Source organism: Canis aureus, chromosome 1, assembly GCF_053574225.1.
Source record: "Canis aureus isolate CA01 chromosome 1, VMU_Caureus_v.1.0, whole genome shotgun sequence".
Classification (NCBI taxonomy): Eukaryota; Metazoa; Chordata; class Mammalia; order Carnivora; family Canidae; genus Canis; species Canis aureus.
In genome coordinates this window covers 5,374,881-5,519,059 of record NC_135611.1, presented here as the reverse complement: position 1 = coordinate 5,519,059, position 144,179 = coordinate 5,374,881, and the positions used below count along the sequence as shown (strand labels likewise).

At 41.5% G+C, this 144,179-nt stretch overlaps 2 protein-coding genes, 2 long non-coding RNA genes and 1 pseudogene across 18 annotated transcripts; 2 read left to right on the top strand and 3 right to left on the bottom strand.

Moving 5' to 3' along the window:
* Nucleotides 1-3,936: 3,936 nt before the first annotated feature.
* LOC144322962 (large ribosomal subunit protein eL34 pseudogene) lies at nucleotides 3,937-4,381 on the bottom strand (annotated as a pseudogene).
* Nucleotides 4,382-51,575: 47,194 nt separating this feature from the next.
* On the bottom strand, nucleotides 51,576-88,885 carry CYB5A (cytochrome b5 type A). Of its 4 annotated transcripts, XM_077880882.1 has the most exons (6): nucleotides 88,611-88,881; nucleotides 60,772-60,900; nucleotides 58,890-58,919; nucleotides 55,925-55,947; nucleotides 54,839-54,873; nucleotides 51,576-53,133 (listed from the first exon to the last, which is right to left on the bottom strand). In XM_077880882.1, exons 1-4 carry the CDS (start codon nucleotides 88,737-88,739, stop codon nucleotides 55,939-55,941), a joined length of 297 nt encoding a protein of 98 aa, XP_077737008.1. In that variant the 5' UTR covers nucleotides 88,740-88,881; the 3' UTR covers nucleotides 51,576-53,133; nucleotides 54,839-54,873; nucleotides 55,925-55,938. The 4 variants fall into 4 exon arrangements, 3 of the variants coding, with proteins under 3 accessions (XP_077737008.1, XP_077736790.1, XP_077736877.1); XR_013370113.1 differs by lacking the exon at nucleotides 55,925-55,947 and having other exon boundaries at nucleotides 58,773-58,919; nucleotides 88,611-88,885; XM_077880664.1 differs by lacking the exon at nucleotides 55,925-55,947 and having other exon boundaries at nucleotides 88,611-88,882.
* A 202-nt stretch (nucleotides 88,886-89,087) lies between these two features.
* Nucleotides 89,088-93,392, top strand: LOC144303147 (uncharacterized). Its single transcript, XR_013370183.1, has 2 exons — nucleotides 89,088-89,631; nucleotides 92,885-93,392. It is a non-coding gene; the product is annotated as an uncharacterized LOC144303147 (long non-coding RNA).
* On the bottom strand, nucleotides 89,107-96,973 carry LOC144303171 (uncharacterized). The gene is made up of 3 exons (XR_013370243.1): nucleotides 96,735-96,973; nucleotides 93,749-93,823; nucleotides 89,107-93,105 (listed from the first exon to the last, which is right to left on the bottom strand). It is a non-coding gene; the product is annotated as an uncharacterized LOC144303171 (long non-coding RNA).
* Nucleotides 96,974-97,316: 343 nt separating this feature from the next.
* Nucleotides 97,317-130,439, top strand: C1H18orf63 (chromosome 1 C18orf63 homolog). Of its 12 annotated transcripts, none has more exons than XM_077880495.1 (15): nucleotides 97,317-97,446; nucleotides 100,000-100,168; nucleotides 101,918-101,996; nucleotides 104,409-104,465; nucleotides 106,915-106,958; nucleotides 107,553-107,594; nucleotides 109,083-109,159; nucleotides 110,871-110,966; nucleotides 115,664-115,773; nucleotides 116,606-116,702; nucleotides 116,815-116,900; nucleotides 118,301-118,484; nucleotides 126,600-127,616; nucleotides 127,796-127,885; nucleotides 128,953-130,439. In XM_077880495.1, the coding sequence occupies exons 4-14, from the start codon at nucleotides 104,437-104,439 to the stop codon at nucleotides 127,850-127,852; spliced, it is 1,839 nt and encodes a 612-aa protein (XP_077736621.1). In that variant the 5' UTR covers nucleotides 97,317-97,446; nucleotides 100,000-100,168; nucleotides 101,918-101,996; nucleotides 104,409-104,436; the 3' UTR covers nucleotides 127,853-127,885; nucleotides 128,953-130,439. The 12 variants fall into 12 exon arrangements, with proteins under 12 accessions (XP_077736621.1, XP_077736326.1, XP_077736200.1 ...); XM_077880200.1 differs by having other exon boundaries at nucleotides 106,847-106,958; XM_077880074.1 differs by lacking the exon at nucleotides 97,317-97,446 and adding an exon at nucleotides 97,910-98,154 and having other exon boundaries at nucleotides 106,847-106,958; nucleotides 126,663-127,616.
* The last annotated feature ends 13,740 nt before the right edge of the window (nucleotides 130,440-144,179 follow it).

The following is a 144,179-nucleotide window of genomic DNA, read 5'->3' as shown; positions in this document are numbered from 1 at the left end:
ATAATCCACTGGCACCTCATCCCTGTCACATCATGCCACATCACACAAAACCAGGAATTCAGCCCCTCAGCTGGGCACATGCGCTTGCCTCCTGAGGAGCTGCCCATATGCTGCTCACATCTCATTAAGGCCAGGCCACCCAGGAAGTGTTAGTGGCTCTGGCTCCTTCCTTTCATCAGTGGCCTACAGAGGACAAGGACATTACAGGTGCTCGTCACCCCTGGGATGTGGCATTGCTCCAGCATGTTTTATGGATGTCTTATAACCCAGTCACAGGACTCTGGATGCCCTGGTTTTGAATGAGATGTGACAAGGGAAACTCCTTGAGCAAGCATCTAATTCTTTTTTTTTTTTTTTTTTTTTTAGCAAGCATCTAATTCTTATTCAAGGAAATATGGCCCCATTATTGCAGAATCAAGTCAGTGTGAAGAAAAAGCCATGCGTTGTGACCAAACACGACAGGTGTCTCCATAGACCGGGGTACAGGGAGTAGAATGGGGAGCCCAGGGCAGGGTGAAGGTGAACAGGGTGCCCACAAGGGGCACTGTGGCCTGGGGTTGGGGGCCAGACCCTGCATATGGTGAGCAGGGGTGAGGGATGAGGGGCCTGCAGGTGTCAGAGCTCCAGGCAGGAGGGGGTCAGTGCAGGGGCGGTGCTGCCTCAGGGTTGGAGCTTGGGCTGGCCTCTGGGAGAGGTGTTGGAGCTCAGGTGGGTCAGGAGGTGTCACATACGGGGAGGTGGTCCAGCTGTCACATACGCAGTGGAAGGGAGCCAGGTTCTGAGCACAGGAGAGAGCGAGCGGCAGGTATGGAAAGGAGGAGGCCAGGAATGAGCTGGTGCTGGTGGCCCCGGGTGGAGGTAACGATGAGAACCTGGGCTGCCCATTCACACGGTGGATATGGAAAGAAATATAGACGTGAGCCCGTGCGTGTGCCCCCGTGTCTATATGTGTACGCCCCAACTGCCACCGCAGGTGTCCGGTTCCCACTAAGAGGCAGCAGGGGGCTCTGGAGAAGTGGGCGGCTCCAGGACAGGCCAGGCGAGCCTTGAATACACCTAAAGCACCTCGTACCACATGGCCTGACTGCTGGGGACACACCTGGGACCATTTGCACATCAAAGTGAATTACAGTGGAGGACAAGCCACTGAGCAAATGGGCCTCTGGGTCCTTAGTGACACTAATAAATAAGTGAAGAAATGTTTCACGAGGAAGGAAACAGTTACCCAGCCCGAGGTACCCCCCATGCACACAACTCTGTGTTGTTCATCGGCAGTGGGAAGGGGTGACTTTCCGGGGAGAAGCCTGGCAGGTGCCACCTTCACCCCACAGCTGCAGGGAACAGCACCAGGAACAGGCGGATTCGCGTCCCTGAGAAGAGGCAGGAGAACACGGCTCCCCTTCCATGACGTTAGCCACACCGGGACTGGGAGACCTCCAGCCACACAGCTGGCCTGTGATGTCCAAGGTCGTGAGAGTCAGGGAGATGGAGCTCTGAGAAACAGTTCCAGCCCGACACCTGGCGAAGAGAGGAGACAGCTGAGTGTGGCCCGAGCCCCCGAACTGGTGCTGCCCACCCCCTCCAGGGACAGTGGGATGTGCTGGGACTCGGAAGGGACCTGAGGGCCACATGGTGGCAAGGCCTGGGTGCCAGTGCTCTGCCTCTGGCGGCTCTCCTGGCCTTGGGCACTGTGGCTGGAGGTGGGAGACATGGCCCTGGCTGCAGCTTACACCGCAGACCTCTGTGTCCTCACAGTCCTGATGCCAGGACCCCAAGACCAGGCTGTCGGGGCATCGGTTCCTCCCAGGACCTCTCTCCAAGGCTGGCTGATGGCCTTCCTCCCCCGTCTTCACGTGGTCATCCCTCTGTGTATGTCCTTTCTGATCTTCTCTTCTCCTGGGGACGCCAGTGCTTTGGATTAAGGCCCATTTAACTCAATTACCTCCAAGGACCGTGTCTTCAAATTAGGTCACCTTCCGAGGTTCTAGGTGTTGGGACTTCAATACGTGAATTTGAAGGGGACACAATTCAGCCCCCAAATGAGGGAAAATCCTTGTTTGTAGGAAATACACACGGAAGAACTTGGAAATAAGGTGACATCTGGGCAGCAGCTTATTCTCAGAAAGTGTAAAAAAAAAAAAAAAAAGAGTTATTTGCAATTGCACTTACTTGCAACTTTTCTGTAAGTTGGAGATTATTTCTGAAAAATATTAAAGGAAAGCAGCCACAAGGGGCATTTAAAGTTCTGTTACTAGGTCGCAATTCTACGCGAATGACATGAGGCTACAGCACTTTGAATTCTCAGCTCTGCATTTATTCAAGCTTTCTCCCTATCCTTTACCAAGATAAATGTTTGACTAAGCAGAGCATCCTTCAGATAACCCGTTATCAAATGTTGGCATGAATTCTTAATATTCTGAAAGAAAATGATCCTGGAAAGTATAAAATATTTACAGCCCGCTGTCTGTTCTCCTCACTTGAGGAACACACTCATCTGTACACAAACGCTCTTCGGCTTCTGGGAACAGATGGTGCAGAGTAATAAAGACTTAAACACTAGAAGGCAGGAATTGGAGCACGAAACCCAGCAGAGGGAGACCAGTCCCATGGGGAGCAAGTGTCTCTATGTTCTCCAGATAAAGAACTTGAAACAGCATTGCTGTTTCAGTGTCCGTCAGATTCTGCCAGCTACTCCTCTTAATTCTAGATAAATCTCCCCTCTGCGTCCCAAAGATGCGTTTCTACACAGGGTGATGCCTGACTGCACGCTAGGATTAACGTCCCACAGGGCCACCAAGCAGGAGTCCCTCGCCTCACAGGACAGGATGTGAAGGAAGACCAGGCCATCCCAAACACCACCACCTGCTTCACTCACCTTTGTCCTTCTTGGGATTGCTGGCAGCCCTCACACTAAACCCTACTCCCTGCTTTCTTCAGGTCCCTCTGACCCAGTGACAATACTGTAATCCTAGTTGAAATGTGCTGTCAAGGGATCCCGCCTATCACACAATAAGCTATGTTTAGAGCTTCACTGGTTCACTCACCTAGGCCACGCTCCCAAACAAGAACATGCCTCGGCACGTCATAAGTACATCCAGCCCTAAGACAATAACCACACATGTGCATATATACACAAACGTGTCCCTACTTTTTAAGACCAATACAAACCAAACATGCCCTATCAGAGCCGCAGTAGTTTTGGGTGCATTTCATATTGACTTTCCTTTCCTGAGCATCATTATAAATTCACAGAACTTCACATTTTATTTCATTTAAATTTCAGGATGTCATTTTCTTTTTGACACTCACATTGTTGTAGTTAGATTAGCAGAAAGCTCTTTGTGCTACTTTTGTCTTGATACCACTGAGACCCCTGCAATGGAATATATTACTTTCTGGGAACATTGGTTGTGGGGGAATAATATTAGAGACCATAATCTGGGCACTGGGTACACACATGACATTTGGTGTCCCATCACTTTGGGACAGAAGTGATGGTCGTGTTGCCATTGCTGGGCCACTTTTTATGATGAAACTGGAGAAAATATTTCTTTCAAGTTGTTATTTAATTTTATTTATTTTTATCTTTATTTTTTTTAGAGGGAACGAGAGAGATGGGGAGGGGCAGAGGGAGAGGGAGAGAGAGAATCTCAAGAAGGCTCCACACTCACCTCGGAGCCTGACATGGGGCTCGATCCCACGACCCTGAGATCATGACCTAAGCTGAAACCAAGAGTCGGACACTTCACCGACTGGGCCACCCAGGTGCCCCGTAAGTCATAATTTTAAGTTAATTTAAATTTCATTCAATTTTAATCAAAGCAATTAAAAATAAAATAGTTTAATTTAATTAAATTTTTTAAATGTCGGTTTCTATTTTATTTCTTCTAAAACACATCTATTGTAATTTTTATTTTTTTATTGTTTTTTAACAGATCAAGCTTTTTGATTTTTATTACTCAAAAAAAATCCTCATTTTTTTATTTAGCTTTCTGACTCTGTGCTTGTGCCTTCAACACTTTCACAACGATTTTCTGCTCAATAAAGAAAACACACTTGATCCTGTCACGAACACACTTAGCACACATGGAACCACCATAGGCCCTGCTGACGTGTTTTTTCATTTTAGACAATCTCATAAGGACTTTAGGTCTCACCGCACGAACTCCTCGAAGTCGGCCAGGACACACGCCACATGCAGACTTTGGCGCTTTCCCAACCTTCTTGGTATAAAGGTAAACGATTCTATTGCCAGGAGTTCGGGACAGCCTAGTTTTGTTAGAGGCTGTATTGTAGGACAGCCTACGACGGTATGTCAAACGCTGAACCATTCTGAACGCCTACAGATGCCGTTCCCGGAAGAGGACTACTGTAATTTTTAAACCTCTCCAGTACTATATTCATGTAAACATCCTCCCCTTTAATAAGCTCCACACTACTTGTTAACCACCATGCTGTAGTCCACATATTGACAGTTCCATGCAAGAAGCCTGTTGTACTTATATTTATGGAATTAAAATCTGAAACCAAGTATGGGAGACATACTGTAGAACACAAGCCAGATGGGGGGAGCTTTTTGTAGGAGAATTGGCCATTCCCAATTTCCAAAGACCCTCCACCACAAGAGGCTTAAGGATTATCCCATGGGATCCCTGGGTGGTGCAGCGGTTTGGCGCCTGCCTTTGGCCCAGGGCACGATCCTGGAGACCCGGGATCGAATCCCACATCAGACTCCCGGTGCATGGAGCCTGCTTCTCCCTCTGCCTATGTCTCTGCCTCTCTCTCTCTCTCTCTCTATCATAAGTAAATAAAAATTAAAAAAAAAAAAAAAAAGGATTATCCCTCTACAGCTGCCATTGTGGAAATACCTTGGGCCCACCCACACCCCCAACACCATGAGGCTCATCCACCAGGTATTTCCTATTTCGCAGGAATGTAGAGCAAGGCTCTTTCCTCTGGTTTCTGCAAAGCTAGTGTAGCTGGTCTCACTGCTCATATGAAAGGAAATGGCTTTACATTTTTACAAGTCCTTGGTAACAATGATGCATTACATTTCACTCAGAGTATTTGGGAAGATCCTTTTCAATTTGCCTCATTACTCTTTAACACATACCTATAAATAAATGAGCCTTGATTCTTAGAAGAATAAGAGGAAATTGTTCTTCTCAAGGTGTGACAGCTGGCAGACTTGAAAGGGATAATTTGCTTTATTTTATTTACTTCTTTTATTGGCTGTTCTTCTCTGAAGAAATACAAATTGCCAGTTAAGGAGGGATGATGTGCAACACAGAAGGACTCTTCTGTTTACAAGCATTTCAACTTAGTTCCTTTTAAAAAGCAAGACCTTGGACTAAGCTTAGAGATGATCTCTATACCATGGAATACTATTAATAGCCATTTAGAGGAGCAACGTTCATTTTAAAAGGCCTAATAGCACAAAAATGTGAAGAATGCAAGTTTGACTTCCTCCATTAGTTGATGTCATCATCATCCAGGCCTGTGAGAACAGGGTGATGCGGGAAAGGTAAAAACGTGTGCTTTCCTATGTGGCACATTAAATGTAGGCAATTTGGAAGTTTCGAGGTTTGCATGGGGCACCCAGGGCCTCTTTGAAATATTTAAACACCTGTGAGCTCACCTTGACTTGGTGGGGGAAGCTGAAACGAGAAGGCACAGGAACAATATAGGAGCAACCCAGAGTGAGGCATTGACCAGGACAGTTTCCATGGCAGATTGATTTCCAGGGAATGATAACAAAACAACAATAAAACAGAACAAATCCCCTAAGATTTGGCCAGGCAGCCAAACGCAGTCTGTTTGATTTTACACTAATAACTGGCATATATCAAACACTTTATATACGCCAAGCATTCTGCTACCTTGCTTCTTATTCATTAGCTCATTAAATACATAAAGTATAAATGCTATAAGTACTGTTATTATCCTTCCCTTACAAACAAGGAAAGCAAGACCCAGGGCGATGAAGTACCTTGCAGAAAGTCACAGGGACAGCAACTGTAGGTTAGTGCCCAGGATCTTAGGAAGCCTATAGCATGAAGGCTAGGACCCATCCTTGTAGCTCTGATGACTGATGGAGATACCGAAGAAGCCCACGTGCTGATAGTGTTGCTCAGATCTTCTACATATGTCTTCCCTGGGTTTTTGCCTAGTTGCTCCATCAACTGTTTGACAGAGAAATGTTAAAATCTTAGAGTATATTATGGAATTATCTACTTCTTCCGTGACCTCTGTCAATTGTACCCTCACTGATTTTGAAGCTCTGTTATTGAGCATATACACATTTATAACTGGCGTGTCTTCCTGTTGAATTGACCCTTTTATCACCATGAAGTACCCTTATTTATCTCTAGGAATACATTTTGCTTTGATATTTACTTTTTCACGTTAGTACATCCACTCTGACCTTCTTTGTCTTGTCTCTTTTCCATTCCTATGTTTCTTCTTTTCTGCCTCTCTGGGATTATTTGGACTTTTTTTTAAAGAATTCGCCGAAGGCTGTCAAAGGTGTATGACAAAACAAATACACCAATTCTCTGCAGGTGAGAATCACAACTGACACCCTTCAAGAAAGAGAATCTGGTTATACATATCAACATTCTTAATAAGATATTCTGTTCTTTAGCCTATTCTACCTCTGAATGTTTATGCTTATTTTAAAATTTTTATTAAAGATTTTATTTACTTATTTGAGAGAGATCACAAGCAAGGAGAGGGGGAGAGGGAGAGGGAGAAGCAGGGAGCCCAATGTGGGATTTGATCCCAGGACCACAGGAAACATGAACTGAGCCAAAGACAGATGCTTGACCAACAGAGCCACCTAGATGCCCACATATTTATGTTAAAAAAAAATTATGGGGGCAGCCCTGGTGGTGCAGCGGTTTAGCACCACCTGCAGCCTGGGGTATGATCCTGGAGACCCAGGATCGAGTCCCATGTCGGGCTCCCTGCATGGAGTCTGCTTCTCCCTCTGTGTCTCTGCCTCTCTCTCTCTTTGTGTGTGTCTCTATGAATAAATAAATAAAATCTTAAAAAAAAAAGCATTTGCATTCATAGAAAATAAAAAAATATATATATGGGTTTATAAGTCTATGCCTCAGGCTTATTTTTCTGCTTCCAGGGTTGACAATACCTGCTGCTACTATAGTAATACTCTTACAGAATATTACCATATAGTACGCAATGATAACCTTTGACAATCCTCACCTGTTCTGCTCTCTCCCTCTCTACATTGCTCCTCCCACCTCTTTCCCTCTTCAACTTACCTTAAGGTCTCATTGGCAAAAACCTACAGTATACCTTTAAATTAATTTTAGCTCTTAGAATTTTGCAATTCAAGAAAAAAAATTTAGAATAAATAACACACTGTTCATTGTTCCTAACTCTCACAGCCATGCTCTATGGCTTGGGGGCAGCCCAAGGGCTGACACACGGGCCATCACAGAGTTGCAAGTGTGCAAACAACTGTTAATTTAGCTTTTAACAGGCATATAAAATAAATTGAAGGCTTTATTTGCTTTAGCTCTTCACAAAAAAAAAAAAAAAATACCTTAACACATGGGGATAGTAAAAGAAAAAGCAACAGCTGTTCATTAAATGAATATTACGTATTCATATTGGGCATGGCATTTTATGCCAAATGCGTATGCAATAAAAATGAAAAAAGCAGGAAGTGGCATTTAAAAAGCTTTTAATTTTTCAGCAACGTTAAATCTCCTGCTCCCTTGGTAAAATGTAAAAGGATATATGGGGGTTGAGGGCAAGGACCCCAAATTGGGCTTGGGGATGGGAGTGGGAACAGGTTGCCAGAGGACTCTCAGAATCAGGAAAGGCTTCAGCCCCTCATCCTGCCCCTCCAACAGCTCCATCCAGCATTTTCTCTCTATCCTCCAGGAGGTGTTCTTTGCAAATACAAGTGCATATGTACTCTTTCCAAACAAGGAGTTGCTGAGAAGGGACAGAGCTGCCCTCTCTTCTGCCAACAAATTTGACTGAGAATCTCTGGGGGGGTTTTAAGACTATCTACACTCTTTGCCTCCTCCCACAGTTGAAAGCCCCAATCCAAAAACAATTATTTTGAAGAGAATTTTTTAAATATAAGAAGAAATAATAATGTTCTTCAAAATATGAAGGAATAATTCCTTAAGTAGATCCTTCTGGGGCTCTTGCAGTATCTGCATCTCCTCTATGGGAAGGGAGAGTGGTCTGAGCTCTGAAGCTCCTGCCCAATGGTGGGAGGTTGTGGGCTGGTGTGTGACCTGGAAGCTATTTCCTATCAGACAACTAGAGTGAAGTCTGTGACCCCTATCCCAACCCAAGCTAAAGTAGGGCACAAACCAGACACAGAGACACAGAGAGCAGACAAAGAATGAAAGTAAGAGAAAAAGAAGGAGACCATTCTCAAGAATATTGTATTTCTGAGAAATGGCTCACAATCCAGTGGTGCACAGATCAGGACAGTAGCAGATTAGGAACAGAAGAGGGAGAGACAAAGTCCTGTGTGACTGGAATGAAAGGCCTATTCCAGGGACAGTCCCCAGAAGTTCTGAGAATAGGGAGAAATTCAGTGAGGCAGGACGTAGAGACAGGGGGGCTGGAGCTCGGCAGGACAGGCATTGAAGATAGTTGGCGAATGTCCTTACCTACCAGGATAATGTTGGATTTTGTCTTCTGGGAAATGGGGGACTCGTTCGCAGAGGAAATGCATGATTAGATTTATTTTAGGGAGGTCATTAGTCCTTGAAGCAGGAAATCTAGTGTGTCATGGGCCACTGGGTCCCGGCTCTGAGACCTTAAATCCCCCCCAAACTTGCTGGGGCAGTATGTCTGCTTGGATACTTTTCATTGTGAGTAATTTAAAGTCTGAATTAAACTGGTTTAATAAGGGGAAATTCTTGGCTCACCCAACAGAAAGGCCCAGGGGTATATCAGGCAGCAGGTGGAGTGGAATCCAAGAGTCCAACATCAACAGCGACCCAGCATTTTCCAGTCTCTTCCCTCGGCCCCCAAGGTGGTCACCTGATCCCACGGCTGACCTTCTCCAGCCTGGAAGATGTCTGTCAACAGTATCAGAGACACCTGCCTCCCTATTTACAGACAGACGAACAAAGAACATCTCTTGTCCCTGCCCCTTGCCCCTGCACTTCCACAGCCCCATTCAGACCATTCACCCTCCTGAATCCTTGCGGCCCCAGGGAAGGCATCACACTGAATGGCTTAGGGAGAGATTCTTACTGCTTCCTGAACAATCACTGTGTGGTTAGTGCTCACAACTACAACTGGGTTTGAGTCTGTATCAACTCAAACAGCACGGTCCCCAAGTCATGCAGAGGGTGAAATGGACCTCAGTGAGGCAACCGCAGTTTGCCAATTTTCTCCTCTAGTTATTTTTTCCAATGAGTATTGGAAATTGAGTGGTGTGCAGGATCCACAGTCTTTTATCCTGCCTATATGGGAAGCAGTCAAAAAGTCTGGGATCCACACAAAGTTTGATGTAGTATTTGCAGTGGGTTGGTGTCTTCCAAATATTCATGTCCAGCCAGAACCTCAGCCAGTGATCTTATTCAGAAATAAGGTTTTTGCAGATATAATTAATTATGATGAGGTCATAGTGGATTGGGTAGGCCCTAAATCAAATGACTGGTGTCCTTGTAAGAAAGGGAGAGGATTCATGACACACAGAGAAATGGCCACATGAACACGGAAACAGGGATGGGAGTAAAAGAGATGCAAGCCAAGGAACACCAAGGGAAGCCTGGAATGACTGGGAGTGGGATGAGGCAAGGCAGGATTTGCCCCTAGAACCTTCAGAGGAAGAAAAGAAGCATGGCCTACCAATGCCTCCCCCTCAGACTTCTTGCCTCCAGAACCTTGAGAGAATAAACATCTGTTGTTTTCAGCCACCAAGTTTATGGTCATTTGTAATGGTAGCCCTGGGGAATGAATACAGTATTTATCATGGGGTATTTTATCATTTAGGGTTATGCTCAGAAACCCTTAAAAATGTGGCTTAAAACCATGGAAAGAGCCCAAGTGTCCATTCACTGATAAATGGCTAAAGAAGATGTGGTCTATATATACAATGGACTATTACTCAGCCATCAAAAATAATGAACTCTTGCCATTTCCAACAACGAGGATGGAGCTAAAGTGTATTACACTAAGGGGAAAAGTCAGAGAAAGAAAATACCGTATGATTTCACTCGTATGTGGAATTTAAGAAACAGAACAGATGAAAGTACAGGAAAGGAAGGAAATATAAAATAAAATAAAAACAGTGAGAGGCAAACCATAAGAGACTCTTAACTAGAGAGAAAAAAATCGAGGGTAGCAGGAGGGGAAGTAGGCAGGGGGATAGGCTTGATGGGTGATGGGCATTAAGGAGGGCACTTGTTGTGATGAGCACCGGGTGTCATATGTAAGTGATGAATCACTAAACTCTACTCTCGAAACCAATACTACACTATACATTAATTAACTTGATTTTAAGGAAAACCTGGGGCAGCCCCGGTGGCTCAGTGGCTTAGCACTGCCTTAAGCCCAGGGCCTGATCCTGGAGACCCAGGATCAAGTCCCATGTTGGGCTCCCAGCATGGAGCCTGCTTCTCCCTCTGCCTGTGTCTCTGCTTTTCTCTCTGTATCTCTCATAAATAAATAAATAAATCTTAAAAAAAAATAAAGAAAAACCTGGGGGGGAAATGTGACTTAAACAAGGTGATTCTCACACATAATAAAGAGGTTTAAAGTCAACAATCAGGGACAATCACAAAATTTCTACTTGCCTTGCAGACCTAGGATCCTTCTATCTTCCTGCTCTGTCGTTGTAACCCTGAGGCACAACATGGCCCCAAGCAGAGGGGATGCAGGGGTGCCTTCTCCTTAAAAACATCATCTTGTTATTTGGAAAGAGAAGCCTTCGACAGGCCCTTCTGCCTGTATCTCATTAAGCTCCATCTACCTGTAAAACATCATCCAGTGTCAGACCATCACTCTGATTGAAAAAGGGTCTAGAAAACTGAATGTTTCAATGAATGAGGGTCAAGGACAGCAGGGGCCACAGTATAGAAGGCTCCCTTTGGTCAGGGAAAACTTCACCCAGGTTGCAACAGGAAACTGTTGGAAATTGAGTTAGTTGCAATCTGGTGCACCTAATAGTCACCTAGCTGAATGTGGTTCCAGATTCCCTTTGGGCACTAGGAAGCTTAGAGTTAAATCTGAGACCCACTTACCATTTTAAAGGACTATTTAACATCTGTTTCTGGGCTCATCTTATGTGCTGGCTTTTCATATTTCTCCTCTGGCCAGACCACATTCGAGTGTTCATTTTGCTCTTTGATATTGCCACAAATTTTTATGAACTGACTCAAGTCCTCCATCACAGGATAAAAGAGAGACTGAGATCGTGTGAGAGAGGATGAGAGCTAAGTCTAGCAGGATTTGGGGGTGGGAGATAATTAAGTCTATTTGGGATGTACAACATTTTAAGATAACTATGGGATATTGAATAAAAAATAATATAGAGATTGGATGAAGATTTGAAAAAGGCAAATAAATATTAAAGTCATGGGAGTGGCTGAGACTATCCAGGGAAATGACAGAATGAAAAGAGAAAAAAGATCAAAAAGAGAAGGAGGAAGAGGTGCTGTAAATAAGGAGCATGAGATACTTGATTACTTGAAGCTTCTGGATTCAGGAAGCAGCTGCTTGCGTTGCGGCGCTACTTCAAGTTTTCTTTCCAAGCAGACAGTCTGGCGCCACCTGTCTCACGTTTGTTAGAACTTTATGCTCTTGCATTTTTCATCAGTTTCATTTAACTCTTTGCAATAGATCCAACTCCCCAACTAAAGACAGAAAGAGAGAAACCATTATGAAATTAGGCAGCATCACTACACATGTCCTTTATCAGTGACAATTTGAAATTCGGTCCAAACGAAAGTGTAAGACCATGTCCGTGAGACAACCCATTTTCCATCTGCTACTGAAACAGCCCTCAACACACATCCTACAGTTTGGACAGTAAGTCCAGTTTATGTTATTCTCTAGTGGATCCTGGAATCAAACCTACTTGGTCTCCAAAAATGAAGACTATGTCTGATTGCTGCTGTCATGTCCCTCCCTACCTTGTGTGTGCACATGTGTGTGTGTTCCCATTTTCACAAGAACACTGGCAAACAATATTGGTGCCCACCCATATCCCCTCACTCCCACTTAGTGCCACTTCCCAGTATTACCTGCCAGCACCTGTGGGTGTTGGCAAGCCATGGGCGATGGTTTCTGAGCAGCACCCTTGCTTCCAGCATTAGGAAACTGTGTTCTCTACACCTGGTAATTCTACACCTGGTAATTCTAACAAATTACCACAAGCATAATGGTTTAAAAGAACACAAATCTTTTATCTTATGGTTCTGTATTCATCATTAGCCCAACATGAGTCTCATCTGGTTAAAATCAAGGTGTCAGCAATGCTAGACATTTTGACAATATTTGTTCTCCCCACCATGAGCATGGAATGTTTTTCCATTTCCTTGTGTCATCTGTAATTTCTTTCATCAGTGTTCCATAGTTTTCAGAGTATAGATCTTTTTACCTCTTTGGTGAGGTCTATTCCAAGGAATCTTACAGTTTTCAATGCCATTGTAAATGGGATGGATTCCTTGATTTCTCTTCCTGCTGCTTCATTTTTGGTGTATAGAAATGCAACAGATTTCTATACATTGATTTTGTATCCAGTGGCTTTACTGTGTCCATGCATCAGCTGTAGCCGTTTTTCTGGAGGGGGAGTCTTTTGGCTTTTCTACAGAGTATCATGTCTTCTGTGAATACTGAAAATTTGACTTCTCCCTTGCCGATTTGGATGCCTTTCATTTTTTGTTGTTGTTGTTGTCTGATTGCTGAGGCCCTGCTCATTTGGAATATGGGCAAATTCAGTTCCTTGAGGTTACAGGACCAAGGTCACTGTTCCCTTGCTCGTTATCACTTGGGGACCACTCCCAGCTTCCTGGAGTCCCTCCCATTCCTTGGATCCCAGCCTCCATCCTCAAAGCCAGCAAGAGGGGATGGGTCAGAACCCTTTCCCCCTTTGAATCTCGACTCCTTCCAAATGCTCCGTCTGACCCAGCGGGTAAGGAGTCTATTTTTAAGGACTCACGTGATGAGCTGTGCCCAGTGTCAGGTGGCTAGTAAGTAGGAGCAACTGTTTTGAAACTCAGGTGTTTCAGCTACCTCGGCTGGGCCCTTAGCTGCTCCAAGATAATGCTTCCCCAAAAAAAATCAGTTGGGGTAAAGAGAAAACAGATGCCACGTTGAGCCAATTGGAAAGCAGAGCAAAAAGAAAAATCAGTCTTCTGACATTGCCTTCCCTGAAAATGGTGATATTTTGATTATTATGGGTATTTTCAATTAATTTTGATTTCTAAAACTGTTTCAGGGAAATAGTATCACTCTCCCCCCAGGGCCCATAGAGAAAAGAGCACAGTGCTAGTTGCCATTTATGGGAACCTACATATACAAACACCTTTCCCAGATCCAGATGAATAAGCTGCCTAAAATAATAAAACGATTCCATCTGAAAGAAGGTGAGGAAAGGGAACCAAAACAGCTCATAATATTCTGAAACATGCAGGGCAATGACTTATCCTTGTCTTTTCCATTGATCCCAAGGAGAGAGGAGCAATGAAGATGAAGACAGGACTCACTCTGTTCCTAAGTGTCTGACTTTTCGGGAACTGTCACCAAACGTGTTCAGAACCTCATTGGGTCAGAAGGGGGAGCTCTTGGTTTTAGTTTTGTCTCCCCAGCACTCAGGCTTCGGGGGCTTCCTTTCTTTGTTTTGTAAACAGAGGAATAGTATTAAGGATACTGTACAACAGGCCAAGTGACTGTCTGAGTTGCTTGCACCACTGCTGCGCGAAGCCCTTGTCTTCTGCCTTTGTTCTGTCCGGGTCCCCAAGTGGTTTCTCTCGGCCCCACAGAGCAGGTTTCTAACCCTCTGCTGAGCGGGTGGGTGGTCATCTCCGGAAAAGTTCAGTGTTTCCGGAGCTTTAAAATTAATGCTTTAACTCTTTGGGGCCACTAGGGGGCCATGGACATCCACTCTAACAAATTTCAGACTCCAGAAGTTGGATAAGTTGGTAATTATTTACCAGTTTGCACTTTTAAGACAGTTTCTTTAGGATAGGCTTTTAAAGATACTCATTTTTTAAAATTATTTATTTATTCGTCAGAGACACAGGCAGAGGGAGAAGCAGGCTCCCTGCAGGGAGCCAGAAGTGGGACTCCATCCCGGGACCCTGGGATCACGCCCTGAGCCGAAGGCAGATGTTCAACCACTAGGCCACCCAGGCCTCCTAGGCTATTCATTTCTTTAGCATTCATTTGTATAGGGTTTCTTTAAATTTTAAGATCACCTAATAACTCCAGTGAAATTTAAAGTAAAAAGCTATTTACATGAATGGAACAATAACTAACTGCTTCTAACTGGAGCATTCTGCTCCAGAAGAGTCTGTGCCAGATGGTGAGGCCACCACATCGAGAAAGACTCAATCCTTGTCTTTAAGAATGGACAAATTAGAAGCATGAATAGTTCGTGGCGAACAGGGTGGTAAGCGTGGGAACAGGGAACAGGCGTGTGGACAGGCGCTGGCATTTCGGGCTGAGGGGTCAGCTGAAGCCACGGAGCACGCGGGGTGTGTAGGAAAGTGAGTGTGTAAGAAAGAGCAAGTGGGGTGTGTAGGAAAGTGTCTACCCTTCAAGCATTGATTGCTTGAGCTTTAGGAAGTCCCAAGTTGCTTCCATCCTCTCCTAAAGAGAAGATTTTTGTTCACCATTGGATTCATCGAAAAAACAAAAACACAGGGCAAATGCCCCAAACCTGACTACCCAAGATACCTAAAGTTTCCTACCAAATGCCACTGTGATGTTTTTCCCCTAGAAGGACCTTAACTTTTAAAAACCCTTTAAAAGATTTTTTTAAAGATTTTATTTATTTGAGAAAGAGAAAGAGAGAGAGCATGAGCTGGGGGAGGGGCAGAGGGAAGAGGGAGCAGCAGGCTCCCCGCTGAGCAGGGCATGGGGGGAGGCTCCATCCAAGCGATGAGGGAGCAGGCTAGCTGAGGACAAAGCAGAAGCTAACACCCCGCAGCCCCCCAGCCCCCCACTCCCAGGGGGACGTGTGGGACATTCCCCAGGTAACCCCCTGCACCCAAAGCTAAGGAAAGGAAAAACAAATAGTTAACTTATGGAGATCACAATCCTGCAAGACACGAGTCTCCCTCAGTTTACAAATGTCTTAGGAGTTTCTGAGAACAAAGCATTTTTATCAATAACCTAGCTTCCGGAAGGAAATGTAGATACAATGAAATGTCCTCATAACATGCAGCCCACTGACAGAGACTTGAAGTGGGCAGGGTGTCCTGTTCCTCAGGAAGCTCCCAACTGTCTTCGATGGGTGAATGCCTGGCTAGAGGGAAAAACAACCTTAACTTGATAATGGCGAGGCCTCAGGTATCCTGGGCGTCTTCTTTAGATATGAAAATCCTTTGGAGACCTCCCTCTTCCTTGCCTCCCCCAGCTCCCCAGTGTAGAATCAGCCTCCCCTCACAAGCTCACAGGTCCTGTCCGAGGGTTTTCATAAAACCACCCTTTTGCACCAGAGATGTCTCAAGAATTCTTTTTTGGTCATCACCCCACCGAATCCCACCTACACTCCAAAACTATATCACCAGGACCCCGGGCCCATGACCTGAGCCAAGGCAGATGCTTAACCAACTGAGCCACCCAGACGCCCCTTTAAAAGATATTTTTTTTATTTTAGAAAGGGCAAAAGAAAAATCTATCTTCCCCAAAAGCCCCGCTGTGTATCTGGGTCTGGGAACACTCCTTGCCTTTGAGGAGCCCCTGCAAGCCTGGGTGGCCAGTGGGGCTCTTCCTACTTAGTGCCACAGGGTAAGTCTTCTATTTTGCACAACAGAGAGCTGAAAGAGTTACCAAACAAGACCAGAGCCTGCCTGGAAAGTTCCTGACAATCCAAAGGTCAGAACACTCCCTTTTATCCCATTTACCTAGGCCCTGGGCCTTGGGCCAGCTGAGATCAGAGAGCAGGCGGCCTGGCCCGGGACATCTGAGCCCCAAGGCCTTGGGCTAGCCCCTCCGTCCCCAGGAGCTCCCAGGATTGTAAACCAGTGGCACAAGTCAACTGGATGTAGGCATCCACCTGAAAACAAATGTCTGACACCAACTGATGGTCACTATCACCCATGAGAGTGAGGGACCAAGCAGACGCTCCTCGGGGAGCACAGGGCTCGGCACTTAGGCCGGAAGGGCCCATGGTCAGTGTAAGAGGTACCTGTGGAAGTGTAAGCAGAAGAGGATAATGAGGATGAGACAGGATGAAGGCCCCCAGAGAGAAGGCGGACCTGAAGGGCACACCTGTTGGGTGAGCCCCCTCCAGACCCACTTGTGAAGCCCAAAACCCAGGGTCTCTGGGAGCCGAGCCTGGGGTGGCATGGTTGCTCAGATGATGGCAGTGACACAGACACAGTGGCTTCCCAGCCCCTCGGAACCCAGCCCAGCTGCGTGGCCCAGGGCCTCAGAGGACAGGCTGCGGCCCTGGGGGTGCAGCGGAGAGAGCTGTCCCGGCCACAGTGGGGTCACACGGCCTGGCAGACGGTGGCACCTGAGCAGGTGCTGGAGAGATAGGTGGCTTGCTGCCCATAGAGCCCGTCAGGAGGGGAGGCCGCTGGCAAGGAAGGGCTCCCACGTGATACCCCAGACTGCCTCTGAGACCCTGCCCGCCACTGCAGGGGACCAGCAGATGGGCAGCTGGAGCCCCCAGACTGATGGGGGGCAGGGGACAGGAAGGGGGCCAGCAAGGCCCAGTTGCCGTGTCATAGGGAGAGTTCTGTGGCCACAGTGGAAAGGATAAGCTGACCCTGTAAGTCCCTTAAAGGCAGGCCCCTCGTGTTCACAGAGTGTCCCTCTGACCCTCCATGGTCAGCCCAGCGCCTGGCGCCAAGGGGAAGGGGATGCTGTTCTTCGGGGGGTCCGGGGCAGGCTGCTTGCTGAGGCAGCAGGGCTGAGTGGGGGCCACGGGCTGGGGATCTGCCATCGAGAGAAGATGCATCTGGGGAGTAAAATCAATAGGCTGTGTCTTCAGAGGACCAGGAGGGTTAAGGTGGAAGCCGATATGACCCAGTAAAAGGCCTGAAGATAATGCATGTCCAGCACACATGGCATGTGACTACCACCGGCCCAGTGTGACCGCGATTAGGCCCTGCAGCCCAGGAGAGCGGGGCTGGAGCTGATGAGCACGCAAGCATGACCAGTGAGCCGCACACCAGCTAAGAATCATTCTTCGGGCCCTGGAAACAGTGTCACCTCCGTGTTTAGAAACATCTTTGAAATTGTGTTGACACCTCTACCCTGTTCTGTCAACACAGGGAAATTTGGCTGCAGAAAGCTCAGTGTAGCTTGCCCAGTCTGAACAAGTTCACGAAGGCTGAGACTTTGCTAATATCCAACGGGCATCATAATAAAGGAGATGCAAAGGGCTGCCAGAGAAGAAAAGTTAGTGCACCGCCCTGGAGGCAAAGACGGAGATGGTTGGAGCTTGCACCGCATGGTTAGAGACAACTTCCTTATTCTTCTGTGAAGATGGGATCCTCGTTCCTGAGGTACTTTTCCTCTCTGATTTTGAATTTCATCTATTTTGGTGTAGTCAAGTCCCAAGAAGAGGCTTACATCCCCCAAATATTTCAAATATTAGAAAGCACAGAGTACAGTTGGAGCAGCCTTACAGGGTCAAGTGTGGAGATTTTCAGTCTGTCATGAGGCAAAGAGTGTCCAGAAGTGGCAAAAGGGCCCTGAGCTCCCACCTTCTACGTGTCTGTTCTGCACACTCCCTGCACCAGACACAGTTACGCAGGCCACCAATGTCAGAGCGAATGACCCGTTGACGATGGGCCTCTCTACCATAAGGGACAAGGGAGGAGGGCGGATCATCCCTTCCAGAGTCTGTGACTGCAGGTCCTTATTGTCTGGAAAGGAGATCCGGAGACACAATAAGAGGAGGAAGGCTGAGGGTGACCGGCCAGACTGACACGCTAGTCTGGAGGCCAACAGACAATGCAGAGAGCCATAGAAACTTTCCAAAGATTCAGTTGTGATTATGTTAGCTTGGATGACGAGAAGGAAAGAGATGCCGCCTTGTACTCTAAAAAGCTCTCTGTATAAGCAACCTCGTGGCATCTGAAAGCACGAAGCCCAGAGTCCTTAACTGTGACACTTGGAAGACGTTCCTTAATCTCTGGCTAGCCCTGGTGCCTGTCTATAAACAGGGATATTTACAGTCCCTTCCTCAAGATCTTATGGGAAGGATAAAGATGAGGTAGCAAGACCTACAGCACTCGGCCAGTGCCTGGCCCATGGGGAAGGCTCAACAAATGTTTACCACTGTGATTTTTATCTGCACCCTGGGAAGAGAAGTCAAATCAAACATGCAATTAATAAATGACTTTGCAACAGTCAGCATAGCCAGGTAAGAAAAACATGTTTCGGTATAATAATCTTATTTCACCACCATCACGTTTTGTGCCATTGGTACTTGGGCTAAGGGCACAAGCCCCTGATGTTGTGAGAAGATACGAGAGAAGCAGGTCTGTAGGACAGGAGCAAGGAGGGGACTCTATAGACGCAGTGGACACTCAGCTGGTGGGGTGGAGCCCTGCCCGCTGTCACCTTCCACGCTTGGTCCAGTGGCCAGGCTTGCCATGCGTGGGCCACCAGCCACATTCTCCCCAAGGGAAGCATGATGCTTGCGTGGTCTTCCCTGGGGTGTGGGGTGGTAGGGCAGGGGCAGAAAGTGCCACTTCTATCTTTGTCCATAGAATTCAAATGCACAGATCTCCTTATTTTCTCCTTAAGTGCCTGGTGTTACAGAGTGCTCAATTTAGCCAACATCCACGGGGAAGAAATAAAAAATATTATTTAAAAAAAAATCTGTGGGAAAACAACAATTGAAATTTGGGGTGTGTGCATTACCCAAATGTCTGATGCAAGAAACAGAGAAGGGGAATGGGAAGCTCATCAGAACGTTTCCACTTCCTGTCACCTTAGGATGGAATCTATTCTGGAGGCCACAGGTGCCACGCAGGTCAGAACAGCTGCTCAGGCATTTGCTGAGACATTTGCTAAATGAGTCTAATCCATTGCATGTCTTCATGTTCCTCCCCTGCTTTGCTGAACAGCACACACACAAAGTAAAAGGCTCTTGGATGTGAGTCTCCTTTTGTTCTTCTATCCCTCACACACAAAGCAGAATTTCTCTTTCCGTTCCAAGAATTTAAAATCAGCCTGAGTGTTAAGTGGCAAGCCCAGGTGAGCGATAGATGCCCAGGCCCTGGGCCCTGTTTACTCTCTGCTCTATGAGTGTGCCCGGTCCTGAGGCTCCGTCGCCCCTCTGTGAACGGGCTTTGCCCATCTTGGGCTGGGCACCACAGGGCAAGCTGCCCTCACCATCCTGTATTCACAAGATGCCCCCTGGGCTTGGCCTTCCCACGGAGGGTGTGTTGGCACCTCCCCTTGCAACAGACCACGGTGGATGCTGTCCTGAGCTGGCCGTGGAGGAACGCATAGGTGTGTGCTGCATGAACAGAGGCAGACCACGGTGGTGCAGGTGGGCGGCTCTAACCAGGACGGAGTGGGCTTTGGGTCCTGGTTCTGCCGTCTTGCAAACTAAAAGCTGAAAACCGACCTCACTGCTCCAAACTTGAGCTTATTTGTATATTTGTAAAATGATGATCATTGCTGGGGGTTAGTTCTGTCCCCACTCAAAGATATGTGAGTGTGGTCTTATTTGGACTTAGAGTCTTTACAGATGTAATTAATAAGTAAATTAAGGGGATCCCTGGGAGGCGCAGCGGTTTGGCGCCTGCCTTTGGCCCAGGGCGCGATCCTGGAGACCCGGGATCGAATCCCACGTCGGGCTCCCGGTGCATGGAGCCTGCTTCTCCCTCTGCCTGTGTCTCTGCCTCTCTCTCTCTCTCTCTCTGTGACTATCAAAAATAAATTAAAAAAAATTAAAAAAAAAAAAAGTAAATTAAGGTAGGCACGCTGGATTAGGTAGGACTCGCCTCCCTGTGAGGAGATAACGCATAGAGAAGAAAAGGCAGGGGTTGGAGGGAGCCAAGAAACTCACAGGGACTCCAGCAATACCATGAGCTCAAAGAAACAAGGAAGGATCCTCCCCCCATGCCTTGGGAGGAGCCAGGCCCTGCTAACACCTCGATTTGGGAATTGTGTCTTCCAGAATGGTGAGAGGATGAGTCTCTGCTGTTTTCAACAACCATCTGGGACATTTTGTAAGGGCAGCCCTGAGAAACTCAGGCAGTAATAAATTCTGGTTCATGAGCTGGCTGTGGGGATTAAATGAGATTATATAAGTAAATGCTTATTAAGTGTTAGATATCATCCTTCCTCTGCCCCCAGGGAGTGGGAACATAAGTGAGTTCAGGAAAGGGTTTGATAGCCACGCTGTCACCTGAAACCCAAAGGTGAGCGCTGCTGGGTGTTGACCAATCTGATTTTAGAAGCACAGCCCAATTCCACAGGCTGCAGTCCACTTCTCCTCTACGTCTAGGTCTGAACTGGGGACTGGATACCTCCGCTGGCCCATCCCGTCCAATTTGGCCCTGAAGTCTGGTGATGAGCAGAAGGCAATGGCCCACCAAGCATCCTGATCAGAGATGGCAGAGGGATGTGCCACCAGCCTCCTCCCAGCCCTCTGGTGACTCTCATGGGCCAGACAATCCCCAAGACCCCCCTGAGCTCTAGCATCCTAAATTCCATGACGTGGGATCCAGGAACACCTGAAGACCAACCCCAAGGTGGTGCCACATTAAAGGTGGTGCTGTTCCCACGGGAACATCTCAAAGCCGTGTTTATATTTGCCACCCAATTCTACTAAACCCCCTGTACCTGGAGAGCTCCTCATCTGCTGAAAATTATTTACTCTATTTGTCAAAGATCCACTGAAGCTCCAGTCCACCAGAAATGAAGTCAAGGTTTGAACAGACTGAGGGAGAAGGCCCTTACTGAGCCTCCACCTCCCTTCCTGTGGACCCTGCAAGATGAGCGGCAGTGACCTGTCCCTGTCACTCCAGCTGATAGCCCAGCTGGAGCCCAGCCCTGGACTCTGATGTGGACCTGCCGTAGGGAAAAGGAGAAGCCTCCCGAACACAGAAGTCCATCCTCAGAGAGGGAAGATTAGGGCCAGTGAAATCAGTTCAAAGTTGACAGGTCACCGTGGAGAGAAGCCTCTGACCTCAGGTGGAGTCCCAGAACTAGGAAACCTGTTCAGTTTTGAATTGTATGTCCCCCAAATTCATCTGGGGGGATGCAGAATGTGACTATATTTATAAGGTTGTTACAGACTTAATGAACTAAGACTAGGTCATCCTGGAGTGGGGTGGGCTCGTAATTCAACACGACTGTCCTTACAGAGGAGACATTGGGACACAAACACACACTCAGGGAGAACACCAGGTTATCGTGAGGGCGGAAATGAGATTGATGCTGAGACCAGGGAACCGCAGAAACTGTCAGCAAAGCCCAGAGGCTGAGAGAGCCCTGGCACAGATTCTCCCTCTTAGCCCTTGAAGGAACCAGGCCTGCTGACACCTTTCTCTCAAATTTCTAGCCTCCTGGGAGAGGAGATTCCTGTAGTTTGAGCCGCCCAGGCTGAGATTCTGTGTCCCAGCAGCCCCAGGGAGCCGATGCAGCATCATTCCAATCATGATGGTGTAAAAGCAGGAGATAAGGTCAGGCTGGGCCCGGGAGATGTGCGAGTGCGGAGCTTGGGGGTCGGCGCCCCATAGCCGTGGGTCTGGAGGAGGCTTTGACTTCTCTGGCAAGTTCCAGCAAGAGCCACACCATTGTGGTCCTAGTAGCAAAGCCAAGGTTGGGGGCTTTAGCAGCCATGGAGGGAATCCTTGGGAAAATCAAGGCCGAGAAAGCAAAACCAGGTGACTACTGTGCATTTCCACCATCACTCTCAAACAGGGTTGCTGCAAGTGTGTTGTGCCTAAGCACCTAATACAATCGGTCAACACTGGGGAAAGCCAAGACAGCAGAGAGCTCCAGGATACAAGAGGCAGAGCCCAGAGAAGAGCTGACCACCACAGCTGGCATGGCTGAGCAAATGTGGGGGGCACCGCACCTGCAAAACAGGGAGAGTTCCCCATTGAAAGCTTTGCTTCAAGAACTCAAGTGTAGCTTCTACTTGAAATCAATATTATTGCATGCACTTCAGTCATTCGCTCATAGGATGCTCAAGAGCCATCTGCAGTGACCCTTAAGTTCTGAGAGAAAAGTATCCAACTTATTTAAAAATGCAAACATACCCAGATATAGAAGGTACTAGTGAAAGCAAGTTAATGTACCAAGAAATAATTGTAGTTTGTTATAATCGAACCATTAAAGCATTTATAATGGGGAAAGGCTCCCAAAAAGAGTTTCTCTCATGAACAAGAGTCACGAGAGTTAATGCACCATTCAGTCAATGAAATTCTGGCAACAGACATGTTCCCAAAAAGGGCGCCTTCGCTTTATGGATTCCATGCATTGCTGAGGGGAAAGAGTTCTTATATTGAGTTTTCATTAAAAAATAAAGAATATACCCAAATAAGTTGGAGTTTATGTCCCTCAAAGCTTTGAGAAATATATACATACATATATATATATATATATACACACACATATGTGTGCGTGTATATATATATATACGTATGTATAGGCTCTATACGGATCATGGGACATGAACTCACAGCCCTGAGATCAAGAGTTGCATGCTCTTCCAACTGAGCCAGCCACATGCCCCAGATCCCTCTAAGCTTTGAAATGGTTTAATCAAATAGCAGTCTGATAAGAATGTTAGCATGAATCTACATACCAGGAAAAAAGATCAAGTACATTCTGAGAATATTTCTGGAAGTGAACTATTTGATTAATTCTCAAAAGGGAAAAGAAGATGGGCTAGAGTATAGAAAAATGGAACTTGACTCAAATGCAAAGTTTTAATTTTTCCCAGAAGAGTTTACATATTCCTTGTGTAGTACTATTAATAAAAATTTTGTTTGGCCAAAGGAAAAAAAAAGTCAACTATTTGAGAAAGAGAAGTTTAAACTTCGTATGGATCTTCAGAAAACAGTGCATCTTAAAATGTAATTGAACAGTTGATGAGTATAAAAATAAGTGTTTTTGCCAATGGCAGGATTTCCTTCTTTCTCATGGCTAAATAATATTCCAGTATATATATCACATTTTCCTCATCTACTCGTCTGTTGACGGACATTAAGCTGTTTCCATGTCTTGGTTATTGTGGATAATGCTGCAGTGAACATGGGAGTGCAGATGATCCTTCCATATCCTGATTTCACTTCCTTTGGGTATACACCAGAAGTTGGTTGCTGGATCATATCATATTTCTATTTTTAATTTTTTGAGTAAATTCCCTACTGTTTCCCACAGTGGCTACACCAATTTCCATTCCCACAATGGTGCACAAGGCTTCTCTTTTCTCCATATCCTTGCCAACATTTGTTATTTCTTGTGTTTTGGATTTTAGCCATTCTGACAGGTGTGAGGTACTATCTCATCATGGTTTTGATTTGCATTTTCCTGATGAGGAGTGATGTGGAGCATCTTTCACATATTGTGTTGGCAATAACATCGATGGACATTGAGAGTATTATGCTGAGTGGGATAAGTCAGATGGAGAAAGACAAATACTGCATGGTGTCACTTACCTGTGGACTCTACAAAAGAGTTAGACTTAAGGGAACAGAGAGCAGGAAAGTGGTGGCTAGGAGAAATGAGGAGACATAACTTTCCACTATAAGATGAAGAAGGCCTGAGGATCTAATGTAAAACATGGTTGGTGACGCTGTATTGTATGATTGAAATTTGTTAAAAGAGTAGAACTTAAATGTTCTCTCCCAAAATACTAAAGAGAAAAAAAAAGACACAAAAATACTAAAGAGAAACATGGGAGTTGTTGGCTAGTTCGAGGGGGACCCCTTTTCACAATGTGTGTGTATGTCAAATCACCTCGACGGACACTTCAAATAGCTTACAATTTTATATGTCGATTTTACATCAATAAAGCTGAAATTTAAAAAATTTATTTTCAAAAGATGTCTACACAAAGAAGGATGTTGCTACACTAAGAAATGTGTCAGGGCAGGGGTGGTGATGAGACACACGGAGGGAGGAAGGGGGACTGGAAGGTGAGGCTCTGTCGTCTATGTCTCGCAGGCATGAGAACCATAGTTACCAGGGGACTCGCCCCCCGCCCCCCCAGCACCCAGATCCCTTCTCACCGGCACCCACTCACCTTCTAGTTGCTAATTCAGTTTCTCGGGTATCTGGATGCTATCTAGGAATAAGCTGACATTGTGACTGAGAAATTCATCTTGTGTGGGTCAGGTCTTTTATTGAGCATCCAGCATCAGAAATCAGTGCAAGCAAGTTTAGACATTAAAGAAAATAATAACGGCCCCTGGAATCCAAATGTTAGGAAGGCCATAGATGGAGGTGGGCCTCAAGGAGATGTGGAGACAGGCCTTGACACTTCCAGGAATCTTCTATCTGTGAGTTGGCTCTGTTCTCTCTCAATGCAGCTGGCTCCCTTCCTTTCTCAAGAACAGCTGCAACACTCTGGCCCCTCAGCCCACACGGCCTTGGAGCTCAGGGGAGGGCTCCTCCTCAGCTCTGCTATGCAAAGTCCTTGGAGATAACCACCCCCAGACCACTCACCACGGTCTCAGGAATCCATTGATTCACCAGGGCCATGAAGATGGAGTCGGGATTGACAGGGGGAAGGGGAGTCATCTGCTAGATAAGGGGCAAGTTAGCGAGTGGGGGGCAAGGAGGAGGGGGGCGGTTCTCACGGAGCACACAGACCTCCATCACACCCACGGTAGGTATCAGGAGTCACTTCCCCAAGGCGCAACCAGCTCCCTGAAGGCAGTTAGTGAAGCCACAGGCCTCAAGTACTAAGACTTTAGACCCTGGATAAGGATACGACTGTCAAGGAATTTAACACCAACTCTGCCAACACCAAACTCTGGCTTTGAGTCTTGCCTATCACATTATAACCAAAATAGGGTCATGTTCTCCCAATTTCACTTCAGTACCAACAATATGAGAAACTCGGTGTTTATTTAGTATCCAAATGACAGATAAGCTGATTTGAGAGGCTTGTTTTTGGGCTTTTGTTCTGTTTTTTCTTTTTAAAGACAACACCCTGGGGTCAGAACATACATAACTCAGTCTTCCTTGCAATTTAATCGAGAATACTGCCCCTTGAGACCAGCAGAAACACCTTTCCCTCAACAGCTTCTGACAGCGTGGCTTCAGGTGTTGTGACAAGTGCTGAGGACCCAGGGATCAGAAAGACTTGTTCCTTCCTAGGGAGCCTTCTTCAACTGTCACCCAGTGAATTACTGAGCCCCCTAGAAGCTCAGTCTTATCATCAGAATAATGGAGATAATTAGTACCTACCATCCCCACGGTAATAAGAGAAACATATGGGATAGCACCCAGCACTCTCTAGAACGTCCAAGATTCATTATGTTCTATTCACTTTCTGATGTTAAACATGCATTGCTCTGATTTATTTGCATTTCAGAAATCCAATTGTGGGAAATATTGTTTACTGTCCGTTTTCCACAACATTAAGTTTATAATAATGAGTTGCTATAAATTCAAACAACGTTTGAAATGTGTTTGACAGTTTGGGACAGTCTCAGTTCTAATTAAATCAGCTAATAGTTAATCAAAAATACGATGCCTCAGTTATTTTACATAATTAGAGAGTTCCTGTGAAAATAGCAGGACAAGAAAAATTAAGCCTTTTGGAAATGAAGTTAAATAAATGACAGTTTTAAGTAAGGTTTTAAATATTGTCAAGTTTGTATAAGAAACTCCATATGAGGTACAATGAGGTAGACTTTGGCCTTACTGAAATATGTTAATTTTTTAGTCAAAACTTAATAAGAAGAACGTGGTCATGGCTGTCAGATTTTAGGAGCATTTTTTAACTTCTCAGAGATGAAAAGCTGACATACTTACATGACCTGGGAGTGACTAACTCACTTTCTCTCAGACATGAAATTAGTAGGAATTGTGTCTTTCATTGACTGTGAGCACTCAGGAATCTCTTCTGGAAAATTCTACTGCATATATGGCAGCAATGATGGGGGTGGTGGGAGTAGAATGCAGTGGACAGCCGTGTTTCGTGCAGACATTTATACCAGGGCGATACCAGCAGATGTCCAGTGGTGAGACATTTAGTTTTTCTTTTCCAAAGAGCAAATGTTTGAAGATCTTGAGTGTTGTCAACCAAAAACAAACCAGTATGGAAGAATGAGAAATGGCATTCTACCAGAAAATCCCCATGATTTGTGTGATATGGAAATATTATTTCTGAGTCCATGACACATAACCAAAAGAGAATACCATGTCATTCCAACAGTAGAAGTGAAAAAGCCTGGGAAAGACGAGGCCCGCCTGTTCCATTTGGTCAACAGGGATACTAGAATTGCTCCTGCTCACACCTGCTCAAGTCAGTGCTAGACCCCAAAGCAGCTTACGAGAATAAGCATTCAATAAAAACAATGCTGGGTGCTTCCCAATAATTTTATTTAGTTCCTTGTAAACATTCATCAGTAAGGTGATGTAATTGCCGTATGCTGCATATACTCAGAATTCAAGATCCGCAGAGAGACTTAAGTCACAGTAACAGAATTATTACAAAATGTTTAATTTGTGGGGCAGCCCGGGTGGCTCAGCGGTTTAGCGATGCCTTCAGCCCAGGGCTTGATCCTGGAGACCTGGGATCGAGTCCCACGTCGGGCTCCCTGCATGGAGCCTGCTTCTCCCTCTGCCTGTGTCTCTGCCTCTCTCCCTCTCTCTCTCTGTGTCTCTCATGAATGAATAAATAAAAATTTTAAAAAATGTTTAATTAGAGCTAATGCCTGCTTCATAATTCATATTCCTTTTTGAGTATACAATTCTGTATCAAGGTAACCAGACATGGTTCTAACTGTGGGAAATAATATATAAAAGAAATCTTATTTTTAGATTTGCATGTCCAATAATAGTCATATTATTTCAGTCTTGGCCAGAATTCCAGATTTAGAATATTTTCCACTCTCAGAATAGAGCATGTATTGGTATGTGAACTGTATCTCAATGAAGCTGTTCAACAACAACATAAGGCATGTACAATTGCGGATACAGCATGGATAGCTTCAGGGAGTATTCCAGATACCGTGCCTCATTATTTAGGCTTTACCAGCATAAATACATCAAAATTCTAGCACAGAACATGTGCCTAGACAAACATTACCTTACTATCAAATCTCTGAGACTAGCTAGCATTCGTTGAACGCTTACTAAATACCATGAAATACTCCAAACCCTTTTCATAAACTCACTGATTTTTCACAATTACCTTAAAATGTAGGTGCCATTATTTTATTACATGAAAGAGGAAACTAAGACATGAAGAGTTTGTACAAATTGCCTAAGTTCACCCAGGGTGAGTGAGGGACACAGCCAGCGTCCCCACTCTGGCAGTATGGCTCCAAGAGCAGACATCTGGTGCCAGTCCAGAGTCCAGGTTAGCACAGAACCAGATGCCAATGCCTAAGCTTGCTCCATCACCCAATCAGAGCCCATGCAGATGCCCCTCAGTGGACCTCTGGCCACATCCCTATACCACCATAAAAATGCCATGGAAGGACACTGAACCAGAAGTTAGAATAAGAGGCCCTGGAACAAAGCAGCTGTAAAATACTGGGGTTGTCCCACAGGACCACTAGGACACATCCCAGCACTGCCTTCACTAACATCAGACAGCCCTGGGAACTCCATCGACTTCCTTCTTCCGGGGTTGATGTGAGTCAGATCCCCCTGAAGAGGTGAATTCAGACCAAGGACTCTGGAGGCCACACGGAGCAAGGCAGGACTGCCTGACGGCGGGTGCTACAGTGGCCCTACCACAGGCTGCCTGAATGAGAGGGCCTCCGGCTGTCCTCCTGTCCCCTCCAAACACTCTCTCGGGGCCCGGAGGGTGGAAGCAGAGCCTGCTCCCTTCCTTTCCTGGACCCCAGAGAGTGATTCAAGATGTTACTCTATGTATTCTTCTCTGTTGACACTCCTCCCTAAAGACGAGTATTCACATGGTCCTGCTGTGTGTCTCTGGGTTGGGTGAAAACTTTTTCTAGAGAGGTTATGGGCTGGGCCCCAGTTTAGCCAGTAGAGAAATCCTTAACTAGTCCTGAGCCTCTTTCAAAATCATAATGTAAAACAACACAAATCAATTTTTAAGACCCCACCTTCTTCCCCCTTTCTGCCCTAAACGTCCTGCTGCTGCACTGAACTACTGTTTTCTCTTTTACATTCAAATCATTTCATGTGGGACATGTAGGTGGCTCAGTGGTAGAGTATCTGCCTTTGGCTCAGGCCCCCAGGATCCAGTCAGGAGTGAGCCCTACATCAGGCTCCCCACCAGGGAGCCTGCTTTTCCCTCTGCCTGTGTCTCTGCCTCTGTGTGTGTGTCTCCCATGGATAAATAAAATCTCAAATCTTTTCATGCTAAGATTTATTAATAGTTTACCTAATTTCAATCTTTCCCCCTAAGTGATCAAAATGTAGCATTACCCCAGCTTCAAACCTTTTTGGTTGCCAAAAACGAAAATTTGAAATACTGTCTTATAAAATAAAAGGTTTCTAAGACAACAATGGAATGAATTTCTAAGACTTGAATTTTGGGACACGCTGAATGCCTCTGTAATCTTATCCATCCACACAGAAACTATTTCATTGCCAATTCACAAGCCTGCAAATATTACAAAGACAGAGCAAAAATCAACTTCCTTATCAGCAGAATTTAATAAGACACAGGTCTTTTTGCTACCTTTACAGACTGCATTTAAAATACACACATACATGCACACACACGTAGACACACACACACACACACGTGCCAGAAGGAAACCCTCTCTTTTCTTCTGGATCTTGTCTTGATCTCTTGCTCTTTTTTTTTTTTTTTTTTTGTATAGAGAGGGACAGAAAATTATTAATACTTAACTTACAAATACTTTTGGGGCATTAAATTATTTCTAGTATCTTTTCCTTTTCTATTTCTTTTTTTAAGTTCTCTATTTAAGTAATTTCTGTGCCCCACATGGGACTCAAACTTACGACCCCAAGATCAGGAGTTGCATGCCTCTCCAACTAAAACAGCCAGCTGCCCTGGTCTCCAGTATCTTAACCAAACAGTGAGCAAAAAGAATTAAAAAAAAAAAAAAAAAGGTAAAAGGAGCATCATGGTTCTTGCATCATGGTGGTATTGCTGAAAGTCCTAGTTAGTGAGGAAATGATCATTTTTAAGAACACTGGGCCACCAGATGTGGGACAACCCAGCCCTGGACAGGACGCTGCCAGGGTAGGGGGTGGGGGTGGTGACCACGGCCTTGTTCCCAGAATGGAGGATGGCATGAGATGAAATGCTCAAAAGTTACTTCAGTAAGTGATTATATCTCACAGCCTATATGAATTTCATCGTCCCATGACCTTTTCAAAAATATGATTTCAAAGCCCACTTTTGCTGATAATGAGGGATATGTATCAAATACGTAACTAAAGCAAGGTATTTTCTACATTTCCCTCACTTTGACTTTTAAAAAGATCATTCTAAGTGTCTAAACCAATACATTGGAATTCTAATATTACAGGACATGTGACATTGCGTGGTTCCTGTCCAACTTTCAGTCCAACTGGACTTGAGCTGGTCTGGGCTGCAGGATATCTCTGGCATTGGGGTCAGAAGCCCTAGGTCTGACCTTTCTTGCACCTTAAATATGTGATCTCTGCCTTTGTTTCTTCAAGTGCAGAATGAAGCCTTAATTCACCCCACCACCACCACCCCCACATCAGTCAGGGTCCAATCAGGAGAACAGAAACCATGCAAAGTATCTGAGATCAAATCAGTGCTGGTGGATTTGCTAAGCTGTTGATCAAAGGACTGAGAAGCAGAGCAGGGGTCAAGGAGGCCAGACAGGGCATGCAAGCCGACAGAGGGAGGAACAGATGGATGCATGGAAGGGTGGGGAAGCTACAGGCCTAACTGGGATCATCGTGGGCTTCACCAGCAGAGCTCAGGCCACTGCAAAGCCACCTGCTCCTCCCCTGCTCTCCTGCCTGGTGCCCCTGCTCACAGAACTCGGCCAGGGCCGGTGCCTCAGGAGTTAGGGAAGCACACGCAGTATGGGTGCTCTTGTGCAACAGGGCACAGGGAGGGCAGGGGACACGTGAGGAATAGATTTGAATGTAAAACTGCTGAGTTCATGCACCCTGCGTGGCTGACTTGGAATGACTAGAATACACATTCCTAAAGCAGGTGGTGTTCAAAAACAGTGAGCTCTGGGGGCGTGTGGGTAGCATAGTTGGCTAAATCCCTGACTCTTGGTTTTGGCTCAGGTCTTGATCTCAGGGTGGTGAGATCAAGCCCCGAGGTGGGCTCTGTGCTCAGTGGGGAGTCTACTTGAGATTCTCTTCCCCTCTCTCTGCCCCTCCTGCTTGTTGTGTCTGTCTCTCTTAAAATAAGTAAATAAATCTTTAAAAAAAAAAAAAAGTGAGCTCTGGTGTGCATGGGTCCTTGGGACTTGAGGTGATGCATTTGAATGAACTCTCGTGACTTATAAATAGGACTGAGTGTGAATCAACAACCAGAGGAAAGAAAGTATGATGTAGGAAAAATCAAACAAGCAAATATTTCTGCCTGATAAGGAGTTCATCACTCCCAATGTGATGTTGTGGGCACAGTGGATCTCTGTGATACATACAGAGACGAGCACCCCTTGCTCTGTGTAGCTGGGACGGTGTCTAGAAGAATCGCTCACTTGCCCTGGCACCCACCTGAAACATCTCCAAGTTCACAGATATATTCAGAACTATTTGAAGGTACATATAGGTCACAGATTAAAAACATCACTTTTGGGGCACCCAGGTGGCTCATCCAGTTAAGTGTCTGCCTCCAGCTCAGGTCATGATCCGAGGGTCCTGGGATTGAGCCCTGTGTCGGGCTCCCAGCTCAGTGGGAAGTCTGCTTCTCCCTCTCTGCCCCTCACCCTGACTCATGCTTGCTCTTTCTTGTTCACTCACTCCCTAGCTCTCAAATAGAAAAAAAAATCTTTAAAAAAAAAACAAACATCTCTTTTGTAACCCTGTATATATCATTTTCAAGACATATCAAGTATCTAAAAAGATGTCAAATTAAACTCTAGTTATTATCTGAGGCTAGAATAATGATAGCCAAGCCTCTAAAGCTGCAAGAGGTCTTCGAGGCCACCGCACCCAACACACTATCTGATTTCAGAAGAAAGAAATCACAAATACTGCAGACACAGGGTTGCAACTCCTGATTTTACAAGTTACCACTTTGCTCTTGAAGGTGAAACCACGTTCATCTCAAATTGGCTTCTGTGCAGCACAGTGCTGCTCATCCCTGGCCCATTATCTTACGGTTTTATAATTTATAATTTACAAGAAATCTGGACTGAGAAAAGTTGCAGGACTTACTGCCCAAGGTCACGGTCAGTTAAAGGCCACTCACAAACTTAAGGCCCATTTCCAACTCCAAACTCAGTGCTCCTTCTGAATCAACTGGCGGCGGCCACCAAGAACAAAGGGTGTACTCACATTTGTGGTGCAGGGAATTGAGATGGGGCAATAGTGTGCTGCCTTCTAAATGCCTGCTGAGGTCAATCAGTCCTGCCATGATTGTACCAATCCAACCTGTGTTGCGACATGGCTCAAAATATCAATTATAATTGCAACAGATTGTACTGCAAGTGAAAATTTTGTTTGAGGGAAAGCCAGACTTTGTACAACTCCAGTGCTTATTTGGAAAGAAACCTCATTCTATTTTTAATACTACCTTCCAAGTACATTTACTTTATATTTTGTCTGCCTGTCATTCTGGGCTCCCTGAATGTGCTGTGACAGAGGTGTCCCCCACCCTTCCCACTCCATCGCTTCCTCCAAGCAATTGCTGACCACCCACTAGGTCCTTGCAGCTCTGTATCTCTAAGTCATGGTTCTAGCACACAGCCGCATTCAATAAATACTTGCTCAATAAATGAGTGCACAGATGAGTAAAAGGCAATGATCAATCATTATACTGTCTGGAAATAGACAATTCTTACAGCTATAAAGATGAGAAGTCTGTAGGTCCCAGACAGGTGTTCCCTGAAAGTCGACCCTCGGACGAAGCTACAAGTACAAATAGTTTATGTGACAGGTGACCCCAGAGTGGAGAAGTGAGACAGGGAAGGGAAGAGACACCATGAAGGTGGTGATAATGAGGCAGGGATATAGTCACAGGTAACTGGGGCTTGGTCCTAGCAGGTGACTCCAGAGAGGGCAAAGAGTCCGTCTCAGCATTACCCCCAGTGAGGAGAGGAAACCAAGTATTTACCCACTCACTCCTGTCCCCATTGATTGAGTCACCCACTAGCAGGCCAGTCACGGTCCCAGGCCAAGCCAGAGAATGCCTCACACAGAGACACAAGAAGCCAATGGCTCTGATGGGAACTGCCCCAGAATGACTTCCTGGGCAGGTTGGAAGGACACGCATGGGGCCCTGACAATGCCTACTCTGCCAGAGTAAGGTTAGGAACCCCGGGCCCATCTACACAGACTTAGGTACCGTCAAGGCTTCTGACAGGTAAATATCATCACCCAGCCGCAGGGTGGCTATAAACATTGGGGTGCGGGTGCCCCTTCGAATCCCTATGTTTGTATCCTTTGGGTAAATACCCAGTAGTGCAATTTCTGGGTCGTAGGGTAGCTCTATTTTAAACTTTTTGAAGAACCTCCACACTTTTCCAGAGTGACTGCACCAGCTTGCATTCCCACCAACAGTGTAAGAGGTTCCCCTCTCCACATAAGAAGCAGCTCACTCTTAAATGGAAAAAAAAAAAAAAAAAGAAAGAAAAAAAAAGGAAGCTATTCATTAACCACTTGCTAAAAAAAATAATGTCAAAAATATCTTTTATATCACCAATTGTCAGCCCACCTACAAAGTAAGAACGAGCAGTTTGCGCCCTCGGGCACTTCAAGAAATCCTAGAAGAAGGCCTGGCCTGTGCCTGGGTGAGAAAGAAGAGAGACAGGAGGTGAGGTCAAGAGCAACGAGCATCATGGACAGACCTGTACAGGGCAGGGGGGGCCTAGTTCCTGAGGGGCGGCTCCTAGAAACACAGGCAGCAGACACGGTGAGCACAGCCCCACCCACACTGCACTGCCTGGGGCTCATGATTCTTATTTCACCCCCCTACTCCGTGCTCCCCCATACTTTTCGGCAAGAAAATACTAAAACACGTTGTAAACACACTTCAGTACACATCTCTCACAGTCCAGAATGATACCATTATCATCTCCAGCAAAACATAAAGCAAGAACCTGATTATCCAGTATCATCTTCATGCCACCTAGTTGTTGAAGACATTGAGTTCTGAGAGAATTTTCCATGACCTGGATGTGGCTGATTGTCAAGTCCGCCCTTTAATATATGAAGAGAAATTATCCAGGGATCCAGGGAGAGGCAGACCCAGTGGATGGTGTGTTGATAAGAAGAGACAAAGAGCACATGCCTGGGTGTCTGTGGGTGACAAAAAGAGACACAAAGAAACAAGGCAGGGAACCTCTCCAGGAATCACGACACAGGGCAGCCCAGAGAAGCTGGCGCTCGCAGGTGGCTGGTGCTCCAGCACCAACAAGCTGTGCGTGGTGATCGTAGGCAGAGCAAACTCTTTTTCAGTTGTGGAAGGAAGTCGCCAAATGTATCCAAGACTTCTGCTGTCAGCATTCATTTCTGGTGAACTGCTCTCTCTGCAGCGGTCGTATCACCAGGAAGCATCCTGTTAGCATCGTTCTTAAGGAAAATCAAAAACACATCTCAGTTCTCACAGCTTTCCAGACAAAATACTTCCTCAAAATCGCTTGCCTTTTTATGTTTCTTTTTACTTAATTGACATCTTTACCTTAACCTTCTTGTTTGTTTAAATATCTGGGTATGTTAGGAGGTCAAGATCCCAGGGGACAGAGAAAAGTGCTGGCCGCTCAGATTCTCCCTGACCCACTGTCTCGAATGGGACATAACCCTGCTTCTTCCTGGATTAGTAACTAGAGACCACACACCTGGTGGCTTCAGACAACAGAAATGTATTCTCTCATAGTTCTGGAGGCCAGATATCCAAAATCAAGGTGTGGACAGGGCTGTGCTCCCTCTGACACCTGCAGGGGTGCCTTCCTGCCTCTTCCAGCTTCTGGTGGCTGTGGCCATTCCTTGCCCTTCTTTGGCTTCCAGCTGGATCTCTCATATCTTGCCCTTTGTCAGCACACAGTGTTCTCCATGGGTGTCCCTGTCTTCACACAACCATCTTCTCATGAGGACGTATTGAATCAGGAATCCGCCCCACACCCCTTGACCTCATGATAATTAATTACATCAGCAACAACCCTATTTCTGAACAATCACGTCCTCAGGAACCAGGGATTTGGACTTCTACGTATCTTTTGAGGGAGATGTACTTCAACCCTTGACATTTCTCTTCCCTATACAAGCTCCTTATAACTGAGCCATACATATGTAGCTTCAAATAAAGTACAGACGATCAACGTCCTCTCAACTTAAAGATTTATTTTATTTATTTATTTGAGAGACAGAGAGAAAATGCGAGTGGGGGGTGGGGAGCGACCGAGGGAGAGGATCTCAAGCAGACACCCTGCTGAGCCCGGAGACCAACACAAGGCTTGATCTCATGACCCTGGGATCATGACCTGAACAGAAATCGAGAGTCAGATGCTCACTTGACTGAGACACTCATGCACTCCTTTAAAAGTTTATCAAGGGAGGATCCCTGGGTGGCTCAGTGGTTTAGCACCTCCTTCAGCCCAGGGCGCGATCCTGGAGCCCCACGTCAGGTTCCCTGCATGGAGCCTGCTTCTCCCTCTGCCTGTGTCTCTGCCTCTCTCTCCCTGTGTGTGTCTATGATGAATAAATAAAATCTTTTTAAAAAATTAAAAATAAAAGAAAAGTTTATCAAGGGACACCTGAGTGGCTCAGTGGTTGAGCATCTGCCTTTGGCTCAGGGCATGATCTTAGGGTCGTGAGATGGAGCCCCGGTGTCAGGCTTTGAGCTCAGCACAGAGTCTGCTTGAGGATTCTCTCTCTCACTTTCTCTCTCTCTCTCTCTCTCTGCCCGTCCTCCCACTCTCTCTCTCAAATAAATAAATGAATCCTTTAAAAAAGTTGTATTATAAGAAATATCCACCTTCAGGTATGACCCAGGGAACCAATGCAACCGAATAATTGCCAACTACCCAGTTGCATCCAAATCAATTAGTACAATGTGAGATGCTTCCCTCCTACTTATCCTCTGTTCCTGGACTTTCCAGGAAAGTTGACTGTAAGGTGAGTTGACCTCGAATCTGCCCCCAAATAACCTACCTCTGAACTATTATCTAAAATAGTTTTGTTATCTATTAGTTGTTTTATTACTGTATGTTTTATTATATTAGTGACTTGTGGTGTTTAGGAAATTAGTTTCCAGTTGGCTATTCTAGCCTGCGTGATCTCAGAAAGGGTTTGTGGAAGGGCTCCTTGGCAGGCTTCCTCAGAAGAGAGCTCAGTTATTTCCTGAAAGTAAAAGCTGAGAGGTTTAAGTCACGTGAAATTATAATAATAATTCGATGGTATTACATGCAAAATTAGAATATAAATCTTGTCATTTCATTGTTTGGCTGAACTTAAGACCGATACTCAAAGGCAGGCAGAGGTATTAAATTTACCTTATTCTTTTTCTCCTGCCCACACAAGAGTTCAAGGTGGTTGAAGAAGCAGTTACAATGAGAATATACCTTCCTCACCCAAATAGCAAGCCCTGCACCGTTATGAAGTCAAATCCCCACATCATAAAGGCAAATGCCAAGCGATGTTTGGAATCTGGCCCTCATTTTATGCCCCTTAGAAAGAAGGTGTAGGGATTTTAAAAGCCCTGGCTGTGGACGTGATGACCTTGCTGGCTGGATCAGTTGGGCCACCCTGCACACACTGAGGCTCAGGAAGGAGCACATACGTCCCCTTCTCTCTGGGGACAGGGTTTGAAACTGACCCAGGCAGGTTGTGTTGCATCAGCCTGGCCTTCTTTGGTGGATGAAGCAGGTGTTGTCCCCCGCCCCCCCGCCCCGGGGACTAGCTCTTACCCCAGCAGGGGCCGGCCAAGGGGCTGGGGGGGCACATGACCCCACCCCAAGCACAGCCCCCACCTGCCCAGCAGCTCCTGTGGCTCAGAGGAGGCTGAATGTGATACATGAGCAAACACACACATTTTCTAGAGGGTGAGCACACATGCAACCCGACTTAAGATTTCTCTTCTCCCACATGAGCAAATGTCTATCGCTTGATGAAACATGATGACTCAGGACTAATGACTCATGGCTCCTGCTTTAGCCTGCAGTTCGTTAGAGCAATGTTAGCATTCGCAGGAGGGCTCAGTGGTCCACAGAGTACATGTCCTAAGCTAGAAAACCTCCCATAGCCTGCAAACCGGTGGGGGGCTGATGTACCCCACCACACTTAAATCCCTCTGTTAGTCCCAAATATTCACTCAAAGTTTAAAAAAAAAAAAAACCCTCAAACATTTGTGTGCACCATGAGGGATCCTGGGTGCATTCTCAGGATTTAGGAGAAGGCTCCTGTTTGGGCCCATGCTAATGTTTGCAGGAATATGCATGACAGAGATGGTGGGTACCCCCTTGACTGCTGATGGTTCCCACCTGAGGGGGGCTCCCAAACACTAACCTGCTTCCTTTTGCTTACCTGAGTTGGAATTTGCTCTGAGTCCTAAGTCTTTCAGGCTGGGGCTGATGGACACAGTGGTCAGTGAAGCCAAGGGTGCCCATACCTGTCTCCCGTGGACTGGCCACAGGAGCGTGTCTTTTGAGTAGCAAGTGATAGAAAACTCACCTAAAACTCAGATAATCAAGGGGACTTATGAATTTCAGCTCTCAGGTGGAACTGAAAGAAACTGCCATTCTTGTAGGTCAGCAAATTGTCAGCAGTGGTCTATGCTTCCAACTTTATAAAAAGCCCCATGATAGATCAAGCTAGCTTCAGGAGAGGCGTGATCCAGCAACTTAGCAAGTGTCTCCAAGGACTCAAATTTCCCCATCTTCCCAGTCTGCCTTCCATGGGGACAGGCTCATCTCAGACATGAGTCCTCATCCCAAGGTATCTCATGATGTCAACATGGCTGCAACACACCAAAACATACATCTGTACGCCCTATCCTCCAGGAAAGGAGAATCAGTCTCTTCAGAGGCACAGAGGGAAGGAGCTCCACCTCCCCACAAACACTGGCTCGGCCTCCTCGGTTCTGACTGAGAGAAATATTTTCTCGCTGTGGTCAGGAGGTGGCAAGGTGGCATTTTTTTTTTTTTAGCTCAAGCTAATAAGGGCTCATGCTAGAGTCAGGATTCGGGTCAATCCCACCCATCACATAGCTGAGTAAGGAAGGCTGGGCTCCTGCAGTCAAATCTGGGTACTGCAACCAGATGGGAATGGACACTTGTGGGCGGGGAGTGGGACGGGGCTGGCACTTCAGTGCTCGTGACCAGAACAAGCCTGTGCTCTCAGTAAGCGCCCTGAGCGTTCACAGCCACCTGAGGGGAGGAGGCCATGTGGGGCTATGTGAGGCCTCCAGGGTCTTTGAGAGGACCTGGAAGTGGCCTATGTGCCTCGCTGGGAACACCAAACCCAGCTGGCGTCCCTGGGGTGCCGGACACCTCCCCTTCCTTTCTCCACACATGCCACATTCTCTCCACCACCTCCCCTCGTGGCTGACGAGAGGCATGGATTCGTTCCCCTTTCACCTCTTCTCTCCAATTCCTCTGGAACATTCTGGCCTCTTTGGCCCTTCCAGCCCAGGGCCCTGCAGCCCGCAGGCAGCCCCCTTGTCCCACAGCCCCTGGCGGCCACCCCACCCGCTGCCCCCATGCCAGCCGGTGTTCTGACGAGGCAGCCTCCCCTAGGAAGGCCACCAGGACTGCTCTGCCGCCAGCCCAGAGCAAGTTTTCAGGCTCGAGGCTAGCACAGGGGTGCCGAGCCAGCCCTGCAGGAGCTGGGGCCCGGCTGACACTCGTGGGTGACCTCGGGTGAGTTGTCTGTGCCCCTCTGTGCCTCCGCTGCCTCCCCCTCCACACCGTGATTAGAGCAGCTTCCCGCCAGCGTGTGGGGGGAGGAGGCGGCCAGGCCACCCTTCCAGGAGGCTGCCGGGGCGAGCCTGCTGTGACCCGCCGCAGGGACACCTCTGGGACAGTGTCTTCTCCCTCTGGCTCTGAGCCTGCACACCCCTGGCCTCCCCCTGCCTCGGTGCTCAGCCTCCTCCCAGGCCACCCAGGCCCCTCGATCTAGAGCTCACGCCCCTGAGCCTGGTCTCCAACCTGGACTAAAGGGCACGCCAACTCCCAGATACCCACGCCGGCCCCCCAAAACCTTCTCCAACTTCCTTAGCTTCCTGACTGTAGGTCAAGGGCTTTCTGTAAACACAGACGTATGAAAACTTCTCCCTGTGTTGAATGGTGGCTGGAAGGTGTCCGATTGGGGGATTCGGAAGGAGAGTAGGGAGTCACAGGGTCACACCTGAGGTCCTTCGTGCAGGTGGTATGATAGAGGGCAGCCCTAGGTAACAACCCATTCCGGGCTAGAGGGCTGTTCCTCCAAAGGCCTCCTGATTAACACCGCTGAGCTCACTGCTTCTCCACCTTTCTGGTGGGGCCCCAGATGCTTCACTGAACGAGCTCACTGAGGCAGCTGGTGTGCAGAATGTTCGTGGAGGAGCCAGGGTGGAAGCCTTGCTAATTTCCTTTAAAAGCGATGGCATGACTATTTTACTACGATGAAAACAGTAACAGTGCATAATGGACTACATTCAGCCATGACACAGCCTTTTGCTTTTCAATCTGGACAGATTTCTATTTATTGTAGAGTGAAAAACAATCTTGCCAACATGATTACACTTTTCTAAAGGAATACGGGAAGTAATTCTGGAAGAATATATATATATATTTATTTATTTATTTATTTATGTGTGTATATATATATAAATGCTAATTGTAAGTTATTTTTATGTGGCCACCAATTTAAATTTTATTTTCATGTATTTATGATTTACATCCCTTGGTTTTCTTTCTATAGATCTGTACAAAAGTAATAACAGTAATTTAAAAATTCCCACTTTGAAAAATCTAAATACAGAAAAACATATTTACAAATACATATATTTATTCCTAGGTTTGGGTACTTGCTCTTGGCCATCCATAGTCTATAATCTGCAGGTGGCCCCCTCAAAATGCAAATTGGATGATGGCTGTTGAAGGCAGACTGACCTCCTTGTTCCTCTTCAAATATGCAGGTACACCACTGCCACAGGTCCTTTGCACTTGCTGTACCCACTCAGGGAATGCTTTCCAACATACCTGCATGACTCATTCCCCAACCTCATGCTGACCTGCACTCTGAGGTCCTCAATTCAGATTTCCTAATTCCCCTAGAATCACACCCCATTCCCTTTCTGCTGCCTCCCCCACTTCATAACACTGTTCACTAGTGTTCCATGCATGTATCTTTTATTTTCCCATGGGTTGCAGGTCCCGTGGATGCAGGATCCTGGGGGTAGGGACTCTGATATCCTGTTCAGACCTGTGTCTCAGGCCAAGATGGTTCCAGACTCCACGCATAGTTGAGGGGTAAATTTTAGGGACAGTTATGACTGAAGAGAGATGATTTTCCTTCATTTTTACACTTAACAACTAGTGGTTCTTGATCTTTGGGGAATAACAGGCCCCCTAAGAATTTAAGGAAAGTTACTAATACCTGTCTCGGAAAACCATGCATACGAACAAAATGTTTCATGTATTTTGTGGGGCTCTAATGACCATCTGGGGCTGCTTCATGAAGCTTAAATCTGCCTCCCTAACTATAGATGCCACTCTTTTAAGCCTAATTTGTTATTCAGCGCACCAGAAGTTACTAGAAAGATCTTTCCTCCGGGTTTCTCTGAGAGGTAAGCACTGCTGTCAGAGAGGCAGTTGTTTTTGAGAGAACGCACGAACATTAATACAAAGCATAAGTTTCCATTTACAACATGAGCTTGAGATGGGTGAGAACAAATAAGTCAGCAGTATAAATTAAATTACAGTAGGAGCTCAATCGTCCATCTCTATTTAATCTCATCACAGGATTAGCTGTCTCTCTCCAGGGCCTCTGAAATACGTGACACCCAATGCCCGCAACACACTGATACACTCCGTTAAGAGCCTGCCCTCCTGAGTGCCTACACACCCCACTCTATCTAGTGGGGTGTTTATCAGTTCTATCTGTTCCTACTCGGCTTATTTATATTAGCTGTATCTGTAGGTGCAATTACACTGTTTAAGTGAATATGAAGTAATCTGGAAAAAAACATGGTGCAAAAGAAGAGAGGTTCCTATAAAGACTGCAGAGACTAAGTTGAATGCGCTTGAAAGCTTTGGTCAAGGGGTTGTTTTCAAAAGGCTGGTTAGAAGCAGACAAGATGCTGTAAAGACCAGGTAGGAAATTCTAAAACTCCAGAAATACTGTGGCCATAAGAGCAAGGGAGATCTAAATGATGTGTTACTGATGCAATCGGTGGACCCACATTTAAAAGCTCTGAACAAAATAAATGAACACTTGAGTAAACTTAAAATAAGTTAAAATGATTTCCCCAGTTTACCTCACTTTGAGGAATCAACCGTCCACACATAGTTAAAGGGGCTTCAACCACAATCTGAAGATAAGGAGGCAGCCAACCTGAAATCTAAACCAATCCTGTAAGCATTATGGAATCAATTTCTACACAGACGGAATGCACTAGAACAGTTGTTCTTCTCCCGGCCTTAATCAAGCTGACCTGGAATCCTTGAGGAGAGTAAGCCGGGCACTGCAGAGGGCACAGAAGACAGCCACAAGCTAAGAAGCATTTGTTGTGGTGAGAAGAGCCTTAAAAAGAGAATTGGTGAGAAGAGAATTGAAAGGGCTATGGAATCCGGTTTGGATCTGAAAAACACAGGGAACCAGCCAAGAATAGGCATAATGCTCAGCACAGATGATCCTGAAAGATAATCAACAGTCAAGAGTTCTGGAGACTAGAGCAAAGACCTACTCCATGATTTCCCTGAAAGGATTTTCTCTAATATATGAAAACTTCAACCAAAAACACAGAGTTGCTTTAAGTCGTATTCAGTGTCTGGGGGCAAATCAGTGACCAAGATCACACCAAGAGGAAAGAGAAAAAATGTTTTCTCTAGTTACGCTAAGCCTCAGTAGTAGGTCTTGAATGTTGAAATAATCAGTTTTCTGAGGAGATCGTCACTTGGGGCCCCCCAAACCAGTAGGTTTTAGTTAAAAGGAAGGCTTTTGGGTCCTGGGCTTACTGTCAAGTAAACTTTACTAGCCTGTTAGTCTGCAGACTCAGGTTGGGGGCAGGTTTTGCTGAAGTCATGAGATACTGCAGCTTGGCAGAGATAAAGGGGACTTTAGCATAAGCTAATCAAGAGCACAGAACTTCCCTGACCCTCGGATACGCGGCCAGCCTGGCCCTCCCTCGTGTTTGCTACTGATAACCTTCTACCCTCCCTCATCCTTCATCTTTTGGACAGGCTCCAAGATCGAGGCACTAACGTGGCCTTTCCTAGGGTTTCATCAGCCAACAGGATCCAGCAAGTTAAGAACATCAGAGCTCTGTCAACTAACATCTTTCTCCACCTCATGCTATGCTGAAGGAGTGCCGGAGTCTAAATGTGCCTGTGCTCCAACCTACAACACTCAGCCTTCTGGCCGCAGTTCTTGATAATCACGATCTTTAAAGGCTAGGAGGAGTTTGTCAAGTGCCTTCAGCACTACCAGACTTGGTGACATTGCCAAGGCTTTTGGGCAAGGGTGACATCAAAGTGGTATCTTTGGACGAATCATCTGATGGTGATGGGGATTGGAGGTTAGAAGTAGAGATGGTGAGTGGGGGAGCAGCTAAGGGACTTCACCTCTTAGTTTAGTTCTTCAGTCAACAAATACCTCTGTTCCAGGAATTGGAAAAGACTCTGAGGACACAGCATGAAACAAAATAATAGCATGACCAGATCCAGGTGGGAGGAGCCAGGGAGCACTTGCAGCAACAATTCAGGAGAGAAGACCTGAAGGTGTAAACTCAGCGGTGGCATGGGAGGTGCAGAAAGAAAATGGGTATTAGAGTCATCAATCATTCCAGCTATTTCTTACTATCAATTGCAGAAGTCAAACATTTTCATTCAAACTATATAACAGGGCAAAAAATAAAGAGCCCCTCCTCTAGTTTTGCATCCCACACCTTACGGGACACCACATTTAGCAGATGGCTGATTTTAGGAGGCGATGCTGAGGGGCGGCAGGACGTCACCCCCCATTCCTGGCATGACCTGGGTAGATGTTTCTGAGATAGGCAACCAGAGGAGAACAATTTCTTAGAGGATGAGTTTACTTGGATCATGTTGAATTTCTTAACAGCTGTACTGAAACGTAAGCCCCACTCTATACAGCTCACCCACTTAAACTGTACAATACCATGGCTTTTTAGTACATTCACAGATACATGCAACCATCACCACAAGCCAACTTTAGGACAGTTTCATCACTCCGCAAAGAAACCCAGCACACATTAGCCACCACTCTCCATTTCCCCAGACCTAACCAACCACTTCCTGTCTCTATAGATTTCTATTCTGAATACTTCATATAAATGGAATCATAACAATATCTGGCCTTTCGTGGCTCGTTTCTCTCACTTACCATCCCATTTTCAGGGTTCAGCCATGCTGTAACCCTATCATATAGTAATTTTTGCTGTTAAATAGTATTCCACTACAAAAATCAATCAATTAATCAATACTTCTTGTTAATCCATTCATTTGTTGATGGATGTTTGGGTTGTTTCTACTTTTTGGCAATTATAATGCCATGAACATCCAAGCACACGTTTTTGAACATCTGTTTTCAATTTTCTTAAGCATATATCTGTCAGTGGAATTGTTGGGTCACATGTATTTCTAAGTTTAACTTTTGACGGACCTGTGATACTGTTTTCTGTAAAATGGTGGCTACACCATTTTACTTTCCCACCAAGAGTACATAGGAGTTCCAATTTCTCCACCTCTTTGTCAACACTTATCATCTGAATTTTTGATTACAGCCTTCCAAGTGGGTATGAAGTGGTATCTTGTGATTTTAACTTGCATTTCCCTAATGATAGTAAACTTCAATTCACCTGCTCATTGGCCATTTGTATATCTTCTTTGGAGAAGTGTATAATCAGATATTTTGCCCATTTTTTAATTGAGTTATGTTAGATTGAGTCATAAGAGTTCTTTACAGGTCCCTTATTAAATACCAGATTTGTGGGATCCCTGGGTGGCGCAGCGGCTTAGCGCCTGCCTTCAGCCCAGGGCGCGATCCTGGAGACCCGGGATCGAATCCCACGTCGGACTCCCGGGGCATGGAGCCTGCTTCTCCCTCTGCCTGTGTCTCTGCCTCTCTCTCTCTCTCTGTGATGACTATCATAAAATAAATAAAAATTTAAAAAAAATACCAGGTTTGCAAATGTTTTCTCCCATTCTGTGTGCTGTCTTTGCACTTACTTGCTGGTGTGTGTGTGTGTTTTTTTAAGAGTTTATTTACTTATTCATGAGAGACACAGAGAGAGGCAGAGACATAGGCAGAGGGAGAAGCAGGCTCCATGCAGGGGTCCTGATGCGGGACTTGATCCTAGGTCTCCAGGATAACGCCCAGGGCCGAAGGCAGGTGCCAAGCTGAGCCACCAAGTAGGCGCCCCTGCTGGTATCTTTTGAAGTACAAAAGTTGTTAATTTTGGTGAAGTTCAATTTATTTAGTCTTTTGTAGCTTGGGCTTCTGGTATTATCAAGAAACCATTGCTTAAATCCAAATCATAAAGATTTAGACCTGTTTTCTTCCAAGATAATTATAATCTTTTACCGTGTTCTTGAACTGGTAAACTAAGAAATGTGAAGGTAATGCCACTCCTCTTTGTAACAATATTAATTTTCTCCATGACCATTCTCAACTGATTCCTTCCTAAAGAGCTATTGACATGACAAGTATAATCATGAAGTGGAAATTCAGTTCAGAAAAATATTAGGATAATAAAACAAGAGTTTTCAAAATTATTGAGTGTTCACCACAGGATACACATCACTTAAAATTATGGGAATTTCAAATTCTTTCTACTAGAACTTCTAATTGTTCAGTTATTTCCAGAATTCCCCATGGCTCCAAGAATATTAAATCAAATTTCTCATCTAAAGTGACAACATACCATTTCAATGATTCCTTACATTACATGGACTAGATATGAAATGTTTGAAATTGCATATTCTGCATTTTTTTTTCCTGAGGGACCTAAACTGTCGACACAAGAAAATTTGTTTCACTTGCTTCTTTCTTCTTTAAAGGCAATATGATGATGGAGTACACAACGGCCTCATGCCAGGAGCTACGGGTGCTTCTAGTAAACTCAGCCTGGCCCTAGAGAGACTCCAAATATCATCAGATGCAGAGACCACGTGTGGGATTGAGAAGACCTGCTGCCCACTTACCCTCCTTAAAGCAACTCCCCTTGATATGTCAGAAATTCTACTTTCACAGTGTAGGCTTTGGTTCATAGTGAATTTCATGACTCACTGGATTCTTTGCAGTTACTAACTAGCCTCAGTAGGAAAAGGGTTGTGACCAGGCTGAGGCAAGAGTAGAGAGAAGCAGGAAAACAAACACTGTTCATTTCCTCATTTTTAGGACTTTCCCTGACAGATGCATTGTTCCCACCACCTACAACTTGGGATTTGTTTTCGATCTTGATGGAAATGTTCACATGACAATCAAAAAACAAGTGATAATGACTTAGGTTTCAGATTTTATGTAATGATTTCACCACTCTCCAATTCTCAAACATGTGTGTATTGCAGAATATGCCTCCTGACAGAACCATCCCCCTCCTCATCCATCATGATGGAAACACCGTACACCTTCTATCCTTTCCTATTGTTTCTGAGATGGACATCCAGGTTTCCTGCAGGGAACATCCTCACCTGTTGTTGCCCCTCCCCGTTTGCCCAGAGAGCATGGACCATCTCATTCCCCTTCACCTCATATGCAAGCCCATGTTGCAAATGCTCATGGCACAGGAGTGGACCCTGATCTCTCAAGGGGGCCTCTGTACTATTCTGATTATGAGTGTTCCCCACCCTGGGGCCAAACCAAAATGTACCTCCAGATGAGGTGAACACAAATACAGTCAGAGAGGAGCAGAAAGAGTTTACACTGGGTCAGTCCAGCCTCACAGATTCTGTACATGGACCTGATGTCGCTGTTCACTGTAAATAATTTGTTTTGCTCAAATTTCACATACCAAATACCTTATTCTATCTTAAAGCAGTATTTTCTCTAAAGCAATCCAAAGGCAAAAACAAAGCACTGGATGTTCTGGCCATAAAAGTCAGAGTCTGTGGCTTCTAAGGAGCGGGGGGCGGGGGGCAGGGAATCAACTGTAGTTTATGGTGACATTGGGAATAGAAATTGATCCAGGGAAGACCAGGGGGCTCCAGGATCATGGAGAGATCAGAGTTTTTGATGACAAATCCAGAGTCTCCTGCACTCTGTCTTAGCAATGGCCTGAGAGATACACAGTGGTGTCATCTTTCCAGGCCAATGCTGGAGTGAGGGGAGGAGAGAGGAGAGGGTTTCGTTTAGGTAAAGTATGAAGTCTTGATCTGGCATCTTGTGTGGAAGCAGTCTACTTTGATGTTGACTATTTCTTTTGTCAATTTGATTTTGAGGTCTCTGGAGTTTGCACAGGACCAGATAGATGTCTGGTGGGGCTTTCTTCAGTTGTGACATATGCAACCACGTATTGACACTCTGTAATTTGGCAGCAGTGTCAGTGATCAAGAGTTCTTAGGGTCCTTTCCATCAGTCTCACTTTTGTAAAAGCATCAGTGTAAAACAGTAACTGTAAATGACAAAAGATTGTACAATGTCCAGCGTTAAATCTGATGAGAGTTCATTTAAAAAGAAAATATAGTTATTTCTGTGATACACATTTTAAGATAACTGAAATTATGACTAATAACATTATAGCAGGACATATCAAATTTCTAGGATTTTATACAATTTCTGGAATACTTATTATACCTATACAACACAAAAAAGGCTTGGTATGACTTATTTGACAATACTTCTCATGTAATCTATTGATAAGACTAAATACTTTAACATCTTTCTAAAAAGATAAGGAGAGATGATAAATCTTCTGGGATGCGACAAGGACCTTTTGGAAAATCCCAAAGTTATCTCCAGCTCAGAAAGACATCAATTAGGATCTGGTTTGGGGAAAGTTTATCAAAAATATCAAAAGGTTTTAAAACACTTGGTCAAGGGACACCTGGGTGGCTCAGCAGTGGAGATCTGCCTTCAGCTCAGGGCATGATCCCAGAGTCCTGGTATTGAGTCCTGTGGGGAGTCTGCTTCTCCCTCTGCCTATGTCTCTGCCTCTCTTTATCTCTTATAAATAAATAAAATCTTTTAAAATAAATAAATAAAACACTTGGTCAAATAGGATTATGAGCCACTGTGAAACAATACTTAGTTATCCATTCAATCATAATGACAAAGACTTCAGGCAAATACAAAAAGTTAAATAGTTATGTAAAAAACCTTAGCTTTTTCAACAGAGAAGACTCCGTTTTCTTTAGTAATCAAAAACCTTATAAACCTATCATGGAACACAGTAAATTATTTTGATAAACCATATAATCTTTGTTTTCTAGATTACTTAAAAAGTAAAATCCTTTTACAACCTATCAAAAGCAGACCAAAAGTTCAAGAACACTTTGCCCTTTTAACAGAACACCCAATTCCAATTTTGCAGATTATGTTTTTTTATGTTTTGTTTTCAGAGATCATGCATGCATGGCAGGAGGAGGCCGAGGAAGAGAATCTTTTTTTAAAAGATTTATCTATTTATTTTGAGAGATGGAGGGAGAATCTCAAATAGACTCCATGCTAAGCATGGATCCCAATGCAGGGCTGGATTTCACAACCCTGAGACCATAACCTGAGCAATTGGATGCTCAACTGACTGAATCACCCAGGTGCCCTAGCAGATTACTTTTGACATTAAATTCATTCATTTAAAAAAAAAATCTTAACTTTGTTCCAATCTTAGCCAGCTTGACCATGTATAAAATCCTTTTGTAAAGGTTTCTTTTCCACAAATTTCGACTTTTTAAATATCCCCTCAAATTTTGTCTTATTTTTCCTGTTTCCCATTCTGAAATAATCATTCACTTAAGTGCAAAATCACTCTTTTCCCTCAACAAAAGTGGATCTTCACTCCTCACATCATCTCTTACCAAAAGCACACATCTTCCTTTCCTTGCATACAGAAATACGTCGTGCCTTATTATTTCTAGTACCTTACATACGTTACAATTTTTAATGCTTAAAAAAACCTTAATTTCTGATGAAAACCAGGAAGTTAACAATTGTGAGCTTTTACTTTAGCCTGCTCTGGCTTGGCAAATTCATAAATACATTTTATATTTTCTAGAAACACACGCTTTCTCACTGTGGCACAAAACATATTTACTCATAGATTCAAATAGCTTTAGTTGTCTTTAGAAGCCAAAAAGTAGAAAAGGGTATCCATATTCAGTAAATTAATTTCAATATTTTATTTAAGTAATGATCTAGGCATTCAATGACTAATTTAACTTAACAAAACTTCAAGGTTTCAGGTTACCAAAAAGATTTATTTAAAAAGTTCAACTAAAAACTTCTGACCCACTTAACACTTACTCTATTTAGTTCTATTTGGTTCACTTGTTCTCTCAACAATTATGTTTACTTATGAAAATTTAAATATCATACCCAGTCATTTTTCCTGATGACAGATTTTATAAACTGAGATAACATGAACTTACTTAATGAATCCAGATAGAAGAAAAAATGTGTGTGTTATTTTAACGTTGATAATTCTACAGACATGTCTATTTCAATTAAACTAATTAATTTTAATCAGCTTTAATACTGAGTGTTTTCCTAGATCACATGATCTCAAAAAGCATTTAGGTCTCTATATTTTTGAGAATTTCATGAATACTTTATTCATATAACCATCTAATTTTCTTTATGTCAATTGAATAGAGCTCTTTTATAAATTAATTTTGGCAATATCATCTGGAGGTGGAAAATACCACACATGTACAATACGTGTATATATAAACATATGTATACATATAGACAAAAGAAAACAGAGACCTAATAGCTTTTGTTTTAAGACTTTAGCCATGAGATAGGTAGGATAATGCAGAACTCACTAGATGGATCCAAATCGCGTGTCTGGAAGATGAAAAAGTAAAGGTTATGTGTTCAGGAGACTAAAGCTCTTTATAGAGAAGACACTTATTCATTTGCCTACGTTTACAATCACCTTCCCTCCCGCCCTTTTGCTTTTCTTCTGGTAAGAATTACCTCCCTGAAGTTTGTATTTCAAAGACATGGCCTAATTAGGATTGCCAGGAGAAGACCCGTTAGAACATTTACATCCCAAAGGCACAGGGAAAAAAAAAAAGCAGGTTCCTCCCAGAAGAAACTTTGTTTCTTAAGGTCAGAATTTTTTACAATACTTACAAGCCTTTTGAGAGCAATCAAAGCAGTTTCAGGACTGGTAACAATAGATGAACTTTGAATTGTTCCCAGAGCTGCATTTCTAGTTTTACTAAGATTTGTAAGATAAGGACAGTTGTTTTTAATTCCTCTAAGAATTGGATTACTGCCTAATTCTACCGAAGGGTTGATGTGTCCATCTAACCACACTATCTTCAATTTGTTTCATATCAGGAAGAGGATTTCCAACTAAGATGAAAATTAAAGATGTTTATGTTCTGTATTTAGACCTGTTTGTCTTTGGGATGTTTTAGTAAATCTTTTACAAAGCCTTCAGAAGGTTCTTCTTTCCTTCTGGATGCATAGTTTTATTTTAGCTTAGGGGAGAAGGCCTAAAATAAAATTCTATCAGAAAATGAATATCAGCTTCCAGTTTGGCCATCTTTTGACCACAGAGGTACTTTACAAAAATCCTTTAAATATTTTATTAGTTTTCAGCTAGGACAAACAATAAGTATTTTTGGCAGTATTGAACATCCCCTCTCAGATGTAAGAGGGCTCCCCCTCAAAAGCATGAAAAGATGACTATCTTCCCTAGATCCAGAGAGTCACTCCCAAAGACGGCCCAAAGGAAGAAATGACAACTGTTGTGTACAAGGCAGGTTGAAACCAAAGCCAGGTAGGTTTCTTGGGACGCAAAATGAGGCAAGGGAGAAGGGAAGACCTATCACTGGGGGAGAGAGGGAGAAGGAGAGGGAGTCAATAACCAGTGGGTTGGACTTGGAAAGACAACTCAAGGACTTTATTTTCCCCTCTCAACTAGGTACTGTAGACAGAGATCCAGGAGACCTGACTCTGGTAAGGACCCTCACCCTTAGCCAGCCTCTGCCAGTTTTCCCAAGACCTCATCCACAGGATCCAAGTGGTCTTAGAGTGTAGCTTCAGTTATCCACCAGAATCTGGCAAGGTTTTCCGTTCATTTTCAGTTTTCCTTGGCTGTTTAAGGGAATAACAGCCATTTACCAAAAAAATCTCCCAGAGTCCTGTCAACTCTGGGAACTCTCTTTTGAGAGTAGATGAGGGATCCATAAGGCCACTAACTTGACCAACTTTGTTTACGGTCTTGTTTCCAAGTCCCATTCAAAATACTCAGCTGCAGTCATAAGTTCTGTCAGACTGATGGGAGCTCAGTTCCACCCTGGTTATTATTATTTTTAATCAGTCTCCTAGTCTCAAGAACAGATCCATTTACAAATAGGGCAGCAGAGCATGTTGGGTGACCTTGTTTATAGTATGTAATGGGAATGCCATAGGAAGAGTGCTTCCAGACAGGCTTTAAAGTCTGCCACAGATTCATCTTTTTTCTTTGAATAATAAACCAAACAAGGCAGGCAGGGAAAATTCCTTCTGAGAATGGCTTTTAAAAGGTCAACCACCATTTTATAAACTTTTTCTGGTCCATGAGGTAAGTGTGTTTAAGAACAAGGATCCTTAATATCTTCAGGTTTACACCAATCTGCTTCCTAAATATCTTCGGGTTTATGCCAATCTGCTTCCTGCATCCATTTTTGGGCTTCCTCAGCGCTGACCAGCAATGTGCCTAAGCTCACAGAGATCTGGAAGCCTGGGCTCACTGGCCCTGGTAATGACTCTAAATTCTTCAGGAAACTTTTGGGGATCCTCCCTGGGTATAGGGAATTCTTCGACTATGGCCTCTTAGTTCACCCTTTGACCAAGGAGTTTAAGACATCTGAGGAGGATATCCCATAACCTGAAGTAACCCATTCTGTTTGGTTTGTGAGCCCTTGTTTTCAGAATCTTGTCTACTGGGAATGTTCTTCATAATGGCCATTATAATTCCAGATCCTATTTAGTAAAACTTTGTTGTAAATATCTACAGCTTCCGGGACCGCAGTTCTTAGACATCAAATAAGCAGTTGTATCAAAAGGTGGCGTGCTCAACTCTGAGCTAAGGCTTTGTGTCTTTTGGAGCCAAACCAATACCTAAGGGGATGTGTCCGTGGATTGCAGATTGTGTGGGTTTTACAGTGTACCTTACTGCATGGAGACTTTCTTGTGGTTGGCGGGTGACCTAATGTCAATCTGACCTGTTGTGTGACCAACTTATGGATAAAGTTGGGTGGCAAGCATTCTAACAGCTTTTAAATGTTCAACCTATACTCAACAATCAAGCAGCTTTTGGCTTCCAAGACCCCAGTAGCAATAGCCTTTAACTACACAAAACACGCTGGATCCAGGCCAGCTTAAGTCACACTCAGTTTGACCCCAGTTGGCAACCACCAGCAATTCCCAGCATGGGACTGGGGACAGGACTAAACCAAACAAATGGAGAACTGTGGACTAAACCAGGGGCAACATGGAATTGGAGACTTAACCAACAGCTAAGGATTCCGATCAGATGGAAAACTGCAGACTGGACCGCCAGCAGTTCTCAACATGAAATCAGGGACTGAAATCAAATGAACCCTTGTAAAGCCAATTAGGTCAGGAGCTTGACACAAAGAAGGCAGAGCTCAGAGCTGAGAGGAACTTGCCCATGGCCCTTGGAAACGATGAGAAACACAGAGAATGCAGTTCGTGGGGGTACCATGCCTGTGTTTCTCGTTACCCCCCAAGGCTGTCAGAAGCTTCCTTCAGATCTCATCACTGCCACCCAATCTGTTAAAGTCCAAAATTCATCTGAATAAAATTTAAAGATCTTATCAGTTTTATTCAACAATTCATAGATCGGGCAATATCCTATCTGGCAAAGAGAAAGAAGTTCCAAAGAGCTGTACAAAATGGAAAACTTCTATGGGCAGAAAGAGGTGGGACAAGGAAATTATTTTAGCAGAGCTGATTGTTACAGGCAAAATCACCTTCCTTTGAGGGGTCATGGCTTGGGGAGGGTGTCTCCTGGGGATTATTCCACTAGTGCTGACCAGATCATTCGAGACTGACTGGCTTAAGATTCCACTCTTGGGAGAGACTGAAACTGCAATCAGTCTTGGTTTGGTGACATGGGCTTAGCACAAGTGACTCAATTTTGAGTTTGTTGCCTCTTTTTAAACAATACTCTGTAATTTAAAAATTCCTTTCCAATGTGTTTGTTATTTCTGAAGAACTCTATTGCTTATCAGGTGGTTAGAAGGCCAATGGAAACTTGCATAGTCATACATTAACTGCAAAGTACTTAGAATCTAATTCATCCTTTAAGTTTCCACATTTAGAAGAAAAAAAAGCATGGGGCAGAGAATAACAAACAAAAATGACAGAATTAACCTACTGGAACTCCAAAGAAAAAATGAGCAGAGTCATACTAGAATTCCTCATGGTTCATTACCAGCTAAATTTCTTCAAAAATCAGATTCCAAATGTCCCGTTATCTCTCTCAAATTTTGTTTTTGCAAAATAGGAAATCAACATTTCCTTAATGAGTATATAAACAGTTTTTGCCTCTGAATGAGGAATTTTTTTTAGACTTTAAGTATCTCTTCAGTAAATCTTTAGTCTGTGAGAAGGGACAGCTAAAATGTCCTCTCACAGTTGTGAGGTTTTCTTTTGACTGTATTTTTTAATCAAAAAAGAGATGAGATCTTTTTCATAGGTCCTACAGGCCACCTTCTCTTTTTGTCATCTATTTCACGTAGAACAATTAGAAATCTTTCATTTCTGAGCTTTTCTTAATTCCCTGGGAAAGGAAACTATGCTGGGGCAGGCAGGTACTGAATTGCTCAGGGAGATGTGAAGGAGAGATCTAAGGACATTCCCCTCCTCACGTCATATAGACTACTTGGGTCTGAATGATTAGCAAACTGAATGACTCTGCTAAATAATCAGATTCTAAATGTTTAGGACAATTATATGCTAAATAGACGGGCAAACAGGGTGGTATATTTTAAAAGCCAGATATATTTTTAAAATATCACGCCTATAATAAGTAAATTACGTAGTGATGGAACATCAAAAAAAGTTGATGAACAAAAGGCACATTCTAAGAGTTCAGGAGTAGAAAGAACAGAAGAGTTCTCTTTTGGTTTGATTCAAAGTAGGAGAAAGGGAAACTGGTGTATTAAAATTATTTTTTGGGTGAAAGTTTCTGTCAGTTGAAGCAGTTAACATTGGCTTCTTTCTCCCCGGTGCAAAGCAGTCTTTTCTTTCACTGGCTTCTGAGAATGTGTTTAATCTTCCGCTGTGTAGAAGTGATACATCAGGGCTACCACCAGTGCTGAGATGGCTGGGATCACCCAGTTGGTCCACCAGCTGGAAAGAAACAGCAATGATGTTTGTACAGCTGTTTGACACACAGGACTCAAAACCTCGGCTACTTCTAATTACCAAAAATCAACATGGCAGGTTTTTATTATCTTTGTAATCTACCTAGATGAAAAGTCAACTCTGAGTTGTTAAAAGCGACGTGAGTGCAACACATGCTTTACTATACCAGCAACTGTTCTAGCTTTATAAGAAAATTAATGACCCCCAACCTCAATCCACGTAAATCTATTTCTATAAATAGACTTATACAAAGAGCTATGAATCACTCCCCCAACAGATGCTACCTATGAATAGTGACTTATCTAAGGACATAAACTCTGGGTTACAAGGTATCATTAGTTCACAAAAGCAAATATTCCTTACAGTTTCTATTCTATTTACAGACATTAAGAATTTAAAATAGCACTGAACTGAGAACAAGGAAATCAAGGTTCTTATTTTGGGACAGCCATCAGCAGGCTCTATAACCAAGAGAAAAGCACATCTCAGAGACTATGAAGTTAAGGAATTTGAGCCACAGGATTATTAAGGTTGCTATGAGCACCACAGCTCTATGTTCCATGATTCTGTTTTGAAAATCTAATAGTTACACATGCACAGCAGATTTAACAAATCAAGAGCATGCCCAAACTACTTAATCTGAGGCTCAAAGGTATAAACTCAGAAAAATGCCTAATTTGCACACTGTTTCAGGCCTGTTTTTTAATTCACTATAAATGAATAGTGCATAGTTTTTTAATTCACTATAAATGACAGATCGCAGATCAAACCAGGGACAAAGCTAGAATATCTTCAATTTAACTATGAATCTATAATTTCTTAGAAAACAAAATTTGTAGGTTGTAAAATATGAATTAGACCAGGTAATACCTATAAAGACAATTATGTTCTGTCATAAACTTTCTATCTTTTAATACTCTTCACATATCAACTCATACAAAAATTAAGTTCAATAAAAAGATTTAAACTGCAAATGTAACTTTCATCTTGGTGAGGTTCTGACAGGTCAGAAAACTGACCTGTCAATGAAACATACGGCAAAGTACTACTGCCTGAAGGCAGGGAATGTACCAGAACACCAAGAGACTGGGCAGTTATATTTGACAGGGTAAAATAAAATAGGCATAAACATGTGGTTTTGAGCTTGGAGCCAAGTATCTTTATCTACTAGACAGATAAATGCCAATTATACAGGTCAATATGGTAGAGCTGACACAAATGTAATAGATCTTGGACTGTAACACAGAAATCCAGTCCCAGAATGAGAGATTCATGTTACACCTAGAGGAACACTGAGCCATGCTTAGGAAGAGACGATCACTACAATATAAGAAATGGATCATATACTGAATAGAAAGGATGTTTGCCTAGACAATCAAAGATTGTGCAGGCCACAGGACTACCCTGGAGAAAGGGAGACCCAACTTATTCTGTGTATTCTATAGGGTGGATGCAGCTGGAGGGCGAGATTTGGGGTTGTTCTGAAGAGTGTCCAGAGTCTGAGCTGACAGTTGAGGAGGGGGCGTCCTGAGTCACCTGGGCACCAAGTGGAGATGTCCCTGGGATGTCCACTGAGGGGGGCAGTGAAAGCCTGAGCCTCAGATGGGTCAGATGGGGGAGGGGCCCTAATCCCTCCCTGATTCAGCGGGCTTTCTGATCATAGTTACTTTAAGTGAAAACTACCACATACCTGGAATTAGAATCAACAGTAGTAATGAGAGTTTCCTGAAATACAAGAGAAAAAGTAAATTTAAAGGGAACATCTAAACATTTATTCAATTGACTAAGAACATTTTAAAATAAGACCACAATATTTTTTTCACTATTCTCCAAAACACATTGAAAGGGAAAATTACATCATAAACTTTTCACTAAAATGTCTAATTTCACCATTTTTTCAGAAAAATGTTTTTTAAGAATTCTGTATTTAAATCGCTTACAAACATAACCTAGATAATTTGAAAAAAGTTAAAAATAGGCTACATAAAATATCCTCAACACAGTACACATCTGAATAATGTAGAAACTGAAGACAAAGATCATGTACATAGACTCAACCCCAACACTACCTTTAGGAAGAAAAGTTTGATTCTCTAAAAGGATGAATGAAACATTCAATAAAATCAGTTATTTCGTTTAAATTTTATATGAAGTAAAAGTGTATCCAAATTGTGTTAAAAAGACATGACAATCAAAAAAAGAAAAATAAGAACTGTCATGAAAATTATCACACTCTGGTTCAACACCTTTCCTGGCCTTTTCTAACTCTGACAAGAAGTTCAAAAACGTGGAGGCTTCAGGGACTGACCTCACACAGTCACCAGCCAAGAAACCTCCAAATAAAGATGCCCTGTGCATGTGCTGGGGTCTTTCACAGTTGGCCTATTATGCCTTCCAGAACTTTGAGAGAAGTTCTGTCAGTACCATGAAAATGAACTAATTTTGGCTCTAGAAAAATACATAGTTCCCCAAACAGCTGAATGATGAAGGCCTAAGGAAAAATAAACTTTTCTGGGATTGAAAACTTAAGCATTCTTTGAAATTTCACACCCGCGAAAGTATTAGTGCCTCAGAGATAGCAGTAAGTAAGGTAGCTCCATCAGAGAGCTCATCTCTGCAGTTTCCCAAAGCACATGATAAGCCGTTAGCAAAACAATCCACACTCTGCGATGAGGCAAAGCTACACACACAGTGAGGCAGCACATTAGAGAAACCCCATGAAAAAGCAGAAAACTGTTAGGGAAGAGCAAGCAAATCAGTTAGGAGACCCACAAACCTGGAAAATGGCCTTTAAGATTCCTGACACAGTGGGGGGGAAATAAATCATTTAAAAAGAAAACACACATTTATTATCTTTTCAAGCAATGTTAAATCTTAGCGACTACAAAAAGTATTCATAACTACTGCAAGATTATTTTTCTAATTTTGTATATATGAATAAAATTAACAAAGATTACCAGAAGTCACTGGACTATGCAAAATGATTATTCAGCTATTAGAAGACATAAGTTCAGCAACTGGAGCACAACAGTTCATTGAAGGTAAAATATTACTGTTACAGTAGAAAGTTAAGCCCAGAATAGTAAACAACACAAACACGTATCTGTTATTTTGTTATACCAAGCACGTGCATTTTACAAACATACTGACAACTCTAGGGAAACTAGGCTGGCCTGTCCCTCCTCCTCCATCACTGTCCTGTGTGTTAATGCTACAACTCTTAGGGCACCATTGCCACCAGCAATCATGATCTTCTAAAGAGTTGCACTTTAAAAAATTATATACATTTCTGAGTGTTTATTATGTTAGGCTCTTAACCTAAAAGTGCCTGAGAGTTAAGCAAGTTTAAATAACCACTTACCACACTGATGAAAAAGGAAAATGAAACGGTCTCGCCTGTCCAGTGGTCTAAGGGGCCTAAATTGGGTTTCTGTGTTTAACTAACAAATATGTCAAAAACCAACTGGCAGAGAAAAGACTATGGTTTTTATTACAGGCTCTGCTACCTGTTCACTTCATGACCCTGAAGGGTTCAATTTCACAGAGGAATGATTACTAATTCCATCAGGACATGAGAAGCTGTACATAAAATCATGCAAAGTACATCAAGTTTCTGCAAATCAAAATAATCTCATTTATACATTCATCTACTTTAGCATATTCCCTAATTAGAAGGCTTTCCTAAAAATACTAGGGACACTGATGCCTTTGGGGTATAGAGCCTTCAGGAGAAGCTTAAGAGACTACATCTGCCAAACATGAGACGGGTCCTTGCCATGGCTCTGCAGTGTGACCTGTAACAAGGTCTGAACTTCACTGTTTTTACACCTTCCCTGGAAGGTCTATGGATCCCACAGGGTTTTCATAAGAACCAAATAAAGTCACTTAAACAGCAATGATTTGAAAACCACAACCAAGAAAAAGTACTGATAATACTGATACCCTCCATGTAAGCAAATCTGATACAAATTTATTTAAAAATGCATCATTTCTTGGTCTACAAATACCTTACTTTTTGGCAACTAAACACCATGTTTTCCTTTGGGCATAATAATCTTTGTTGCTTCATATTTCACAATTCAACTAGATATTTTATGTGGCAATATTTAAAAAATTCAGACCACAGCGTACACTTACCAGCCTGGAGATAGACAGATGGTTATACAGAGACACAACAAAATAAATTATCTAAGGACACTATCTTCTGGCAAAGTAGAAGCATAAGAAAGATAAATTCAAAAAAGTGGTCATGTATTTTCTTTCACTGTATTTGCTTACGGCCTCTAAGAAAGTTTGAGTTCTTGTCCTGCCTTTCTCCACTTCTGCTCACATAAGCAAAGTCATATATGTTCTAAAAGAGGAAAGGGTCTGTCTTTCAGAAATGTAACAGTATGGTAGGAGACCTGCTTACCATCTCAGCCCTAATTTCTGTTTGTAGATATCAAAATTCGAGATATGGTTGGACCTACATTATTAAATCTAAGTTAATGTAATGAACCTAACAAAATCTTTATTTTATAACTAAATGATTTGCACCAAAATTATTAACATTCTAAACACCTAATAGGAAAAAATATATACTTTTTCCCTGACTGTGGAGAAAAAGCAAAAACTATATGCATCACAGGATTTCAGTTATCCCAAAAGTACCCTCAAAAAAGGTGCTAATGTCTTATGAACCAACAGCAAAGACTGAGCAACTATTACAGAGGCAATTCAAATTCTGGAAGTCCATTTTTTATCTTCCCAAAGTACTCCAATCACCAACACTGAACTTTCTGAATAGGGAGAAGAGAAGATAGAAATGAAATTGCTTTGTAGGAAATAGTATTACGCAAGACTTATTGCACTGTCTGAGGTATGAAGGTAAGCACGGCCTTTATGCACTATTGGATTTACTGCTTTGATTTTGCTGTGGATTAAAGACAATGTCTTGTCAACAGCAGCTAGTAAATGAGTTCACCAGTTCTTCCTACAAGCCTTATGTAGTCTCACTTTTGGGCTCTAATAAAAGAGCAGAAACCAAAATGGAAAAATTATCCTTCCTTTCTGTGGTTTAAGCAAAACTTTCCTCCTTTAATTATAGGCCAGTAACTATTCTGTCTGCTTGTACTTTCAGGGGCTCTGGTTGTCATCAATTCTTACTAGGGATTTATCTTCAAACATAAGTGATGACCAACTCAGAGGGAAGGGCTAGTGAGCCAGGGCATAAAATAAGTATTAGTAGAATATATTTTCCTTTCCTAATGAAAAATGCATCAAAAAATTATCATTTAGTTTGATTAACATTACATTCACCCAACAAATACTTATTTAATACCTATTATGTCCCAAGTGGATGAAGACGACATGGGTAGTGTCCTCTAAGGTTCAAGTATTCAGACCCCTGCTCAATCAGATTTTAAGTTCTCTGAAAATAAGGCCTGTGTCAAATCTTTGAGATTAGCAGCACAGTACTACTTATACAAGTAGCTCTTCATAAGGTATCTACTAATAATTATGATGAAAAAAATTATGTATTGAGAGTCTTACAAAGAGAACACACAAGCTGTCTGAATGAAACACAATGGGTGGTCTATCTACAAAGTATTTTGCTGAGCCAACAGGTTACATATTCATCTTACCTAGAGGGACCTATGCTGGCCTCAAATAGGTAAAAGATTTCTGTCCTCCAGTTTGACAGGTATGAAATACAGTGAAGACAGACACAGCCACTGAGACACTTGAGATGACACACTTACCGAAGGCTTGTTTATCTTTGCTCTGTCATCCTGCAATTAAAAAAAAAAAAAAAAAGGCACATTACAGAATGAAAGAACATTTCCAAAAGTACAATGTCCAAAGCACTTGTTTTCATTGAGTTTTTTTTTTAATTATATTCAGTAATTAATATTTTGGGTTCATCTATCTAGGTTGTTAATCAAAAAGTTTGATCCATCTGACTTGACTGTAAAAATTAATAGCTGATTAAGTGATTAATTTTCAATCTAGAGTCCCAAAGTTTAGAATATCATCCATGATAATCATATGTATATGTTGATGTGCATATACATTTATTAGACTTGGATTTTGAACTTTAATTCAGGGATCAGCTGAGATTCTTCCCTCCTATCCTCTAAAATGAGTGTATGTATAGGCGTATAGCTGTATGTGTGTACTTGGGTGTGATATCCTGAGTGAATTCCTGCAATCTCCCAACTGCAGGGTTGTACTTTTCTTAAAACCTCTGGTTGAAGTAGTCCAAATTAAGGGTCACCTGAAGGTGACCACAGGGGATCCCAGTAGGGAGATGATGCAGAATGCTGTAGTCACAGCCTGAAAACCCACATGTTCTACACCCACAGGTTTGGAAAGGAAAGAATAAGGATACAATCAAACATTTTAAGGGAAGGCCTCCCTGGTTACCATAAAACTACTTCACTTCAGTTAAGTATGAAGAGGAAGATGAAAATAGGTGGGTGAATAAACTCTCCAGGTAAGTGAAGCTTATTCTTTCAGAGTATCACCTCCCTACCACCAAACAACCTACCCCACCACCATTCAATGGAAATTGCTCTGAAACAGGTTTCCTATTTTCAGGCCTTCAATAAAAAGTGTACTTTAAGCTTTCCTTCATTCATGGTCATTGTAAAAACCATTAACCAACAAAACTTTTCATACAGGTTTTTGTTTTTCAGTGGTTTCTCAGAGTGCCTACTTGAGCTGAGGCCACATGCCTATGCTAATTCTTGTTAGGCCGCTTCTAACAGGATCGCTACCCACTCTGGCTTGCTCCCAGTGAAGCAACAGGAGCTGTGAGGCAGACAGAAGACTGAGATGGTGCAACCCTGCTGAGAGGCCCAGGTGCTCTCTAGAGGTGAGAAAAGCTGAATGCATAGCATAGGATTCACTGTGTGGAGCACTCCACTACCTCTTCCCAAGTGTTCAGCTACATTCCTGATAACTTCCCATTGACAGATTAGCAAAGTTTTATATGGTCAGTCAGAATTGCCACAGAAGGGCCTAAATTCACATTACAGCCCCAGGTTTATATAAAAGCTAAATTAGGCCAGCATTTTCCCAAAGTTAGTCTAGAGACTGGCACCAAAGGTGATGTTCTCAACGATCTGGGGTAGAATGAGAAGAGTGAGGAGAATGTGTAGGTTTTACAAAAGGCAGAGTTTATTTATCTGTTCATTTAACAGAAGTGGTTTAAAATTTTTTTTAATCAGTTTTTTTTTAAATTAAAATATCCTCAAACTAATGACAGTAGAAGGGATTTTCTTAAGTAAAATATTTTAGTCAAAAAATTAAAAAAAAAAAAAAAAAAAAAAACCTATCCTGGGTTAAAGAACCCCCTCTTCTAAAATCTGTTGCTTGGTGACACTTCACAGTCTGAGAGGCTCTGTCCCCCTACCACGGCCTTGGGTTACAGAGTCCTTACTCTGAGTGCCAGTGAAAACTGCAACCAGGGAAATACAAAGAAATTTCTGGTTGATTTTTTTTATTACAAGAATGGTGCTATAAAATCAGGAGGAATTGTTTTTGCTTTACTTCTGCTTCAACTATGTGATATGCAAGTCTACAGTTTTAAGCAAGGTCAACCCACAGCCTTAAAGAGAAGGCCCCCAATGAGATACTCACCGGATGAAGTTCCCCAATAATGAATGTTTTGGACAATTCTCTGGCATCTGTAGAGTGCCCCACGTCCTCGAAATTTTCAGTAGCATCCCCTCCAGCTTGTTCCCTTAATACTTCTTCCCCACCAGGATGCTGTTTGAAGGACAGATACAAAAAATAAATACTTTTCCAGGCAAATGATCTAAAAGGAAGTGACCAGTTTCTTTAACCAAATTGCTACTCTAGAAGTGGCAGATGACAATGTGTGAGTACAACTCCTCCATAATACAGATGAAAACAGTATACTCTTTTGTATTCAATTTCCTTCTTGAGAGTTCATTAGACTCTTTCTCCAATAATCAAGACGTTCATCTCCCTAGACTACTCTTATGGTAGTAAAGCATTAGATAACAGATTCTTAATCTTTGGGGAATGTCTTCTTCGCTTTTCCATAAACTCAGCATTGTTTTTCTTGACCTTTACCCTGATCTTTGACTTCTTTGGTCTAAGTGTGGACTTACACAACTATGCCTTCGGTGGAAACTGTGTGATAACTCACCTCTGAAAAGCACCCTGTCTGCCAGCCAAGTACAGGCAGCGTATATAGCCTGTTGGACAGGCAAGAGCATCCCCTGCCTCCAAAAGAACTCACTTTCCAGAAGGAAGAAAAAGGAAAGCAAGCAGGTGCAGCAGTGACTTGCTCAAGCTGCTTGCTATAGGGACAAATTATTGATGTGGACAAGGGAGGCGAGGGAGAAAGAGCAGCACACTCCACTGGGGCTTGGGGGGAAAGCCCTTGTGGAAAGGAAATATTTTAGTGCTCTTAGCTACTTTAATCAGGAAAAAAAAAAAACAGATGGTCACAATGCAGGGAGGAGGACTGACAAGAGGGGCCCAGGCACAGACACAGATGAAGTCCAGAGATCCTCAGGCAAGGAACGGAGCCCTCAAGCAAGTGAAAAGAAAGTTAAGTGGTTGGTTATATCACCTTAAATATATGTATGGGGGAGAAAAACCTTAATTGAGCCTCACTATTTCCTTAGATCAAATTTACCCTGCCCTTAAGCAAATCACCTTTAAAAGTACATGTCCAATAACTAAACAGAACAATTCCAGAGAAAGGTGGACAATTATTCTGTTTTGAAATCCGTTTCCCCTCCTACTTTGTTTAAATATATCTACTGCTATAGAAATCTACTTGTTTTTTTCCCCCTCTATTATAAAAGTTATCCATTATATTATAGTAAAACTGCAAAATACCAGGAAAGAATAAACATCGCAGAAATCACCTATGGCCCTGCTTCTCAATAGGGCTGGATACACACACGTACATATGTGAACAATTTTTAAAGGAAAACTGAGATCATTACCTTAGACATATGGTTTTGTTAGATTAAAAACAGATTATAATACATGACAGAGACAGTAACGCTAGTGGTTACTTACTTCTACTATGTGAACTTAGGAAAATAATGGTTTTTATCCCATAAAATTTTTAAAGAGTAAATGCTTTAATATAGGTGTCTGACACAGATTAACGAATAAACACTGTTTAGCATTTTCATTAAATATTTTTCAACGTCAAAAAAAATATTTTTCAACGTCATCAGGCATCTTTCCTCAAAAATGACTTTTTTTTTTCTTAAAGATTTTTATTTATTTATTAGGAGTGACACAGAGAGATAGAGAGGCAGAGGCAGAAGCAGGCTCCATGTAGGGAGCCAGATGTGGGACTTGATCCCAGGACCCTGGGATCAGGCCCTGAGCCAAAGGCAGATGCTTTAACCACTGAGCCACTCAGGCGTCCCTCAAAATGACTTTTTAAATAGCTATGTAATGCTTTATTCTGCAGGAATTTCCAGATTTATTTAAACGTCTTCTACTGGAGGCGCAGAATGTCAGAAGTCCACTTTAAACAAACACAAGAGGTCACACCAAGGGTAAAGGCAGTTGACTGCCTACTCTGAAAGGCAATCTGAAGTTTTCTGATGCACCTTCAAGACTGTGGCAATGGATGGGGATCCCTGGGTGGCTCAGCGGTTTGGCACCTGCCTTTGGCCCAGGGTGCGATCCTGGAGTCCCGGGATCGAGTCCCGCATCGGGCTCCCGGCACGGAGCCTGCTTCTCCCTCTGCCTGTGTCTCTGCCTCCCTCTCTCTCTCTCTCTCTCTCTCTCTCTGTGTCTATCATAAATAAATAAATAAATCTTAAAAAAAAAAAAAAAAGACTGTGGCAATGGAAACCATGACTTGTTGATTCTGGAACAGTCTACTTACTGTTGGACATGGACTGAGGAGTACAGAAGCAAAACACAAGAGATATAAAATGACAACTTACTCAGCACCCACAAATTATGTAAGTTCACAGACTGTTTTCCTTCAAAGTGGGTGGCTGAACTCATGAGTTCCTTAACTTTTGGTTCTTATTAAGGATATGTGAACATAGACAAATCTCCCAGAGTGAATCATTAGTTTCAGTTACAGCCTATCTTCAAAGAAAATTTTCAAATGAGGTTAAAAAACACAAGATTGGGCCTTTGATAAGTATCATAAAACAAGACAAGTTTTTAAAATAGAGAATTTTGATTTTTAAAATGCTAAAATGTACAAAGTAAACATTCTATTTCACAGAGAATAACATGACAATCTTAACCTGAAACAAAAGGGCAACTTCTCAACTTAATTTCTGACCAAGCAAGGACAACAGAAGAGTATGTCTCTGCATGTACGTATGTGTGCATCTAGCTATGCTTTAGACTTTACCTAAACCATCTCTGTGACGTAGTTATTTCAGGGAAAAACAAGAAAGATATCTTGGGTTCCACTGGTTCCACTGATCACTATTTAAGAAGAATTATAGAATGAACGAATTGACACTAAAATACCTTTGCCCTACTTTTTTTTTTTTTTTTTTTAAGATTTTATTTATTTATTTATGAGAGACACAGAGAAGGAGAGAGAGAGGCAGAGACACAGGCAGAGGGAGAAGCAGGCTCCATGCAGGGAGCCCAACGTGGGACTCGATCCCGGGTCTCCAGGATCACACCCTGGGCCAAAGGCGGTGCTAAACCGCTGAGCCACCTGGGCTGCCCTGCCCTACTTTTTTAAATAGTAAAAAACACAAACTAACTAAATGGTGGTTTTGTGTTTTGTTTTGTTATATTTTGTTTTATTTTGTTTTGTTTTCCCTGGAACAAAATAACTTGTCTTATAAGACAGCAAAAGATACAGGACTTGCTTATTGTAATACTAAGTATTTTCCTTGAAATATATTTATGATGTGTGGAGAGAGAGATACACACTTTGTGAAAAATATCAAGTCTAATCATGATGGTTTGAAACCTGGTGATTTTCTTCACTCTTGGGAGCAGATGCATGCTGCTGCATTAATATGCACACATCTCATTTTAAGCCTTAAGGAAACTCATTTCCTTACCTGTCAGCACTCTTGAGTCAGACCTGGGGACACTGGTGTTGGTACCATCTTGGTTACTCCCAGGGATGACATATGTCTACACTTTGTACCCAGAAGCTCTGAGAAAACTTAACTGCTATCTGTTGGGCAGTTTCTAGAATTTGAGAGAAACTCAAAGAAAAGGTAAAGCTTCGAAGAGGAAAGCAATAGACAAACTGCTACTAGGTGATAAAAATTATCTGGTGATTTTCTGAAAGATATACGGAAAAGAACAAGTGCCTAGTCACACACAGGCAAGATCAGAGGTAACAAAAGATGTGAGACTCTCCTCAAGAGTCTGAACAAACCCTGGTGAAGTTGTAATAGAATTCTGCCCTCATAAAGCAGACCTCACTAGGGCCCCATTCATCCCACTATGTGGTGGCAGTCAGCAGCTGTAGGGCCCAAAGAGAGACACGAGAGGGAACATCAGGTTTGATGGTAAGAAGGACCCATGATGAACAGAACTGGGCGCAGCTATGAAAACTAGCTATTTCCATGAGAGCTGTACTTCTAACATAAAATCTCCCATTTTTCCAGAGGATGATTTCATTTTCCATTTGCATTATTATGTGCTCAAGTCAATCCACTCAATATACACACACCAAGCGTCTCCATGTGCCAGACACCAAGGTGTGCCAGACACAGGGAACAGAGAAGGCCCCAGATCATGCCCTGGGGGATTTACAAACTAATAGGGATCCCACAGGAATAATATTTAACTGTACAACTAACTGCAAGTGAAAACCAGTGTTCTGCAACAAAAAAGCACAGAGCCATGAAGGCTACAACACAAAGAACTCAGGTGTGGCTTCACTGAGCTGAGATACAAAGCAGGAGTCAAGGTCAAGGAGGGGCAGAGACAGGGGATGAATGTCCCATGACGGGGCCGAGGAGGGAGAAAGGGGAAGCAGCAGAGGCAGGGCAAGCCACACAGGGCTCCAGGCCTCTTCAGTGATGTTGATCATTCTTCTGCAAGCAATGAGAAGCCATTGAGAAGATCTAGGAAGAGAAGGTGACAAAAGTAGATTTAGTATTAAAAATATAACCTGGTCTTCAGAGTGAACAACAGATATAAGGTCAGGAGAGGATTCAGGAAGACAACTCAGTGAAGCCATTACAATAATCTAGGCAAAGACAGCCTAAGGCAGGCTTGTAGCAGCCATGGAGATGAAATGGCATGAGGGAAGACCCAGAAGGAAAGAGAGGAAGGACTTCTTGGTGGGATGAAGATGGTGGATGAGAGAGAAGATGCAACATGAGGATGCAGGTTTGGGGATTGTACTATCAAATGGATGATGGTGCCAACTGCTGGAAATGGGAATCCTGGCAGCAGACCAGGTTTGGCTGTAGACTGGTTCCAGCAGTGCCTCTACATACTCACTATATCCACATACCTGGTAATCCAATAATTCCCTCTGTCTACCTCTGCAATATCTCTATTCCACAAGTTATCCAAACATACTTGCTCTGACACCATATGAAACCCCCAGGTAGAAACCAAGGAATACCAATGAAATAACTGGAAACAGCTTTCACTCTGGACGTCCTTAAAGGGTCTTGTACGGGAAAATATATTTGAAAAGATAAAAGATTGGCAGAGTCCATAATCCAGAAGACATAAATTGCTACAGTCCCGTCCCACTCCTTAGGACACTTTCAGAAGACACAGTAAATTTCTGTGGTATGGACAGTAATGCTGGCAACCAGGGCGTGAAATTATATCTGACTTTCTACTTTTCATGGCATAAAAGTCCTCAGCAACCTTGGCACAGTGAAATGATTTCTTCTTGAAATGCTGGCTCTTCATGGCTGCTGAGACAGCAGGCCCTTCTGGTTTCCCTTTCACCTGACTGGCCGCTACTTTCTAATCTGTTCATCTCCAATCTCAACATAGGAGCACCCTAGGCCCAGTCCTGGCACTCTCCCATTATCTACCTGTACTAGCTCTCTCAGTGATTTCACCTGGTCTCTCATCCAGAAAATCACTGTTCCCTAGTGAGTGCAGTTGAGAAATACCAACTTCCTTTGAGCGTGAGTCCTCCCACCTACAGTAGGCTACCTCACATGTTCAATCAGCATCTGATGCATATCCCAAACACAACCTAACAAAAACAAATGTTTTACTTTCCCTCAAAATCCACTGCTTTCCAGAGGCAGCTGGGTGGTACAGCCGGTTGAGTGTCTGACCCTTGGTTCCAGCTCAGGTCATGATCTCAGGGTTGTGAGATCCAGCCCTGTGTTGGGCTCTGTACTCGACACGGAGTGTACTTGAGATTCTCTCTCCTTCTCCGTCTGCCCTTTCTGCTCATTCTTTCTCTCTCTCTAAAATAAATAGATGGATTAAAAAAAATGCACTGCTTTCCAGAATTTCCATTCTCAGGAAACAGTGCCACCACATATCCAGTTGCTATGGTTCAAAACTAGAAGTCAAATGTTCTTCCACTTTCTTTCCCATCCCAACCCACCAGCAAACCCAGGTGGCTACCTTCAAAATATACTCAGCATCCAACCACCTCTTCCCATTTCCAACACTGCCACCCTAGACCAAGCCATCAACATAAAGCATGGACTACCACAATGGTCTCCTAACTGGTCTCCTGCCCCTCCTACAATTAGCTCCCTTACACTGTCACACTATGAGGACTTTTAAAGGTGATTAAGATAATCTAGGGAAGGGCTAATGTTAACCTAGTCCAGGGTGGCTGGTGACAGTGGAGATGAGGAGAGGTAAAAGGGAAATAGAAAAGGAAAAGAGACAGCATCACAGACTGAGGATGGCATCACAGACTGAGGATGGCCAACTTGCTAACATCCAAAGTCTTTCCAGCTTCATATGACGGCAAAGCGAGTCTTCCCTCGCTCAGTTCTTGCCAGTCTTGGGGCAGGCCCTCTGTCTTGCTAAACTTGTTCTCCACATCAGATCCTTCCCATCTGCCTCTGCTTAGAATGCTCCTCTCCCAATGTTTACCTGATTTCATCTATCCTTCATTCATACTCGAGTTGGCCTCTTAGACTCCTTCAAGGATTCTCCCATCTAAAGGGCCCACCCCACATCACGTTCTCTACCAACTTCCTATTTGTTCGCCTTCACAGCACTTATTACAATCTATATTTATATCCATTTGTAAGATTCATGAGGACAGAGACTTTTGTCTCACTACTGCCTCAATACCTAGGTTCAATGCCTGGCACATGGCAGATACAAAGAAATATTTTAAGTAATTGTTGGATAATTAACAGAGATAAGCACAGGTTGTTACACACTGGCTTTGGAATCATTACATATAAAGAGTTATGTGGCTGATGACATTCTCATTTCAACTATTCTAGTTCATACCACTCTTCTTTTCCTGAACTGATAATAGTTCTTACCATTCAGAAACCATATAATTTTATGGTTAACTGCTAAGTTATTTAATCAAAATATTTATCATCTACTGCGAGCAAGACCTTGTGCGGGACACACAAAAGTTCATGAAAAATCAACATGGCTCAATCCTGAAGAATCATGCAGTTCAGTTGAGGTTTAAAGAAACAACAGAGAAAAATCCCTTGGCCTCCACTGACACAGCCTCACATTTCTGACTAATCATGAATAATGACCCAACAGGCCCTAAACATGTAGCAATATGCAGCACTGCTGAACATGGATTTGAATCACTCTCCCTAAGAGTCAGGAGCAAATGAGGCACTTAGCTACTGCCCAGCATCCACAGCACAGTGCAAATGTAATTCTCAACTTAATTTCAATACTATAATTTGTGGGATGTGATAAAAGCTTTCTTTGTGACAAATCACTCTGGAAAAAAAGTCACCTGTTAATAATGGTAATAGAAATGAGAAAAATCAAGAAGTATAATAAAACAATGGTTGTGTTGACAGACATCAGAAATTTGGTTTGGAGTAAGATGTGAATTCAGAAATGGCTTTGAATCGTAATACAAATGGTTCCACTAAATATACCATCCACACAAAAACCAAGTGGCTTTCACAAAGCTGCTTTAGTGACTGTTCCAGACCAGTACTGCCCAATAGAATTTTTTGCAATGATGAACATATTCTATATCTAAAGTGTCCCAAGATAGTAGCTGCTAGTCACAGCTACTGAACACTTGAAATGGGGGTTAGAAATTTAAATTTACATTTAAATGTAAATAAGCCATGTACACCCATTAGCTACCACACTGGATCCTCTAGCCATAGATAGCACAAATCTTTTTTAAGACATACAGACAACCTATGTAAAAACTGAAAAAGCATTTCATTTGCAATGAAAGATTCATATATTTATTAGACAGGTAGGTATATGTGAAACCAAGCAACAGAGGCAACCCCACAGCTTTGGTAGTGGACTGCCTCTCAGAGTGAGGAGGCTCATGGGTAAGGGCCACTGGCTAGAATAAGGGCTAAGCATAAACCAAACTGCCTTGGAAGAAAAAACTTTTGTCAACTGACTCATTCAAGGAGAGGCCAAGATAAAAGATATGATGGCCAAGGACCAAATGACTCTTCTCTGTGGTTGTGGCAGGATGTAGGATCAAGCCTGACTTGTTTTACCAACCCTAGGGTATTACAGGATAAGGATGTTGAAGTTCCTTGTCTGTATAATGACAATGCAATAAAGACTAGTATGACACAAAGCAATTTATTCATATTAATTTAACAAATAATTAGCTTATGGCTGTTGTCCTTTTACAATCACTAGAGGTCTAAAGTGGTCTTTTAAGCTTTTCAGTTACACTTAACATGAGAAATATGTTACTTGTGAATTTAACGAACTTGTGAATTTAAGGATTTATCGAAGTCAAGAACTCACAAATACACACAAAAATGAGAGGAATACCAATAAGGCAGAAAATAAGAAGTGTTAAATGAGTATCAAAATCCAAGGAAAGAATAGGTCATCCCAAATAGAGGACAGGCAACAATGGAACCCTCCACATGCCAAATGAATGATGGGGATGAGGTCACCCATACCTCATTAATGGCACTCGATCTAATAGGTCTATTACCTGATTTCTAAAAAATGTTGGGAATCCCTGGGTGGCGCAGCGGTTTGGCGCCTGCCTTTGGCCCAGGGCGCGATCCTGGAGACCCGGGATCGAATCCCACATCGGGCTCATGGTGCATGGAGCCTGCTTCTCCCTCTGCCTATGTCTCTGCCTCTCTCTCTCTCTGTGACTATCATAAATAAATAAAAATTTTAAAAAAATCCCTTTAAAAAATAAAAAAATAAAAAAATAAAAAAATAAAAAAATAAAAAATGTAGGAGCTCAAAAAGAAGAAAATATTATAAACTCGATCAGTATTTCTTCCCTGAGCACCAAATATCCATAACAAATTAATCGGTATTTACAATTCTTTGCACAATACTAACAAAAAGAAACAAGCTCAGATTTTCATTTCATCTTAAATTAGTAGTGCCACGCTAGTATTAGCAGGTAAATATTGAAGAGTTATATGCTGTGAAAAATCCATACACTTCGGGGCGCCTGGCTGGCTCAGTTTGTAGAGCATACAACTCTTGATCTTGGGGTCGTGAGTTTGAGCCCCATGTGGGTGGGTATAGTTTACTTTAAAAAAAAAAGAAAAGAAAAGAAAGAAAAATCTCATACACTTAAAGCAATGACTGATTTGTCACTCTTCACCTACAGAGCCAGCCTAGTCATGACCCCACCCACCTCTCTTTCCAAATATATCCTACTGTAAGAATTTGTCTGAAAAACACTCAGTGGAACTGGGGCTCAAGTACTCCTGGGATTGCTTTGTTCAGGAAGGGTACCCATGTTATCAGGGTTAACCCCACACTCAACAGCCTCCACTCAGAAACCATATGATAAGCTCTAATCATAACCAAAGTCTAAATAATCTGACTGAGAGAACATGTGGTCTGTTTAACACTAAGTAGCTCAATGGTTTATACCCCAGGTCAATAAAAAAAAAAAAGGGGGGGGATGTGACCCAAACCTAATGGCAAGACTCCTATAGTCTACTGATGTCACAGCAGCACCATCAATCCAAGTAGTGAAAGTCAGTCCTAGAGAGCTGCTTCTTACACCTCATCCCCTTACCCCTGGATATTCTCTGCTTCAGTAATAACTAGTAGCAAGAGATACAACATACAACATGTAACGCCACATAAACATGTAACTTTTTTCAAATGAAAATAAGTCCAATTTCCCATACACAGGAAAAAAAAAAAAATGAGTATCAGAGTAATCTATAAGGTGCTTTACCAGAGCCCAAGAGTACAAACATATCAGGGGGCCAGGTACAGTCGGTGAAGGCAAAGTCTTAGATTATTTTTGTGTGTTAAGGAGGCCAAGAATTATAACATCAACATAATGAAAGTGAAGCTACAAATCCTTTTTTAGAATGAGGCCAAAGAGAAATGCTAAGTAAAGGAATAAATGCAAAATTAGGGGACTTTTTAAACTGTAATACAATTCTATTTAATATTTTGCAGTACACCATATAATAAATAATGGCAATAATATAGAAAAAAAAGCATCTACGAAAACTGGCAAAATAAAAAAGATAAACTTAGATGCCTCTCCTGATACAGATGTTTTCAATAAGTAATAAATTCTTATTAGGAAGGTAATAATCTTTTTTTATTTTTAGAGGAATTTTTTTTTCCTTAAGAGTACTTTTTTAAAATTTGAATTTCTACTTTTATCACATGCAATAGAAACATTTTTAGAAATAGCTTAATATTTTCAAATGACTAATTATTAGTCATCCTTTTGTTACAACATTAAGCTAGAGATCCGTTATAGCCTTACTCTGCCATAACGTGATTTGTGAAATTTTTTGTTTTTACTTAAATTCTAATTAGTTAGTATACAGTGTAATATTAGTTTCAAGAATACAATACAGTGATTCAACACTCCAGCACAGTACCAGGGCTCATCACAACTGCCCTCCTTAGTCTCAATCACTTATTTAACCCATGCTCCCACCCACCTCCCCAGGAAGGCAATAATCTTAATGAGAAAGAAAATGTAAAATCAATTCAAATATGCAGCCTGTAAATACTATTAATTCCAAAACTAATTACTGAGTGAAAATACTTCTCCACTAGTCTTGGGAAGTTCATCAGAACGTTTGTTCGCATTTGAACTCATCTTCACCAGGTAGAGGACCATCTACCGAAAGTTGTAGCCAGAGAGACTTTTTAAAAAGGTATTGTATTCCTTGCATTTGTGAAATTAGTGGAGTTCAGATCCACTCTGCATCCCTACACTTTGTATCTGCGATTGTTTTTACAGTTCCTTGGCTCCTCCACTCAGAAAATATAGATGGGTACAAATTACACTTTTAGAATAATTTGTGCTAGTTATATTCCCCTTTAAAGGAAGTAATTTCATATAGGAGACTGTCTTTGGCTTGATAGAAAATAACATTTTTGCTTAGTCTTTGACCTTAACTCCTAGAATTCCTACATTTTCGTGACTCTGAAAAAACAAATTGTAAAATTTCAAAGTCAAATGTTAGGTGTTGTTCAACATGACAGGAAAGCCTTGCATTCTTGAAAGTAAAACCAAAGAGGGCTCATGGGAGTTCATGGCTCTAGCCACCAAACTAGTCCTCTTCTCCCTAACTCCTCTCCTAGTCTTACTCATCTTCTATATTGCTGCTACGATGTTCATCCTCAAATATTGACTGTTTCATGTATCCCACTCAAATATCTATAGTGGTGAATTTCTGCACGCAAATCAAAAGCCTCCTGAATATTTCAACAAAGAAAGCCTCAATATCTACACAGCACAGGGGGTGCCTTCAGCTGCACAAGCAGGTCAGTGGCAGCAAAGGCTGCTCATGGCTCATCATACTCTCTTTGCTCCTTCCACAACACTTAAACTTTTAGCTACAAATGGCTACCTAGAACAGAGATTTTTCCAGCTTCTCCTTCAGCTGGGTATGCCATGTGATTAAATTCTGGCTAATGGAATAGAAGTGGAAGTGTCTGAAGAACCTTCTAGAAGTCTTCTCTTTAGAATAGTGTGCCTCTTTGCCCTTTCTCTTCATCCTGCTTTCTGGAATAGAGATGCTGCCTTTGAACAGGAAGATGAGGACCAGACCCTAGGGATGGCCCAGAAGTAAACTAGAAGTATAGTGCCCTGAGGGCTTGATGGAACACAGCCAGCACACTAGGCCTAGACTACAAAGCGTGTTTCTTTATAACAAAAAAACTTCTTATTTAAGCACAGTTATTTGGAGTTCTGAGGTTAATTCTAATCATTGCATCCATCATTTTGTCAATACCATGCATCAGGCACTAAAGTCCTAAAGCATTTAAAAGATGTGAATAAACATTATTCCCCCAGTGTCAAGAAACTTAAAACCATATTAGGACAATGGTCTTCACATACATAAAAAGAACTAGAACAATATTAAAAGATTAAAAATACTGTTGACTGAACTGAGGAGTCTAGAAAGGTACAGACTATATTAAAAGATAATCTAGCCCCTTCAGGAGAGTTAGAATTTGGATAAACAGGGCAGCCCGGGTGGCTCAGCGGTTTAGCGCCGCCTTCAGCCCAGGGCGTGATCCTGGAGACCTGGGATTGAGTCCCACGTCGGGCTCCCTGCATGGAGCCTGCTTCTCCCTCTGCCTGTGTCTCTGCCTCTCTCTCTCTCTCTCTCTCATGAATAAAATCTTAAAAAAAAAAAAAAAAGAATCTGGATAAATAGCAGATAAAGAGGCTCAAGAAGAGTATGAGTACCAAGGAAGGCTTACTGGCTGAAATGTACATGAATGCTTAGGGTTAGTAAAGAGAAAAGTTTGAATAAAGCAAAATACATAAAGCTGTCTGATGGCTCAATTTATGTCCCAGCCCGACTGGGTCCAGGGATGCCCAGAGGGAACAGTATTTCTGGGGTCTGAGAGGGTGTTTCTAGATGAGATGAGCATTCATATCAGTGGATTCAGTGGAGCAAGTTGCCTTCCCTAATGTAAATTTAGAAAAAGGAATGTGCCCCCAGCTCCTGCCTCACTGATTGGGCTGGGGCATGTCATCTTACCTTGCGCCCTCAGACTTGAGCCTTTCCAGCCTTCTACTTTCCCTCAATCCATCACAGGCTCCAGCCTTAATAAACCACTCTCAGCTTCCTGAATGTCCTGCCGTCCTCCACCTCATTTGTGAGCTTGGCATCAAAAGCATAAAACTGAGCTAAAGATTTTGACTCAAAAAAGTAGGCTGAAGGTTAAAAATCCCAGGATGTGAGGGTCTGAAAGAACCTTCAGAGACTCAACATCCTCAAGTTCACAGATGGAGAAACTGGAACCCAGAGAAATTAAGCCCAACATCACACTGACAGTCCATGGAGGAGGCAAGACCAGAAGCCTGGTGTCCAACTCATAGTTTAGCCTCCCTTTTCTGAATATGCAAATTAACTGACCATGTTTTTGTCTCTGATCAAAGTGACTTTAGATAAAATGCCCTAAAAATAAATTTTCTCCATATATTTGAGGATTTAGGGGGAAATCTCTCTCACTTTTTCTAGGTCCCAAGAGCTTTTGTCATTTGCTCTGACTTCTTGGGTCTTATCAACTAAGCAAGATTCTAAGGAAACAGACACACACGCACACACACACACCTCACAATTCTGTGAGGTTAATCTCTATGAAAACCTCAGAAGGGTATGAAGAATTATACTACAGAATCGCAACATGTCAGGTCAAAGTCATTCCGTTCAAGGGTTTGGTTAAACAAGCAAAACAAAATATAACAACAAAAAAAATCCCAAAATTAAAGTCCATTTTAATGTTATGTGGACCCAAAGTCTACCAGTTCTAAAGTTTTAAATAGGATTTTTCAATCCCAATACTTAACACTGCCCAAAAAAAGATCAAATAAACATACTGTCCATAAACAATGACTAAGCAAAAAAATTTATTTAAAGAGATTATCTGCAATAGATAAGCCAAAAATGAAAACAATTCAAAGGCATTTGGACCATAAACAATTTATACAAGATTTAGAAAAAATAAGATAGCTCAACCACATGTTTTCCATAATTCTAGACACTTTTTCTGCACTGCCTAGGGCTTTACGTGCACCCTCTCACTGAATCATCAAAGCTCTGGGGCCAGAGCTCACCAGCATCATCTGAATTACTTCTCCTTGTTTCCCTTGAAGATCATGGGAGGAGAGGTAAGGCTTATCTATAAGCCTATGTAGCATTTTCCCCGCTAGCTTAAGACCCATCCACCACACATCTGCTAAGTGACATGCCAAGCTCTATTGTTTCCAAGATGGGTAATTATCAGCCCCCATCCTCAGGGAACTAGGCTAGTGAGCAAACAGGCCGGTAGACATATAATAGCTAAGCACTGTAAGCGCCAGGTATAGGAGCTATGGCACAGAAGGTGACAGGATAACCTCCCAGGTGCTGGAGGCCAACGAGGGAGGGGCCAGGGAATGGTACTCAGGAGAGATGCTTGAACGACAGTGTGTAAGGTTCAACAGCTGCTCCCCAGGGTTAACAAGGGAGTGAGGTTCTATGCAAAGGAAATACGAGAGGCAGAAACACAAGGGTATCCTGGACAAACTGCACAGGTAGTATAAAACACCTGATTTCTCATGTATAAAGATGAATTGCTGGAACATTCTTTCACTTGTTTTCATTATTGGATTAGGGGAGGCAATTAGAAAGGAGAATTAAGGACATGTCACCTCCCACTGGCTTTATAATTAACCCTTCCCCATATCACTTACCAAAATGTGAAATTAGACCCCTCATCAGTCACAAGCCTCTAAACCTTCATGATACCGCCCTGACCACCTCAGTGAGCTCTACCATCTACCTACTTACACTCCTCAATCCCTGTGTCATGGTTAGTATTCTAGAAGTTGTAATTTGTACCCTAGCTGTCACACCATCTGTGTTCAGGCAATACTGTGTAAGCTGAACAAGCTCTTCCAATCTTAGCGAAGTGACCCAGAAAGGTACTAGATGTTTCTAAGCTTCCATTTCCACATCACAAATTTCTCCTCAGGCGAGCAAACAGTACAAAGAGCAGAACACTTGGCATGTAACAGGTATTCTAGTAATGTCGATCTAACTCTCTTTCTCCAACACCCCCATTTGATGTTTCCACAGAGAACTTTGACCAGAACCTGAACATTACCCCGTGCCCATGAACTGCTGAAGGCCAAGTCCAGCACCAAATGCAAAAGATCTCCCACTTCTTTCTATCCTGCCCTTCATCTTCAAGAGATTTCTGTGGATTAAATCTCAGATTTACTCGGCTTGATTGTACTAAGCTACAGAAACAAATGACGAGAGTTAACAGAAACTACGATTGCCAGGACAACAAACGTTGCCTGTACTCCCTTGTAAGGGAGTATTCCTAAGGGTCACGGGGATGAGAACAGATAAGTGATGCAGCTGTGAACTGGAGATTATTCCACAGAATGCTGTTAAGATTGTCTTTCCTTGAAAAGAGAGAAGCAAAATTCTTCTTGGTTATTTTTAGAGTTGAGATAGTAAATGTTTGGCTGAAAATGTGCCATATATCAAAGATAGTTTTGATGTAGTCAGTTTACTTTTAATTCCACCATTTCTAAACTTCTCTCAGTAGGTACAATAAAGCAAGTGTGTTATCTACTGACAGAACTATTCCTCTAACTCCAAAAGGAACATAAGTCTCTGATTCTGCAGAAAGGACCCTGGGTAGAGGAAAGGGACAGAGACATGCCTGCTTCTAGGGGAAAAGAGCAGGGGACGCTGAGGCCAGGAGAGGAGTTGGAAGAGCATACCATTTGCCTCATGACTCATCTCAATCCAACGTTGAGCAAAGCCACCAAACTCGAGGGCCCAGTCAGTGGCGGGCAGGCTGTGATCTATGAGGCACTGTTACTCCATCTACAGTCTGCGATCCACCATAGGTTAGAATAGCCAAATGACGAGATGATAGGACAGTCTACGCTAACTTAACAAAAGGATAAGGAAAGGAGGGCTGATACTGCACCAATCTGTCTTTTCTCACTTTCTTCCTCAAATCTTAGGCCTATTTTTCCTTTTATATCTACTGTTAAGAACAATAAATTTGGCTCAAACCTGTATCTGGGGGCAAGGCAAATAAAATAAGCTACCAGGAAATCATTCACTTTAGTCCAATAGACATCCTGCATCAATTTTCTAGTATTCTACACTTAAAAACTTTTAATCATTCATCCAATAAATACTTGTTGAGTCCTTTCTATGTACCAGCATTGTTCTGGTTGCTAGGAAATACCAGGGAATAAAACAGGAAGTATATACACCTGCATGTGCTGGAAAAACATATGCTCGTGCATCCATGGAGGGAGACGGGCAAGCAATATGTATAACTGGGTAGGGCAATGCTGTTGGGGTGCCTGGCATTGGGGGAACTTCCACTTTTAAATGGGGAGCAGGGGTCAGGGCAAGCTTTACTGAGAAGGTAAACAGGTGAGCACTGCAGGTATTTGGGGGAATATTCCATTGCAAATTACTTAAGGTGGGGGAGGTCCTGGCATGTTCACAGAAGAACAGAGCATGAGTATGCCTGAAGCGAGACATGACAGAAAGGCGGCAGCAGAGTGAACTATCAGAGATGGAATCTGGCTCCGAGCGACATGCAACCTTATAGCCATCAAACACTGGCTTTAACCATGAAAGAGAGAGAGCTGCTGAAGGCATTTTGTTTTAACTATCTTGAAAAAAGTCACAAGAAGTTGTAAAAATAGTACAGAGAGGTTCTATGAACCTATCACCCAGACTACCTCAATGGATGACATTTTACAGAAGCACAGAGCATTATCAAAACCATGGCTATCTTGGCATAACACAGTTCACCAGACTTTCTCAGGGAGCTGCTGTGGGCACTCACGTGTCTGTCTGGTGTGCTGGTGTGTTCTGGCCTGTAGCACTCTCCCACATGTATTTCACATAATGCAGAATGGTTCTATCATCACAAAGGGCTCTCCCACTGCCCATTTAGTCACCCTCATGACCTCTTATCTGGTGCTCACTCTGTAATCTCGCCATTTTGAGAATGTCCCATAAATGGAATCACACTCTATGCAATCTTTTGAGATTATCTTTTTTCACTTAGCGTAATGCCCTTGAGATCCATTCGGGTTGCTTTGTTCCCTTTGTAGTGAGGAGTCATATTCTACTCTATGCACGTACCAGCCTAACCACTGATGAACATCTGAGTTATTTCCAGTTTTGGGGATATTACACATAAAGCTACTAACCAACAGCTATCAATTTTCTAATAGTTCACAATTATAAACTCTTATTCAGTCAACAAAAACCGAGTTGTTCTATGCACCATCATTGCACCATCATTGTTCCAATTGCTGGGACTTGTGTATAGGCTTTCACATGGACACAGTTTTCATTTCTCTAGGATAAATGGCTATGAGTATGATTTCTGGCGCCTATGTTATGTGCATGTGTAACTTTTTAAAAGCAGGATGATTTCCAGAGTGTCTGTACCATTCTGCATTCTCACCAGCAGTGCATGCTAGAGTCAGTATTTCCACATCCTCATCAACGTTTGGGTTACCAGTATTTTTTTTATCACAGTCTTTTTTTTTTTTTTTTTTTTAAGATTTAATTCAGAGAGAGAGTGTGCAGAAGTGCACGAGAGCACACCCATACACAAGCAGGAGTGGCAGAGGGAGAAGGAAAGAATCTCTGCTCCTTGTTCAACACAGAGCCCCACTTGGGCCAACATGGCTGATCCCAATACCCTGTGATCATGACCTGAGCCTAAATCAAGAGCTAGATGCTTAACCGACTGACCCACCCAGGCACCCCATCACAGCTCTTCTAGGAGGTTTGTAGTGGTGACGCCAGGCATCTTTCCATGTTTATTTGCTATCCACATATCTTTCTGGAAGAAATGCCTATTCAAGTCTTTTGCCTATTTTCTATTTGGGTTGTTTTCTTATTATTGAATTCAGACAATTCTTTATATATTCTAGATAGAAGTCTTTGATTAGATATGAGATTAGAAAAAATTGTCTGCCAGTCAGTGGCTTGTCATTTCATTCTTTTAAAGAACAAATATTTTTCGTTTTTATGAAGCCCAATTTATCCATTTCTTCTCAGGGAGACCACATTTGCACTACCATGCCTAAGAACTCTGCCCAAGTCTCTTTAAAATCCTTTACATTTTATATTTACATCTATGATCTATATTTAGGTTTTTTTCATCAAGTGTGAAGTTTAGGTCAGGATTTTTCGACTACTGATGTTCAATTGATCCTGATCCATTTGTTGAAAAGTCTATCCTTCCTCCATCAAATTGCTTGTGTCTAAAACCAGTCAGAAGTATTTGCAAGGGTCTATCTCTTAGTTTTCTGCTCTGTTCCAGCAATCTATGCATATGTCTCTCTACCAGGACCAACTTTTCTTGATTGTTATAGCTATAGCCTAAGTCTTAAATCAGGTGTTGTAATTAGTCATGAAAAGATTTGTACATGAAAGTGACGTGTTCTGACTTTTATTTTAAAGATTTTTATTTATTTGAGAGAGAGTGCATGAGCTGAAGGAGAGGCAGGGAGAGACAGAAAAGCAGGCTTCCCTGCTGAGCGGGGAGCCTGATGTAGGACTTGATCCCAGGACCCCAGAATCATGACCTGAGCCAAAGGCAGATACTCAATCATCTGAGACACCCAGGCACCGCTGACTTACATTTTACTTTATTTGTTTGTTTATTTATTTTCTGACTTACACTTTAAAAGGTCACGCTATGATAGTGAGAGTATGCTGTCCCAGGCAAGGGACACTAAGCATGGACCAATGGTGCTCAGACTAGAGAGACAGCAGGGAGAAGTCGGAAAAATTAGTCAGAATCTGACTATATTATAAAAATAGAGAACACAAAATGTCTTACTGGATTCATGTGTGGTGTGAGGTAAGAGAAGGGTCAGATAGGACCTCAAGGTTCTTGACCTGAGCCAATGGACAGAACTATCATCAACTGAAGTATCACAATGGGGCCAGTTTTACAAGGGAAGGTCAGTTCATTTTTTAATATGTTAGGTGTAAGGGGCCTAGCAGACATTGGAGCAGAGACATGAAGCAGACTGTGCACACAATAAGCCCAAGGCTAGGGAAAAAGTCTTTTTGCCCTGGAGATAAAACTTCAGAAGCTGCCAGCACATTTAAAGTCATGACACTAAATGAGATGGCCAATGGAAAGGGCAAAATGCTGGGCTGGAGGGCACTCCCACCCTGAGGACAGAAGGGAGACAGAGAGCAGACCACGGAGGCAAGAGGAAAACCAGGAGAGAAGAGCACTGGTAGCGACATGCAAACAGCATCTCTGAGAGGGGAACGTCTGGTCACGAAGTGCAGGTAAGTCAAGCAGAGGAGAGCTGTGAACAGACCAGCAGCATCACTGGAGACCTCAGCAGGAACAGTGTTGGTAAATTGTTTTAAGAGAACAGTGAAGACAAATTGAAGACAACAGGCTCAAAAACCTTCTCAGAGGATTTTACTGTCCAGGGAGCAGAAAGCAAGGAGCCCCAGGAAGGGGAAGTAAAGAGAGGCTGTGTGTGAGTGTGTTTTAGGACAGCAGCAATAGAACATGCTTGAACACCAGGAGAACCACCCAGTGGGGTGAGGGGAGGAGGAGCTTGTTTATACAGAAGAGCAGCAGGGAAGGGGCTGCTCCCTGCAGCAGAAGGGGCTGTGGGCAGGCAGGGTCACTGGCTGTTGGCAGATTATACAGGAAACCCCAGCCTCTGACTCTCCACGTCCTTCTCCTTACTTCCCAGGAGCCCTGTTGGTATCACTCTTACGCATTCCACACTCTGGGGCTATGCCATCATCTGAGCTGTCCCAGTAATATCTCACCAGTTTCTACGTTGTTAAATCTCTGGGACAGAATCCAAGCAAACAGCTATGAACCAAGAAAGGATCATGTCATGACAAAACCAGTAGGTATCACTGGTGTGGAAAGAGAAAAAAAAAGAGAGAGAGAGAGTACAGAGGATGTGTCTGTGTCCCTCCATCAGAAGCTCTCCTCCTCCACCCACGAGCACTATATGCCAGGATATGGAGCAGTGAGTAAGACGGACAGGGGCCCGGCTTTCTGGTGGGGACGGCTGCAAGCCAGCAAACAAGGAACAGAGTGAAGTATTAACAGAGAAGCAAATCAGTATGATGGGACTGAAGATTCCCAGTCCCGGGAAAACATACTGACATGTGACCTCACGAGTGCAGTGATCAAGGGAATATACATCACACAGAGGGGGAACAATTACAAAGGTTTATGGCAGAAACTAGCCTGACTTGTCTGAGAAACAGAGAGGGCCTGAGCGAGGGGTGGAGGGCAGGGGGATATAGTATTACTAGCTGAGGTAGGGGCCAGATCAGGCAGATCTTATTAAACCAGGACACAGAGATGGGATTTTTATTATCAATGCAACAGAAAGCCATTGAAAAGAATTAAGCAGAGAAATGGCAATCTGTTTCCACAAGACAAAGTTTTTCAGTTTTGGTTTTCTTCTAGAAGTTACATTCTCTAATACAATAACATACACTCCCCAAACTGAAAACCCAAAGCAACCACCAATTTGGTGGAACCAGTGAAATCCTGGAGACTGGGTGAGGATGTGCTCTGAGGAACACAGGACAAGGAAGAGTCTGGCAGATACTGTAAGCAACGATTGTACGACAACAGAAGGGAAGGATCAAGAAGGGAGAGACCTTATTGGGGGGGGAGGGGGAGGCCAACACCAAGAATCCCGAGCCCGCAACATTAAGTGGAATGGTGACACGGGTAGACAAGGTAGGGCAGGGGATGACCTACAGTCCCCAGGATAAGGACCCGCAAAGGGGCAGGCAGGGATTAGCTGAACCCATGCAGGGATTTTATCAGAGCAGTAACCTCATCAGATTTCCATTCAGAACAAGTCCTCCCAGGACACTTAAGAAGCCTTTCCAAAACAACATTTAACTCTTCAGGCATGCCTAACATATATGTAAACAACCTCTTCCTTAAACAAAAAGACACTGATTCTTAAGACCATCCAGGTGCTACTGGTGTGAGAAAAAGAGTCCTTGAAGCCTTCACCAAGACCTTCTACTTATAGAAACCTCCTGTGAGAAACTAACCAGCTAGTACCTTCACCTTCTAAAAGGCAACATAGTAAAATGACAATAGATGGGGGAGGGGCACATTTTTGCCCCTTGACCTCCCAAGAGTTATCTTATTGTTCAAATATTACCATTCCCAACTTCCCTTTGCTTTCTCTCTGGTTCCTGCAATGATCTCCAGACATGGGGTGGAAATCCCAAAGTAAGTAATAGTAACTAGGTACTAAATGGATGGCTCCTGTCTTCTAAAGCTCTCCTAGTTATCTCAGGTCTCTTGCCCTCGTTATGGAGTTAGCTGAATAAGATGGGCTGCAGAGTCCTGCAACCTAGACTTAAATCCTGGTTTTGTCCTTAATGGCCGTGGACTGGAACAAGTCACTGACTTCCCCAGCCACATTTCTCTTACCTTTAAGAAGAAGAATACCACCACCAACCTGGGAGGATCATTCTGAAGATTAAAAGTACAAATGTGAAGGAGGACTTTGTGCACAAAAAGCATTCAGCATACTATCTAGCACATACTCCATGCCAATCAACGTACAAGGAGAGTCCCCTGCTATTACTTTTACCATTAGCCTACTGGGGATCTCTCCTGAGGGAGGAAGTGAACGTGACATTTAGTTAACACTTTCTGAAGATGGAAAGAGGAGAAAGCAAGCTGGGTATATTTTGGGTCCTGGCTAATTTTTAACACAGCTGTGCAAAACTCAGGGAACATCCTGCCCATGATAAGCAAGAGCACGCACTACAAGAAACAGGTGGAAAATAATACACTCTAGTTTTCACTGCCAAAGAGCAACAGCCTGCCACCCCTAGAAAGCCAGTACAAAAGACCCTTGACTGAGCCTGGGCCGTTCATGCCACCTCCTTCTCTCACATCCACTCAGCATCCTGCTCCTTCCCAGCAGCAATGCTGGGTCACTGCAATCCTTCTGGACATGGGGACCTCAGGAATCTGAGTAGAGAAACAAGTCTGTGCATGCAAGAACATGACTTACACTGTCATCCACGAGATGTCAGCTCCCACTAACCACAGATCACTTACCAACAGGCTGCTCAGACCAAATTCTACTCACCCAGAGTGAACTGAGTTCCACATCTTCAATTCAGTTTCCTGGTCCCCACATAGGACTTAGTCTAAGACACCAGCAGTCAGTTAGTAAATATGCACACGCAACAGGTGTTCCCAAGAAAACCAAGTTGAAGGGTAACAAGGAAAAGCAGCACAGAAGGGTAGTGAGCCACTGAGATTTACATCCTTATTATTCTGCTATCTCAGGCCACTTTCCTGAGTGCTCCAAACTGGCTAGCGCTGGTAATTTTACAATAAACAAGGTGTTACTTGGTACAGGTGCATTTTTAAGAAAATGTATATGCTACAGGAGAAAAAAAAAGTTTCCGTACATTGCCCCTGAGAAAAATACACACCCAAATAATTCAGGAAAAGAGAAATCACCTAAGTTTCTCAGTTATTAAAACAAAACCCTGGGGAAAGTCAAGTCCACCTCCGTGTAAGCCCTGGTTGTGGCCACCAGTAGTATAATTACCTTGGACACTTTGGAAGTGAAAGGCATGTAACTTTTCACCTAGCAGTCACACTTACAAAGATTTACCTAAGGAGACAATCACAGGTGGCAAACTGAACAATGAGAGAGGATTTGGTTACATTTATGATGACACATCTACATAACAAGGAAGATGTTAAGCCTCAATAACCATGATTTACCGGAAACAGACTGGTGCCCTCCACATATAGGGTAATAAGGACAGATTATAAAACAGCATGCAGAGTATTTTCTCATTTATGTAAAACAAATCCATGTGCATAAAGCTATCAGGGGATAATGTGCATCAAGACATTCACGGTGGTCACTTCAGGCAGTGGAACTCTGGTCAGTTTTGATTTTTCCCTTTTTTCTCATGTATTCTTGTCCCCCAAAACTATAAAGTTATATTATTAAAAGTGTCAGAAAAAGATGATACTCATCATGCACAGCACATATTCCTCAAAAATTGTATTTCAAGGGAATATTTGCATTTTGAAACTTTTTTGCTTTTAACATTGTAATTGGTATGTGTTCCTACTAAATAAATATGAAACCTTCCACACAATATTTTAATATATAAGAAAGCTTCATCTTAATCAAAATTTGTATATACTTTTCCAAGTGTTTTCACAATATTCTAATGTTCACAAACTTGATACAGGAGACAGAATATTCCCCACTTAAGAATGAAGAAAAAGATTTAGAAAATTTCCCTGAGTCATCTCAAAATAGGTCTAAGATGAGACCTAGTTTTCTGAACTCCCCTCCAACACTTCTCCTCAAACGTCTCGTGGGGGACCTGGGTTGCTTAAACTCCGTTATATTAAAAGGTACCCATTGCAGGGCACCTGGGTGGCTCATTCTGTAAAGCATTCAACTTTTGATTTCCACTCAGGTCAGGATCTCAGGGTCATGGGATGGGAACCACCACCACCACCCCTCACTGGGCTCTGTGCTCAGCAGAATCTGCTTATCCCTCTCCCTCTGTTTCTCTCACAGCTTGTGCACACATGTGCATGTGCGTGCTCTCTCTCAAATAAATAAATAAAATCTTAAAAAATAATAGGAAGCCATTACTTGTGTTCTATGGATCTGGAGGGGTTTTGGAATGACAGACAGCTGCATTCAGTAGAAACGAGCATTATTTACTCCTCAATTTAGCCATGCTGCCCTGTATAATCTATTCTCGCTTTCTTTGGAATTTCCATCCATCTTAAACAAAAAGCAAAAGTTTACCTCAAGTGTTGTTTTTTGTTAAGTTTTTACTGTTCAAAACAAAGTAGCTCACAAGCACTCCTGAAACCTCTTCTCAAAAGTAGCAAGAAGTTACCAAGGGAAAAAAATTGCAGGAATATAAAAGAGGCCTTGCCCACAGGCTCACATTCCCCAAGTAGCCTTGTGGCTCTGCCACTTGTTGCCAAGGACCCCTTTACATTTTCCTCATATGGATTTCATATTTTCTAAGTTTTATTCACCAAACTATATAAGTGAAATAGTAACATTCCCATTTTATATTAATCAAAGACGTATTTGCAACCACATCTCTTTAGGAGTATCAGATTCAGAATATTATCAAACTTCCTTGAAAAAACTCAAAGGCATTTAGGATTTTAACCCTAAATATGTCACCCTATATCAGGGTAAAGATAAACTGTCCTCTTTCAGAATTAAGAGCATGAGTTTCAAGCACCCACACACTCTTCCTGAGTCCAGGGGAACTGAGTCTCCCAGAATTGGAACCACTGTTTTCTGCAAAGCAGGCAGCCATGTTCAAGGAAAATAAGAAAAAGTAAGTCCCTCTATCAAAACTACTAGCGTTTGTAAAGTAGTGTTTACTAGCGTTTGTAAAGTAGAACGCTATTAAAGAATATCCACAATACAGATACACAGCATCAGAATCCCAGGATGACCATAAAATGTTCTACAAAAAACAAGTTCTCATTTTCTTCCTGCAAAGGAGGGAGCAACCTGACACAAAAGCATTCTCTTCTACCACATTTTTTAAGGAAGATACCAATTTCATAAATTAAACATCTATTGACAAGAATTGAAAGCAAGTTAATATAACTTCATCAATCTAAGATGTGTTCTTCTCACCTCCCACAGCTCTTAAAAACTGAATGCACACTTCTGCCCAAATCACAGAGAGAGAAAAGAAAACCGTATTTTTTCTCCCAGGCCCAAATGCCTACATTTTCCTTTCAAATAACTGTTCTTCAAAGTTCTATAATCATTAGCCCTGCTAATAATCACCTAAGACAAAACCCAACTTCACAAATATAAATTAAAAAACTAGAACTCAGGACTGAAAAACAAAAACCTCATCCAAAATTTACAGGCAACAAAGCTCATAATGCTGCATGTCAACATTAGATAGTAACTAAACACCTGCAGTACTTAGCTTGCCATTAATAATGAGCCAGCCTGCCCTCTCAGGTGTCTACCTTCCACTTGAACAACAAACCAGTTTTCTAAGGCCATTATTTCAAGAGCTAGAGCTTGTTGCACAACTTAGAAACTTCACCTGTCTCTTAACTAGAAGGATATAATTTTTATAATCCTTTCTCATTTCAACATCACTTGCCTGATTTACACCTTTACCTAAAATCTCCTATTAACACTCAGCTACATAGGATACTACAGAAAACAAGCCACCAGCCTACCCTGCCCCAAATTAGAAAACAGAAGTTTATATTTACCCATGCATAGTCCATATGTCTGGTAGTGTGTTATGTGGTATAAAAATTTTAATTTTTATAACAATCCTGTCAAGTAAACACTATTAACATCCTCTCATTTTATCTTCAAACAAGGTATCTGAGGCATAGAGTGTAGGTAGTACACAAATACCCTCTTCCATCACAGTATATTTTCTCAACATCAATACGAACATGCATATAAATGTATGATATTCTTATAGGAGAAAATACTCAGCCATGAACAGTCTTGTTGTCCATACGAATGGGTAAATTCATAGTAGAAAGAAACCCATAATGTAGTAGAAGAGCCCATAATGATTCAAAGTTCAATTTAGAAGAGGGAAGCCCTCCATTCCAAAAGAAAAAAGACAAATCTTTCAAACTTAGGTAAATTAGGGAAAGCAGAACATTCTTTAGTTAACATACAAAGGCTTCATGAAATCCTGCAGTTTTTAAAATGATGGAAGAAAGGGGCAAGGCAGGAAGGAAGATACAGATCTCTTGGACTCCGTTCTCTGTCTCTAAAGAAGGTATGAGATAAACAGCATTGGCCAAACAAAGTAATGCAAATAAGAGGGATCCAGAAGAATGACACCTGGCAGAGTGTCCTACAGAAGCTGATGGGATGTGTGTTTAAGATGCAGGAAGCCATAGGCAGGGATCCTAGGAGGGGGTATCACCCTGGAAATGCCCAGCATCCTGCCAGTGGGTCCAAAAACTTCAAAATGTCAGTCACCTTGCTCTTCTACCTTAATCAAGATCCCACTCTGTGCACCTGGGTTGTCCTTTCCATCCCGCCACTGGGGACTTCAGGTGCTCTTTACAGAGCTGAGGCCTGAGGCCTCACACTGCCCTCCAGAGTCTGATCCCAACTGAGTTAGATGCAGCAGACCCAAGCACCGCACTCTCTCCTGTCCTATACCTGCTTCTTCCAATGGAAGGTTTTGGGAACAGAAATCATGTGTCTTCCTCTTGGGTTGTAGTCTACTGAGGGAGACATACCCAATGGAGTACATAAGATATGGAACTTACTGATCAAAAGAAAGGGCATGACTCCTAGAAGGCTGAATACACAGCCTTCTGTGCCCCAAACTCAAATCACAGGAGGCTACCACAGGGAGCATCTCACCAAGTACCAATTAGAAAAGGAAACAGAACTACTATAAACTTTTTACTTATTTCACTATAGTTTTAGTTATCTCACTACGTTATCAAACATGAGTGACAAACTCATTTCACCTATTATCTAACAGATTCTCCTGAAGCTACTTTCATACAGAATACTGAAAACAATACAATAAAGGAATTGGTTGTCAGCTAATTTATCCAACAGCTTGTTCACATCTCTTACAATTTTACTCACAAAAATTCTTGTGCAATTCCCTCTTTCCTGCCTCATAAGAATGAAAAGTGGTTTAAAATTTAGCAATTTTCTCTTTATTATCTCCTTCTGAGAAATTTGCCCTTAAAAGTTATGCAAAATACATTTTTAGGACAGTGATTCTCTACTAGGAGTGATTTTTGGCCACTTGGCAATATCTGGAGACATTCTGGCTGTCACAATTGGGAAGTGAGTGGTGACATCTGGTGGGGAAAAGGCCAGGCAAGCTGCCTGTACAACACAATGTACAAAACAAAACCCACAAAGAAAGGAAAAAGAAAAAATAGTTCACAAAAATATCCTTTTATTTTTTTCATAAATGCTGTTCTTTTTTACAGATAGAAACAAAGAAAGCACACGCTGAGTCTTAAAGTTCTAGAATTACACATACGGAGAGAGAGGGAGAAGGAACTGGTTGAACGTAGACCTTTGGCATCAACTAGCCCTGATATTACCAGGCAGGGTTGCTAACTCCACCCTCTCTAATGCCGGTGGCTCAGAAGGGACAGATCAGGTGTGCCTCCTTACTATAAACCATTCCTAAATCAGAACACTATTTTATCTTCTGGCACACCACCAAATGACAACTTAGGAGTAAAATATCTCATTTAACATCAGCTTCAACTTTTAAATAAAAGAGTTAAAAAATCAATCAATAAATTCTCTACAAAAGTCCTTGATGTACATTTTTATTCAGCTAAGACAGGCCTCTATTTTCATTTCTCCTTCAACTATGTAAAAAAAATTCCCATCACTAAACATTCTTATTTGTCTGGGAGGTGGGTAAGTGCTACATTCAGATTTCTCATTCACACTCAGTGATAAAACAAATCCAGAGGTAGCGAAGAAAAGCCCCTTAGGATGTGCTGCAAAAATTATATCCTAATGCAAAGAATCTTATCAAGGAATGTGTTCCTTTAAGTGAAGCAAAGTGGTTTTACAACTCCCAAAGGTAGGGTCCAGCGCCGCCCGGCAGCCTCAGGACCTATATTCCGCCTTCCTCGGAGCTTCACACCCGCGGCGGCGCTGATTTCCCGGCCTCCTGAGTCCGCGCTGTAAAGTCCTCACTGGATGCTGTTAACAATCACGGCGCTCCTTCCAGACAGGGCGCGCGTCGAAGTTGGGGTGGGCCTGTGGACCACACCCCGACCTCTGAATTCAGGGTTTTCTCAGGTAGGATCCCCCCCATTCAGAGGGTGGTCTCCCCCGCAGTAACGGAAGTGGGCCTATCCCCGGCTTCCAGGGAGCCCCCTTATGCAAATTCGGAAAGGGATCTTTCAAAATCCTTCCGCAGCTCCGGACGCGGCTGTGCTTCCCACCAAGTGCCCGGTGCCGCCGTCCTGCACGCCCGGAGGTGCGGGCCCGTCGCGGGCGGCTACCAGGCTCGCCCAGTCGCCCCCGCTCCCGAGCGTGCAGCACAGCGCGCAAAGCTGGGTGCGTGCACCGGCCGGTGTGCGTGCAGGGGCGCCCCGGGGCCGGAGGCGCACGTACACACACACCCAGGAACGCTCTCGGGCACAGAGCTGGGTGCAGGGGCGCTCCTAGGACTGGAGGCGCACCTACGCACACACCAGGAAGGCTCTCGGGGGCAGAGCCGGGGGCGCACGCACCGGGAAGCACATCCCACCCTGCGCGCACCTCAGCCCCACCGCGCTGTGAACGACAGACAGCTCACGTTTCTCCAACTCACCTCCTCCAAAAACTTGGTCAAATCGTACACCTTGTGGTGCAGGATCAACCAGGTGCTCTTGCTGTGGTTGTGCTTCTGGATCTCTTCCAGGGTGTAGTACTTGACGGTCTGGTCCGACTGCTCGGCCATTTCGGAAAGCGGCGGGCCTCAGGCCGTGCAGACAGCAGCCGAGCCGGGCGGAGCTGAGCGCTTCTCAGCGAGCTCGACCCGGGACATTCCCCGCGCCCCAGCCCCGAGCGGACAGCAGGGCGGCCCGCGCCACGGAGGGGGCGGTGGCTCACGGCCCCCGGTGACTGGACAGAACCCGTGTCAGTCAGGGGGCCCGCCCTCGGCCGACAGCCTCCGCCAATCTCGGCGCGCCCCCGCCCAGCGCGCGGGTGCCGACTGGCTGCAAGAAGTGCCCTTCAGGGGCGGGGCGGGAGCGCGGAGGGCGTGGCGAGCCGGGGGAGGGGGCAGGGGCGGGGCGGGGGCGGGGCTTCCCTCGCGTCTGCGCAGAAGGCTGGGGCGGCGGAGTGGCCGGCCGAGGAGGCTCCTTCGCGGTGATTTGGCAGTCAGGTCAGACTCGCCAGCCCGGAATGTCACTGCGTAAGTTACTGTGCCACGAGTCTGTTAATATCAAACTGTTAACGTGACGGGACAGCCCTGCTTCAGAGAAACAGTGTGCCTTCAGGGAAAAGGCCCAGGGAAGGTACTGGTTCTGTACAAAGCAGAAGCCTAAGGACTCCTAACGCTCTGCGGACACTGCCCGGCGAATACTGTCTCGTCTCCGCAGTGTGATGTTGACATAAATCCTAAAGACCAACAGCACTTGGGCTCCGAACAGCAACTGCTCAGCGAGCACTCAGGAAGACTTGCAAATGTTTGAGGAAAAAAGAGGGAAATCCCAGCACATTATCCAGTCACCTGTTAAGGCCCTTTTCAGCAATGGTAGTGAATGCCAGAAGGACCTACACAACAGGGTACAGGGAAGGCCATCCTAGAGACTCCACACAGCTCCCCCACATCAGGAGCCTCCGTAAAGGTTCGTTCCCCCCACCTGACCTCCTCCATAGGAATGCATGCCCATGGGGAGGAAAGATTTTCCCAAGCATTCCAACAGCCCTTACATATGATTGGATACACTGCTTTTCAAATACCGAAACAAACAAACAAAAAAAAACAAAAAACAAAACAAAAAAAAAAAAAAACAAATACGGAAACAGCCTTGCATCTCTAAGTACAGCCCACCTGTTTATTGCTAAATTATATTTTGTTAGACTTTTATGGGGAATACTTGTGTGCAGTTTTCTTTCATGCATGGTATTTGCTGGCTTCATAGAATGAGTTGGAAAGTATTCCCTTTTTTCTATTTTTCTGGAAGAGATTGTATAGAATTGGTTTTATTCTCTAGAAGTAGAACTGGTAGACTTCTCCAGTGAAACCATATGGGCTTGCACATTTCTTTTTCAGGTTTTAAACCGTGAAATTTAATTTCCATGACACTATCAAATTACTGGTTTCACATTGGCTGAGTCGCGGTGCTATATACTTTTGGAGGAATTTATCCATTTCATCTAAATTGTCAAATCTATGTGTGATGTCATTCATATTACTCCTTTATTATCCTTTTGATGTTTGCAGGGTTTATAATGATATCCTCAGTTTAATTCCTGATACTAATAATTTGTGACTTCTCTCATTTTTTTGTTGTCAGCCTTGCTGGAGGTTTCTCAGTTTTACTGATCTTTTCAAAAAGCCAACTTTCCAACTCTTTGATTTTCTCTTTTTTTTTTTTTTCAATTTCATTAATTTCTGTGTAATTTTTGTATAAGTTCCTTCTGTGTGCTTTACATTTATTTTTTTCTTTTTTTCTAGTTGCTCTAGGCAGGACTTTAAATTACTGATTTGATTCTCTTTTCAAATGTTTATGTTTAGTGTTATAATTTCCCCATACATTTTAAAAATAGTAAACCAGATTATACTTCTTCCCTAAACAGTTCTCAACTGCTGAATCTTCTCATGACTTCTAGCAGTTGAGCAATGAGTCTCTCGAGGTCATGGGTACGGTACATCTATAACCACATCAATACCATTCTAGATTTCAGTCCCAGTTCCAACTCCAGATGTGGTTAAAAACAAAACTTTGGCACTAGTGACCTGAATCTCACCCCTGGTTTAATGACTTATCAGATGCGTAACTATGAACTAGTCAATTACCTGTTCTAGGCCACTACTTATAAAATGCTTAGCACAAGGTGTGGAACAGAGACAGCATTCAATAGATTTTAGTTAGTGCAGTTATTATTATTCACCAAGGCCTCCTTGTTCTAAAACACAGAAATGAGGAAACATCCTATCTGGTAGGTGCTCTAAGGCAATCTGTGGTAAATCTAAGCAAATTTGGAAACAAACCTACAAATTAAAGAACACAAATATTTACAAACTCCTCCTGACCTCCCCTCCAACAAAGACATTTTTATAAACATTTAGAAAACCCAACTACACTCCTAAAATTCGTCAGGTAAAAATATATTGTAAAAACTGCTCAGTTTCTTTTCCACTATAAGGCAAAAGTAAGCAAACATAATTATATTTTTTATTCATTTTCTAATTCTATCATTCGTGCACAAGATGTATTTGGACAGCCTTTTCCTGCCCATTGATAGTTATATTTGCCATAGTATGGGTATAACCACAGAGAACTGGCTCCCTCAAACAAATGGGCACTTCTACAAAGATGGGACTCTCAATTCAAATATCTACACAGATAATTTGCATTATATCCAGGTCTTTTAAATACTATATTAGCATAGGTCAACTTTTTCCTTCAAAAAAATCTTAATCTATCATCTATATAGCCTACTTGGTTGATCTGTCAATAATTTCCTATTAGCAATAATTTCCAAGATTTTCTAAATGTTTTACATATTTATTCATCTTCAAATAAAGCATGTTTGGCTTGAGGTTATTTTTATCCATGTATAACACCAAACGTCAGTTGAGAATCTCTGGTCAATGGACTGCAGAAGCAGAAATGAGTAGAGAACAATGGGTACACTCTGACCACAAAGCTCACACAAAGTCTTAAAGTTCATTGCTAAGGTAGGGCAGTTTTCCTCACTAACTTCAAACAATGACAAATTAATTATATATCTTTTTGTAAATATATCCTGATGCACATTTTCCTTATATGTCCATCTTTAGGAACAGGTAAATAAGGAGAATGTTTGATAGTAGGACATGGCTGCAATATTTAATTTATTTTTTAAAAACTCTTTTTGTCTCCAGCACAATAGAACAAGATCAAACTAGTATATATAAAGAAAAGTCTAGCTATCCTAATTAACTTTGTAAGGCATTCCAGACAGTTCTATGAAATAGCTGCTGGTGTACTTCCCAAGTCAGAAGCTTGGAGATCATCCAAGTCATCCTCAAAATTGATTCCATCACCAAGTCCCAGAGATTTTTCCTCTTAAGTATCTAACAAGCACTGTCCTCGTTTATCCCTAGTACCGTTCTGCTACATCTGCTTTCACAATTACCTCCCTACTTGTCCCCCGTAACAAGTGGTTCTTCTGGTCTTCAAGTCCTTGGGTCCCTCTTCCATACAAGAATGAACCTAAGACTTCCCAATGTCTCCCAATAACTACAGTTCCAATCTCAACAGAGCATCTGAGATCATTCAAAATCTGCTGCTCTCCAGCTTGTCATTCCCACCTCAAACCTGCAGCCTGGCAACAGTGAGCTATTTTTAGATCTCTGGAGGCACAGCATCCTTTCCTCACTTCCATGCCCTATTCAAGTGCCCTTCTCTGCCAGAGTTCTCTCCTCACTCTTTTCTCCCTTTTATTTTTCTTGATTTAGGACTCAGGACTGTTTTTGACTCAACAACACTGGAGGAGGGATGTGCTGATCACATTCTTCCCTTCCCACAAATGCCCACTCAGTATTCCTTGACTCTCTGATCACCTCTATCACACAGCCAACTAAGTCATGAGTCTATATGTCTGCCCTCACTGGGCCAAGAGCTCCTAAAGGGCAGAGACAGTTGGTCACAGCTGTCTTCGGCACAGTGCCTAGCACTCAGTGTGTGCTCAGTAAATGTTTTTGAACAAATAAGGGTATAGATGTGATCTAGAATATGGTGCGTAAATACGTGGAAGTATCATAATTTTCCTATAACTGTACCAAAAAATGTGGATTAATTTATCTGTCACTAGTAAGAGTACTAGCCAAGTTTTCTAACTTTTCCCAAGACATCTTCTAAAGATAAAAATGTTTTCTTTCTTTCCCAGCTTAGGAAACAGAAAGAGAGGCTAAATGCAGCAGCAACATGAAAATAGTTTAAAATGAACAATGTGCACACCTAGGACCAATCCAGATGCTCCACACATTCACGTAAGTGTACATGTGAATGATGAAGAGGGCATTGGAGTTCTTGCAAGCTGGAAACCCCATGTCAAGAATAGTTACCTACCTGAATAAAAATAATCACTTAGGACCTCAAAGGTTGATGCTGGAAAATAGTGAATATTATTAGTCTCTTGATATCCTCCTTTCTGATTCTCCTACTGATTACTGATATCACTCGCCACCACAATACCACCACCCTATTCTCCTCCTTGGCACTCTGGCTCTCTGGCCGAAGTATGAAGAAACAGTTCTCTTTAGCTTTCTTACAACAGGGCCAGAGTATTCAAATGAACTTTGCTAAGGAAGCAAAAAATGACTTTCCTCCACATACAATGATCCTAGAGCCTAACAGACTCTATTCATTTTTAATAAATGAAGCAGTAACATCAACTGAATCAGTTCATCAGATTTCTTAATTCTTCTTAAGTGACTGTGAGGCACCAACCCAGTGAGAACCCTTTTTAGGGACACATCATGCTGAGTCCCAGGCTTCCTCTGCATGTTTGAGAACAGTTGATTACACTCTGCCCACAGATCCAATCTTAAACATCCAACTGTTCAAATTCCAGGTCAAGGTGCATGCTGAACACAGCCCCAACCCCCACCTGGGGCTTATCATCATAGTTCTAGCTTCCTTAATAAAGATTTGACTCTTCCCCAGGTAATCTTTACCTCCTAACCACAAAATATGGCCTAATCTTTGTGTGTCCAGACAGTTTAAACATGATTTAACACAATGCAACAACCTTAATCTTCATGAAAGAAATACAGTCAAACCGGTGGGTGGAATCTTTGAGAGGATTCTTTCCCATCTTGAATGCCTGTGAATGAGATAAAGAGAAACAAACATAAGTAACTCATACCTGGTAAATTGAATAAGCCTGCTCACAAACTTGTCATCAAAATGTATCCTATTGGTAAAGTTTTTCCCTGGGTAAAAATTTTGAGTGGCCCTATAACATCTTGTATTTTTTTTATTAACTAAAAATAATGATGTAACGCTTCATATGAGTGGATGCACAAACATGTTTTGAAGAAGAATGATAACAAATGAGCACCAATAAACCTTTCACTCGACTTAGGGTGTGGGGTCCTCCTACATCCCAACCTTCTGCCAACCAAAATTAATCAGTTATTATCCTGAATCGTGCTTATAAATTTATCCTTGCTTATAAAAAACGTTCTGCACATATAAAAATATCATTTTTATATTCATCTGTTTCAGCTCAACAATTCATTCAGCTTTTCTTGGGGAACTATTGAGCTGTATAAAAAAGAACTTATACAAGTATGTAGCTTTCTAGGACTTTCTTCTGAACAAGAATGTTCTTTGCAGCATTCTTTATAATAATCCCAAACTGGCAGCAATCTAATTGTCCATTTAACCTCAGAAAAGATAAAGTGAAGTATATATACACAATAGAACACTACCCAGTAATGAAAATGAGTAAGATACTACTACCCTCACAATATGGATCTAATGGACATAACACAATAGAAGCTAGACACAAAAGAATTCATGTTGTATGCTTCCATTGATACAAATTTTCAAAAAAGCAATATCATGTTAGCAGCCAAGACAGTGATTACCATTGGAGGAAGTAAGTGGTTGGGAGAGGGCATGAAGAGAAATGTTGGAGATCCCCATAATTTCCTACTTTTAGATCTGACTGGTGGGTAAACAAGGATGGTCCTTTTCAAAAAACCACAAAACTGCATAGAATTCATTCACATTTTAATAGATCTATGCTGTTCCATAAGGCAACATTTCACTTTAATGGAATAAAACTGGACATTTAGTACTTGGGTGATTTGATGATGTGAGCACAATTGAAAACTTCAAATATCTTTAATTCTGCCTTGTTAAAACTGTTGAAGCCAAAAACCAAAAGTTCAATACCAGAGGTATTAAGAACACAAAGTACTGACAGATGTGCTTTTCAGAATGCAAAACGCTAGACTACCAGTGTTTAAATAGATAAGCTATTGAATATATGCATTTATAAGATTCAAACTGAATCTACATTTTTGACCTTGTCTTCATGCAATTTTTTTCCCTATGTGTGTATATACCAGGTAAGATAAAGAGCTTTTCTGTAAATCTTAAAAGGTTTGCTTTCATAATTCCAGTGATTGCTGACATATAACCAGACTAAAAGTTTAGGACAGGGCGCCTGGGTGGCTCAGTCGGTTAGGAAGGAACTCTTGATTTGGGCTCAGGTCTTGATTTGGTCCCCACCTTAGGCTCCACATTCAGTGGGAAGTTGGCTTCCCCTTTTCTGGGACTTGGGCTGGTGGGAGCCCTGCCCACTCTCACAAATAAATCTTTATTTTTTTTTTAATTTTTTTATTTATTTATGATAGTCACACAGAGAGAGAAAGAGAGGCAGAGACATAGGCAGAGGGAGAAGCAGGCTCCATGCACCGGGAGCCCGACATGGGATTCGATCCCGGGTCTCCAGGATCACGCCCTGGGCCAAAGGCAGGCGCCAAACCACTGCGCCACCCAGGGATCCCTACAAATAAATCTTTATAGAAATAAGACAAAAAGTTTATTTGTTGGTATGCTTGTTTCAGAAGATTGTATTTTGTTCACTTTATATTGCAAAGTGTGTCACAGGAGGCTCAATTTGCTCATCAATCCTGTGATAATTAATCACTCACCATAATCTCCCAGGTGACCAAACAAGTATTTAGCACTTTCCAACCGAGTCAGGAAGACACCAGAAAGTACTCCCCTTTACCAAAGTTTATCATGCAAATACAAAGTAATCACTCTGATGGATCCAACGTTAAGTTAAACACAATAAAAAATCTCATCCTTTCACAATATAGCTTTTCGAACCTGGTAAAATGAGGTTGAAAATGGCTCTTCATAATAAAAATAATAAAGATACTACAAATATAATATTTATTATTTTATTTAAATAATAAAATATCCTGGCGCTCCACTACGAGGTTGCTTCTATCTGCAGGAATTTATGTTGGAGTCTTCTATTCTTCCTACACTCACTCGCTCGGTTTTAAATACCGTCCATTGCATGCAAGATCCTCTTCACTGTCCAGGATGGACGTGTCTGAAACCGCACCCCTCCAGACCTGCGTCCCCAAACGTACCCCTCCCACGGCCTCCCCTCTCAGTTCCTGGAACCCCTGTCCTCCCAAGTCCTCAGCGCAAACACCTCGGAATTACACTTGCTCGTCTGAGACCTCCTGTCCATCCGTGTCCCAAACGTGTTAGATTTAACTTTAAAGTGTCACAGCCCAAGCCCCCCCGCGCAGCCCTGCCCTGATCACCCCATCCGTCCATCCTCAGCACAGCGACCCAGGTGCCCCGCCCCCCCCCCCCCCCCGCCCGCCGCACCTGCACGGCGTGGGGCTGGCGCTGTGCATCCTGCTTCCCCGCTCGGGGCTCCAGGACAGCCCGCCGGCCACCGTCCTGCCTCGGCCCCTGGACGCCTCCCCGCCTGCCCGGTGTAGCCACCCGCGCCCTCGTGTCTTCTCGAGGCCTGCTGACCTCTCCCAACCCCCCTTGGCTCTCCGCCCCACTCTATGGTTCTCTGTGCACCCACCGCCAGCCCCCCCTCAGGTGCTGCTCTTTTATCCCGTCTTCTGTCCCTCAGTCACCATGTAAGATGCAAGGTCCGCGAGCACAGGGAGCACCGTTTGCTTCGTGGTCCCTCACCGACTCCTGGAAAACCTCCAGGATCACAGCAGGCGCTTCCTAAATACCTGTCCCAGGAGGGAGAGGTGCCCAGGGGCGCTGGCACCCGGCTGCGGTGCCAAAGCACGGCGGAACCTTCCAGTCCGGGACGGTTCGGTTGCCACGGGCCTTTCAGGGACGCAAAGGGCGCGCTTGTCTCTGTGGGCCCGGAAAATCGGCGCGTCCGCTCCCTCTAGGCGGCCAGGCGTCGCGTGCGGCCCGGCGGGCCCCAGGCCCAGCGCCTCTGTGAGGGAGCTGCAGCTACCGTCGGCACGTGCCCCGCCAGCGGCGTTGGCGGGAAGAGCTGGGCGCGCAGGGCATGGCGGGAGCGCGCACGTGCCGCACGCACGCAGGGAGCAGGGCCAAGAGCAGCAAGGACGGCGCAGAGGCGGCGGCCGAGGAGCGTGGGCAGGCCAGGAGAGCGCGGGTGGCGCGCAGGGCACGCCGGGAGCCCAGAGCACAGCGGCTGCGGCCGGGCGGCAGGCATGCTGGGAGAGGGTCGCGTGGCGCACCTGGGGCATGCTGGCGGCAGCGCGTGGCTCATGCGGCGTGCGGAAGCAGCCTCGAGGACAGCGAGGAGCGCCGTCGTGCCAGGAGGCCGGGCATGCTGGGAAGGAACGCAGGGCATGCTGGGAGCAGCCGCCAGAGGGCTGTGAGGAGAGCGCGGAGGAGGCGGCTGGGGCGGCTGAGGAGCGCGGAGGGGGCGGCTGAGGAGCGCGGCCCTCGTAGCGGAAGGCGAAGGTGCCTTAGCGGCCAGGCTGGGAGTCCTCTGGGCGAGGGCAGGCCCTGCGGTCCGCCGCAGCCCGTCCTGGCCAGCCCGGAGAAGGCGTGTGCGGCCCCCTCAGGAGGCAGCCCGCGTGGGGGCCCGTGTCGGCGTCCCGACCGGCGCGGCGGGTCTCTGTGGGCCGGTTGTGCGGGTGGAGCCGGGCGGGACGCAGCCCCGGGGCGCCGTGAGTCCCGCTGGCTCCTGGAGGCGGCGTGCCGGAGCTGAGGAAAAAAAACTCCGGGAGCTGTTCCCTACGCGGCCCGTCGCCGTCGCCATCGCCGTCGCCGCAGGGGAGAACACGAGGCCCCAGGGGAGCGGGGGAGGGCAGGCCGCGCGCGCGGGGACGGGAGAGGGGACAGGGGACAGACGGGGAGGGGTCGCTGCGCCGGCTGCGGCCCTGGCTCCCCGGGAGATGGGGACGAGCCCTGCCAGCCGCCCCTCTGGGGGCCTGAACCCAGACCGCGCCCGAGGCAGGCCGAGGACGGACGGAGCTCCGGCCGCCCTGAGCGCGCTGAGCAGCCTCTGAAGGCCCGCAGCCGTTGACCCGGCCGCTGCTGGAAGCCGTTCAAGGGAAAACCAGTCGTTCTAGCGGGAAACGTGTTGGAAGTGACACTAACGAATTATGGCCCAGGGCCTGATGGGCTCTTTGTGTTCGGGCACCTTCACTTTTGATGCCGTTGAGGGTAACGATTCAGAGAAAGAATCTTAGGCAAAACCGGGAAGTGGGTTGTCTTTGCTTTGGAACTTGTCACTTAAAGGGGCGCCTGGGTGACTCGGTGACATGTCTGCCGTTGGCCCAGGTCATGATCGCAGGGCTCTGGGGTCCAGCCCCGCATCGGGCTCCCTGCGCAGTGGGGAGCTCCTGCTCCCCCTCCCTGGAGCGCTTTCTTAAAAGAATACAATCTCTATGAAAAGATAAACTTTTCAGAACAGTACGTGTTAAAATGGAGAAGGAAGATTTTCTTGATGGTGTCAGTCCTGTTAACGAGGTCATCAACGCCTGGTGGGAATTTGTGTTAACATTTCTAAGTATTTCCCATTTTAAAAGAAGCGAGTGGTCCTCTAGAGATGAACATCTCAAACACTGGTTCTCGAGTGAGGATGCTGTGCGACCGGTCAGAAGGGCACTGCCTGCGGTCCTCGTGACACAACACACTTGGTTTCTGAGATCACACGTAAGACTGGTCTTACCTCAGATTCCAGGGCAGATATATGATTACTTTTCTTCTTAAAGGGAGAAAATATATTGATGTTTAAAAAATTTGAAGTACTCGAGTCTCTGTTACCTTCCCCTTGCTCTATGTGTGCGCAGGACCGAAATTGAGCTTAACTCAGCTACTTTATTTTTTATTTTATTTTTTTAATTAACTCAGCTACTTTGACATTCCAGTTTTCTCTAATACATAGGATAGACTTCAGAGATATTATGTGAACTATCAAGTATAAAATATGTTCCAAACAGAAGTTTTCAAGCTAAGTAATTTTGGAAAAAGAAAATAACAAAAATTAGAGACTTTAATAAATACTTTTCATATAAAAAGATGAAAAATATATTCAACCTTGAGGTGTTTTATGAGCTAACCTGAAACAATAGACTTTGCTATACATTTAGATATTCAAAAAATTATCATAGGAAATCTTTTTTTTTTTTTTCTGAAAACCAAATGAAACAAGATAGCCAAGAACTTTGGAAGTTTATTAAATAAAGATAATAAGATAAAAATATATCTAGTATCTAGTTTAGAATAGGTATTTAATAAGCTTATTTTCATTTTATTGTATTCAAATTATTTTACTTCTAGAACTTCAGGCTTCTAATTTGAGATCGATGGAAATTTTCTAATATGTATTATGATGGTTGCATACCTGAACATAATAAAAATCACTGAATATTATAATATAAAAAGGTGAATTGGAGGTTATTTGTATTGCATCTTTTTTTTTTTTTTTTTTTTAAACTCCTGAGAGATGCAAAGGCAGAGACATAGGCAGAGGGAGAAGCAGGATTCCCATGGAAAGCCTGATTCAAGACTTAATCCCAGGACTCCAGGATCATGCCCTAAACTGAGGGCAGACACTCAACCACTGAGCCACCACCCAGGCGTCCTTTATTTATATTACATCTTGATAAAAATTTGTACCAAGAAGCTTTAACAGGTTAAACAATTGGGTTTTTTTTTTAATAAAAATTTTGAGAGCAAGCGAGCACAAGTGTATGTTGGGGGGCAGAAGGAGAGAGCATTTCAAGCAGACTCCCCACTGCTCAGAGCCCACCTTGGGCTTGACCTCACAACTTTGAGATCATGACCTAAGCCAAAATCAAGAGTCAGTTGCTCAACGACTGAGCCCCCCAAGCCCCCCAAACAATTCTTACAGGTAAAATGTTAGTGTTATTTAAATGCTAAAGCCTGCTAATTTGTTTTTATTATCTTATTCCAACACAATATCAAATATTCTGTGGTGAGTTGGTAGTAAAACCCTTTAGGTAAGACAGTTTATGACCATTTGATTGCTGCTTATTTTTAAAGGCCTGAGAGCTGAGACATTCAGTCAACGGGAAAACATGAATGATCCTAGACAGCAATCACTGTTCTTCATCACACCTCCAGATTTATACAAACTCTGTGCTGTCAAGATAATATTGAGTAATCAGGTGGCAGATACTGAAATTAGGAGTACACAAATGAAGATGTGCAGGTAAAACATTTTATAAGTAAGGCTTTCTAAATTTTTTGAGACCTGTAAGAGCTGTTTTAGAAGTATCTCCTTTAAAACAAAATAGTCTTTCATTTAATCTGTGTATATGATTTTAAATAAAGAAATTCAGTTTTGTTCTGACCAGGTATGTTGGATTACATTTAGGGGAGGACTTAAAATACTTGAGATTGAATATCACGAGTTTTTATGTTTGTGACCCTTTTTAATATAAATCTTTTATGGATATTGATAAATCAGGCTCTCAAAAACTTAGAGGTAGAGATTAATGAATATTCACTGAATACCAACTCTTTATGGGCACTTTAAGAGATACTATAAACATTTTAGAAAAATGCAGTTTAATTTGCAGGTCAACATAAGATTTCTAAAGAGTATTTCTCTAAGAACTATTTTGAAATGTCTGACCCAGGATAGTCTTTGAAAAACAGCTTGGGTGAAGCCTGAAGTATAACTTCATGATTGCTGAAGACCCACCATGTATTTGTCCTTTAAATTGTTTGAGTCACTCAAAGAAGGACTCTTAGAATACCTGATAAGATTAGATCTGTCACTGAATTTCTTGGAGAGGAACAAACGTAAGATTGCTAGGAAGCAGAAATAAGACACTCTTGGAACGTCCTCCCATTTTGCTCTTATTTACAAAACTTTCCTTCTGGTTTATTTTCCCACTCAAGTACATCCAGGAGCCTGTACGCTGTGTGGTAAGGTGTAGTTTGATACCTATTGAACATTTACCTGACTTCTTTTGGAAACAAATAGGTGGAAAACCTGAGATTTTCTGTTGTTTACCCTCAAATTGAAGGTAGTCATCCCCGCAGGGTGACGTGTCTTGACTCACTGTCCCAGTAACTGCTAAAGAGGCTGGAACAGGTTGAGAAGAGACTTAGCTGTGTCAGATAAAGGCAGCCCTTGTAAAACCAAGTACTTACTGCGCCTAGCTCTGTGCCAGGGTTCTGACCAGAAACAAACTGGCCCATCTTACTTTTTAAGGGAACTTCTCCCTGCCACACACTCTCATATTTTTTGCAGTTTGTTTTCTTGATGGTTGATTTTGAAGTTTTTCATGTGTTTTATCCACCTTTTCATTGACCTTTGAAACAAACCTATTGATATTTTGAATTGTGATTTTATTGTGAGTTCATTTGGCTGTTGAATGCTAAAATAAAATCACCGTCCATTTTATTATGGCTTGGAAAAAATTTCCTTTTTGAAGGAAAAGCATCTAGTCAATAGTTCTAACATTGAAGTAGTTGATCACTGATAGATGAATCCTTGGACTCTTGCCTCCAGTGCCTCCTGACCACTACTTAAAAAATGGAAAATAGAAGAAATAGAAGTTAGAAAAGCTAGATTCTTAACAATATTTAGACATCTTCAAATCTCTATTTGGACAGAAATGGAGTTACAGCTGAAGAAGTTATGGATGAAAGATATTGGGAAACTCAGAGGCAGGGACAAGTTTTCATATCAATTTCTGAAACCTTGTAACATTCTTAAATCTTGGCTGAAAGGCTAAATGTTCAAGTTACCAAGTTAAGCATGGGGAGAGAGAGAGAAGTCAATAACACACTCTTTCCCTAGAAAAAAATGTAAACTTTTAGATAGAACTAAGCAATTTTCAAAATGTTCTGATAAAGTAAAATCAAAGGGGAAGTCCACTTTAAAATTCTGTGTTTCAAAAATAAATAAAATAAAATAAAATAAAATTCCATGTTTCATTTCCCACAGGCAATTGCTATATATGCACCAAGATATTCTTGTATCACCTGTGCCTGGAATATTAAGCCAAATTTGGGTAGTGATGGCGGTTAGTATTTTAAAATTTTAAGAAGTATTATTACTAATTATTGGGAGCAATATTGATAAGCAATAATTCGGATATTAATTATAGCTTTAATTTACAGTAGTTTATGAAGCCAAATTACCTGTGTTGTAGATTGATTGAACCATTTATAGACTTCAACTTTGATATACCTGATGTTTAAAATTCATTTTTTGTGGTTTTAATTTAATATTTAGTTTTTTGTCACAAATGCTAATATAAGACTATTCATGAAAAAATATTACAGCATGTTTTTAAGATAGCATGGGCTTAATCATTTTTTTGTATTTTATTCTTTAGAATTCCGCTTAATATAAAGGAAGAAGTTTCTCATTCCAACGTTTATCCAATTGTTTTTAACGAACTTAGATCAAAATTTTTTTTTAATTTAGAACTTTAAAAAAATTACAAATAATAAAATTAGAATGAGAAACGTATTTCCCAGTGCTGTATGTCACTGGGAATGATAATGAAATGCCAAAAAATTTTATAAAAATTATATTATCCTGAGATTTTTGTCAAAAATCTTTCTGAAAATCTTTTTTGAGATTTTAATTCTTCAGAATCTAGTGAAATGAACGTTTATTAATACTAACAAGCCATCAAAAAATCTTTAGCTCCTTTATTTTTCTTCTAGGTTATATGGGTATATATCTTTTATTTTCTCATTTTTGTTATCTTTTTTTTAATAATAAATTTATTTTTTATTGGTGTTCAATTTGCCAACATAAAGATTAACACCCAGTGCTCATCCCGTCAAGTGCCCCCCTCAGCGCCCGTCACTCATTCACCCCCACCCCTTCCACCACCCCTAGTTCGTTTCCCAGAGTTAGCAGTCTTTATGTTCTGTCTCCCTTTCTGATATTTCCTACCCATTTCTTCTTCCTTCCCTTCTATTCCCTTTCACTATTATTTATATTCCCCAAATGAATGAGACCATATAATGTTTGTCCTTCTCCGATTGACTCATTTCACTCAGCATAATACCCTCCAGTTCCATCCACGTTTAAGCAAATGGTGGGTATTTGTCATTTCTAATGGCTGAGTAATATTCCATTGTATACATAAACCACATCTTCTTTATCCATTCATCTTTCTATGGACACCGAGGCTCCTTCCACAGTTTGGCTATTGTGGACATTACTGCTATTAAATAAAATAAGCTGGGCAGCCCTGATGGCCCAGCGGTTTGGCACCACCTTTGGCCCGGGGTGTGATCCTGGAGACCTGGGATCGAGTCCCACATCAGGCTCCCTGCATGGAGCCTGCTTCTCTGTCTGCCTGTGTCTCTGCCTCTCTCTCTTTCTCTGTGTCTGTCATGAATAAATAAATAAAATCTTTAAAAAATAAATAAATAAGATAAGCTGTTGATGGACAAGTAAACACCACTACCTCTTTTGGAACAAGGTGGTCATTGTTTCACAGTTCTTATAAATTCAAGCATCCTAATCTTAGCAAGAATTAAAAAAAAAAGAATAAAAAAAGGAAAGTAGCCATCTAGAAATGTTTTGTTTTCTTACAAAGATATTACATACTATAAGTTTTTTTGAAAATATTTAAAGTAGGAAATGGGATTTTTTTACATACTATTTTGAAACTTGCCTTTAATTTCCCCTTGAACAGCCTCTCCTGAATGTTCTATGCCAATACATATATCTTATTCATTGTTAAGGCTGTGAAATATTTCATTGTATGGGTGTATAATTAGTTAATATTTTCTAGTGCACATCTGAGTTTCTAGTTGTACTACTATAACGCTTCGGAAAGCTTCATTGCAATTATATCACTTTTATTTAATAGTTTCTATGGGTTAAATTCCTAGAAGTGAGATTGCAGTACATTTTAAACTATAATCTAGGTAATGCTAAATCACTCTCTGAAAAGCTTATATATACTAGATGGCATTTTAATAGCATGTTGAGATAATCTGTATTTCCACATCCTCATAAATACCAGTTACCAGCTCCCTTTACATATCTGCCAGTCTGTTGGGTTAAAAATATCTCTGATTTCTGTTTCTGTCACTGATTAATTGTAGCACCTTGGCCTTTTGAATATTCTCTGGATTTGTGTCCATTTTTCTTATGCCTAGGAAGGTACTGTTTACTAAGAAAGTTGTTAGATATCATATGAAATTTATTAGCCTTTTCCTTTTCTAGGTTCATGTCACTCTCAGAAAGGCTTTTCCTCACTTTGAGAACATACCCATAGATTCTATTTTAGAGAGAGAATGATTATCACTTGCTTCTCCAAAGCATAGAAGCCATTAGGATGACAACCTGACAATGAGTCTGCTTCTGGATAATGTTTAAATTCTTTATGTATTGCATTGTTTAGTAATATATTTGTGTTAAGTAATTTTTATAATTGTGGCTTTTTGTTGTTTTGTTGTTACAGATACCATTTTATAAAGCTGGAAAACTTAATGCCTATATTGAAAAATGTGGAGCTAAAGTAAGTTTTTAAAAGAATAATAATTCCAAATACTATTTATAGTGACTTTGTATTCAACTTCTTTTGTCAGCAAACAAAAAATATCTTTCTCATAAGTTAATGCTTTGCATGTAAAAGAGTCCACCTTTTTAGTTTCTGGGGTTAGTACAGAATTTTTATTTCTTACATAAATACTTGGTAAAATTCACTAATTAAATTATCTGGGCCTGACATTTTCCTTATGGGAAGGTTTTTGACTACAATTTCAATGTCTTTAATAGATAATAGAACTATTCAAATTATCTCTTTCAAGGGATGTGTCCATTTCATCTACTTGTTAAATAGGTTGACATAAAGTTACTTATAATACTCCTTTTAATTTCCTTTGCTGTAGAATTTATAATCATGTCACTTGTCATTCCTGATATCCGTCATGTTGTGACTGTTTTGTTTTTTTCTCCCTAATCAGTCTTGCTAGAGGTTTAGCAAGTTTATTGATTACAAAAAATAAGCTTTTGGTTTGGTAGGTATTATTTTGTATCTCATTGCTTTTCATTTTGGTCATTATTATTAATTTCCTCCTAAGTATTTGTTTTGTTTTGATTTTCCTCAGCTCAAAATGCTTTCTAATTCCCCTTTGAACTATGGGTTAGTATAAGTGTGTTATGTAGTTTTCACATATTCAGATTTTCCAGGGATCCTTCTATTATTGTTTTCTATTATAATTGTGGCTAGGGAACATGTTTTGTATAACTTGAACCTTTTTTTAATTTATTGAAATTTGTTTTATGGTCTTCCTTGTTAAATATCCCTGGTCTACTTATAAACAATGTGTATTCTACTTTTGTGTCAAGTAGTCTATGAATGTTAATTGGGTCACAGTGGTTGATGGTATTGTTAAGCTACTTTATCCTTATTTTCTATCTACCTGTTATATCAAAACGTGATAAAAATTTGGCCCAGACTTTAGCTGCAGTGGTCAGTGGCGCCATCTTTGGCCTGAATGGCATCCAGGTCAGGATGGTTATGGATGACAGAATTGCCCTACAGTTCTCCTTGTATGCCAAAACTAAATATATGCTGATAACATTCTTCTGTATCTGGGTTAATGCTTCAGTCCAAGAAGAAAGTCAATACAGAATCAAGGAGAATGACATTTGTCTTTCTAAGGAAGATCCTGGTAGTTATTGGGATTTGTTCAGCAGTTTAGCCCTGAAACCCTGTGTTCATGTTTGAGATTAGTGTCGCAGGTTGGCTTCATCCTGCTGCTTGAAGTCCTATTGATAATATCCTGAATTAAAATATCTACGAAACAAATTGAATGGATTTAGTCTTCATTGCCAACAGTTTGGTTACTTGTATCCTGGGAAAATTCACCAGGAACCAAAATGGTACAAAAATGGGGGGTGAATAATATTGGGAAACAATTCTCCTTGATCCTCTCATTTTCCTACATGTCTGGCTAAGAGTGGCAGTGGCAGCATTTTCTTTTTTGTACTGTATTTGTGAGGATGTTTGTATAGAAGAAAACCTTGGTTTTTTTCCCCTAGCCTGGATATTTTCCTTACATGCACGTGCTAATCCATGCTCAGCTGATGACTCAAACGGGACTCTGCTGGTCATAAGAGTTTGCTCTCTGTGCAGCTCTGTCCCCTCTAATACTTTGCCCCCAAAACTAGCTCCCTTGGCCTCCTGAGCTCTCAGCTGTCTCCTCATGTAAGATAGCCACTGGCTCTTCCAGGGTTCCTCCTCACTGCACCACAGCCTAGAAACTGCTCTTTAATCAACATGCTGGCGGTAATTGTAGATTTCCTCTTAAGGATTGCTCCTCTTTGTTGCTGGATGTCCAGTGTCTTGGAAACCATTGTTTCCTGTAACTTGCTCAGTTTTTTAGTTACCTCAAGTGGGAGGGTAAATCTGGATTGTATTACTTCTTCTTAGTCAGAAGTAAAAGTCTTGATTTTTAAAAATTCGCTACAGGTAGAGATAGTCTGCTCGTCTCATGTGTGCCCATGAAAGTATTTGTTTTCTGATGTAGAATTAGAGTAAACAACAATGAAAATTCTAATACAGCTCTGGGCTGGTTTCCTCTGTGCAGAGCAGAATTCAAAGTATAGTGTAGGGACCTGGCACAGGAGCTCTAAGTATTTAGGCTTATTGGTCCAGGATAAGGAGGGAGAATTTGGCTATTGCGACATGATAGTCTTCATGGCTTCAGAGCAAATACGTTTGAATGCTTCTTTAACTTTAGAATCAGATAGGATTAGCTGTAGTGATGACTATAACTCATATCCAAAATAGCCCAGTTTTTTGGATGGTGATCTAAACACATTTTCTTTGAGTTTATAGAAATATACCAATTGCTGTAAATTTTCCTATGTTTTATTCTTTAATATGTTTAGGTAGAGGCTCCACAAAGAGTAATTCCTGTAATTCTTCAAAATTGCCTTTCATATTCACTCATGTCTAGACTTGCTCCAGCCTGGAATAAAACTGGCCATCTCTTGGTGCAAGGTGACTTCATCTCTTTCAGTCATTGGAGGTTTCTAAACTAGATTACTTCTATTCTAGGCATCTGTTTTAAATTTCAAGATATATTATTTTTAGGGAATAGTTTTTAAAGCATAGTCCCAATTAAGCCTTCTCAGGCAAGTCCGTAACATCATGTCATCTTTTACTTAGGATAATATCCAGAGGCCTCCTGATGTTTCTTCAAAGAATTTTTTTAAATTATGTAATACTTGATGTTTAAGAAGGAATAAATATAAGCTATGGAGCATTATAATAAAATAAATACAAATTACCAACAATTGTTGGAACCAAAAGGCTATTCTGGATTTTGTATTGAGGTCTGACCATTTTATAAGTATTTTTTATGCCAGGAAATAAATATTAGAAGGAAGAATTGGGTATTTCTGTCTTTTTAATTGAAAAGATACTTTCTGAGTGGTCATATATTTTTTCTGAATTGTCTTTAGATATTCCTTTGTGTAAAACTACATTTTAAAGTATTTTCCTTTGCTTTGATAAGTAAACATTAAAAAGTTTTATTTATTAACCATGGTTTATAAGTTATAATAATATGGCATACCCTATGAATTTTTTAAGGAAGAGAATTTCTTTCTCAAATGGGAAAGCAAAGTGCTGTTGGTAAGTAAAAATGCATATGTCATTAGATAAAACGTTAATATGGTTATAGTCATTAAAATGTTATGGAATGTTGGGTTGTTACAATATTGATGATTATCAGAATTTAATCAGGTATTATTATAATCACAATTTGACCCAGTACATCCTCTCTGGGTCACAATATATGTTCTTAATTATTAGAGAAAAAATTTACTTTTCTTAATTGGAATAAAATCTATATTTTTAATTTCTCTACTTAATTACAATTACCACTCTGAAGTTAAATTTTCAGGCACTGTATACTTTACAGAGTCATATCATTGAAAATTCTTTAGTACTGTTCTAAGTAAAAGATATATTTCTTATGAGAACATAATTCCTCTTTTCCTTAAAAGAGAGAAAAAAAAGATTGTTTAAAGAGACAGAGATCTAAAATACACAGTTTATAGAGTGGTCTGATTCTTTCATTGATAAGCATGGCCTTTTTTGCAAGTAGACCTGTTCATAAACAGTAGTCCACAGATAGCAGACGGTAGAGTTTTCACCGCAATTTGGGCATAGCCTTAAATCCTGAGCTAGCACCTTTACTCCACAACTATTTGATTTGAGTTGACTTTCAGGCTGAAGCCTGTTTGCACTCTTTGCCCTAATGTTATGTTTAAGTTCGACAGTGGCAGTCATTGTGCTCTAGGTCTGAACAAATAGTTTCATTACAGAAATTCAGTTTCATACCCGAACTGTCAAGACACTATACTGTCAGATGTTAAAGATAAGGTTTAGAAGAGCAAAATTCCTCACTCTTGTGTTAGAAATTTTCTTTTAGTTTTACCAAATGTAATATTCTATAGCAGACCTTGCAAATTATAAATGTATAGCTCATTGAATTTTCACAGACTAAACATATTCTCATAACTATTTCTCAAATCAAGAAACAGAACATTACCAGTACCCCCAGGGATCCCCTCATGCTTTCTTCCAAGTATTACCCTTTCCCAAGATAACCACTTTCTGACTTATGTAAGTGATTCTAATTATGTGAATGCAAGGTAGAAGCCTTGGGGCTTTATGAGATCCGTATTATATCTGCTGGTATATTGATGGGTCTTCATGAAAAGACTATGGAGTTAGGAGCTTGGCATGGCACCTCTCCTGATATAAGAAAACAGTCTCCATTTTTCATATGTAATAGAAATCAGGCTTCTAAAAGTTGCTTGTTGAATTTTTCTCTCAACTGTGGGATGTCTCATTCTTATTATAGCCTTGCCCTGTGATGCCTCCCACCAACACATACATGTCCATATATCTGTGTTGTTCCAAACCTCTGGCTCATCTGCAGACTCTCAAATATTGTGATTTTTTTTGGATTTTTACCATGAATGGAAAAGAGTACATATTCTTAATTGAGCTTCTAATGTGAATAAATTTAAGTTAAAGCTATTTTTTGTTACTAAATTTTAATAAAATAAAATAATAATTCCAGAAAATCACAGTTAAATATTTTATTTTCAGTATTAGACATCAATGTAACTGAAACTCAAGTTTGTCTAAGTATAGAAGCTTACACAATCAGATTGCCACCACCTGAGGTACCATATATTTTGATTTCTGTAATTAACTTTATTATACTTACTGTATGCTTTATTAGCAACATGCTAGTAGGCTTTAATTTTTAACAAGAAGAGTGATAAGAAGGGTTTTATTACCAAAATCCATATTATTAAATGCTTGACATATTGATACTGTTTTAAATCTGTTTACTCAAAGAAAATATTCCGTTAGTCTAATACAGATTTTTAAATTATTTTAAATATTTTATTTATTTGAGAGAGAGAACACAAGCAGGGGTGAAGGGCAGAGGGAGAGGGAGAAGCAGACTCCCCACTGAGCAGGGAGCCTGATGCAGGGCTCAATCCCAGGACCCTGAGATCATGACCTGAGCCGAAGGCAGATGCTTATCCGACTGAGCCACCCAGGCGCCTCTGACACAGCTTTAATCGTAGTATTCTCTTGCTCAGAAATCTTTTTAGATGACGGTAGAGACTCTCCACAACCCTACTGTGCTTCAGCATTCACCTCTTCTGCCTCTTCTTTCACCTCCAAATATTAAAAAGACTGTTTCAGCTCATACTACGTATAATATCCCTTCATTAGCATTCTGGTAGCATTTTTTATATTTGTAAAAAACAATATACATTAATACTTTTTCCCTTCTTAGTAGAATAGGTCTTTTATTTTACTAATTCTCATAGCATCCAGCATGGAAACTTATACATTAATAGTAACTCAAATATTATTTTCCTTCTTCTGTGGCAGTGGTTCTCAGTAGAGGAGGGTGGAGAAGAAAATGAATTATTTTGTTCCACATGAGCCATTTGGTAATGTCTACAGAGAAGTTTGGTTATGACAAAGGGGAATGGGTGTGTTGCTACTGGTATTTAGTGGTTTTAGGCTAGGGATGCTGCTAAAAAAATCCTACAGTGCATGGGACAGCAACCCTACCTCCACCCCAACACAAGATTATCCAGCCCAAAGTATCAGTAGTGTCCATGTTGAGACAGATGATTCCTCCTTTGCCTAAAGTGATCCTCCCATTAGCTATACATCCTGCCTATCCTTTAAGGGCCAGATCCAATGCTAACTCCATTCATACTTCTCCTTAACTTTTTGATTTCTCCTTAGTTTTTTGATTTCTACTGTGTTGAGGCAATAGGCAAGTTAAAAATAAATAGGATCTACTTTCTGGCCCTCAAGAATTGTGTGAGCCAGTAGGGAAACTGACCTGCATAACAGTAAATGGAATGGGCAGGATGACATGACTGTCTTGTACTGATGAGGAACCTTTGCAAGGCTTGGGGCCAGTGTGACCTCCTAGCCTCTTTTAAACTTTCATTCTGTTCTACATCGTGCTCACTTATTTGTACATACAGAATTATACTCATTTTTATATTTTTTTTTAATTTTTATTTACTTACGATAGTCACAGAGAGAGAGAGAGAGAGAGAGAGGCAGAGAGAGAAGCAGGCTCCATGCACCGGGAGCCCAACGTGGGATTCGATCCCGGGTCTCCAGGATCGCGCCCTGGGCCAAAGGCAGGCGCTAAACCGCTGCGCCACCCAGGGATCCCTATACTCATTTTTATATGCCAAATTTATAATAAGCTTCTTAAGGACTAACATCATGTCTTACTGCCCTTTGAATTTTCTACAGATGATACTTGTGTTTTATGTATATAGTTTTGAATCAGAGACTGACAAAGAATAAGGCCTATAGAGATGAGAATACCATCTTTATTACTAGGATGAGAACATAATTTATGATCCCAAATGGATACTTCTGAGAATGAAAGGGAAACTAACCTACTGGGATACTGGCCCAACATACATAAACTGGAGGGTATGTTAAAAATAAAATCAGATCAATTAAAATTGTATTTTTGGAGTTTATTGTACATAGAAGAATAGTCTGTGAACCAAGAGTCTTCAAACCAACAGTGTTATGAAACTCAGAAGGGTGTTGTTGCAGGACAGCTTATGTAATGAATACGTGGGAGCTATTTTATCTTTATAATGATTGGTTATAGTAATGGGGTTTTCCAAATGACAGGGGATTAGTTAAAAGCGATTATCTTACTCCATTTTGGAAAACAATATAAGTTTTATGATTTTTAGACGCATTTACAAGAAGTAATTGAAGTTAAATTTCATTTGTGTTACAGAATGAGCTAGATTAGGTTTTATTTATGTGGCTTGGCTGGTTTTGTCTGCCTAAGGAATGTTCAAGTTTAGTCTCCCATTTTATTATTTTAAGAGATAAATGGTCATCCTGTTCATTGTTAGAAAAAAAGTTATTAGAGAATGTGGCCTATCTGAACCCTAGAATTAGGTAGATTCCCTGCCTACCTGTGGGAGTAATAAACCCCCAGGCTCTCTTAAGAGTTCAGGCACGATTCCCAGTATGACAATTCAGTGTACTACTTCGTGCCAACAGACCAGTTCCCAAGAGGAAGGGAAAGGAACTGTCCCAGTTTTACCAACCAGATAAGTCACCTGATCTGCCTAGGGAGGAATGAATGGAAGGGCAGAGAGACATCAGGAATATGTATTAGAACTTTCTCAGCATGGAAGCGAACATCAGAAATGGGGAAGATGCACCCCTCTCTTCTGCTCAACATTATATGCTCAATACACACTTTTTCTGTTCATTTATTTTATGTTTTTTTATTTATTTTTTATTGGAGTTCAACTTGCCAACATATAGCATAACACCCAGTGCTCATCCTATCAAGTGCCCCCCTCAGTGCCCGTCATCCAGTCACCCCCACCCCCCCCACGCCCTTTCCACCACCCCTTGTTCGTTTCCCAGAGTTAGGAGTCTCTCATGTTTTGTTTTGTTTTGTTTAATTTTATTTATTTATGATAGTCACACACAGAGAGAGAGAGAGAGGCAGAGACATAGGCAGAGGGAGAAGCAGGCTCCATGCATCGGGAGCCCAACGTGGGATTCGATCCCGGGTCTCCAGGATCGCGCCCTGGGCCAAAGGCAGGCGCTAAACCACTGCGCCACCCAGGGATCCCCGAGTCTCTCATGTTCTGTCTTCCTCTCAGATCTTTCCCACTCATTTTTTCTCCTTTCCCCTTTATTCCCTTTCAGTATTTTTTATATTCCCCCAAATGAGTGAGACTGTATAATGTTTGTACTTCTCCGATTGACTTATTTCACTCAGCATAATACCCTCCAGTTCCATCCATGTCGAAGCAAATGGTGGGTATTTGTCGTTTCTGATGGCTGAGTAATATTCCATTGTACACATAGACCACATCTTCTTTATCCATTTATCTTTCGATGGACACCAAGGCTCCTTCCACAGTTTGGCTATTGTGGACATTGCTGCTAGAAACATCGGGGTGCAGGTGTCCCGGCGTTTCACTGCATCTGTATCTTTGGGGTAAATCCCCAGCAGTGCAATTGCTGGGTCGTAGGGCAGATCTATTTTTAACTCTTTGAGGAACCTCCACACAGTTTTCCAGAGTGGCTGCACCAGTTCACATTCCCACCAACAGTGCAAGAGGGTTCCCCTTTCTCCGCATCCTCTCCAACATTTGTGGTTTCCTGCCTTGTTAATTTTCCCCATTCTCACTGGTGTGAGGGGGTATCTCATTGTGGTTTTGATTTGTATTTCCCTGATGGCAAGTGAGCATTTTCTCATGTGCTTGTTGGCCATGTCTATGTCTTCCTCTGTGAGATTTCTCTTCATGTCTTTTGCCCATTTCATGATTGGATTGTTTGTTTCTTTGGTGTTGAGTTTAATAAGTTCTTTATAGATCTTGGAAACTAGCCCTTTATCTGATAGGTCATTTGCAAATATCTTCTCCCATTCTGTAGGTTGTCTTTGAGTTTTGTTGACTGTATCCTTTGCTGTGCAAAAGCTTCTTATCTTGATGAAGTCCCAATAGTTCATTTTTGCTTTTGTTTCTTTTGCCTTCGTGGAGGTATCTTGCAAGAAGTTACTGTGGCCGAGTTCAAAAAGGGTGTTGCCTGTGTTCTTCTCTAGGATTTTGATGGAATCTTGTATCACATTTAGATCTTTCATCCATTTTGAGTTTATCTTTGTGTATGGTGTAAGATAATGGTCTAGTTTCATTCTTCTGCATGTGGATGACCAATTTTCCCAGCACCATTTATTGAAGAGACTGTCTTTTTTCTAGTGGATAGTCTTTCCTGCTTTGTTCAATATTAGTTGACCATAAAGTTGAGGGTCCACTTCTGGATTCTCTATTCTGTTCCATTGATCTATGTATCTATTTTTGTGCCAGTACCATACTGTCTTGATGACCACAGCTTTGTAGTACAACCCGAAATCTGGCATCGTGATGCCCCCAGCTATGGTTTTCTTTTTTAATATTCCCCTGGCTATTCGGGGTCTTTTCTGATTCCACACAAATCTTAAGATAATTTGTTCCAACTCTCTGAAGAAAAGTCCATTTTGATATTTTGGTATTTTGATAGGAATTGCATTAAATGCGTAAATTGCCCTGGGTAGCATTGACATTTTCACAATATTAATTCTTCCAATCCAATGGAATATTTTTCCATCTCTTTGTGTCTTCCTCAATTTCTTTCAGAAGTGTTCTGTAGTTGATTCCCTAAATTATAATTGATATCAGCTCCTCTAAATCTCACTTTACCTAAATTTTTGATTCGGCAATTTTCATGTTCTGACTCTTGTAAAAATTAGTTTCATACATGTTTCTGTTCCTATTAAGTTTTGTCATCTCTTTGAGAGTCTAGGTTTTGTCTTATTTTTGTTCTCTAGTATCTCAACATTGCCTGGAGCAAATAAAATCCAAATTCCTTTAGCTTGGCATTATAAGGAAGAAGTGATATTTCCTGAGTACCCTGTTAGTGCAGGTCTATTCAGAAAAGGACACATTTTAAGTATTTATTAAATAAATGTAAGAGGTTAACTGTCTCTTGGAGGCGTATCGTGAACACTTGAATAGCCAGTCTTCAGAAATACCCAGGTTGAGAAAAGCTGATATAGACTTTAAGGGCTGGTACCATGGAGATCTCTGCAGCAATTTGCTTTAGTCTCTGAATAGTGTTGAAAATAGCCAGAAGGATATAAACTAAAGCTATGTAAGTGGGTGTATAAGAGAACTCATAAACTTTTGAACAGTTGGACATAAAACCTACCCTCTCTGAATTCAATCTTTGGTTGTTTTCTCTCAAATAATATATTTATTCACCTGCAGTCAGTCTTTCCTGACATTCATAGCCATCCCAGCACTGAGCATCCTTTTCTTAGGTCACAGATTAGACCATTTAGCTTTTAAGCACAGTATGTCACAGGGCAAGATTTATCCTCCAGTGTACAGGACAATATGAATCCTTATTCATTCTTACTGTCTTTGTTCTCTTACCTCACAACATAACCAGCAGTTCTTATCTTTATATTTTTGCATTTATGTTTTTCTGCTGTGCTGCCTCATTTCCATTAGTCTTAATAAATGCTGTAAGATTTCAGAGAAAGATCTGTCACTGAATGTAGAGGAGATGGTTCTAGCTCTAGGCCTATAAGGCTCTTTCTTACTGGTAGAATTCAGATATATCAGAGTAAGGGCAAGTATATTATTAAAATGCTGGGCAGCCCGGGTGGCTCAGCGGTTTAACACCACCTTCAGCCCAGGACCTGATCCTGGATACCCTGGATCGAGTCCCACGTCAGGATCCCTGCATGGAGCCTGCTTCTCCCTCTGCCTGTATCTCTGCCTCTCTCTCTGTGCGTCTTTCATGAATAAATAAATAAAATCTTTAAAAAAATAAAATAAAATGCTAATGATTTGTCTAGGCAGTAAAAAGAAAAATTGGCCAGCTTAGCTGGAATTTATTGAAAAGCAGTAGAGAATGAAGTTAGAATATTATTTTCCAAAAGCTGTATGATGATAGGTTAAAAGGAGGATGAGGATTTATGAACCATTCTTTCTCATCCTAACAGTGTCCTCTTAGGACTTATCTTTGACTTGTCCTCCTTATCTTTGACTCTGTATTAAAATGCCCCACAGAGTGAGGAAACTGTAAGTAGAAAAGGATTGGTAAACTATCAGCTTAAATACCCTGTGGATAGGTCACCTGAGGACCAGAGGAAAAGCATTCCAGAAGATAGAAAAGGGATACATGAGAGTATCAGCTCTCTGCAATCATTCCCGAAGACAAACTAGAGGGACAACTCCCTAACTCATTCTCTAGTTTTTAAAAAAAAAAATTAAGATACTATTCTTACAAAATGTAAATACCTTGCTTTAGAAGGAATTCAACTTCCTATAAATTAACATAATTAAAAAATTGAAAGCCAGTTGAAATAAGTAGAAGATAGAGGTTTGGGGTTGGAAAATGAGAGAAGGCATGAAATACTTGATATGTTGTATAGAGAGAAGTAGGAAGAGCTGAAACATCAAATACATTATGTAAAGTATTATGCACCTCCAACTTAAACTAAGCCTTTAAAATTACTCTGTAATTGTGTATGTGTTTCTTCTTGTTTGACAAATTCTTTTGAGGAGTTATGCATTAAATCTTATTTCTATTTAAAGCTAAGAGAATTTGGTATTTCCCAGAGTATTATAAAGGATTTTGATACTAACAACAATGCTGTCATTGAAGGACATTCAATTTTAAACAACTGGTGCTACGTTTTGCCAAGGTGAGATTTCAGTTTGTAGCATCTGAGGTAGGTCCAAGATATAGTAGTTCTCTCATTTTGCTTCAGCATCAGTGTGTACAAAAGTATAAAGGAATTTTTGAAACTGAATTTTTGAACGTGATTTGTAACTTAAAGGTCATACAGAAGCCATCAATTTCCTGTATTAAATTACTAAAACAATTTTATTATACCCTTATATTTTCATTAAATATAGTTTTTACAAAACTAAAATTTCCAGATATCTAATTATGAAATTACAACTATTATAGTAATATCAGTAAAACCTTATAAACGCTACATATAATTAATGATTCTTTATCATTTGATGGGAGCTGTTTTAAGTTTGCACTGTCTTTAGGGGAAAATGGCTTGTTATTAATATAAATAGGACTATTGGGCTGAAATTTTAACCTGCTTAGGAAAAAGAACTTTAATTAACTAACAGAATATACATAATAATTTAATCATCAAAGCAGGGAAGAGGTAGATAGGGAACATAGATTTGACTCTGATTCATTTAATACTTAACAGACTTTTCCCTAAAATCTGACAGTTACCAGGCATACTTCTGTGTGGCAACACTTAATAAACGTTTTTTGTTGTTGTTGTTGTTTATAACTGGCACATTGTTTACATTAATTCAATTTAGTTTTTTCTAACAATTCTGGTTCTGATTTAATACAATGGTGTACTTGGAACTAGTAGCAAATGATTAGTTTATTATGTAAAGAAGGCTGCTAAATCTTTTTGAGTATTTTTTAAATTAAATTACATAGTTAAATTATATCCAAACACTGGCTCATAATACTTTATCAACTCCTATTTTTCTTAGTATGAAAAGGGGACAAATAATAAGTATTCTTCACACCACACCCCCTGACTGTCCTTTTCACTCATATGAAGATTTCCGGATGCACTGGGATGACTTGGTAAGAAATAGAAATGTGTATTATGGTAGGAACTATTTAATTTTGCTTCATATAATTTAATCTTAGTTTAGCTTTCTCTCAAAAGAACTTCATCTTTGTTCCTAATTTTTAGTATGGCTATAAACTTCCAGAAGATTGTGGAAATACTAAAATTTACTGCAGCATCTACTTCAAAATGATAGGAGAAAGAATCTTCACGTATCCTTTTACACACTACTTATAACAGAAGCCCCCTGCCAGCTTCATGATCCATCCTTACTCCTGGCTCTAGTGTTGTCATCATTTTCAACCTTATCTATGTCTGAATGAAACTGTTCCCTTCTACTCCCCCCCTCCGCGCCTGAATATTTTTTGTTTTCCTTAGAATTTTTCTATTTTTATTTGAGAAAGAACTTGATGATATTTTTTATTTTAAGTTCTATTGCAACAATTTAGGTAACAAAAGGAACTTTAGATAGAAAAATGTTTACAGGATTTCTAGTAGACAGTAAAATAGTCCTATGATTCTCCTTAGCCAAGGGCTCCCTCCAGTGGTATTTTGGATATTATTGAAAGGGTAAAATTAAAAGAATTAGTCTTTAACAAAGATTTTTCTCTTTGGAAGATTATTTAATTTTACAGGCAAAATTTAGAGGATCTGACTTGCACTTAATGCTCCCCAATGCTTTAAGAAAATATCTGTCTTAACATTATTTTAAATAATTTAATAATAATTTAAAGTATTCAGGTGAAACTCTTCAATTGTAATCAGTATTGATTTCACATTCCAGTCTCTGTATTATGACCTGCTGGAGTTTCAAATTGGAAGAAGAGCCATAATGTTCTCTTTCTGCATTTTACACTTCCTAACCCAAAACTTAATATAAAATTGATGTTGACAGGGATTAAATACTCCCTTTCATTAGAGGCAAAGACATTATTATTCCAAGTCGTCAAGAGTATTTTTCATCAGAAAGAAGCAACTGCTCTTCTCAAAGAATTGCTTTTGGAGCTTGAATACACTGTGTGTTGTTTCTTTGTACTGAATTTTTACAGCTTTTGGAGATGCAACCTCTTTATTGTTTTCTATAAACACTTATTTTTGTAACCTCTTAAGGTCATAGTATCTTTCTTATAAATCATTTTCATAATATCTTAGTCTGCCAGTCTATATAGAAAGATCTGTAATAACAACACAATGAGCAGTATTGATACTGAGTGTTAAAATAGAATGAATTAAGACCCTGTGATAAAACATACTTTTAGCTTTGGAAAATATGAAATAAGCAATATATGAAATAGGATTTAGTTATGTGTGTCTTTTTAACAGTTAATATTGTAATACTTTTTTAATTCCATAGACATTGCTATCTCTTGGGGCTCCTGGGTAGAGTAGTCGGTTAAGTGTCCGACTCCTGGTTTCGGTTCAGATCTGTGTCATGAGATCAAGCCCTGTGTCAGGCTCTGCACTCAGCAGAGTCTGCTTGAGATTCTTCCTCCCTCTGATCCTCTGGTTCATGTGCTCTCTCTCTTTCTGTAAAATAAATAAATAAATCTTTTTTAAAAATTGCATCTCTTTAGTACAAAAAAATGTTCTACTATTCTTTAACAGTGTTCAGATACCCTCTCAGCTGCATCAGAAGTCAGCCCATTCAGTTCTTTCCAAGAGTAGATTTGGAAGGTGTGTTGAAAAGTTTCCTTTCAGACTTAAAATCTAAATTGCCTCAGATATGTGGCTTTCCCATAAAGATGACAACTAAGGCATGCTACTACACACAAGAACTAATGAAACCTCATGTACAGGTAAGAGATTTCATGTCCTTCTGAGCATTCTAAGACCTAGTATGCACCTGTCTTGGATCTTTTGCTTTCTGTGAGGGGCTATCTAACCCATTGTACTAGAATTCTTTTCTGTCGGTTCAGTGTTTCCCTAATGCTATTTGTTATTGTACTTGACCATTTGTCACTGCTATTTGTTACCTTTTTTGTATTTAACATGGCATTGTAGTCATAGTTGTTTAGTGATCTAATTTATCATGAGCTCTTGGAGAGCAGAGATCATGTTCATTTTCTTATGCCAAGTACCTAGTATAAAATAGGTGTTCATTAAAAGCATTTTTCAATGAATAAATGATCTTACAGAATAGTTTGGAAACATTTGTCTCATACAAATTCAAGTTTACTTTGAACTGCAACTTCATTTGAATGTGCTTGATAAAAAAAAAAGCCTTTGTATAGTTCCATTTACAGAAATTGAATTCATTCAATAACATTTTTATTGTAAGATGATATGCTAAGTGAATTCTTATGAAAAAAAGAAGTAACAGCAATTAAGCAAAACTGATGAAGAAAATATGTTGGCCTATATTCACACTTACTAGAATAAGATTTCTTTGTCAATAGACAATAAAATTGAAAGGGAAGTTTTTGAGAAATATGAGGAATTTAAATTTTTCAACAGTGGCCTTTTTCTTATAAATGACAGTTGTGTGTTTTCATACAAGGGAAAAGCAAAAGGTTGAACAATTTGAGCAGTTGGAAATGTAATGTGAATTATATGAATATTTCTGTGTCTGCTTAATCTTTTTTCTTAACTGTGTCCTCTGTTTATTATAGTTTCCACTGCTCCAGTGATTTCAGGTTTCACATGGTATTGCCTTCCTATGGCACATGGCAGTTTTTCCAACTTCTGCTTCTGTGCTAATTGTCATTCTATGATCCTCAAATAAAATTCACCAGGGCCAGTATCTGATAGGCCCCATTCATCTTTTCAGGCGAGGCCCCCTTGTCTGTCACCAGCCAGCATGTGGATTTGGTATCCTTGAATCAAGAACACTTCGTATAAATGGTATAAAAACATGGCAGCCAATAGGCAAGGCCATTTCCTAAAAGAATGTGAGGGGCACCTGGGTGGCTCACTGGGTTAAGCATCTGACTCTTGATTTTGGCTCAGGCCATGATTCCAGAGTTGTGAGATTGAGCCACACATCAGGCTGGGCACTCAGCAAGGAGTGTGATGGAGATTCTCTCTCCCTTTCTCTTTGCTCCCCTCCCCCACCCCCTTGCGTGCACACACTCACTCGCTCTTTCTGGAATAAATACATCTCTAAATAAAAAGAAAAAAATGTGAGTGGACAAATTCCAATCGACATCTTTATGATAATGAATCTTAAAGTTTTGGCCAGACATAACATTTTTAGTAGTTATTGGCCGAGTCCAAATCTGAGGAATTTAGATGAAAATATGTCATTACATAATTCATTTTTATTGGACATATTTATTGAATATTTATTTTTTCCAGTCCATGACTGTTTTATAAAGAGTGAATCTGGACAATATACTTGTGCAAATTTGCTTCTTAAATGTAAAATAATACCTAACTGGAAAATCTGGGTTTTGTATTGCTCCTAACAATAAGAATTTATCCTATTCAGTTTTATTACCTCTGTGTGCCAGCTTCTTTTATGATTTCATCATAATCCTCAAAACAGACTCTAAGAATAAAGAATTGTTTTCCCACTTTTGTAAATGAAACTGAAGCAGAGAGCATCCAAATAATTTAACCAAAGCCATATAATTAAATACATTGCAGAATTAGAACTGAAACTCAGGGGAAGATTCTCAGTCACAAAATTGGAAAAAGTTTAGATCTGTGTTTAAAAGCTCTAGCTCTAGAGCTTACTATGTGTGTAATCTTAAGCAAATTATTTGGTTTTCTTGTGCCTCAGTGTCCTTGTAAAACAGGTCATGGTAGTAGTGGTAATAATAACATTTGTCACAAATTGAGCTCTCTAGGAAGCTGACTCTGGAGTCTAGTGCAGGTGATGTTTATGAGGACTGAACTTGGAACACCTGTGGAAGGTGAGGCTAGAAGAAGGTGGGGTAAAAGAAGTCCATAGCAAAGTGGGTACCAGGTAGCTTTGACCAATCTTCCAGGAGCTCTAAGGCTAAAACAGCCCATCATAATGATTTTACATTGTCCAAATAGCCAGGCCTTTACACCCATTCCTTCATCTGTCATTGGATTTGGGCCACCCAGGGACGGGCATGTTCTAAGGTGAGGTAGGTTTCTAGAACTAGGGAGTTCTTGCAGGGGCCAACTCCCAGCGGTGGAGGCAATAGCCCTTTTGTGAAGGGGATCTGAGTAACATGTGACCACTTCCTTTACGGTACTTCACAGGGTGTTTTGGTTTTTTGTTTTAGGATTAGATAATAACAGTCCCTTGTACTTAGTGAGCTCTCAGTAAATGTTAGTTCCTACTACTGCTATACCATGTGTAAACTATGAGATTCATGCAGTCTAAAAAGCTTAAGTTTAAAAAGTGAAAAATAGATTGATCAGACTATTTGTTAAAACTCAACTGACTTTTAAAAAAATTAGGAATGCTTAACCAAACTATTTTTATTTTTTTAATTGATAGAAATCCTCAAAGGTACATAAAAGAAATTAGTATAACAAACTCTCATATGCCTATCATCTAGTGCTTCTTTGACATAGTTTTAGGTGAGGAGTATACTGGAGTATTTTCAAAGAAACCCAAGATATGATGTTATTTCATCTGTAAAGACTTTAGTATGCATCTCTGACAGGAGCCTTTAAAAACATTATTTGCAATAATTCTTAATATCTAATACCAGTTCATATTCTAATTCCCTATATATCTTAAAGATTTAGGAACTTTGTTTAAATCGTAATCTAAGCACAGTCCATGTATTTTCTTTTTTTTTTTAATTATTTTATCTTTTTTAAAAAATTTTTTTGAAGATTTTATTTATTTATAGAGACAGAGAGAGAGAGAGAGAGGTAGAGACACAGGCAGAGGGAAAAGCAGGCTCCATGCAGGGAACCCAATATGGGACTCAATCCCAAGTCTCCAGGATCACACCCCCCGGGCTGAAAGGCAGCGCTAAACTGCTGCGCCACCGGGGCTGCCCCAGTCCATGTATTTTTATTTGATTGTCCTCTTAGGTCTCTTTTATAACAGTCTAAACCCCCTTCCCTTTTTATTTATGCTAGTTATTTGCTAGAAAAACTGGACCATTTGCCCTAGAGAATGTCCCATATTCTATATCTGACTGTGGCTTTATGTCGTTTGAAGTTAACATATTCTAAACCTTCTATTTCCTACAAACCTGTGGTTAGATCTAAGCTTAACTGAATTCTGGTTCAACTTTAATCAAGAAACATTCAGGTGCCATAATACACAGAACCAGATTTTAATAGGTAAAACACATTTGATCAGTCATTTTGGTCAATCCTCAAGTTTCTTTTAATCATTACCTTAATTCTAGGACTCCATTAAATGACATTCATTCATATCTAAGTATCAGTTAAGGCTCTTGCTTTTCCTCCACAATTTATGTTAATGTACTCCAAGTTATGTAAGTTGTTTGTGAAGGCCTAGAAATTAAAAGTTAACTTAGCCACATTTGTCAGTGACACCTGGCAGAATAATGGTAATAATGTAGTAAAATATGAGATATTTGTTGAGTTATGACTTCATAAAGCTTTGGTTTGTTGACCATTTAAGTATTTCAAGTTCTATGAATTATTTATGATCTCACCTGCTGTTCTTTCTGTAGTCTTTTTATAAATTTTGAATATAAACTTGGAAGTTTCACCCTTTGGGCTATCTACTATATTTTAGAAATTGAAAGAATGAGTAAATAATACATCAACAGGCTATGGGGGCAAAACAGGCTTTTGGAAGTTATTTTCATCCAATGTATGTTTCTGAAACAGATGGTGATGAAACTGTGTGAACATAAACATATTTAGACACATTCTATGTAAGTTTTATGTCAGAATGCAAGTAATTCTGTTCTCATATGAATCTACCTAGAATGAGTTTTTCTTCTGGAATTTCAAGTAGTAGGTATATTTAAAAGTTACTACAGTTTATAAAATGCAGGGGTCAAAAATGGCTTAATTCTTGAATGCTTTTCTCATGAAATGGAAAAAAAATCTCTCTAAATATATTGAGATGACCTAGTCCCTTCTAATAAAACATCTCTTTGAGGTGGAATTTCATTCAAATTAATGAATTGTTCTCCCCATGATAGCGTATATGTACAGGAAAAGGCAGTGTAGGGTGAGGGCATTTGGTGTATTTGCCTAATATGGTCCAGGAGAATGAGTACCCTAAGCTGTTTCTGGTCACCTATAGAGATGGTGAGCTTGATACTTGGCTTCTGCTAACTCTGCAACTGAAAAACCAGAGGCATTCATAATTGAACTTTTTAGCAGGAACTGCAGAAGTGCAGCTTTCACTTACTTCTTCCTTCCAAATAATGAATGAGTGTTTCTGATTCCTTGATTCTAAAATGCATCCTGAACCCTAACTGCAAAGGAGAAAATGTCCATTTTATTTTCCAGACACCAGTTTAGAAAGTAACACTAGACAGAGAGGGTAGAATGAATGTTGCTCTCCAGTCCACCAATATCCATCAGAGATTCACAGCTGAGTAATGCAGGGGAGAGGGAGGCATTTGTTTCTTGACCTGGATTGGTCTAATGTTGGTGGTCTCTGTTCATGTGGTATCTTGGTGAAGATTATTTATAAGGTTTTCTTCTAGCTACCTTATTCAGAGAGTCTTCAGAAGAACAACCGCATCACCTCTTTATTGTCTTCAGAAGTACATGTCAAGCCCTGTCAAGCCCTGTTATGGATTGAATTGTGTCCTCCTTGCCCCATATTCATGTATTGAAGTCCTCACTCCCAGTATGTCAGGATTTGACTTTGTTTGAAACAGGATCATTGCATTTATAATTAAGATCAGGTTATACTGGAATAGAGTGGGCCTCTAATCCAGTATGACTGATATTGTTATATAAAGGAGAAATTTGGGGACAGATACATGTGCAGGGAGACCATCATGTGAATATGAAAATGACCATCTAACTACAAGCCAAGAGGAGAGGCTTGAAACAGATACTTTCTTCATGGCCCCAACCCTAACACCACCTTGATTTCAGACTTTTAGCCTCCAGAACTTTGAGGCAATACATTTCTGTTGCTTAAGCCCCTCAGTTACAGTGCTTGTTACAGTAGCCCTATCAAACTAAGATAAACTAAGATAAACTTTTTGATACATGTTTTTTTCATTCAGGCTAGCAAATCTCTGGGGGGTTATAAGCCAGCTGTTACTCATTAGTCAGCCTCTCTGCCCTTTACTCAGGGTCATGAAACCTGGCTGGGTCTTCTGTGCCCTCCCTCTGAAAATTATGGGGAAGTAAAGAAAGGTGTCTCCTTGCTCGACTGACATGAATAAACCTCCAACTTAAGAAATCTACAGACAAGAGGTGAGCCCTGCTCATCTATTTTCAGCATCAACTCAATCCTCATCCAAGATTTTTCTTGGAGTCTTCCCACTTCCCCAGAGAATAGCCGGTGTGGGAGAAGGAATATTGTTCTCTATGGTGACTTTGAATTATGTCAACTTAAGTATGATAGAAGTACATTTTTCTGAATTCCTTTCTCTACATAGTTCTGGCTTAGGGTGGCATGTGATTGGAAATGTAAAAGTGAAGCAAGACTGTATTTACACTTGGAAGGTCTGTGTTAAGCCTGTGTGATAACTCAGACCCACAGGGATATGCTGTGGCACCTTTTTAGTTGGTGTGGAGTAGGCATTAGGTCATGGTTCCTTCATCTCCTGCCATATGTCCTCTTTAAGCCTTCCTAAAGCCTATATCAGGTTTTTGTGTAGCTTCAGCCCTTTAGTAGGCCAACCATACTGTGACATTGGAGGCTTGAGGGTGATAAGAGATGACATGGGTTCTGGCTAGACACAGCATGCTTTCTGATGCGTACTCCATTTTTCAAGATGGTCACAAGATTGTCTATCCACATGCCCTTATGATCAGTGGCAACACTTATGCTATTACGAGGTTGGGGGTGGGTAGACTGTGTTCCCTCCTGTGTCTGGGCAGGACTGTGACAGAGGTGATGCTGCATGACTTCCAAGGCTAGGTCAAGTGGAAGCTGTCTCCCTCAGGACACTTGCTCTGGGATCCCAGACCACATGATGGGGTTGACTGAAGTCCAGTTTACAGCTAGCATCTAGCATCATATGAGTGAGGAAGTGACAACCATCCCAGAGTCCCTCTCACTGCAAATCCCTGAGAGACTCTGAATTAAGCCAAGTCAGCTCCCAGAATCATGAGACAGGAGACCTAATTATTGTTTAGAACCACCAAATTTTAGTTATTCTGCTTAATAACTGGATCACTCACTTTTTCTTTGCTTATTTACAACTCTTATCCCCCAAAACTCTCTACTACTCTTCTCTTAACTCCACTCAACAACTAGGCCACCAGCAGTAGAGAAAGGAAAACGATTTGTTCTGGTTTGCACATTATTCCTAGCATTTTTTAAAATTTTGTTTCAAGTTGTGACTCTGTGTTTGATGCCGGAAGATGAGAAAAGAACTCCCTATCTCATGTTTCAGATTATTGTCACATGTCACTTTTTTCCAGGTTCTGGGACTCGACAGATATGTATTTTTAAAAACTATAAACACTTCCCATTGACAGGTGAATGGATCAACAAAATGTGGGATTTCTATACAATGAAATATTATTCAGTCATAGAAAGAAAGGAAATTCTGACCCCTACTACAACGTGGATGAGCCTTGAAAACATGCTGAGTGAAATAAGCCATACACAAAAAGACAGATATTGTATTCTTCCACTTACACAGGATACCTAGAGGGGGAAAGTTCATAGACCCTAGAGAGTAGGATAGAGTTTCTAGAGAAATAGAGAAAACCAGAATTGTTGAGAACTACAGAGTTTATCTTTGAAATGAAGAAAATGTTGTGGAAAAGATAGTGGTGATGGTCATACAGCAGGAGTACAATGAAGAATGTACTTAATGCCACTGAACTGTATATTGAAAAAAGATTAAAATGGTAATTTTATGTTTTATCTATATTATCACATTAAAAAAAAAGACTGTAAATGCTTGGCTCTCTTCGAGCTGTCTGACAAGTCAGTCTGGCAGATTCTTGTTGAATTGCTTACCAGTTACCCACAATCTTTTAAGCAGTGAGAATACAAAATGATGGAGACACAGCCAGCCAATGCCCTATAGTCAATATCCTACTTATTCTTATTAAAGGCCTGGTATAGATGCAACCACCTCTTCCATTCATTTAGTTTCTTGGAACAAGTATTTCATAGTAACTGTGTGAATGATTTAAGAATGTGAAATATACTGGCACCTGGGTGGCTCAGTCAGTTGAGCATCCAACTCTTGGTTTCAGCTTACGTCATGATCTCAGGATCATGACATAGTGCCCCACTTTGGGCAGTGAGGAGTCACTTGGGAGTCTCTCCCTCCTTCTGCCCCTCTGCCCCTCCTCTGCTTATGCACTCATACACTCTCTCTAAAATAAATAAGTAAAATCTTTAAAAATTGTGAAGTATATAAGAATAAATATATCATGGTTCCTACCTTCAAAGAATCTAGTATATACATAGGGGGATGGAACATGGATGCTGAAAGATAAGAATGCCACCCTTTACTTTTGTGTGTGTGTGAGAGACAAACACTGATAGCATATCCTTAAGAAGTTGAAAGGGAAAGAATGTAAAGAAGAGGGAAAGACTTTTCTGAGCGAGAGCAGCATGGACCTGTTTGGAGGACAGTAGGTAGCTAATTGTAGTTTTAATAGTTGATTTATATAGAATATATCTTCATTTTAAAATATCTTGAAAGGTTGGTATCTTAAAAAGGATGCAAACCATTAGAAGCATTCATGTTTCCTCAAGAAGACTCATTGGTTTTTTGTTTTTCTTTCCTGTTTTATGTATTATAGTGTTTATGTTCTTACTTTGAAATTTTGTATGTTATTTCTGTTCCGTTAAGAACGTTTTTTACATTTAAAAAATTTTCTAATCTCTATCTTTTCAGGAAAACAAAACCAAGGCATTTAATGTGACCACTAAACAAATGTTCAGTTCCTCTCTGACTCAGGCCCCTTCCACAAGACCTGCTCTGGCTGAGCATCTTCGATGGTGTTCAGTAGCTGTGGACCACAAGGAGGAGCTTTCAGGCAGCCATCTGAAGAAGCCTTGGGTGCCCTCAACTCTGCAGCTCCAGCAAGAAGCTGTTCAGAACAGAAAGAAAGCCCTACCTGACAAGGCACCCCAAGTACATATGGAAGTACCAAAGCCCAACAGAGGAAAGATTCAAGTTCAAGGCACAAATTTCACCTCCCAGAATAATATTGTCCCTAAATTTATACCATTTTTCAAAAATCAATCATTACAGATGAACAAAAATATCTTAGAACCTGGCAATCTAAAAAGAAAACAGCTTGTTACAGAATCTAAATTTTTTTCACTTAAAGCTAGCGTGATGCAAAATGACAAACTGAATTTAGATCCAGCTATTAAAAAAAGATCTAATCATAACATTCAGATGAATACCAGAAATTTAAATCAGAAGATTTCTAGACTTCTACAAGAAAAAAACACTGGGTCCTGTGAAAATATAAAACATCCCCCTTCTAATGGAGAATCATCAACTATGAGTTTAAATGAAAGTAAACACCTGTCTAATAGTTTACTATTTCAGATGTCAAAGAACAGGATAGGCGTAATAAACAGTGCTGTTGACTTCCAAGTGAATGGAAAAGAACATTTAACAAGCAAACATATAACACAAATTTTAGGGAAAGGCCATGAGTCAGTGAAAATAAAACAACCACACATTTTTGAATCAGATACAGAAACAGAAGATGCCCAAGTACTACAGTGGCAATCAATAAATGAAACTATAAAAGTTGGTGTAAATGACCACAAATTGATAATAAGCAAAACATCCCACAGGTCTAAAAGAAAATTGTGTCAGGAATCTTCAAAAACTTCAAAGAGATCTCATTCCAATACCATCCATTATGGACAGTCCAGTTTTTCTAGGAACAAGGTAAAAAAAAAAATCTGGGGTATTTATCATATGGTAGGCCTTTAAAGCCCCTAAATAAAGATATAAATGATTTGCCCCAGATCATCTAGAAATATAATCAAAAACAGAATGACTACCATAACACAGCTGCAAGTATATACAGTTAATTTTAACAAAGTGATTCTTCAATCTGATTACAGATACATGATGTGGACAAATCAAAAGCTCAGAAATCTCTCATCATCCCTAAAGCTTAGAACATGGATATGAAAGAAGGAAATAACCACCAGGTAACTTAGGTGATATATTTTGATTTATTTTTTTGTTAACATCATCCATATTGGAATTGCCATTTTTAGGAATCCCCCAACCTCTTGGTAAGAAATAGCTCCTTTTAAATTCCCTGAAGCCTTATAATCAGCAAGGAAATAGGAAATACTGGGAATAGTGCAGCCCTTGGATAAGGATTGTACACAGAATCCGTTGCATATAGTAAAGGCCCCCACAGAGGGATGAGGTGAAGAGAGTCCCACTACTGGCTGTCTCCCACACTGCTCTGTGGTCTTTGCAGACTAAAAGACGGCATAGCAGTAGCAGACCATCTAAAACTGTGAGATTCTACATGTACCTTTGGGACTTTTACCCAAGATAATTAACCTTAAGTGATGTTTCATAGGTTAATCATTAAGTTAAAATTTACTCCACATTATTGCAGTCTGGCAAAAGTGAAACTTGAGATTTAGCTGATAGTGCTGAGTCCAAGGCATTGAATTTACAAACCATGCATCTGGAAATCGCATTTTATTCCATTCTGCCATCTGTTTTATTCTAAGAACAAACCTATTACGAAAATATCCACAAATATTTTTTTTGTGTTAGAATTACTGGAATATTTTCAATTTGAATTCCCTGTGAACAAACTAGAAAATATTTTCTTTTCTCTTATAAATGCTGTTTCTTTCTGTAGTAGAATTTCAGCCTGATTTCACTTAACTAAAAGGTGCTTAATTCTGTTCCTATTTTTTCAATCATATTGTGTTTCATGTAGTTTTTGACATCTTAATTTTAAAGCACTCAGTAAGTGGTTGAGGAAAAATGTGTGTGCTAGAATGCCTTAATTTTTTTCATTTTCATTTTAAAAAATCTATTTCAGATTTCATAATTTTTTAGAAGTATAGCACTTTCCCACTTTGAATTTAAGACTCCTAGAAAGAATAACATAATGAGAAAAATTACAGGACATCATTATAGAAAATAACTTCTGCCAAGTATGAAGTTAATAAATACCCCTGTAAAAATTTGAGTAATACAAAATAGTTTCAAGAGAAAAAAAAACACCTGTAATTCTTCTTTGCAGAGATAATCACTCTGAACATGGATGGACATTTGCACGCTCTTGTGAACATGGAATCAGGCCCCACACACTGCTGTGGAACCTCCTTTAACACTTGAAAATTGTTGTTGTCATGGGTGCATAGTATTTATTCCATAGCTGGTGGGTCTACTATATTAACTGTCCCTACCGGTTCACATTTTAGATCCAACTCTTCGCTGTGGTGACAATATTGTATACAGTATTGTTAGTTGAAAATACCTTTATTTTCAAAAATATCTCTATTTTTATGGAGATTTATTTGAACTTATTTTTATTATTGAAGATTTCAAGCTTTACAAAGTACAGATAATAGTGTAAAGAACCTCTAAGTATCAACAATTCAATTACTAATACTCAACTTCAACAATTACTAATATTTCATCACTCTATTTCACCTATTTCTCACAGATCCACTTTTTTACTGTACTATTTTAAAGCAAATTAAGTATCAGATTGGTCATCTATAAACACTTGAGTATAGCTCTCTACCAGGCAAGAGATAACATAATTTAAAGAAAAAAAAATGTATGTCTGTACATTCCATTTTTGGCATGTCTACAGTATCTTTACTAACTCATTAAATTTTACTTTAGTCTAACATGCAAACTGACAGGAATCCCTCGATAAACATTAAACCTATTTCACAAAGTAGCCAGCCAAAGCCTTCAATCATACAACCAAAATACCGGCATGAAGATTTATTTCTTCTGCCATACGTATGTGCTCTGTGCCAGGCAGTGGACCAAGCACTGTGCTACTGAAATGACAAAACTGCCATTGGCTGTGTAGTCTAATCTCTAGCCAGCTTATTCTGGGTTCCTGGCAAAGATGTAGGGGTTGTGTATGTACAATGAAGCAAATTCTAACAATGACGTTTTGGTCTATATTGCAAATAAATTACTGAACTTATAAAAAGAAACAAAGATTCTCACCTAATTAGTATTATTCTGGCTTTCAAACATTTTAGATGTTTAATTTGCAAAATGTGATATAATTCTTGTAAGATATTTAAAAGATTAAAAATCCTCATTAATATTCTACTGAAATAATTCTTCATTAAATTTTTAAAACCCCAGCAGAGAGCTGAGTGTAAGTTTAACTTTGATTTTTTAATGTGATTAACTGTTTTTGCTACCTCACTGAGTCATTGCAATTAAAGGCAAAAGTGAATACAAACTCTGCTTCAAAACTGTAAATATAGTTCTTGCTCTTGAAATTGCATGTGGTTAATCAATTTACCTGTATGTCTTTTATTGGAAGCATTTGTTTTTCCAGAGTATTTCTATTTTAAAATATTATTTTATAATTTTCATAGGCAAACACAACTAGTTTAAAGCCCATTTTGAATGTGCCTTGCTCATTCTAAAACTACTATGATAACTAGTAGACTGCAGTAAAAAACAAATGGTATGTCATTGTGTTTGTGAGGTGGTGATGACAATATTTGTTAAAGAAATTACTATGAATAAGGATATATTTTTGGTCACTCAGTTGTCCACAGCATGTACTTCTTGAAACCAGTCTTTCCTTTTGTTCCATACATTCCTAGCCACCTTCCTGCTACTGTCCAGTCATCATGCTTTAGTTAAAAGACTAAGCAAAATAATTAAAAAGATAAATCCACTGCTTAGTGTGTAGTATCTTCCAACTCTTTAAATAATCTTGCTAGCTCCTCCTCCACTCCATTAGTGTCTAAAACTAATTTTTAGGATAGTATTTCATTTAGATCAATGTTAATCTACATGGCAAAGCCTGCATATTGAGGATCAGTCTATTTTCTGGTGTAAAGTAGGTTTGTTTTTCATCTTACAATATTCTAATTAAACCAAAATATATATGATATATGTGTATGCATGGTATGTATGTACATATATATGTATGTATGATATATATATGATTTACTATAGAGATACACAAGCGAATTGATTATTTACTATTTCATGTTCAGAGAAGTTACAGACTAAATTGCTGGGCTCAAACTCACTGAAGAAATTAATGAAGATTTTGGCTCATTTTAAAGATTATTATTTGAAAGCCAGGATAATTTCAAATCTAATTAGGGAAAACTAAATTATGCTATCTTGTTTAAATTTTTGGTGACTTATATGCATTGTGGACACCACCCTTACCCTGCCCTCAACTCATTCTTCACATTCCAGTTGTATGCTAGTTTTTGAATCATTACAGTTTTAAACCATAAATAATTTTGTTTGCTTTTATGCAGAACTTTAAAAGACATGGCAATATGCCAAAATTAATGCTATGAGTCATCTTCATAGAAATGTAAAAATGCTTTTCATGTACTATTTATATTTCAAATTTCAGTGTTTTTTTGCTTACTATATTTGAATTTTTCTACTTTTATTTTTTATATATTACTAAAATTATACATTATTATATATTATTTTCTTTGTATTTGTTGCTTACCGTAGCAAATAGGTAAAAAAATATATAGGTTTGTCAATTACTAAGCAGTTCACTAACCAGTTTTTGCACTCTGTCAAATTTCACATCATCTAATGTTATGCTGGAACTAACAATATATTGGTGTTCACTGATACTTAAGAATGGTCAGTATTTATAATTGTTTAAAGATGTCAGGGCCATTATTTATTGATGCTTAAAAGGTCCATGTTGTATCCTATATAGCATTTTATTTTAAATAAGAAAATAAAAGTATTCAGATAGATGTATTTTTCATGTTTTGGAGTGACTACATATAGGAATAGAAAGGCTTGGATAAATTCCAAACTATTTTACATTTATGGTTCTGTTTCTTTTTTTTTTAAGAGTTATTTATTTATTTATGATAGACATAGAGAGAGAGAGAGGCAGAGACACAGGCTCATGCTGGGAGCCCGACGTGGGACTCGATCCCGGGACTCCAGGATCGTGCCCTGGGCCAAAGGCAGGCGCTAAACAGCTGAGCCACCCAGGGATCCCCTATGGTTCTGTTTCTTTACATGCATTTGCTTCTGGACCCATGTAAACTAGTTAGATCATTATCACTTCACAGAACTTCTATTCTCAAAAGTTCCTTCATCATTTCATTTAACAGATATTTATTTAGTATCTACTCTGTGGCAAGCAGTATTGTAGATTCTTGGGATATATCAGTGAACAATGACCTTGGGATATATCAGCAAACACTGAGAGACAATAAACATGACAAATATGTAATGTATCAGCAAGTGACAAGTATATTAAAAAAATAGAAAAGTAAGGGAGACAGTTACAGTAGGCTTCCTTGAGCAAAGACAGAAGGAGATGAGCTCTCTAGGCATAAGGAACAGGCTATGTATGTTCAAGAGATATCAGGGAACCCAGAGTGGCTAGTGTAAAAAGAGCCAGAGAAGGGAGTCCAGAAGATAAGACTAATGATACTGGGCCTGTCAGCCATGGCAAAGACAGTTACTCATTTACTCTGAGTGAGATGGGTTTGGGATCAGAGGACTGGCATGGTCTGACCTGGGGTTTCAACAGGCTTATTCTGACTGCTACGTTCAGCGCAGACTGAGGCTAGAGGAGGGTGTGAGAGAAGAAACGGAGACCAGCCCAGAGGCTGTTGCAGTCATCCAGCAAAGATGAAAGTGATGTACCACCATTGCAACTACAGAGGAGATGAGTGGCTGGGCTAGGGATTGAGAGAAAGAGAGGTGCTTAGGATGACTCCATAATGTTTGGCTTGATTACATCTCACTTGAGATGAAAAGGAGCAGGCTTCAGATTTGGAGGAGGACTGGGGATGGACCGTTGTCATTTCGCAATGTGGAGGCCGTCGATGAAAACTCCATGTAGGCAAAAACCTGACTGGGTTGAAGGGAGAGGAGAATTGGAAATCTTGAGTGTAGAAATCTCTTTCAAGAAGTGTCATCACTGGAGTTCTCTGAATCCTTTTTAATTACCCTTAACAATATTATCTTTGATTATCCCCTTTCTGAGACTATATTCTCCCACAGCCTCTATAATCTTGTATCTCTGGACACATTTTCTGTTTCTTTTACTTATTGGCATTGAGTACCCAGGGACCTTGAGAGATAAAGAATAGTTACGCCAGACATTTGGGACATAAGAGGAATGAGGAAGGGCATTCCAAAAGGAAATGAGAAAAAGCATGAAGAGGTATGCATGTTTAGAAACCATGAATACTGGTATGGTTAGCATGTGCTTTGTATGGGGACCAGAATGACTGCAAACCAGGTCACGGTGGTAAAGGAGTTTGAGGCCTGGGAATGAAACCATCCAGGGTCTGTTCCAGAATCCTAATCCAGGCAGCAGAGAATAAAAAATAAGATTGCTGACAGATGTACAAGTGGCCACCAAGGAAGCTGGCTATCGATAGCACATGTTGGGTGAGGTAGGGTCAGAGGTGAAGCTGAATTTTCGATCTTGAGCCACTATAAGAAGAATGTCACCTTTTAAAAATACAGAAAATGGAGGCATGGCGGGGAAAATACAATGGGAAGATGGCTGATTCAGTCCAACATGAACCGAGTTAGTGGCATTAGTAGATCCAGGTAAAGATGGACAATAGACACTTGTATTAAAGCTCAAGGAAATGGAGTTTGGGATATTGTCCACATAAAACTATTGAAGATGCATGTGCGTGTAAGGAGTGAAGAACGTGATAATTTTGAGTACACAATATTGACATGTAAGGAATGGGGAAAGGGAGCAGATCAGCAAGGAGATGAGGTGTCCCAGAGCCAAGCAGAGGAGAGTGTGGAGATGGCAAGGCCAGCATCCGTGCACTGGCCAGGAGGAGACCTGAGAGACCGCAGGCTTTGGTCCCAGAGGTCCCCAGTGGCTGCCACAGTTCAAAGGGGAGATGGTCAGGTGCACAGGAAGCAAGTGCTGTGGTCCTCTGCAAGAAGGCTGGTGTGAAGAGATGGCAAGATCAACGGGACATTTGTGACCTGAAACAAAAGAATGAAACACTTCAGTACAACTAGGAGCAAATACCTGGTGAAAATATATCAAATGGATAGAATTTTTCCATCTTAAGCTTTTTCCTCTATGATTCTTTAAAATTCTGGAAACTACTGCGACTAAATGTTAACAGAAAAATTCATAAAACAGTTGATCATCTTAGCTTATTAGCTTTGTGTTTAAGATGAATGTTCATGATTGATTTTAATATTGCATGTATCTTTTCTTTTCTCCCAGAAAAAATTTTCCTAGTTCCCACAAAAAAAATACATCAGTATTTTATTCTACAAAGATCATCCTGACTGCTATAATATTCATTATATTATTAAATTTCTAAATTTAAATATTCAAAGAATGTTTTGCTATTGACATTTAGCCATGAAAGAAATTACATATAGTATGTGCATAATATTTTTAAATTTTGTTCCACTAGCTTTTTTCCAAAGCGTCGATGGGAATTATTTCTAGTTAAAAGCCTGTATTCCTATGTAAAAATAGTAGAAATCTGCAGTTACAATTAAGGAGAAACTTGGCAAAACATAACTGATTTTGTGGTTTATTATATATCTACTTATCTCACCTCTAAAATAATTTAGGAATAAAATATTTAAATCTCTGAAAACCATGAGTTGGGCTGCCTTAAAATCCTGGGTCTGCACTTAGAGGAAACATAATCAACATAATCATTTAGCTGAAATGAATAATACAATGGAATTTTATAAACCTAGTGTTTAACCCATTAAAAGTTTTATTTAAAATGTTTTTTTTTTTTCCAAATCCATTCCAAGTTTTGCTCCATACCAATGTTACCATACTGAGATAAATAAATATGGGACTTGTATGAAGCAGAGGGCTTCCCCTACCCTCTTCTCTCTTCAGCTGTGGACCTGGTGAACTTGTTTTGGTCTGAGTCAGAATTTGAAAACTAGCTTCCTCAAAGAGTTCTTGTTTCTGGTAACGGCAGGCTAGTTTAGTTTATTTAAACTAAACCTGTCACAGAAAACAACCAGTAATGCTGGATACATTTTTTTTTAAGTTCATAGAAACATTCAAAAACCAAAATGACATAAGGAATTACCAGTTGTAAATGCTAAGAGAAAACCAGAAAGATAAACAATTTAAAATCACTTTTGCACTTAAGATATTGGATGGCCCAGAATGGGAATGGAGCTGTGTTCTGATGATGTTGAAGAGCAAGGGGAATAGAAATGAAACAGCCCAGCCCCTGCCAAAGGCGGGGAGCCCGATGGACATGCCCACCTCACTCTGTGGGAGGCTGTGCATTAGGGGAAGTGAGCCTTCAGCCACCAACCCCAGGAGATCCGGGGTGGGGAGGTGCACTGCTTTAGTGAGAAGAGCAGGGGGAAACGTAAGCCCCACAGACCTCGGCCCCAATCCACCAGGGTGATCCAAGAAAATGTAAACCAAGAATTTAATTTAAAATGATATCAGAGACATCAAAAACTTTAGGGAGAAAACCAAATGTTTTTGAATGGTATTAAAGAATATTGAAGTAAATGGAGACCTACCTGTGCCCTGTTCATAGACTGGAAACTGGATAGTGAAAAGATGCAGTTGTGGTTTTTAAGATTTTAAAGGCTAAACCACTGAGCCACCCAGGGATCCCCTCGCATCTCACTTCTTACCATGTTAGTAAGATTCATAATCGCCATTTAGATTGCCTTTGGGACATTGTGAGAACCGTAATAGTATGAAATCCTATTTATATATGACTGACTTCTGAGCTCCTCCGTTTTGGTGGTTTGGTGATCTGGACACCAATACTATACTGTTTTAATTATTATAGCTTTGTAGAAATCTTGCTATCCAGAGAGCAAGTTGTCTCTCTTCTTGTTTTTCTGTTGAGTCTTTATCTCTGACGTCTGCATGCCCATATCAATTTTAGAATAAGCTTAAGTTCTAAAAATAAACATGTTGAAGCATGGCTCAAAATCACAACTGCAGGGATGCCTGGGTGGCTCAGTGGTTGAGAATCTGCCTTCGGCTCAGGGTCTGATCCCGGGGCCCGGGATTGAATTCAGCACTGGGCTCCCTGCATGGAGCCTGCTTCTCCCTCTGCCTGTGTCTCTGCCTCTGTGTGTGTGTGTCTCTCATGAATAAATAAGTAAAATCTTTTTTAAAAAAAATGTGAATGAGCTTCCATTCATGTGAAGTTGAAAAACAGAAAATTTAGCCATATTGTTTATGGACTTTTTTTTGCCACAATAATATTTTATTTTTCCTTTTGATGTCGTTTAAAGGCTGCAATATATTAGACAAAGAAGTCTTTGATGATATAATTGTTAATTCTCTGCAGACAACCAAATAATCCTTAAAAATAACATAAGCAAGATAAAGGTTTCTGCAACCTACATATGCCTCTGGAAAAAAAAAAAAAGCAATGTATTGACAATAATTTCATTGGAGCTTTAAAAAAAATGGTTTTCTTACCAAACTTTAATGTATAGTAAATGAACCGATCATCTGTTAGATGAACCCAAGCCAGATCAAGCAAAAAAACAGTGTAAAAATTATAAGTAAAAGGACATTATCATTTAAAAGTTCAGCACAGTGATGTGTCATGAGGGAGAGGTGGGAGTCTGGTAGGAGTAGGTAGGTGGTAGGGCAGTCCTTCTAGAATACTGGTGATATCTGTTCTTTCTTGTCCTGGCTGGTAGTTATACAGGCATTAACTTCACTGCTCATTGAACTGTAGCTACATGTTTATGTGCTTTTCAATGTGTGTGTTATATTTACACAGAGGATTGTTTTTTAAAGAGGAAAATAAAATGGAAAAAGATAGCCTTCACATAGTGTAGAAGACTGAAGGGACTCTCCTTTGGGACCCTAAGATAGTAAAATGGGGCTGTAGTTCGTGAGGATGGCATCTGACAGTTCTCTGAAGTATGGCAGGTGCCCAGGACTCTCAGAATGAGCTGCTCTACATGGGTGCAGGGATGGGCGGTTGCAAGACGGCAGCAGAGGAGGACACCAGGCTCAAAAAAATCCCAACAGAGGTGTGTGGGTTAAGTGGTAAGGGCAGAGGGCAACAGAAATGCAGCGCTAGAGCGTGGAACAAAGTGGTTAAATCAGGTCTGGCAGTTTGAGAAGTTTTAGCCAAAAATGGTTAGTGTGAAAAGAAGAGTGAATTGAACTTAGGTCTACAGTTATCATTTATCTTGTGGACCTCAGTTCTAAGGTCAATTCGTGCGAGCTCCAAAAAAATAAAACTATAATCTCTGCTTCCAACCTAGTTTTATTCAAGGCTTATCCACATAATGAGGACGCTGAGGGACTGTCCTGAGGAAAACTCAGGGAGGGCAGTTCCGTGACAGCTACCTGTGAGCAATATGAGTCTAAGGTGTTTTGTTTTTTATTATTTCATGGATATGCTTCAGGGTTCAATATAAAGATCAGCAGTGCATTCGAAAGCCATTCCTTTGTTAACTTGAAAAACAATATAAGTAACCATACTGTGCAATAGGAGTGTTAAATAGCCAAGTCCTAGCACATCATGTAAACCTTAAAGAGAGGAGAGAAATGCCCCCACCCCTGCTGGGGGGAAAAAAAACAGAGAAACAGGAAATACATAGTTACCAAAAAGCTAAACTGGGAATGGGGTTTGGGGGCACAGAATTCAGTTACTGCAAATTGGAGGAGGAGAGTCGACAGGAAATGGACTTCATTCAATATCTCAGGAGCATTATTAGGAACTTGCAAGGCGCCTCCCGGCGATGCTCCCCTTCTGCTACTTGGGGTGCGGTGGTCACGTCCCCTGCCACGCCACTCGAATCCCAGACACACAAAGCATGGCAAAGAAATATTCACAGTGGTTTTAAGCCACTGAGTTTCGGGGTTAATGTGCCACACAGCAGTCGACGACAGACCCAACTGTGCGGTGTGGGAATGCTGGAGGACTGAGTCCCAAGTCATGCTGCCCGGCCAGCCCCTGAGAACAGGACCGCGGAAGAGGGGACAGGGACTGCCGCGCTGCCGGCCACCCTGGCCTGCTGTCCAGTGGTGCCAGAGGAGAACCGTTCAGCATGCAGGGGGGTGGGGAGGCCTGGCCCCCGGGGTCCAATGCCGCAGGGCTTGGGGACATTTGTGATGCTCAGTCTGGTGCCAGGTGGGAAACACCGATCTCCCTGTGCTGGGAGGTGATGGAGCCCCAGATCTGTCCCCAGGCGGTGCACCAGTGCTTCCCACAGACTGAAGCTCGCTCCCCTGGGAGGGCTGTCGCCCCCCAACACCAGGGCAGGGGCCCTCCCTGGCAGCCCGCGTTTCCAGCCCAAGGGACTCGTGTCTTCGTGGCCTCTCCTCCTCTCCTCCTCTCCCTGGCCTTCTGTCAGGCCCCGTGGCACTCCCTGCCTCTGTCTGCGACGCAGAGGACCCAGATCAACTGGCTCAGAGCCGTGTTCTTTCTGCTAGAGCACACGATGCCACGATTTTCAAGATTTTCTGTGTGAGATAAAAGGATTTGGAGGACACGTTCACGTGATCATTTTCATGGGTATTAGCGATCTCTGAACACACACAACCCTTCTCAGCCTTTCTTCACATTAGCAGTTCTCGGGTTTTTCTCTGCCTCACTGCCCCCTTTAGACACTAAACTTGCTCCTTTAGACACTTCTCACCCCCCGCCCCCCTCAGTGACTCTAGATGGAGGGAGGGTTTGGCAGTGATGCATGGAGCTCAGACATTTGAAAAAGCCTTTCAAGAACTGAGGAGTACAGGAGGGGAATCCTGGCCCTTTCTCCTGTGTTTTCCTCGAGAATCACTCTTAGTTGGGTTAGGCCAGCACCCAAAACTCCTTCCGGCTTATGGCACCAAGACTGTATTTGAGAAACCAGTGTAGGTTTCTCTCACTTATCAGAACAGCCTGTCCCCTTGGAGATCATGGTTAAGGCTTCCAGAGTGCATCTGGTGTCACCACATTCCCATGCTAATCTCATCCAGGCCATGCAATTGCCTTGTAGATGACGACGAGGATGCCATCGAGCTGAGGGCTGGTCGGGCCATCAGTGCAGTGTCACCCGCACCACGTACCAGCTCAGGAGGTCCCCATGAACTTCAGTGGGCTTGCTTTGGCATCCACTATAAATGGCAGTTAATGATTATGACCCAGACATTCATGGCATATCTATAAAACAAAGAACTTCTATGTTATAAAACTGAGCAAGCTCTGTGTTTCCCACAGCAATAAATTCAGCTTGCCTTTTTCCTCCTTAAGAACTAGTTTTGGGACTTTGTAAACTGAAATAAGCCACGCTATATATGGGGCTGCTAAGATGAAACAAAGCAAAGTATTTTTAGTCCTACTTCTCTTTAACCACATTTCATTACTTTGCTGCCTACTATTGCTCTGTGGTCCCTAAGGAAATAACTGGATGAAATTGAGAATAAAAATAACAAAGTAGGATATTCAATACACCGGGTTGCATGCACCCAGTTAGGTCGCACAGTGATTACATTTAGCTCTAGTTAACCTGATTTCAAGTGCAGTTTGATCTTGGGGATCTTGTGTAAGAATGCTTCTTCCACATTATCAGAAAATAGTTCTGTTGAAACGTACAGTTCTGCGTGTCCCTGCTGTATAGGAACATTGACACGCATCAGGCAGGTTCTCCCTTAAGAGATTACTAAACGCTGTATTTGTACCATTAACTTGACAGACGTTTTATTTGGTCCAAGAGCACAGTAGCCCAGCAATCACCTCCACATACGTGCTACCTGTGGCACCTCCGCCCTGTTGTGCTCTAGGAACAGGTACAGTGTTCTATCTGGGTGCTGGGAGCCATGACATTTCCAACAGGCAGCTCCGTTTAGGCTTAGTCTCCCCAAACCTCCCAACTCTGAATGTGTTGTCCCATTGTTTGAAACCAAAGTGTAAACCAGCTCTATAAGTCAGAGGGAAGAATTTTCGGACATTTAATCATATTACAAGGCTGTGTAATTTCTTCCTGGGGAGAGAGAGTGTGGGATTTCCAAATCAAACTGGTTCACTTTTGTCTGGGCTGGTTTTAATTAACTGGCAATTCTTCTAAAAGTATGGAGATAGACCAGATGTCTTCTCAAGGTCTTTCCAAACCAGCCTGCTCCGTGCTGAATGAGAGAGTGTAAGAACAGAAAGAGATCTTGGCCGACAAGTCTACTTCCTTAAACTCAACAGTGAGGGAACCAAGATACACAGAGTAGGCATAGTTCACATTATTATAATTCTAAGGAAAAAATCATTCTGTTACTTTACAGTCCCATCTTGCTTTTTTTTTTTAAAGCAACTTTTTATTATTAATAATACCATGGATTCAAAAGCACTTATAAGTATACAACTGATATACAAAAACATGCATTTGAATTTTGAAAAGGAAAATGTGGGTAGCCCCGGTGGCACAGCGGTTTAGTGCTGCCTGCACCCCGGGGTGTGATCCTGGAGACCTGGGATCGAGTCCCACGTCAGGCTTCCTTCATGGAGCCTGCTTCTCCCTCTGCCTGTGTTTCTGCCTCTCTCTCTGAATAAATAAATAAATCTTAAAAAAAAAAAAAAAGGAAAATGTACATCTGCATTACATGTATGAAAACTTCTGTAAGGAAATGTATCAGAACATTACCAGTAGTTACTTTGTATGCTGTTTTGGGTGATGTTTCTTTTTTCTGTGCCTTTTTAAAATGTCCCAAATGTTGATAATAAACATGAACTATTTGTATTATCAGTAAAAAGACATTTCATGTTATTTTGGAAAATAGATGGAGCAAGACATAGCATTTTATCTTTTGGCCAGTCATTTCCTTTTGCTGGATACATGCAAAAATATTGAAGGAGTGATACTGTTTAAATTTAGATTAATTCCACATTGGTTTTCCTTTTTTATTCTTATCTGTTGCATCTCCTCAGGGTGTTAAGCATGTTTCACTCTGACATGTGCCAAGTTGTTGCTTACGCTCTTTCTAGAGCACTGGGCAATGGCCCAGATTCTTCTGAATAGTCCTGCCAGGAACCATGACAGGAATACTGCCAGAGAAGTCACCCGGCACCTTCATGATAGGAAGATGACGAAACAGGAGGGCCCTGGAGCCTTTTAGGGAATCCCAATAATTCATTTAACTGAGAAATTGCAGCTTCAAACAGTTGAAGCTACAAGCCTATCAACTTTCTCAATGGTGAATATTTAAGTAACTGCTGGAGTCAGGGTAACTATATGCTTCCCGGAACCATGCAGATTCCCAAATAGGACTGTTGTCAAGCTGGAAGAGCAAGTGGATGCCAGGAAGGTGATGTTGACCACAAGCTGTAATCCAAAAATCCTGACCTCATCAACCTGTAAGCACAAACTTTATTGGTCCTATTTATTTAGCATGTACTATGCACAGAAGTTATGCTAGAAGCCAGATATTGCAATATCAAATATAAAGGGCCTGGTTGCTGTTCACTCATCCAGTGGGGAAGAGACACAAAGCAAGATGTTTTGAGGATTGTTTAATGCTATCACATAGGAAGCACAGGGATCTATCATGGAAGCAATAGCAGGAGCATGGCTCCCAGAAGCAAGGGAAGTTTAAGCTAGGATATTTCTATGGATGGGGACTTAGTGGTGTAAACTGGAGGTAAGGGTGGTGTAGGCAGAGGAACGAGTGTGAGAAAAGACCCAGAGGAAGGCATGAGAACTCCAAGAAGCCAGAGAAGATCAGCAGGGATGGAATGCAAGGCAGAAAGTAGGGAGAACAGGTGGCCAGGAGGGACTGGAAATTTAGGTTGGAGGAAGGCAAGACTGGAGACGGGGGATTGCTTAGAGGACTGCAGTGCATGAAATGGAGAAATAAACTGGTTAAGAAACATCCAGAAAGTAGAGTTGCCAGGTGCCAAGACTTAGTGGTTAACTGATAAAATGGAAGCTTAGATCACAGGTATTGGATCTTTCTCTTTTCTGATGTAAGCGTTCAGTGCTATACACGTGCTACTAAACAAGCTTCTAATTTCCAAATATTTGTGGCTTTTGCAGATCTCTGTCATTGTTTTCTAATGCTATTGTGGTCATTCATTTTAAATTTATTAAGACCTGTTTTGTAGCCCAGGATATGGTCTGTGCATGAGGCCACCCCAAGCCCAGTTGGTTCCCTTCCCTTTTTTATCTGACCTTACCTTGCCTTATCTGACTTCTTTGTTTTTTTTTTTTTTTTTTTCTTTCTTTCTTTTTCAGTGATCTCTCTCCAGTACATAGGAGTGAAGAGGTCAGGCCTGCATGCATTTCCTGCAGTCTGCAGATTTTTTTCTCGACACTGCTTGTGAAGAACTATGCACCAACTCCACAAAAATAAGCAATAAAATATTGGCACATTGTAGTCCAAATCCATATTTGGGAAAGAAAATCACTCTTAAGAATCACAGTCTGTAGAAAAGAGATGCTGACCACAATAATTACAACCTTTACAGTATTATGCAGAGGAGTTTAGCCTCCCTGGAGCCAGAGCCACATGGTTTCAAACATCTCCTTCCCAGAAGAGGGTCTCTCCCCATTGGGGTGGCTTCCCAGAAGAAAACGACATTCAGCTTCAAAGACTGATTCAACCTCTTACCTCTTAAGATATTGCAGGAACTTTATAATTATAATTACCATTATAATTAGAATCATAATTACCATTCTGTCTTCAATAAGGATATATACAAATAAGTTGTATATATACATATATATATATACAAATAACTTGGTGTCTGGTCTCCCCCAGGGGCATTGCCTTTTGTTACTGTTTTCTTTTTTTTTTTCTTTTTTTTTTTCTTTTTTTTGTTACTGTTTTCAATGGGGAAGAGAATCATGTGTCAGGCAGGGAACATGAGCAGGGAATTATGGATTCTGCTTTACCTGCCGTGAGTAGCTAGGACATAAATGCAGACCCTGAATTTGCATGGGTGCCTATTGATGTCTAACGCCAGCTCCTAACCCCCCTCCCTTCTGTTCTTTAAACCATAATGGTGCCTGGAAAGTGTTCTCACAACACTGTAATCCTAAGTTTTGGGACACTGGTCTCTGTAGAGAACTCATTGTAAAGATGAGATCCTCTTTCATTACATCAAAGTTCTCCTCAGGGAACAGTGTACAGGTCCCTGCCTCATGAGCTAACCATCAAAGGAACAACTGGTAAAACTGAGGAAATTCTGGAGTCTGTAGTTTAAATTCCTCTAAGTCCTTAAAGTCACAAATTCTAGGGAATTTAGTAGTATTTAAACAGAAGAAAACAAGGAGTTGTTTTGTTGTTTTTTTCCCTGTCATCCAGAACATTGTCCTTGGAAAGAGGATGTGGGATAGGACAGGGGCTATAAAGCAGTTAAGAAGTCATGAGGTAGCCTGCAGCAACTTTAATCGAGACGAGCCTGAGGGCACTTTTTATTCTCTGTTGAAGGTTATTTCTTCTTGGGGGACTTAAAACCTTGGTGTCTACCCACACTCTTTAACTGGAAATTTCTAGCCACATCTGTCGCACATCTGAGAAGATCGCATGTGCTTCTGTGGATATCTTGAGAAGTTCTGTTTGAACCCTCACATTTTATTCTATTTTTCCATCAGGTTCCGGTTTTGAATTCCACGAGTCCTGACTCAGCGTCAGCCCTGATGAAAGAAGATGTCCTGCGTTCTTGGATGTCCCTAAGGACCATTGGGAACCTCCATGTCCCATGGGGCTGCCAAGCCAGGGCCACAGCTCAGCATCCCTGCGAGTGACCGTGTCCCTCCCCTTAGGCCACTGGCCCTGCTCCTGTCACATCTGGACCCAGCAGGTGGCAGTGGCCAGCAGTCGTCAGTGGGGACTCCTGCAGGGAGGCCGGGCTCTGGATGCCACTGTCCATCACATCACAGTGCAGAGATCTTCACTGTAGTCTGCATGTTACCTCAAAGGCTGCTGGTGGTTTTCAGCGGAGCAGCCCTCACCTGTTCCCCAGGTGGATCCAGTAGTTTGCATTGGCACAAGGTAAGACGAGGGATTCCACAGGGCTTACTCTGAGATCATGTTGAAATCCAGAGAAGAATGTGTTTTTAAGAAAGTAGTGGTGGAAATTACTAGAGAGGGATCGGCAGCCAGCGAGGCCATGGAGGCTGTTCCCTCAACCCCTGACAGCAGAGGCATCCCCCCCAAATGCTGGCAGTGTTGATGCGGAGAGACCTCGAGCCTGCAATGCTGCAGTGGGTGCCCTGGCCATGGGGTCCCCATAGGTACAGGGCTCCGAGAGTGAGCTCTGTGACCCAGAGTCGCTCTTCTGCAGGGTGTGCCTACGTGGGAACAGCTCTGACTCA

What these genes read in the sequence shown, in the direction of transcription:
- CYB5A (XM_077880751.1), bottom strand. Translation starts at nt 88,739, where the DNA reads ATGGCCGAGCAGTCGGACCAGACCGTCAAGTACTACACCCTGGAAGAG. An exon ending in TGACCAAGTTTTTGGAGGAG is followed by an intron (nt 60,901 to 88,610) that starts GTGAGTTGGAGA and finishes TCCTTCAAACAG; the next exon opens with CATCCTGGTGGGGAAGAAGT. An exon ending in TTATTGGGGAACTTCATCCG is followed by an intron (nt 58,920 to 60,771) that starts GTGAGTATCTCA and finishes TTTTAATTGCAG; the next exon opens with GATGACAGAGCAAAGATAAA.
- C1H18orf63 (XM_077879946.1), top strand. Translation starts at nt 98,094, where the DNA reads ATGGCCCAGGGCCTGATGGGCTCTTTGTGTTCGGGCACCTTCACTTTT. An exon ending in AAATTTGGGTAGTGATGGCG is followed by an intron (nt 101,997 to 104,408) that starts GTTAGTATTTTA and finishes TTGTTGTTACAG; the next exon opens with ATACCATTTTATAAAGCTGG. An exon ending in GGGAAAGCAAAGTGCTGTTG is followed by an intron (nt 107,595 to 109,082) that starts GTAAGTAAAAAT and finishes TTTTATTTTCAG; the next exon opens with TATTAGACATCAATGTAACT.